We start from the raw sequence: 144,179 nt of genomic DNA, 5'->3' as shown, positions 1-144,179 counted from the left end.
CAGGTTTTGCACTTTCTGCAGTGGCAGAGGGAGATGCTGGGTTTGGGGGTGTGGGCTGATGGGGGCGTGGATCTGACGAGGGAGTCATGGAGGGAACGGTCTGTCTGAAACACTGAGAGTGGTGGAAGGGAAATATATCCCTAGTGGTGGGGTCTGTTTGTCGGTGGCGGACGTGGTGGAGGATGATGTGATGTATACAGAGGTTGGTGAGGTGGAAGGTGAGGACCAGGGGGGCTTCTGTCCTTGTTGGTGATGTTCAAGGTCAGAAGTGCGGGAAGTGGATGAGATGTGCTGGAGGACATCGGCGACCACAGAGAAGGGAATTTGCAATCTTGGAAAAAGGAGGCCATCTGAGATTTTCTAAGGTGGAATTGGTCATTCTGGGAACAGATGTGGTGGAGGCAGAGGAATTGGGGATAAGGGATAGCATTTTAACTGGAGGTAGGGTGGGAGGAGATGCAGAGGAGGTAGCTGTGGGAGTTGGTGGGTTTGTAGTAGATGTCCATATTTAGTCGGTCATTGGAGATGACGAGGTCCAGGCAGGAGAGCGAGGTGTCCAGGATGGTCCAGGGGAATTTAAGGTCGGGGTGGAATGTGTTGGTGAAGTTGATAAATGGTTCAACCTCCTCGTGGGAGCACGACATGGTGCTAACGCAGTCACCGATGTAGTGGAAGAACAGGTAGGGTTGGTGCTAGTGTAGCTGTGTAAGATGGACTGTTCCAACTATCTGACAAAGAGGCAGGCATGGATGGGACCCATGCGGGTGCCCATGGCTACCTCTTTGGTTTGAAGGAAGTAGGAGGATTGGAAGGAGAACTTGTTGAGGGCGAGGACCGGTTCAGCCAGTTGGATGAGGGTGTTGGTGGAAGGGTACTGGTTGAGACGGCATGACAGGAAGAAACAGAGTACTTGGAGAAATTCGTCACAGCAGATCGGTGCATACAGTGACTGGATGTCCATGGTGAAGATGAAGCATTGGAGGCTGGGGACATGAATGTCTTGGAAGAGATGGAGTGCGTGGGCGGTTTCCCAAACATAGGTGAGGAGCTCCTGTACTAAGGTATGCAGAGATGAGTTCAGTGGGACAGGTGCAGGCTGAGACAATAGGTTGACTGGGGAAGTCAGGCTTGTGAATCTTCAATAGGAGGTAGGACAGGGTGGTGTGGGCTCCCGGTCTATGAGGTTGGAGAATTTGGATGGGACATCCACTGAGGTGATAAGGTTGTGGATGTCTGGGAGATGATGACTTGGTGATGGGAGGTGAGGTCGTGTCAAGGGAACAGTAGGAGGAGGTGTCTGTGAGTCACTCCACGAAGGCCTCCAAGTCCTCCATTACATCCTCTCACGCTGGCCTAACCAGTACCCTTCCAGTGACACCCTCATCCACCTGGCTGAACTGGTCCTCGCCCTCAACAAATTCTCCTTCCAATCCTCCCACTGCCTCCAAACCAAAGGGGTAGCCATGAGCACTCGCCTGGGCCCCAGCTATGCCTGCCTCTTTATCGGGTATGTGGAAAAGTCTATCTTCTGTAATTACACTGGTACCATTCCCCACCTGTTCCTCTGCTACATCGATGACCGTACCGGCGCCACCTCGTGCTCCCATGAGGAGGTTGAACCATTTATCAACTTCATTAACACCTTTTATCCCAACCTCAAATTCCCCTGGATAACCCCCACACCTCGCTCCCCTTCCTGGACCTCTCCATCTCCATTTCCAGTGACGGACTAACCACAGACATCTACTACAAGCTCTTCAACTCTCACAGCTACCTGGACTACACCTCCTTCCACCCCGCCTCCTACAAAAACGCCATTAGTTATTCCCAATTCCTCCACCTCCACTTCATCTGTTCCCAGGATTATCAATTCCACCTGAGAAAGTCCCAGATGACTTCCTTTTTCCAAGATAACAATTTCCCCTCCCACGTGGTCGACAAAGCCCTCCTGCGCATCTTCCCCAATTCCTGCACCTTCGCTCTCGAACGCCACCCATCCCAACGCAACAAGGACAAAACCCCCCAGTCCTCACCTTCCACCCCACCAACGTCCATAGACATCGCATCATTCTCTGCCACTTCTGCCACCTACAAACATACCCCACCACGAGGGATATTTTTCCCTCACCATCCCAATCAGTGTTCCAGAGAGACCACTCCCTCCGTGACTCGCCGCCCCACCAACCCACCGTACCCTCCCGCCACCTTCCCCTGCCACCGCAGGAAGTGCAAGACCTGCACCCACACCTCCCCTCTCACCTCCGTCCAAGGCATCAAAGAAGCCTTCTACATCTGTCAGAAATTTACCTGTACTTCCACACATATCATCTCCTGTATCTGTTACACCCGATGTGGTCTCCTCGAAATCAGGGAGACAGGATGCCAACTAGCACATCATTTCAGCGATCATTTCTGGGATACCCGCACCAAATAATCCCACTGCCCCGTGGCTGAACACTTCCCTTCCCACTTCATCAAAGACATGCAGGTTCAGGGCCTCTTCCATCACCAAACCCTAACCACCCTGAAGGAACAATGCCTCATATTCCCCCTGGTGACCCTACAACCACACGGGATAAATGTGGATTACACCAGTTTCCTCAATTCCCCTGTCCCCACATTATCCCAGTCCCAAGCCTCCACCTTGGCACCGCCCTCGTGACCTGTCCATCACCTTTGCCATCTATCCCCTCCACCCTCCTCTCTGATCTAACATCCTCTCCCCACCTCCATCTACCTATCACACTCCCAGCTCCCTTTCTGCAGCTCTACACCCCCCCCCCCTCCCATTTATCTCTCAGCTCCCCGGCCTTATTCCTGAGGCTTGTGCCTGAAAAGTCGATTCTTCTGCTCCTCAGATGCTGCCTGACCTGCTGTGCTTTTCCAGCACTACCCTCTTGACGCTGATCTCCAGCATCTGCAGTACCCACCTTTCTCCTAGATAAGCCAACATCCTTCCTGCTTCCATGAAAAGCTTTTGTGGCTCTCACTGACTCCACCAAGATCAATGGGAATTGATTCTGGATGAACGCTGTTTGCTTGTGGCTTCATAATGGAGCCTGAGATCAATCCAAAAAGATATTTTTTGCATCATCAAGGGATTTTTTGCTTCCATCCACAACAGCTCCCAAATTAATCCCTGCCTCCACTCATATTTGATGAAACAGCCATTCCATCCATTGTTTCCCCTGAACCCTCGTAGCCAGCACGAGATCGGCCGAACACCAGATTACAAACTCCTTAATTTACTTGGCACAAATTTATTCCATTCTCTTCGTTTACATGTCCAAACAAATCCCAATAATCCCTGATCATCTGGTGACAACAGAAACCAACGCGGGCGTATTGTCCTCCACATTCGCGATTTTACAATCTTACCATGCATTCAAAATTTTCCACGGCCATCCATTGATTTCATTACTTTTTAGACTGATGTGAATCTTGTTTTATAACCTCTATATGAACGTGTTTGATGTCCTGCAGTGCTGGAAATGTCACCAGCTGGTGTGATGGTAAAAAGTAGTTATAGATTGCACTGCATTAAATCAGATAAAATGGCAGATAGGAATGACAGAAACAATAGTAAGTCTAAAGATTGGGAACAGTTTAGCAGCCAACGAAAGCTGATGAAGAAACCTCTCATGGGAGGGAACGAATATGAATGCAGTCTGCCCTTGAAGCCAAGATCCCTCTTATGTTCCCAGGCCATTACCATTCTCATTTGTCACTTCGCAAACAACACATGCGAACCTATTTGTTCATTCCAGTCCTGCCATATGCAAACTGCCTGTCTTTTGGAGTTTGGTCCGACTCCATTACTGGTCCCCTTGTCTCTGATAAATGCTGCCTGTCCTCCTGAAACAGGTGTCCAGCCACATGTCCAACCATCCAATTATTCCACTTCAATTCGCACCAGCACAAGGGACTGGCAGTGATCCTGAGATTACTTTGTTACCGATCCTGTTTTTCAGTCTGAGGTTTTGCTGCCTGATATCTGTTTATGGGTCACATTCCCGTCTTCCTACCCAGGTTTTTAATACCGACAGGGAGCGTTAGCTCTCTCTTTTGATCCTGCCCCTGCAGAATTACCGGCAGAATCCAGTGAGTAAACCAGAGCTCAGTCCCCATATTGAAACAGTAGCTGCCTCTTTAGTGAAGAGGCATGGTATCTGGTGGCATTTAATCAATTTTTCACGATGTTCATTGTCACAGATGAGGCCAGTTGAGGCGTTTGTTTGTGGATCTAGGGCTAAGACCTGGAATAAATCAAATACAGTGATTCTAACATTGAAATTAAAGACAATTCTGCACACAAATAATGCCTAAACACTTGAGCTCTCTTCTGTACATGGCCGTTCCTGCGTGATTCATTGTTTTATTTTAAACGTGTGTTCAGGAGAGTTGGGTTAAATGAGGATGTGAAAAATTCTGACAATGATGGAAAATGGAGCATTTGGAGATGGCCATCAATGAACCTCAGCGTCAGTGAATAACAGAACAGAATCCAGGGACTTCAGTGTCTCAAAAACAGCAAAGCTCAAAGAACTGAGCCTTATCTTTTAAAGTGATCATTTTCTGGAATCAACATTAGATCAGAACATCAGTATCTATGTTGTTTCACTCACACATTCATGTGAAGTCTAATCTATTTGCTTTAAATTTGCTTTACATTTGCAGTTAGGCACAGTTATGCAGCCGTTCACAAACTTGTTTTTTTTATAAGCAGTCCTACTTTTGTACTGTAACACATTAGAACATAGAACATAGAACAGTACAGCACAGAACAGGCCCATCAGCCCACGATGTTGTGCCAAACATTGATCCTCATGTAAGGTAAACCTAATCTAGGAACTCTCAAATTTCTGTGACCATATGCATGTACAGCTGTCTCTTAAATATCCCCAATGACCTTGCTTCCACATCTGCTGCTGGCAACGCATTCCATGCTCTCACAAGTGTCTGCGTAAAGAACCAGCCTCTGACATCCCCTCTGTACTTTCTGCCAAACAGCTTAAAACTATGATCCCTCGTGTTAACAACTTCTGCCCTGGGAAAAAGTCTCTGGCTATCAACTCTATCTATGCCTCTCATTATCTTATACACCTCAATTAGGTCCCCTCTCTTCCTTCTTTTTTTCCAGTGAAAAAAGTCCGAGCCCAGTCAACCTCTCTTTGTAAGATAAGCCCTCCATTCCAGACAGCATCCTGGTAAGTAGCCTCTGAACCCTCTCCAAAGCATCCACATATTTCCTATAATAGGGCCACCAGAACTGAACACAGTACTCCAAGTGCGGTCTAACCAAAGTTTTATCGAGCTGCAACAAGATCTCACGGCTCTTAAACTCAATCCCCCTGTTAGTGAAAGCCAAAACACTTTCTTAACAAACCTGTCCACTTGGGTGGCAATTTTAAGGCACCTATGTACCTGCACACCAAGATCCCGCTGTTCTTCCACACTGCCAAGAATCCTGTCTTTAATCCTGTACTCAACTTTCAAGTTCGACCTTCCAAAATGCATCATTTCGCATTTATCCAGGTTGAACTCCATCTGCCACCTCTCAGCCCATCTCTGCATCCTGTCAATGTCACGCTGCAGCCTACAACAGTCCTCTATACTGTCAACGACACCTCCAACCAGTGTGTCATCTGAAAACTTGCTAACCCATCCTTCAATCTCCTCATACAAATCATTAATAAAAATTACAAAGAATAGAGGCCCAAGAACAGAGCCCTGTGGAACACCACTCACCACTGACTTCAAGGCAGAATATTTTCCTTCCATTACCACTTCTGTCTATGTCTTCTGTCAACCAGCCAATTCTGTATCCATACAGCTAAATTTCCCTGTATCCCATTCCTCCTGACCCTCTGAACGAGCCTACCATGGGGAACTTTATCAAATGCTTTGCTTAAATCCATCGACCACTCGACCCTCATCAACTTTTCTAGTCACATCCTCAAAGAACTCGAAAAGGTTTGTGACCTGCCCCTCACAAAGCCGTGCTGACTGCATTTAATCAAGCCATGCTCTTCCAGATGGTCATAAATCCTATCCTTCAGAATCCTTTCTAACACCTTGCAGACGACAGACGTGAGACTGACTGGTCTGTAATTGCCCGGGATTTCCCTATTTCCTTCCTTGAAGAGAGGAATTACATTTGCCTCCCTCCAGTCCTCAGGTATAACTCCAGTGGAGAGCGAGGATGCAAAAATCTATGCAAGCGGCAAGCCAATCACATTTCTCGCTTCCCAAAGCAGCCGAGGACAAATCTGGTCTGTCCCTGGTGACTTGTCAATCTTAATGTTTGTCAAAATTTTCAGCACATCAGCTTCCTCAATCTCTATCCATTCCAGCATGCTTACCTGTTCCTCAATGATTTCATTCACTACAAGGTCCTTTTCTTTCGTAAAGATGGAAGCAAAAAACTCATTTAGGGCTTCTCCTACCTCCTCAGACTCTATACACAAGTTCCCTATCCTATCCCTGATCAGCCCTACTCTTATTTGATTCTGTCTTGTGTGCTCCAGCATCACAGACCTTCACTTCTGAACGTTACATACCCTGCTGCATTGTTTATACAGAGACAGCTGGATAAGGACATCCTTAAGTATGCTGATAGAAACAAATCGACACCTCTATGATTCAAACTCTGAGATCCAACACAAGATGAAAGGGAAGAATCTATCCACCCACAGATCATCATAGCCATACAATTTGAATATAACATGCATATAATAGTGTTTTTAAAATGTAACAGGTTTTAAGAAATTTCACTGAATTCCTATGGACAGAGAGCCCTCGACAGTAGTGAATAGCTAGCAGGGATGATTAAATACCAGATGCAGATTCGTCAGTATTGGAATGCTGTGGTAAGCCCAAGGATAAAATATAAGGGTGCCTGGGAAACATCATGAGATCATGGGAAGCGCTGGGATTGTCCATCACTCCATACAGTCACATGATCAATTTGATTGAATATGGGGGCGGCACGGTGGCTCAGTAGTTAGCACTGCTGTCTCACAGCACCAGGGTCCCAGGTTCGATTCCAAACTCAGGCAACTGTCTGTGTGGAGTTTGCACATTCTCCCTGTGTCCGCGTGGGTTTCCTCCGGGTGCTCTGGTTTCCTCCCACAACCCAAAGGTGTGCAGGTCAGGTGAATTGGCCATGCTAAATTACCCCTAGTGTTAGGTGCAGCATTCAGAGGGAAATGGGTCTGGGTGGGTTACTCTTCAGAGGGTCGGTGTGGACTAATTGGGCTGAAGGGCCTGATCCACACTGTAGGGAATCTAAACCTCATCTAAATAACAATACAATTGGTTTGCAATTGTCGAGGTGGAGGAAGTGAGGACTGCAGATGCTGGAGATCAGAGTTGAAAATGTGTTGCTGGAAAAGTGCAATAGGTCAGGCAGCATCCAAGGAGCAGGAGAATCGACGTTTCGGGCATGCGCCCTTCTTCAGGAATCAATTGTCCAGGTGAGTTAAAATAAACGGCATGCGTTTTCCCTTTGTTCAGTGAAGAAGCTTCTAGACACCCCAGAGGCTTCTTCCCATCGGCGTAACATCAATAAACTTTGACGCTCAAAGTGGACTCAAGATTTTCTGCGATTTATTTAGTCATTCCAACTCAACACATGCAGAACACAAGGGGCCCATTGGCTCGATCACGCCTGTGCAGACTTCCTGAAAGGTGTATCAAATTAGCTCCGCTCCACAATCTTTCTGCAGAAATCATTAACTTCCCAACATCAGATAGTTACTGAAATCTATGATTAAAGTTATTATTGTATTTGCCTCCACTGCCCTTTCAGGCAGTAAATTCCAAATCAAAAGAATCTGCTGTAATAAAGCAACTCTTCTCATTTCTCCCTCGGATTATTTTGCCAATTCTGTATTATTAGATTCCCCACAGTGTGTAGACAGGCCCTTTGGCCCAAGTCTACACTGACCCTCCGAAGAGTAACCCACCCAGACCCATTTCCCCCTCTGACTAAAGCACCTAGCACTATGGGCAATTTAGCAAGGCCAATTCACCTGACCTGCACATCTTTGGACTGTGGGAGGAAACCTGAGCAGCCACAGGAAACCCACACAGACAGTCACCTGAGGCTGGTGCTGTGAGGCAGTAGTGCTAACCACTGAGTCACCGTGTATTCTCTGGTTCCCATCTCTCCTCTCAATACGAATAGGTTATTCTCATTCACCTCAGCATGGCCTCAGCTCGATCAAACCTCCTGGTTAAACCCGTCCTGATGTAAGGGCAACACTACAGTCCCTGCTCTTTCGTCATCACTGTAGACCCTACTTTTGGAGTATGACATTTGGCATCGAAACCACGGGAATGGTGGCGGAGAAAGAGAGAGAAGAAGTGAGAAAAAAAGAGTGGAAGACAGAAACAGAGAGGGGGCAACTAGAGAGATTTAGAGAAGGGGACAGACAGACAAAAAGAGAGACAACAAGAGAGGCTGCCTGAGAGAAAGAGAGAGAGACAGCAAGAGAGAATGAGAGAGAAGGGAAGATGGTGGTGGAGTAGGATGCTCCAACCAGATCTCCTGCACTCTATCCTTTCTTTTTCTTCTTTTTGTCCTCCCTCTTTCCTCCTTTCTCTCCCTTGCCTCTGAATCCCGACCTCTGAAGCGCATTCAGTGACCAGGGGATGGGGGTGGGGGGGGAGGGGGGAGGGGAAACCAGTGACCAGAGACTGGAGGGAAGAGGGAAGGGACACCAGGGACCAGGGGCTGGGGGGAGGGGAAACCAGTGACTGGGGGTTATGTGGGAGGGGACACCAGAGACCGGGGGCTGGGGAGCAGGGGACACCAGTGACTGGGGGCTAAGTGGGAGGGGTCACCAGTGACCGGGGGCCAGGGGGACGGACACCAGTGACTGGGGACTGGGGGAACACCAGGGACCGGTGGCTGGGGATTAGGGACACCAGTGACCAGCAGCTGGGGGCGAGGGGACACCAGTGACTGGGGGCTAGGTGGGAAGGGACACCAGGCACCGGGGGCTGGGGGGGGAGGGACACCAGTGACCAGCAGCTGGGGGCGAGGGGACACCAGTGACCATGGGCTGGGGGGAGGGACACCAGTGACTGGGGGATGTGGGGAACACCAGGGACCAGGGGCTAGGGGGCAGGGGACACCAGTGACCGGGCTGGGGGGTAGGGACACCAGTGACCGGGGGCCGGGGGAGGGACACCAGTGACTGGGGCATGGGGATCACCAGGGACCGGTGGTTGGGGGTTAGGGACACCAGTGACCGGTGGCTGGGGAGGAGCACCAGGGACCAGTTGCCGGTGGGGGCACCAGTGACCGGAGGGCGGTGGAGGGGTGTGGGGAGCACGAGCTGTGGCCCAGTGAGAAGCAGGGGGTCAGATTTACTGGAGGTCCGCTGCATTGGTACTTTGGGGACTACAATCAATACTTTGGGGACTGACTGTGAGATTTGTCTTTTTAACTTCACTGTGTTTTTTTCTGATCAATGTCTGTACTGTGTCTGGCTGTGATCGAACCTTTTCTCTTCATTTCTCTGTTCTGCAACTAAGGATTGTACCGAGGTACTCTGTACCTAAGATGGCACTCGCAGTGGTGATTTATAAACTTTTCACTGGTCTCATGTGAGTACACGCGACAATAAAGCTAACTTCATTCAATTTGAGAGAATACAAGGACAAGCTGCCAATGACAGGGAGAAGAATGAGAGAGAGAGAAGGAAAGATTGCGAGTGTGACTGAAAGACAGAACAAAAGAGAGACAAGAGGAGAGACTGTGGGAGAAACAGACACAGAGAAAAATGGAAAAGGGAAAAGCGAGCAGGAAGAAAGAGACAGAGAGAAAAGGGGACAAGTCAGTCAGAGACAAGCAGGAGTTCAGGAAAGACACAGAGAATCTGATAATGCTATGCAGTACTCAGCATTTCAGCAGATCCCAGCTCTCTCTCTCTCTCTCTCTCACACACACACACACACACACACACTCGCTTTCTCCCATGCGGCAGACTGTATCATCCTGTGTTTGTTTCATGAGGTTAAGGAAACACAAACACACAAACCCCCAGGTCTGACACTCAAACCCCGCTCTCATCCCAAATCCTATCTCGTTCAGTCAATTTCCAGCTCCCTTTATCTGGTGAGACTTTGTGAGACTACAGAGGGGAGGTGGGGGGGGGGGGAGAGGGAAAGTGCAGTATGACCCTTCCCTGCCCATGTCCCTCCCACACATACAGATACAGCTGCTGTTTCAAACCAGCCACAACACATTTATTTAAACAAGGGTACACAGGCTTCTGCATCCTGGGAATATTACTTTTTTTCCCAGAGGGGAACACAGAACTTTTACACAGACCAACACAAGGTGTGAGTGTGACTGAAATGAACCAGTCAAGTCAACAAGTTTACTCATTTAATGAGTTTCCGAGGATGGACATCAATCCATTTCACAAATTAATTCAAAGTGGTTACATGGATCTGTTCTACAAGTCTGTTAATTGTATAAATGACCATGGGATTTTAAACAGATTCACCTCTGCCTGACAATAGCCTGGGACTTTCTCATCGACATTACATTTGGGAATGAGCTGATTGGCACAGATTGTGTTACAGATGGTTAAACTCAGGACTGTCGGTTACTACGCACAGATTCTGCATAGGGAGTTGTGTTTCTGTGTGTCTAGATTTTGGGTCAGTGCGTGTCTGCAAGTGTTTGTCTCTGCATTTGTGAGTGTATATTCACGTGTGATTCTATCTCGTCTCTCTGTGTCTGTGCCTCTGTGCCTGTATCTGTGCGTGTCGCTCTCTGTCTGACTGTGTGTGTGGCTATGTATATGTCAGTGTGTCTCTCTGCATATGTGTCTCTGTGTAATGGGCTCTCTGTTGTTTTGGGGACTGTCCCCATTGAAATGGGGTTAAATTCCCCCTTCGATCCGTCTCTTTGTCTGTTCTTGAGTTTTAAATCATATAATGCTCTTAGTCATGTTGATCATTGTGTGTGGATGCCTAACTCTGCCTGCAATGGGACACAATTTGTCCTGGAGTGAAGTTTGTCCCTCTTGTGTTTAAAGTAATACAATGCCACCCTCTGCTGGCCTCCGTGGCAGATTTCTTTGCTGGGACAATTTGCTCCTATCCCTGTTCATTCTGTTATTTCTGACCAGTCTCACAATGAACTGTGTGGCGCAAAGGTATGCGCGATGACGTCACCCCAAGATGGCCGCTCCCACGGAGAAAGACTGACAAGTTGGAAGCGGAAGGAGGCACGAGGTGACTCGGGCCAAGGCCGTGAGACGAGTCAGAGTGGCTCCCTCTGGCGGCGAGAAGGAGGAATAGGCAGCAACTGATTGAATGAAACTGGTTTATTTGAAGAAATATCACACTGGGTACTCTATTCTCCTGTCAGTATTTTGTAACAAGACAGCACCTGAATAATACCAGGATGAATTACTTCCATGTACTAATACAAAACATGTGTCTTTGTTAGGAATTATTGAAGTATAAAAACGTATAACATTATTGTCTATCGTGTCCAGGGATGTCATGGAAGGAAATTCCTGATGCTGGGCTATTTAACTGGTCTCACTGACATTCAAAGTCATTTTTGAAAACGTCCCCAGATGCAACTTCCCTACTCCTCTGTTCAAGGTTCTGTTTGAAGAAATATAGGCAGCTAGTTAGGGTGCTATTTCCAAATGCCTTTTCTTAATGGTCATAGAAACAATGGGACTGGTCTATTTTCCCTTGATGAATTTCTTTGATCAAGGAAAGATGTCTACTTCAGTGTTAATTCCTGAAATGATCCCACAGATCTCCAACATGACATGTTCATAATCATTGATATGGGATAAATCACAAACATGATTACATCAACTAAAGTGAGAGAATGTAGAGCATTTCAGCACAGTACAGGCCCTTTGGCTACCAACGTTGCACCGGCCTCTGAAACCAATCTGAAGCCCATATAACGTACACTATTGCATTATCATATATTTAGTTATCCAATGATCATTTAATGCCCGAAATGTTGGCAAGTCTACTCCAGTTGCAGGCAGTGCATTCCACCCCCTTACTACTCTCTGTGTAAAGAACCTACCTCTGACATCTGTCCTACATCTGTCACCCCTCAACTTAAAGCTATGTCCCTTTGTGTGAGCCATCGCTATCCAAGGAAAAAAGGCTTTCACTGTCCACCCTATCTAATCCTCTGATCATCTTGTATTAAGTTAATACTTAACCTCCACTCCAACGAAAAAGAGCCTCAAATCCCTCAGCCTTTCCTCATAAGGCCTTCCCGCTACAGCAGGCAACATTCTGGTAAATCTCCCCTGCATTCTTTCCAATGCTTACATGTCCTTCCTAAAATGCAGCAACCAGAACTGTACTCAATACTCCCAAGTGCAGCCGCACTAGAGTTTTGTACAGCTGCAATATGACCTCATGACTCCTAAACTCAATCCCTCTATCAATAAAAGTTAACACGCCATATGCTTTCTTTACAACCCTATCTCCCTGGGTGGTAAATTTCAGGGATCTATGCACATGAACACCGAGATCTCTCTGCTTATCTGCACAACCCAGAATCTTACCATTGGCCAAGTACTCTGTATTCCTGTTACTCCTTCCAAAGTGAATCACCTCACACTTTTCTCCATTTTTCACCTCTCAGCCCACCTCTGCAGCTTATTTATCTCCCTCTGTAACTTGCAACATCCTTCTGCACTGTCTATAATTCCACCGTCTTTACTCTCATACACAAATTTACTAACACATCCTTCTACGCCCTCATCCAGGTCATTTATTAAAAAGACAAACAGCAGTGGCCTCAAAACTGATCCCTGAAGTACACCACTCGTAACTGAACTCCAAGATGAACATTTCCCATCAACCAACACGCTCTGTCTTCTTTCAGCCAGCCAATTTCTGATCCAAACCGCTAAATGGCCCTCAATCCCATGCCTCTGTATTTTCTGCAAATGCCTACCATGGTGAACCTTATCAAACACTTTACTGAAATCCAAATACACCACATCAACTGTTCTACCTTCATCCACCTGTTTGGTCACCTTCTCAAAGAACTCAAAAAGTTTGTGAGGCACTACCTGCACTTCACAAAATAATGTTGACAATCCCTAATCAAATTATTACTTTCCAGTTCATTATAAATTCTACCTCTTTGAATCCTTTCCAACACTTTACCCACAACTGAAGTAATGCTCACTGGTCTACAATTACCAAGTGTTGTCTCTACTCCCCTTCTTGAACACAAGGACATTTGCTATTTTCCTCTCTTCTGGCACTATTCTTGTAGATAATGATGACATAAGGATCAAAACCAAAGGTTCCACAGCCTCCTTCCTACCTTCCCCTAGAATCCTAGCTTAAATCCTATCCATCCCAGGTATTTATCTATTTTCATACTTTGCAGAAGTGCTCACACCACCTCCTTGTGAACCTAAATCCCGTCTAGTCTGATTGTCTATTTGTCAGTATTCTCCTCGATAACATTTTCCTGTGTGAATACTGACAAAAATATTCACTTAGCGCCTCTCCTATCTCTTTGTACTCCATGCACAACCTCCCACTGTTGTCTTTGATAGATCTCACTCTTACTCTACTCATTCTTTTATTCCTGATATAGCTATAGAAAGCTTTAGGGTTTTCCTTGATCCTGCCTGCCAAAGGCTTCTCATGTTCCTCGAGGCTCTTCTTAGTTCTCTCTTTAGGTCCCTCCTGGCTGGCTTTTAAAGCTCAAGGACCCTGGACCTTCACATCTCATTTTTGCATAATCCTCCTCCTTCCACTTTACAAGAGATTCAACTTTCGTAAACCACAGCTCCCACACTTGTCAACTTCCTCCCTGCCTGACAGTTACATACTTATCAAGGACACCCAGTAGCTGTTCCTTCAATAAGCTTCACGTTTCAATTGTGCCTGTCCTCTGCAGTTTCCTTCCCTACCCTATGCATCCTAAATCTTGCCTAATTGAATCTTAACAGCCTTTCCTCCAGCTATAACTCTTGACCGGCAGTATATACCTATCCCTTTCTATTGTTAAAGTAAACTTAACTGAATTATGGTCAATATCACCAAAGTGCACACCTACCTCCAAGTCTAACACCTGGCTGCGTACATTACCCAGGACCAAATCCAATGTGGCCTCGCCCCTTGTTGGGCTATCTACATGATTAATAAGATAATACATTATAGATTATCAAGGTTTGTAATGTGTATTGATGTGTGAACGTGCATTGGCTTACATCAATAATCTGAAACTACTCTGAGAACCCTTTCATTTTCATAATTTACCTTTTTGTTCTTAACCTACTGAAAAAGCATTTCTTGTTGATCTTACCAGCTCATAATTTCCTTATGCCCCTTGGCCTTTCGGAGTTTTTAAAGATTTTCATAACATCCATTTCAATTTTCTACAAAACTCTTTATACTTTTAGGATATCTTTTCATGATCAATATCTTTATTTTACTGATTCATCTCACCCTGTATGTTTGGAATACCTCTCGGGCTCTAGATCTGAAAGTAGAATGATTTATGTTGTTGAGTCATGTCTACACTGTGCCTCTGAAACCTCACTCTTGAGATCCTCAAACTGTCATAATTTTTGCTTCAAATATCTGCATCCAGTCCAATTTTGCCAGATAATCTCTCAGATTGATACGATTTGTCCACACCAAGCATTAACGCTTTACACTGGTGGTGTTTGTGTTGTGCTGTCACTGACTTGAAAATATTCTCTCTCTCTCTCTCTCTCTCTCCACATGACCAGATTCACTTCATCAAATTAAATCTTGAATTGCTCTCCCTCTTGTTGAGCTCTTGCCTGCTAAAGAGGTTGATTAAATACAATTCAAGAACTGTGTGTTCTCAGCGCCTTTCACTCTGTTCATATCCCGATTGGTATTTGAAGATGAAATCCCCAACTCTACTGTTTTAACATTCATAAATGTCTTACATACTGCTCTTCTGTTTTACTCAGAGGATTTGGTCATCGACAGTAAACTACTAGCTGCCGGTTGCCACCTTGTTTTAAGTTCTCAGCTGAACCCTCTCACCTCTATTATTGATTCATTGAGTATATCAGGGAGGGCCCTGTTCACCAGAATGGAAGAGGGGGATCCCCAATTGATGATGAAGGAGCTCATGTTGGATACATGGGGATGAAAAGTGACATTGTCACGACAGTTGGAGATGGAGTAACAGGGAGAGTGGAGTGGAATCGTCAAAGGGAGCAGAAATGAGAAAGTGTGTTCGAGGTAACTCAGGGAGTTGGTGCGTTTATAAAGGATACTGATGTATAACCTTTCCCCAGAAGTTGAAAGAGAGAGGTCAGGGAAGGGGAAAGCTAGATAAGGTCAGGGGATCATGAGAGAAGGATAGATGTTGGTAACAAATCAATGGATTAATTAACGAAGCAAATTAATGAAGCAACACTGATAACATTATCAATATATCAGAGAAAGAGTTGTGGGTTGGGGTATTGTCCAGAGGAAGAAAGGAGGAGGTAGCTGAGAGCTGCCACTCAGCTGATTGCTGCTGCTTTCCTCTCTCATCTGGAAATGGAAAAGGTCAATGATTTCACCTCCAATTTACATCCAGCCCTCACTTTCACCTGGTCTATCTCTGACTCCTCCCTTAACTTCCTTGATATCTCGGTTTCCAATTCTCGAGATAGACTGGCCACTAACATCCACTATAAACCTATCCACTCCCACAGCTACCTGGACTATATATCCTCACACCCTGCTTCCTGTAAGGATCCCATTCCATTCTCCCAGTTCCTTCATCTCCCTCACATATTCCAATGAGGCCAACTTAAACAAAGGGGCGACGAAATGTCCAACTTCTTCCTCAACCAAAGTTTCCGCAGCACCGTTGTTGACAGGGCCCTCAAACGGGTCCAACCCATTTCCTGCACTTCCGCCCTCAGCCCCTCTCTTCCCTCCCACAACAATGACACGAATCCCCCTGTCCTTACCTACCAACCCACCAGCATCGCTGCCCAGAAGATTATCAGTCAACATTTCTGCCACTTCCAACAAGATGCCACCATTAGACACATATTCCCCTCTCCTCCCTTGTCTGCCTTCTGGAGGGATAGTTCCCTCTGGCACACCTTGGTTCACTCTTCCTTCCCTCCCAACACACTCTCAAGACTCCACGGCACCTTTCCCTGCAACTGCCGAAGGTCTAACACCTGCCCATTTACCTCCTCCTACTCCCCCCCCCCCCACCTCAGTATCCAAGGGCTCAAACCCACCTTCCAGGTGAAGCAACATTTTACCTGCACTTCCCACAATCTAGTCCACTGCATTTGCTGCTCACTATGTAGCCCCCTCTACATTGTGTAAACATAGACTGGATGACTGCTTTGCAGAATAATTACATTCTGCCAACAAAAAAAAGACACTCTGAGATTCCAGCTGCCTGTCACTTTACGACACCACCGTGTTCCCTGGCCAACATCTCTTTCTCAGTCTTGCTGCAGTGTTCTAGCAAAGCCGGAAGAACAAGGATTCCCCAGCACCGTTGTTGACAGGACCCTCAAACTGGACTAACCCATCTCTTCCGCCCTCACCCCCTCTCTCCCCTCCCACAACAGTGTCATTTTCCACTTGGTTACCCTGTTGCCCTCCGGACTCAATATCGAATTCAATAACTTTAGGGCCTGAACTCTCCAAGTCCTCGACCCCTCTACCCCACACACCAGGCCTTGTTATCCTATAGCCTACCATTACCCACTACCTATTGTTCACCACTAACAGTCTCCATTAACAACTTTCAGGCTCCTAGCCTGATTGTTACCAACTCCTTTGTCTATCCAACTGTTCTTCTCTTTCTTTGTGTTCTATTCTCATCTACCATTTAGTCCTTACCCCCTGACCCCACTCTATCTTCTGCATATAAACAACATGTTCACAGCTACCATCAGATCAGAGGAAGGGTCACCAGAACCAAAACATTAACTCCGATTATTTATAGATACTGCCAGACCTGCTGAGCTTTTCCAACAATTTTGTTTTTATTTGTACCTGATTTACAGCACTCACTGTTCTTTCCATTTCGATATTGGCAGGTTGGTCCTGTTGGAGCTGTATGGGCCTTTGGTTCGGCCGCAGCTGGAGTATGTATCCAGTTCTGGTCACTGCACAATAGGAAGTTAAAAATCACACAACACCAGGTTAGAGTCCAACAAGTTTAATTGGAAGCACTAGCTTTCGGAACGCTGCTCCTTCATCAGGTGGTTGTGCCCGATGAAGGAGCGACGCTCCGAAAGCTAGTGCTTCCAATTAAACCTCAGTTGAAGGGTTTAGAGGGAAAATGTCACCTCGAGGATGCTAGGAGTCTGCACTGCACTGCTCAGGAGGGTAACTGAGGTGTGAAACCTGAAAACCTTTACAGCTGACTTGGATGAGAACTTTAAAATGTCTTCATATTCACGACTATTGACCAAGTGTTGGAAATTGGGAAAAGTGCAGTTTTAGAGTAATTTTGGAGGTACAAACTCGATGGAATGAGAAAACTCATCTACCCAGTGTGATTCTATCACTCTATGGTTTTACAGTTAAGGTTCCAAATAAGTTTATTTCTCACAATTATTTTGAGAAAGTATTACTGTACGTTCCGCTGTTGCTATGGTCAGTATCAGTTCAGACAAGTGCTCACTCACAGATAGAATTTCCCAATGTGTTGCAAAACTGAACTAACAAGGAAAACAGTGGGATAACAATGTGCAGTAGAACAGCTGTCAAGGAGCTGCACAACATGAGATATGGAATGACTGAATAACCTCAGCAAAATGAAAAGAATATCAGAAGATATTTAGATATTAATGGGACTGACAGTGTGTGTGAAATAACTCAGGTATTATTGTTTGAAGACAAGTTGCAACTAACATTCGAGACCTAACAGGATCAATTTAATCCAGTCTTTCGGGTATTCATTACAGAGGCAAATCTCAATGATATCACATCATAAAATAAACTTGTTGTCGTAATCTGTTTGTTCAAAATAATTTTTAAAATTGAAGATGTAATCACAGTTTCCCAGTGGAGATACCACACAATATAAAATAGAGTCTCTGGAGCTGTGTCATCTCCAATTCCGAGAGATTTCTCCAATTCCAACAGAATGCCAGCAGCAAGCACGGAGAGGCAAATGCTCTCTAAAGGATACTACACCAGCCTTGTCATCGTCGGTCTCCCTGGTAAGGCCTATACAACTTTTATTACACAAATCTCTGTATTAAAGCAGACTTTTTCCCACTCTATGACTGATAATTACTTTATTTCAATTTAGCAAAGCAAATACAGATGCCCAGCGATACTGTCCTCACTTGCTGAATCTAAAGTGAAAAATTGTTTGGTTAGGAATTTCCTCAGTAATTTCCCCTGTTCCTCTATACTGTGCAGAATGGGTTTGCCCTGAGGCCATATTGATGGGGTTTGGCTGAGCACCAGCCCTGGCTGGTCTAGAAAATGTTTAGCAAGACCACTCTCTCTCTGTGCGAGTTCAAAGCCTGCTATTGGTCAGATGCGTTTTGTAACAACCCAACTCTTAGTGATACCTGGTGTTTCCATTCCTTGATGTGAAGGGATTGTGTTCGTGGGTCTTGCTCAGGCAGCTCACTCCAGATAGGAGCCCCGATACAACAGGTGGGCAATGGGTGGGTTGGTCAGGCCATTATGGAGTGATCAGTGAGAGTCAGCATGAATAGCTTTGACTATCCTGTATGTCTTCATCACTGGATGTGTCGGGGGCCATGTTATTTGTGAGGACGGATAGCTGCAAGGGGGGGTGGGTTGAGAACAGGGTTCCAATTATGATATTTCTTGTTGAATTATTTGATTCCCAAAAAGAAATGTGTGTTATGCCGTTTGTAAAAAGGTACACAGTACTGTGGTACAGAGTTTAATTGGACAAATGCTGAGAGCTGGAGTGTTGGGGCAGCAGCTCTCCCAAAGAGGATCAAACAATGTTGAAAAAGATGTTTCCCACCTTGCCATTTGTTGCTTTTATCCTTCGAGATTCCTGAACAATACAGGTCTATGTGAAGGTGTTCCCAAGGGAATTTATTTGGGTTTGTCATTTAGTTTTTGGGTACTAATTTAGATATGTATTTATGATTTTGAATATTGTTTTCACTCTGAGAAAATACGTTACACCATGGAGTGCAGTACAACTTTGTGAAATTCCTGTTATTGCACCTGCTCCAGATGCCTCAGAACGGTGGAGATTGGGTGGTACAGCAGAATTTATCCCCTGATGAAAGACAAGTTGGTTTGGGGTGACTGATATATGATTTCGGATATTTGATATTATTGTGCTGCTCCAAGGGTCCAGTCAGGATCAAGAACCTCTGGCCATACGGAGTGAAAGTCAGCCCTTCTGTTGTGATCTCCTGTTGATCTGTTAGTCAGAATTGAGGGACTCAGTGAGTTGGAAACTGGATCGGGGTCACCAGTTCATTCACAGTCCATCAGCGGCACACTGCTATCAGAATCTGTTGTCGCTGGTTTACATGACGCTCTTTGCCTCATGGCATGGGACATCAATACACCGATTGTCACACAGGATGTCAGTCTGAACAGTGATTGTGGTTGACACCACAAAGACAGTTTTATAAAATTATTTATTATGTAACTTACTGTACTCATATTGATGAAGTTCAATATCTCACTGGTCAATTTGAGCCAATCTGCATCTTAGAATTGTTGTCGCATCTTCCTTGCCCTCTGGATGACTGGACAGTGAGGGTGAGTTGGAATGCCTGCTTACCTGTGGTCACTTTGTGGGAGGTTGTTCATGACTCCGCCCTGTGCTAGATGTGGATGGCCATTCAGGGAACCGAACCCACACAGGGCAGCTCAGTGTGATAAGCTCCTTCTGCTCGGCAGAAATGCTTCATGTAGTTCAAATCGCTGCATCAAAGTGAGGTGGTTTACTGGAGGTCACATTTCAGTGCTCAGTAACCCTCAACAGTTTGATGACAATTGACAGATCAAAACTGCCAGCTAGCAATTTCCCCTCTCATGTGGCCAACAATGATTACCCAGCTCATCTTCTCCACTACCTGCACCTCACCCCTCGAACCCCATCCCTCCAACCACACAAGGGATAGAACCCTCCAGTCCTCACTAACGGTTCCCCCACTTCCCTCCCAACCCCCATCCATCATATTCCAAATGAAGGGCTTATCCCTGAAACATCGATTCTCCTGCTCCTCAGATGCTGCCTGAGCTGCTGTGCTTTTCCAGTCCCACACTTTTGAACTCTGATCTCGAGCATCTGCAGTTTTCACTTTCTCCCAGCTATCACATGGAAGTTTATAAATGTTTGCAGTAACGATAACACTGAGCTGTGCGTTCCCACAGCACATTGTAAATGTCAGGGCGACTGCATCAACCCTGCTGGCTGGGCCATATCTGACACAGTGTGTTTTACATCAGGGGAGTAACGCAGTGACTCAAAGTCTTTGATGCAATAATGTCCCTGCTCTTCAATTCCAAAATAGTTCACTTGAGGGAAAATGTCGGCGATGGAGTGTTGGGGGTAAGATACCAACTTAATTTCATTTTCTATCTGATAAGACTCTGAAAGATTCAGAGAAAATGTGTTACTGCCATAATGCCAGAGGTTTTAAACAATGCAGAAGACTGACTGTTGTGGGAACTAGCATTGTGTAATGAACTCTCTTGGAGTTTTTTATTCTTCTCTTGAAGTTCAGTGGTAACTTCCCGAGAGCATCTTATTCACTGATGCGGGAAACTGTGCATGATGGTTACATATAAACCTTTACTTAATGGGCACTAGCCGGGGCAGTGCAAATTCCTGATGGTGCGATATCAATTTCCAAATTAACTCTGTGGTGTAATTCCTCAATTGAGATAAAATTAAGATTTTTGCCTATAGCTCACAGGCACTCTGCATTGTCCAGTGATTGACTGAAATATTGAGTATTGTTGATCCCGATCTCCAGGAATCACTCTGAGTGAAGGTGTGACTGATCGTGGCATTGTATTGAATGGGGCTCACGAACCTCAGGCTGGACTCTCTGATTGCTGTGGTCTCATGTTACTGGGAGGATGCGTCATTGCAGCGTTGTACTGATTGTGGGTAACTGAGCAAATACGATCTACTGACCCAGTACTCTTGCATTTCTGTGCGTATTTGTAAATGCAGCATTGTACTAAGTGTGGAGCTGTAAGTGGAGATTATCTCTTGCAAGTTTTACTGGGAATATCTTTCACAGTAGAACTGTATTGTATCAATTAGAATTTTACCGAGTGTGGGTTTCTAGCCATAGAGGAACAACTAACTCCAGGATCCATGTGTTACTGGGAGCATCTCTCAAAGGAAAATTACACTGAGTATAAGTTACTAACTGGGCAAAGTTAGAAATCACACAACACCATGTCATAGTCCAACAGATTTATTCAGAAGCAGTATTTTTCAGAGCATTGCTCCTTCATCAGGAGTTTGTGATTATTATACAACTGATGAAGGAGCAGCACTCCAAAAGCTAGTGCTTCCAAATAAACCTGTTGGACTATAACCTGGTGTTGAGTTATTTTCAACTTTGTCCACCACACTGGCACCTCTAAGTCATTACTAACTGGAGAGGAACAACCTACCTCAGTGGCCTTGCATAAGTTGGAGTCCATCTGATGGTAGAATTTAACTGTTTGTGGAGAACTGAAGGAAGTGAAATATCTGACTGCAGTGGGAACTAGGACTACAGCGATATGAACCATGAAGTGCAGCATTTCAATGACATTCCTTATTTCTGCTCTGTCCACTGATGCAGCTTTTTTTTTATTGATTTGTTAGATGCAGGTGTCACTGGTTGGACAGATTTTATTGCCTGACCCAGTTGCCCTTGATAGGGGGTTGTGAGCTGTTTTCTTGAACTGCTGCAGTCCACCTGCACTGTGTTAACCTACAATGAATTTCGGAGGGGGGGGGGGGGGTGGGGCGTGGAGTTCCACTCAATTTGGTTGGTAAATATAAAAATGGATTGCAAGTGAGGAAATTATCGCAGCTAGTTGGATATGTTTGGTGCTAAATTTACAAAGTGAAATGTCCCATTGAAGATAAACAGATGTGACATTTTTCATGAAGAATCAACAATGTTAATTCAATAAAATGCACGATAGACATATTTTGTTGACTCAAATGATACTTTTGGTAATGATTAAACTTCCAGCAAGGTTAGGACATATTGTGGGACATGGCTATATCAATTTATTATCTGTACGCTAATAAAGATGGATATAGAGTTGAAAATCTTCACACAATTTCACATCTGTATTTCATTAGATTTGGATTAACAATTGGTGTATCTGTAATTCATAATTTTTGCACAGTTAATTTTCCAGTGATCGCTGCTCTTTGCTTTGCAATGTGTGTCCTCCTTGGGAGGAAAAGGTTTCGACGAGGAACACCCAACAATCAGTTTTAAAGTAACATATAAAAATAAGGATTACTTATTGTAATGGGGATAAAAATGTCTGTTTCAATAAGAAAAAACTAACTTCAGTACCAGCAATATTATAACTATGGTTAATAATTGAGTTGAAGAGTATTACATAGAATTAACAGTCCAGAATACAGAACATTTAATCTGACATACAAACCTCCGCCATTACCAGATTTTCTCACCCTGAATGAGTATTCCATATTCATGAACTTCAGTTGCTGTCTCTCTCTTTAATTATACTCTACGTCTATGCTACACTACTCAACACTAACATGGCTATCAAATCCAATTACCAGAGGAGCATTGCTCTGATTTTCGTGGAATAATGACAAACATTTGGACTCTGGCAGGGAGACCAATCTCTGTCACACCTTGCTTGTTCTTTGTACCATTGCCCAACAACTGCATGTTAACTCTGTAGTGCTAAAACTCTGGATGGTTTGTCTTGCATTTACATAAGGATTGATTACCTGTTTGTCAATCAGATGCGTACATTTATACAGTTAAAGTTTAAACATAATTTGTAATCTTAAACAGATAAATTATGAACACATTCACAGTAAGATGTTCGCAATAAACTGAACTCAATGAGATTATAACGCTCTTAGGATTCATCCTGACTACAGGTGAAGATGGTTATGGCTGTTGGGTCGTGTCCTACAATCAACGAATCTTCATCTGTCTCAACAATGCCCTTCCATTCAAATTAGAGATGCTTTCTCATGATTGCATAATGTTCACGACCATTTACGACAATTAGGTAATGAAGAGGTCTTTGTTCATATACAGCGAGAAAAAAACTCGCTTGAGCTGATAATTGGCAAGTAACATTTGCAGCCCACAAGCACCAGGCAATGACCATCTCCAAACAGTGAGAACCTACCAATCTCCCACTGGCTTCACTGAATTCACGACTGTCACCAACCTGGGTTAGCTATTGACAGGAAAATGGCCTGCTCCACCCACACAAGTGCTGTGGCCACAGGAGCATGTCAGACACTCTGATTACTTCAAGAATAGGCTGCCTTCCTCCCTCTCCAATCCATGTCCACCATCCAGAAAGCATTGCTCAGAGGTGGGATGTATCTGCCTGAGTACAGCTCAAACACAACGCTGACAGCAACACTCGCTCTTATGAAGTTGAAGGAGTGTACTGTACCTTTGAGAGTGAAAGCTGTATTGCACTGAGAGTTTGCAGGCATCTGTCATGTGACTGACTCGCAGTCTCAGAATGGACTAGAAACTTGAAAATATGTAACATTTGGCTGTTTTCACAACTGTTCGAATTTAACCAATCAGTTTAAATTATGCCCCAGGGTACTAAAACTCAATTGAATTTGAATTTATTGTTTTTCTCAACCTTGAACCAATGAGACAATGCAATGTTTGGGTTATAAAGAAGAAGGCATTTTTGAGTGTTAACCAGAGAGCGATAAAGTGCCATCTCGAGAGAGAGACTGCCATTCAAAACACTCTCTATCAAAAGTAACTTTTTCATAAGAAACATCTTTGTAGCAAAAGACCAAAGACAACCCAGGGAGATCTCCAGCTGAAAGGTGGAGGACACCAACGACAACAGCCACTGTCTGGTTTTGAAAATTAAGTTGATGTAATTTTTTCAGGGGCTTTTATTGATACAATATATTGTTATAAAGTTGGAGGTAGATAACACACCATTCAGGGAAAGGAGGCTTAGAGTTGTGAATAATTGTTGTCTAATATTCACTTTTAGAGAAACTGAATAAAACTAATTTTGTTTTCCTTTAAATAGTGGAGTTGGGGAGTTCTCTGTCACTTGTACTTTAACAGATTTCTGTGTGTTTGGTTTAATTAGCAGAAGGGTTTACCACCATTTGGGGGCTCATCTGGAATTTGAACCCCAGAACTCTCGCACCCAAAGCAAGAACCAGTTTCCACATTGTGCAGGATAAACAGGTGATTGACCAGTGTGCCAATCACCACATTCAGGATTCACTTCCTCTACCAAAGACAGCATGACCAGCAATGAATATCACTTACAAGATGCAAACCAGTAACACTCAAGTTTCTTTTTGGCAGTACCTCACAAGCCTATGACCTCCAGCATCTGGAAGAACAAGGACAGCAGCTACATAGAAACGCCACTGCATGAAAGCTTGCCTTCAAGCTGCATTTCGTTGTGACTTTGAAACTATTGTCATTTTATCCCTGTTGCTGGGTAAATATTCTGCAACTCTTCCCCTAAAACACTGTGGGTTTTCTGCATCTCAGGGAATGTAGATATGCAAATATCCAGATCTCCAACACCATCACAAAGGCGAATATAACTGGGTGATGAAAGCTGGCCAAGCTCTCAAAGCTCAGAATGCATGAATACATTAAAAATTTAATCAGTATTCCTAAATCTACATGAGGATACTTCTGAACCCAAGGGGTGATTAGTGTCCATTGGAATGTCCTGTATGGCAGGAGCAGGAGAAATGTCCAAGGGAAAAGGCTGGATGCTTGCTGCTGAGGTTCTGCCAAATTGCATCCACAATCACAGGGGGTAGTCCGTGGTATCATTTATTTTATTGAGTCCAATGAGTTTCCCAACTCTTGCTGGTCTCAAAGCCAAGAGGCAGATCCTTTTGCCTCAGTTCTCTGTGCTTTATACTGGTCTTTGCGTTGCTGTTTCCTACTCCAGGTAACGACACTGAATCATGAAGAGGATGGCTTATCTTCGAAAGTCGATCAATTCTGGGAGATTAGTTTCGGTTATAGTGGATTTACTGTGGAGATATCCAATTCCAGGGCATGGTATAAAAAGGGAGCGGTCATCTGTGCCCGGGAGTTGACTCTAAATGGGAACCAACATTTTACTTTATTTGTTGAAGGGATGTGGGTGTCGCTGGCTAGGCCAACATTTACCAATCTTCCCCAATTGCCCACAGGGTAGGTAAGAGTTAACCTGATTGTTATGGATCTGGAGTCACATCTAGGCCAGACCAGGTATAGATCTCAGATTACCCTCCCTAAAGGATATCAGTGAATGAAATGGTTCTTCCTTTATTGTCCTCCAATAACAGCTAACTGTTGCATTGTCATCATCAGACATTAGAAGTCCAGCTTTTTTTAAAAAACTGAAATTCCACAATCTGGCATGATAGACATTGAACCCAGCTCTCCAGTATATTACCTGGATCTTAATGAATACTATGGCGAGAACACCATTTGGCCATCTTCTCTCCTAACCTTCAGCATTGACTCTCTGGATTCAGGCCAGTCTCTGACGCCATCAATAAGACAATGGTTGAGTTTCTTCGAACAAACTGTTGTACAGTTCTTGTGAGGTCCATGCAGAGTGCTCAGCAAACTATGGGGATTCCTAGTCCCAGTGTACATTCCGCAGCTGGGATGGGAATCTCCGTTCACAAGGAGAGGGTTTAGCAGAGGAGATTGGGAGTGTGAGCCTAGACCTCGGGCAAGAAAGTTTGCTTAATCCCAGGTAAAGTATGTGATGTGTAAACCAGAAAGTTGTAATGACTAATGCTGCATGGAATCTACTTCCATTTAGCCCTGGGTTGTGGTCATGAGAGGGAAGTCATACCAATCATTGAAATTCTTCAAGTTGCAGTGGGTATCCACTCTGGGACATGGTGGTTGGATTCATTGCTGAATAATTTCATACTTCAGATTGTCGGGATGTTCAATTCTATACACAAGGAAGGGACTCAATGCCCGATCATTTGTTCACCCACATTGTGGACAGCATTCATTCCTGGACACTATGGAGTGATTCAATGCCCATTATTGTCATTCATACAGTGTGGATATACAACTCCGGGGTCAATCTGAGCTGTGGAGGCTCCAGGACCAAACACAGGAATTTTGTAATCAACATCCATGTTAGGTGTCTCCTGTTCTTTGTTTTACTGATCTCAGGTGACTTTGTGGGAATGTTATGGTCTTATGGGAAACTCCAGCCAGTCAGAGTGACCTATTCAACAGATAGAATCAACTGCTGCCAATCTCAAAAAAACCATTGAGTACATGAATGTGTTTCTGTGAGCAATCTGCAGCTCATGTTCTTCCCTGCTTCTTTTAGAAGTGCAAACGATTCATTTATAGAGAGATTGCTGCTGTGGTTCACATTATTTAACCTTCATATGACATGGAAGAACAACTATCTTTCAGTTATTACTTCCAGTCTGGGCTCAGGAATCAGAGAATGTTTGATCAGTAACTCCAACTCTTCTGGTTTCCTTTCTCTCTCTTACAGTTAGTCTAGTGGTGATTGTATTCTTAGCTCGGGGCAAGAGTGGTCTTTCTGCATGCAGCACTCGCTATCTGGTGGCCATGGCAACATCTGATCTGCTGTTCATTCTTTCTGAAGTTGTACTTGGTCGATTTGTGTATTATTTCTATCCACGGTGTTTCCTGGACATCACTCCTGTTTGTACTATTATGTATGTCCTGACCCGCATAACCATTGATTGTTCCGTCTGGTTCACTGCTGCTTTCTCCTTTGATCGATTTGTCATCATTTGTTTACATCAGATGAAATCTCAGTATTGTACAGAGAAAACTGCAATGAGGGTTCTAGCAACAATCTGTATTTTCTTTTCTTTAAAGAACATTCCCAACTACTTTCGATTTAAACCTTGGAAGATCATCAACAATATTCCAATGTATTGTGTTACTCGTCAAAGTTATAAATATTACAGGCAGTGGGCAAGTTTTAAATATTTTGAACAATTTTTAACACCATTTTTGCCATTCATTTTTATTCTCTTTATCAACATTCTGACTGTCAGACATATCTTTGAGGTCATTAAGGTGCATAAGGGACTGAGGGGTCAGAGAAACTTAGAGAATGACCCAGAGATAAGCAGCAGAAAGAAATCTGTGATTTTACTCTTTGCCATTTGTGCCAGCTTCATCCTTCTCTGGTTGGGGTATATTTTACATTTCTTTAGTGCGAGTTCTTCCTTGGATTCTGCTGCTTATTATCTCTTTGAACAAGTCGCATATATGTTGCGAGACTTCAGTTGCTGCACAAATGCTTTTATTTATGTGGTGATGCAGAAAAATTTCAGAGACCAGTTAAAGTATGCCATGAAATATCCAGTTATAAAAATATTTCAATTGATAAATAAATCCAAATAACTGAGGGCCAACATTAGCTGCAGTAGATAATGGAACAGAAGTACAAAATATGAGAAGTTCCCTATTGTAAAGATTAAATAATATATTTTAAAATGTGTCTTTGATTACAATATATTTTCAGCTGTACTTTGTCTGTTCCCATTCAGCTCCTCCCAAACCCCCTTTCCCCCCCCCCCCCCCCCCGCCCATTGGCCTGATGCTGCTGTCACTCCCTTTCTTTATTCGTTTCATTCCACCAATCAGCTGCAGTGTTGATGGGAAAATCCACGGCCCAATCAGAGGGCTCGGTGACAGACGGGATCCGAAACTCAGGAATGCGGTTGGATGTGAGAGACGAGCCGACACTCAGTGCTTCCATGAAAATGGTTTGTGGCACTCACTGACTCCATGAAGTTCAGTGGGAACAGATGCTGGATGAACCCTGTCTGCTTGTGGATCATATTGGTTGTTGAGATCAATTCAAAAAGACGTTCACAACATTTCCATCTACCACACAGCTCTTAAAGCCATCCCTGCCTCAGCTCATAATTGTTGAAATAGTTGTAACTGTTGAGAAAGGAATGGGGGTTACTGAACACAGAGAAATAAATATTGATGCTTTGAAAATAGTTCCATCATTACCTCTGGACCCTCATATCCCAGAATCTTATGGGCCTGACTCTAGATTGTAAACTCCATACATTTACTTTATCTAAATTCTTTCTCCCCGCCTGGTGTGCTTTATCAAGAATTCCCATTTCTGGATCATACGCTGACCACAGTGACCTACATTGACATGTTGTACTCCAAATTCTCGATTTTACATTCTGACTCGTTTATTCCAAATGTTCCAATATCATCTGCTGATTTCTTCGCTTTCTTGGGCTGGTATAAATCTTGTCTTGTAATATCTTAATGAACGTGCTAGATATTCTGCTGTGGTGTAAATCTTACCATCTGGTGTGATGGTGAAAGAAATTACAGATTTCAGAGAATCAAGTGAAATTAAATAGCAGCTAAGAATGCCAGAAACAATAACAAGATAGAGAAGCGGGAGGGCGGGGGTGGTGGGAGAACACAGCAAGCCAGGCAGCATTAAGAGGTAGAGATGGCAACACTTTGGGTGTAACACTTGTTCAGGATTGGAGGGGGGCGACTGTGGGGGAGCTGCAGATAAAGGGGATGGACGGGGCAGTGTGGCGAGGTGGGGACAGGTGAAAACCGGTAGCGAATAAGACCTGATTGGTCAATGGGAGGGATGAATGTTGTCGGTGGCTGAAATGAATGCAAGGGAGGGGGAAGGGCTGGGTAGGGAGGCGGGGGTTGGGGGTGGCGGCCAGGAAGTTGGGTGATGGGAATAGAGGTTATTTCAAATCGAAGAACTCAATGTTCAGTCCTCTGTTGTGGGTTCCTAGGTAGAAGATGAGGTGTTGTTCCTCCAGTTTGCGGCTTGATTCATTGTGGTAATAGAGGTGGCCAAGGATGGTCATGTCAGAAAGGGAGCGGGAAGGGAATTAAGATAGGCGTTGACTGCAGGACTGACAATCCAGTATTACTGAGCTGTGTCGACTTCTGGACCACACCACCCCTCTCAGTTCTTCCGATTACACAGCTCATTCTCCTAGATCAGATGCTCCTTCTAATTTATCTCCTTGAGTAAGTTATTCTGACCTGACCAAATATCATCTTTGATAGGTCAACATTAACTCTAATTTGATATGATAAAGGTCTCATTAAACACGTTTCTAGAGACAGAGAGATGCAAAGCATGGAAACAGACCCCTTGTTCCAACTGCTCGTTGCCAAACACATATCCTGATGTAATGTATTCCCACTGGTCAGCATTTGGTCCATATGCCTCTCAATCCTTTCTATTTACATGTTTATCCAAATGCCTTTTAAATGTTGTAATTGCACCGGCCCATACACTTCCTCTGGCAGGTCATTCCATGCGCACACCACTCTCTGTGTGAAAATGTTACCCTTAGGTCCCTTTTTAATCTTACCCTTTTCACTTTAAACCTATGCCATCTCGTTTTGGACTTGATTCTACTGTGAAAAAAAAATGACCTTGGCTATTCACCTTATCCATGCCCCTCATGATTTTATACCCTTCTATAGGGTCACCCCTTAGCCTCTGATGCTCCAGGGAAAACAGCCCCAGCCTGTTTAACCTCTCCCTGTATCTCAAACCTTCCAATGCCAGCAACATCCTTGGAAATCTTTTCTGAAACCCTTCAATCTTTCCTGTAGCGGAGACCAGAACTGAAAGCACCTCACATTTACTTAAGTTAAACTCCATCTGCCACTCCTACGCTCATTGGCCCAGCTGATCACGATCCTGTTGTACTCGGAGGTAGCTTTCTTCACTCTCCAGTCCTATGCTACTTCACCCATGTTTACAGATGATACATGTATTTCTGTTAGGAGCCTACAATATCCTGGGACACACTTGACCAGGTCCTGGAGATTTACCTACCTTTACGTTTTTTAAGACCTCCAGCATTTCCACTTCCGTCTGTGAACTGTTTTCAAACTTCAATATTTATCACCCTGAGTTCTCTAACCCCCATTTGTTTCTCAACAATCACAATGACACAAAATATTCATTTAATGCTTCTACTATCTCCTGATGTTCAGCATGAAGACAATCTCATTGATCTTTTGGGAGTCCTACTCTCTCTCTCTCAATGTGCTCTCTTGCTCTTAAAGTATTTGTAGAATTTGTTTGGATTATATTTAACCTTACCTGCCAAGGCTATCTCATTCCATCTCTGCCTTCCTGATTTCCTTCTTGCCCCTACACTCTTTATACTCTTCAAGAGATTCGGTTGATCCCTTTTTCTTTACTCTTGAATGAGAACTTCGATATCTTTATTCATCCATTCTTCCCTAATCTTACCAGCCTCGCCTTTCCCTCTATCAGGAACACAATGTTTCTGAACTCTCGTTATCACACAACTGATTTGTCAGTCATCCTTTTAGCTGTGAATTGTTTAAGCCAATCAATTTTTCAAAGTTCATATTTTACCCTTAAAACGTGCCTTACTCCAGTTAAGATCTTCAACTTTTATAGAAGACTTATCCTTTCCCACAGCTGTTGTAAAACCAACGGTATTATCGTCACTAGTTCCAAAGTGTTCCCCCATTAACACTTCAGTCACTTCCCCTGTCTAATTTCCAAACAGAAGATATGGTGGCTCAGTGGTTAGCACCGCTACCTCAAAATAAGACGGTCCTGGGTTTGATTTCACCACTTCCTCTGGCAGCTCATTCCACACACGTACCACCCTCTGTGTGAAAAGGTTGGCCCTTAGGTTCCCTTTTATATCTTTCCCCTCTCACCCTAAACCTATGCCCCTCTAGTTCTGGCCTCCCCCACCCCAGGGAAAAAAATCTTGGCTACTCACCCTATCCATGCCCCTCATGATTTTATAAACCTCTATAAGGTCACCCCTCGGCCTCAGTTACATCATTTCAAACCATATATTCTCATTAAATGGTCTCTCAGAAATATCTAATCTAATTATACTTGTGATATTTTCCTTAATCAAAAATGTCACTCCCTCTCCTCTCTTGCCTCTCTTCTTATCCTTCCTATAACATCTAAATCCCTGAACATTGAGCTGCCAGTCCTGTCCTTCCCTCAGCCAAGTTTCTGTTATAACTATGACATCCCAGCCCCATGTTCCCACCCATGTCCTGAGTTCATCAGCCTTATTTGACATACATGCAGTTTAATTCATCAAAGTGACTTTGTTCTGACTGACTCTTGTCTGTCTTTTCGAATTACCTTGTATTTCTTTTCTGATTCAGAACTATCCTCGCTCTCTATGTATTTTCACTGTTACTTAGGAAGCCCCCACCCCAATCTCGAAATGTTTACAGGCTCTCAAAATAGAACAAGCAAATCTCCCTGCCAGGATATTGGTCATTTTCTAGTTCAGGTGAAACCCATCTTTTTTTCTACCCCAAAAGATATCCCAATGATCCAAGAAACGGAATCCCTGCACATTGCACCACCACTTCAGAGATTGGTTTATCTGCCCTATCCTTCCCTAATTTGAACTTGGGGCTGGAAGGAAACCAGAGATTACTACACTTTACGTTCTGTATTTTAATCTTCTACCCAATCTTTTATACTCACTCTGCAAAGCCGTAACCCTTTCCCTGATGATATCATTCCTCTCAATGTATACAACAACTTCCAGCTTCTCACTCTCCCCTTTGACAATATGCTTCACAAATTTTGAGACCTCCTTCACCCTGGCACCAGAAAAGCAACATACTATGCCAGGTTCATGCTCACGGTCATAGAATCTCGATCTGTGCCTCTGACAGGAGAGTCCCCATAACAATGATTCTTTTAAATCTTCACAAACCTGTTGAACGTAAGATTCATTCTTAGTGCCCAAGATCTGACTACCACTTCTATGTTCCTCTGAGACACTTTCTCTTTCAACTGTACACAAATTAAAATGGTGTTTGAGTGAAGAATAGCAGCAGGAGAGTTCTGAAAGCCCCTCTTCCATTTCCTGACAGTCATTCATCTATCTGACTGACGCTGCTGTGTCATCACTTCACTGAATCTACTGGGCATCACACTCAGTGTCTCTGGGATGCCCTCAGTGGGATTAAGCCTAAGAAGGAGGGCTGTCGATTCAGCTTATATATGAAAATAAGTTTCCACTCCTTTCCCGCAGATCTAACATGACATGCAAAAAATACAAAATAAATATTGATGTTGAAAAGAAATCAAACGCAATTGAACAACCGAAATAAATGTCTCCTCCTCAAATAAACCAACACTCAGCTTTCAAGCGATGAAAGCAAATTACTGCCGATGCTGGAATCTGAAACCAAAAGAGAAAATGCTGGAAAATCAAAGTTTTGACAAAAGGTCAGTTAGACTCAGAATGTCAACTCTTTTCTCTCCTTACAGACGCTGCCAGACCTGCTGAGATTTTCCAGCATTTTCTCTTTTGGTCACAGCTTTCAAGCTCTGCATTAAAATAAACTCTCTCCAAAGCTGTCCACGTGTCAGCCTCTCCACAAGCTCCTTGAATGAAAGATATCTCCTTCTTTACATTTTTGTTTTAAAATAATTATTTTTGTCAAAGCTTACCCACCAGTGATGTCAGGCTCAAAGGTCGATAGTTCCCTGGCTTTTCCTTACCAACTTTCTTAAATAATGGCACCACATCAGCCTCCCTCCAGTCTTTTGGAAGCGCACCCATGGCTGACAATGACACAAATATCTCAGTAAGAGGCCGAGCAATCTCTTCCCTATCTTCCTCACAGTCTGACTTTTTTGAAGTACAGAGAATTGTTTAATGCTGGACGGTGTGATGTGAAGTCCACAAAAGGTACAGCCTCGCATCCAACTCCCTACCGACATCATGGAGACCACAGACAATGTTATACTGGAGGGTCTGGAAAAATCACTCACCCTGGAGAATCCAATGAGAATAAAGCTCCGAGAAGCAATGACCCAATGAGCTGCATTTGTCTCGATGGCACTAAACCAGCCATGATATTCGAGAGCATGGCCCTGCCTGGCAGCACGTCTGAATCCCTGAGGAAAGGCATCATCAGCCCCTCCCACAGGGGAAGGGGAGACCACACTGACCCCACTGTGTCTCTGTCACTGACCCAGGGGAGACCACACTGACCCCACTGTGTCTCTGTCACTGACCCAGTCACCATTGCCCTGGAGGTCACTCTCATTTGAAAGAAATGACTGGCGGTGAGTTTAACCTTAGAGAAGGCAGGCTCTTCAGGATGTCCTCAGCTGATGTGGGTAACTCAGCCCCTGCTGTGAGCATTGCTCTCCATCACAAAGCAGCCATCCAGCTTACTGAGAATCATATAACTGGGTTCACGGAGTAATTCCTGATGAAGGGCTTATGTTCAAAATGTCAACTCTCCTGCTTCTCATGATTTGGAGATGCCGGTGTTGGACTGGGGTGGACAAAGTTAAAAAAACCACACAACACCAGGTTATAGTCCAACAGGTTTAATTTAAAGCACTAGCTTTAGGAGCACCGCTCTTTCGTCACGTGGTGATGAAGGTAGTGCTTCCAATTAGACCCTGGTGTTGTGTGATTTTAAACTCCTGCTTCTCGGATGCTGCCTGACCAGCTGTGCTCTTCCAGCACCACCTGTTTTGACTGAGAATCATGCAATCCTGGCAGGACAGATAGAGGTCAGTTGGCCCATCAAATCCACACCAACCCTTCGAACAGCATTTCACCCAGACCCATCCTTTCCCTACACTATCCCTGTAACTCTATCCCATGTCTAACCCACCGAACCTGCACATCCCTGGACAATAATGTGAAAAGTTTAATACATCTGAGGTTCCTAACAGTGACACATATTCTGTGTTATAACATTGAAATAATGTTGGTTGTTCACGGGGTAGGTGCTGCCTTCTCACAGGATGGTGAAAGGAGGATTGAGGACGCAGTGGGACTATTAAATAAAAGTTTCATTCCTTGAGACAGGGGCTGCTGATTCCTCCTCCTAGCCATCAGAGGGAACCCTCTGCCTTGCCTCACGGTCCTGACCCGGTCACCTCTTGCCTCCTGCTGCTTCCTCATTGTCGGTCTTTCTCCATGGGGGTGGCCATCTTGGTGTGACGTCACCGCGCAGCCCCTTTCGCTTTTGCGTCACTCAGACCATTGAGAGACTGTCTGAAGAAAGAGAGTGAACAGGGGCAGGGACAAATTGCCACAGAAACAAAAATCTGCTGATTGTGCAGTGGCGTGGGGAGGCCAGCAGAGGGTGGAGCATTGTATCAACTTAAACACAAGAGGGACAGACACAGAGAGAGGCAGAGATATTGATTCATTGCTTTTAACTAATTAATTCATATTTTACTCCAGGACAAACTGTGCCCCATTTGCAGCCAGAAGTGGGCACACACACAAAGAGCACACAGAGACACATCAACATGACCAACAGCATTGTATCACTTTAAACACAAGAAACATGGACTGAGAGACATTTCAATTGAGACAAACCCCAAAGCAACAGGAGCCCATTGCAGAGAGATACAGACATAGAAAGACTCACAAACGTACAAATACTAGTACAACGCTGATGCATACTAACCCACGCTCTCATACCCACGTCAACACAGATAGTCAGACAGATTCACAGACACAGAAACACATGAATATATACACATACATAGGGTCTGTGTGCAGTAAGTGACACTTCCCCGAGTTAAACCATCTACAACAAACCCTGTATCAATCAGCTCAGCCCCTGCTTTTACACATGACAAAGTGGAACAGTCATGTGATGTCCCTCAGCCTATTGTCAGGGAAGAGGTGAATCTGTCTACAATCTCATGGTCATTTTTACACTGAACAGCCTTGTACAACAGATTCGTGTAATCACTGGATGTCCATCTGTGAAATGGATTGATGATGATGTAGTGTAGTTGTGCTCTCTATATTTAGGTAGAAGACACTGACAGTGCAGTTTGCTCAGCACCACAGCCACAAACATCCCCTGACTCCATCCGGGAACCTCAGTAGGAGCAGTGTACACAAGATGGACTGCAGACATCAACCAAGGTTCCTTACAGACCAATGGCAATGGTGAGCCAGGCACAGCCAATACACAGGAGCACCACCAGTTGACAATTCCACAACAAACCACTCACCACCCTGGCTTGGAAAAATATCCCGGTTCCACAAGTGCCATTGATTGAATCTCCTGGCACTCTCTGCCTTGGTGCGTTCACCTGCACCAAATGGTCGCAGCAGTTCAAAGTAATAACCCATCGTCATCTTCACCACCGCAATTATGTTTGTGCAGTAGGTGGTGACCCAACCAGCGGTGACCCAAACACATGAATGAATCTTAAAAAATAAGCTTCACTATTTGGTACTCGATGCACTCCTATGCTGAGTATCAGAATAAATTGAGTCTCTATTCTAGAAAATTGAAAGGCAGTTTCATTAGAATGTATCAGCTTCTAAGGAACAGATAGAGTAGATGCTGAGAAGTTATTCCCAGGGGTCTGGGAATCTGAAATACAGCGACACAATCTCAGCAGTTGCTGGAAAAGCTCAGCAGTACTGGCAGCATCTGTGAAGTGAAATCAGAGTTAACCTTTCTGGTTCGGTGATTGAAGGGTTTCACTCTGATTTAACTTCACAGATGCTGCCAGTACTGCTGAGGCTTTTCAGCAACTTCTGTTTTTATTTCAGCCCCATTCAATTGGTCATAATCACAGTTTAGTTAAATATGTTTGGGAATAGTGAGAAGCTCACTGTCATAGTGGCGGTATAGTGGTGAGCATAGCTTCCTTCCAAGCAGTTGACCCGGGTTTGATGCCTGGCCATCGCAATGTTGCAGCTTTAAAGCGATTTTCAAAGGAAAAATCTCAAGATACGACTTATTGGTCATTTTTGTCTAAAAGTGCATAAATGTATCCAATAGGTCCATCAGACTGCTGCTCTTTTGGACGGTGGTTTCTGTGAAATTGCAATGTCGAACCAGCCAACGTTGCTTGGCATCTCAGAAGCTTCATAGTCAAGAGAATGTGGTGCTGGAAAAGCACAGGTCAGGCAGTATCCAAGAAGCAGGAAAATTGACATTTCGGGCAAAAGCCCTTCATCAGGAAGGAGGCTGGGAGCCTTGGGGATGGAGAGATAAGTGGGAGGGGGTAGGGCTGGCAGTAGGTAGCCGAGAGTGTGAAAGGTGGAGGTAGGGGTAATGGCGATATGACGAAGAGGAGGGTGGTGCACATAAGTGGGAAGGAAGATGGACAGGTGATGAGAGCAGTGCTGAGCTGGAAGGTTGGAACTGGGGAAAGGTAGGGGGAGTGGAAATGAGGAAACTGGTGAAGTACATATTAATACCCTGTGGTTGAAGTGTTCGAAGGCAGAAGATGAGACATTCTTCCTCCAGGCGTCGGGTGGTGAGGGAGTGGTGATGTAGGAGGCACAGGATCTGCATGTCCTCGGCAGAGTGGGAGGGGGAGTTGAAATGTTCAGCCACGGGTCGGTTGATTGGTGTGGGTGTCCTGTAGATGTTCTCTGAAGCACTCTGCAAGAAGGCGTCCAGTCTCCCCAATTTAAAAGAGACCTCATCGGGAGCAACAAATACAGTAAATGACATGTGTGGAAGTGCAGGTGAAACTTTGATGGATTGTGGAAGGCTCCTTTGGGGCGTTGGAGGGAGGTGGGGTGGGCGGAAATGTGTGGGCTCAGGTTTTGCAATTCCTGCAGTGGCAGAGAAAGGTGCCAGGAGGGGAGGGTGGGTTGTTAGAGGGCATGGACCTAATGAGATAAGTTTGGAGAAAGTGAGGACTGCAGTTGCTGGAGATCAGAGTCGAGCATGTGGTGCTGCAAATGCAGAGTGGATTGAAGAGCAGGAAAATCAATGTTTCAGGCATAATTCCGGATGAAGGGCTTATGTCTGAAATGTCGATTCCCCAACTCCTCGGATGCTGTCTGACCTGCCGTGCTTTTCCAGTGCCACACTCTCCATCTCGGCAGCGTTCCTCTCCGTTGCTTTCCATTCCTTATATGAATGTTGATTGCAGCACAGGGATTGTTTTGAGCATGACAAATGAAATACTGCTCCCGTTGGGAACCTGAAACAATGACAGAAGCTGCTGGAAACACTGAGCAGTACCTGTCGGGATGGGGAAAGACGATTAACGTGTCAGATCTACACAAGGCAGAAATCAACCCCAGCTTCAAAACAATCAGTGGCCCTGAGTTTTACATGAAATTAACATTTTCTCTATTTCAACTTTTTCAGACTAATGCTCTTTTTCTTTGCAATATTGTGCTCAATTTTGAATAATATGTAACTGCACAAGCTTGCAACTATCCAAACAATGTATTATATACAATCAGTCGTTTTGTTTCTCAGTCTGAATGTATACCAAAGTGAGTGCTCAGTGTACACACACAATCTGATTGTTCACATGATCAGCTTCATTGACCCTGACAGACTCTGAGCATTTCTGCAGGTGGCTGCAGTTCCCACTAGCGGCCGGTAGTGGTCACTAACCTGCGGGACAGTGAAGTTCCCGGATCAGAGAGACGGAGAGACGACCGACCATCATCCCTGGCCTCCTATTGGACAGAGTGAGTGAGTGAGGGAGGGAGGGAGGGAGGGACAATAATCATTCCCTCCATTCACCCCCCCCCCCCCAATAACCACCATCATTACCTTCAGGCACGAGACTTTACCGATACAGTCCGCTCTCCCTCCTCCGACGCTGCTCCTTTGCGGGTGGGGCAGGCCGCCGCCATTTTCGCTCCAGGCCCCGCCCACCCCCTCAGTCCGCGTGCGCGAGAGATGGCGGTGAACGTGCCGCCGCCGCCATTTTAGCTCCAGGCCCCGCCCACCCCCTCAGGTCGCATGCGCGGGAGATGGCGGTGAACGTGCCGCTCCCGCCGCCATTTTAGCTCCAGGCCCCGCCCCCCCCCTCAGGTCGCATGCGCGGGAGATGGCGGTGAACGTGCCGCTCCCGCCGCCATTTTAGCTCCAGGCCCCGCCCCCCCCCCCTCAGGTCGCATGCGCGAGAGATGGCGGTGAACGTGCCGCCGCCGCCATTTTCGCTCCAGGCCCCGCCCACCCCCTCAGGCCGCATGCGCGAGAGATGGCGGTGAACGTGCCGCTCCCGCCGCCATTTTAGCTCCAGGCCCCGCCCCCCCCCTCAGGTCGCATGCGCGGGAGATGGCGGTGAACGTGCCGCTCCCGCCGCCATTTTCGCTCCAGGCCCCGCCCACCCCCTCAGTCCGCGTGCGCGAGAGATGGCGGTGAACGTGCCGCCACCGCCATTTTAGCTCCAGGCCCCGCCCCCCCCTCAGGTCCCGCGCGCGGGAAATGGTTCGCCCTCGTGCCCCCAAGTGACCGTCAGCAGCTGCTTCAGGGAGAAAACTCTTTTAAAGAGAAACAAGAACCACAATAATATGGATCAGAATGAACACCCCCAACCCACCCCCCCCTCACACAGGCAGAGAGGGGAAAGTGATGAAGGAATTGTGTGTCTGAGCATCAAGTCCCACAGCCCCCCCCCCCCGATCCAAACATTGGGTCTGCTTTATCTCTCTGTCTCTGGGCAGATGCTGCAAGACCTGAAACACACTCAAAGATACTCATTTAGGGGGGGGGGGGGGGGTGGGTCCTCGGTCAGGACTCTCTGAAGGTTCACTTTGGGGTGGGATGCCATGTGGGGAAGTGCCTGTGAGGTGATGCGCTGGGATTAGAAGGAGAAAGGCGAGAGACTGTTTTCAAAAGGGGGAAAGGTTTTGGAAATCTGCAAATCAAAGGGACTTGTCAGTCCGTGCTGTGGGATCTAGGTGAATTAATGTCAATTCTGCAATTCCATTTTACAAAGTAAAATGAGCTCACACCAGTGTGTAGTTGTTTTAGCCAAGAGCTGAGTCAACAAGAATGGAAACGATGTGGAGGAAATATTTCATTGTTTTTGCATTGGCTAAAACTGTATGTCAGAATGAGACGTGACAGCAAAACAATGGTAGATATTACGGGCAAATACATGAGATGTTGTGAGGGGATGAAGTTAAGCTAGATACGCCTGTACAAACAGGAGGTATAAACATCTGTTTCCCACTTTTACGAAAACACAGAAACAAACCCCAATTAAAAGGGTCATAGGGATCAGAACGGCCTCGGGAAAGGCACAGATGGCGGCCGTAGATAATGATGACGAAAGAATATGCCCAACAATGACCTACAGCAGGATGAGGTCAAACGGCCTTGTGAGGCCAGAAATAAGCATTTTGTCACAGACAAAGCTGGATAAGGCACGAGATAAACAGGGGTAATGGGGGTCAGTCTTAGGGAAGTGGAGGATCTAAACAGGGGAGGAGCAGTGTAAAACAATAGAAATCAAATCATATAAATGTTGTGTATGAATTGAATTTGGGGTGTGTATGTCCTCTGCCTTATAGACACTGGACATCACACCCACTTGCAAGTGTAAAATAAATGACACTACTGATTCAGATCTTGTCTCGGACTGAAATTATTGAAGTGAGTGACCTTTGTTTCTCACAGTGCTCAGGACTGTGTTCAGGTTAAAAATGCAGCCTCAGTTGGCAGCAAGGAAGGAAGGAAAGTGCAATGCTAGTGTTTGTTTGAGAAGGTTAGAATACAACAACAGGGATGTACTGCTGCTCAGGCTGTATAAGGCCCTTGGCATATTGTGCTGAAAAATGTGTTGCTGGAAAAGCGCAGCAGGTTAGGCAGCATCCAAGGAGCATGAGAATCGACGTTTCGGGCATAAGCCTTTCCTGAAGAAGGGCTCATGCCCAAAACGTCGATTCTCCTGCTCCTTGGATGCTGCCTGACCTGCTGCGCTTTTCCAGCAACACATTTTTCAGCTCTGATCTCCAGCATCTGCAGTCCTCACTTTCTCCTTGGAATATTGTGGGCAGTTTTGGGTCCCGTATCTAAGGAAAGATTTTTCATTTCAAAGATGTACTTTATTCACAACAATATGTATACAGCTAGAGTTACAAAAGCATTTCAGGCTTGTAGGAAATGGGGCAGCGTGTTGTTTTCGCAAAAAGGTAGTGATAATAAGCTTAAGTATAGCGCTGATATATAAGACCATAAGACATAGGAGTGGAAGTAAGGCCATTCGGCCCATCGAATGTAAAGGGCAGTTTCCGACAATGATTAAATCAGCAAGCGCTAGGGAAATGTATAATTGAGTACTAACTTTGGAAGGTACATACCTTCCAAAAAATTTGGCAAGAAAGAGGACTGATAAATAGCAGAGGAAAAGAACTAGGTCATGAGGAATTGATAAAACGAGTTTTGGACTCCCTGTTACTCCCGAGAGAAATAGCGATAATTCGTATAAACGGACATCAGAAGGGGGAATGAACTGGAGGTAAGAGGAAATAGACTGGCCGCTGAGGTACCTAAAGAAGCGACCCTGAATCCACAAGGAGCAGTGATATACTCCCTAATACCTACAATTCCAGGTCTTCAGGGTGCCCCGTTGTTTACTGCAAAGGGGGAAAAGGGACTAAAAGATTTAGGAGCTGCAAAGACAGCAGATGGGAACTGGATGTCACCCGAGCTGGGAGGGACCATTCCTAACCCTCCTGACTATTGAGACAGCTGCCTGGACTGCTCAGAAACGGTGGAGTCATCACACTCCATTAAAGGTCCTGTGAACGCCCCAACGTCGGAGTGGCACACTCATCCTACAGACAACCCTCTGAATGTTAAGTTGAGAAAGAAGGGATGAACTGAGACAAAAGACTTTTTTTTACGTCTGATTATGCATATATATAGTTATTGATTGGAAGGGCTGCATGGACTCACCTCTTCCTGGCGCCTAAAAGATTAAGACAGACAGGACGGTAGGCAGGGGTCAGAGATGGGTGGGTACTAGTATAACATTGTAACGTTAATAGTACTAACTGTTCAAGGAGGGGGGAAAAATCACTTCACTTCACGATGCCAAAATTATGCTGAACAAAAAGGATTTGCCAATTGTTGGGCCTGTGCAGAGGTCCCACACCATGGCAAATCTGGGATCCCGACCTCGGTAATACCGTTCACCAAAGGAGAAGTGTACAACGTACAACAATTTGACTCAAGCTCAAATGATACAAAGTGGAGTTTTGACAGGGGTAAATATAACTTTGCGAGATGGTTCCCTAGACAAGCCCCAAAAACCCAGGTTGCTATCGATGGCCTTAGAGTTTCCCCCCGAAAGGTGCAGTCAATACCACTTGTTTCTATAATCAGAATGACGCCGCACCCTTCCAATTAGGAAAATCATCTTGTGTCTACACCAGCCAAGCCACTGCCACGACCATTCCCCAAATATTAAACGGAACATATTGGGTATGCGGCCTGACGGCTAATCCATTTATTCCCGGGGAGAAATACATTCGCGTGCTTGAATGTATAGGAATGCATGCATGTTATGATGTTGATCAAACACTGCCTCAAAGCCAGAAAGGCTGGAGTGGCTGCTGTTACCTCGCTTATATCGTTCCTCACCTCTGATTAGAAAAACATGGGCACAACCTGAGAAAGGAAGGGGGAAATAAGACGTAAGGCCCAAGCGGTCTCTGAAGGAGAGGTCTGCTGTGGACACTATTCCCAAACTACGGCGCTGCAAGGGCAGGGGCAGAAATACAGAAACTGGCAGCTGCCCTTGAGAAGTTAATTAATGATACCGTCGACACATTGGGAGAAACCCAGTCCCAAATATCGGCCATAACCACCGAAATAATTGCTACAAGACTAACAGCTTTACAGAATCGAATGGCTTTAGACTACCTCTTGGCCCAAAAAGGAAGAACCTGTGCTCTGATTGGTAAGGAATGCTGCACTTTCATCCCAGACACCTCTTCCACAGAAGATAAGGCAGAAATAGTAAAGAAAAAGACAATGAATATAAGAGAAATTGGGGATGAACTTTGAAAAGATGAGGGATGGGGATGGGGCGACTGGGGACTGACTGGTTGGGGAAAGTGGTTAGTTAATTTAGGCATTTATGTATTAATGATAATAGTAGGTCTAATGATAGGATTTAACGTGTTAAAATGGATAATGAGTAAGTTGGTAATGTCTTTAGGAGGACAACAATCAATGTTGGTCATGACAACAGCGCGCGCCCAAGAAAGAGAGAGTAGCAGATTACTCCTAGAGTTTTAAAAAAAGGCAAACTTAGGAGGGCAGAAGTAGCAAGATTGTGAACCTCTGCACCTTAGGGTGAAAAGAGGGCAGAAAATAAAATTGCAAAAACAACAAATGGTAAAAGAAAAGAAATGGGGGAGTTGTAAGAAATGGGGAAGTGTGTTGTTTTCGCAAAAAGGTAGTGATAATAAGCTTAAGTATAGTGCTGATAAATCGAGTGTAAAGGGCAGATACAGACAATGATTAAATCAGCAAGCAGCAGGGAAATGTATAATTGGGTACTAACTTTAGTGCATAATTACTCTAGTAAATAATTTCTTTCATCATGATAGTTTAAATAATTTAGTCTCAGCAAAATAGCTGAGATAGCTGAAACACATAAACTAGGCAAGAAAAGACACATTGTTAAAGTGTATATTCAGGAATGGAATGTACCTTTGAACAATGTTACAAGCAAAAAAGATAAAATGAAAGGAACATCAAGTTCCAAGTTTAGCAAAATCTTTCTTATGTCAGCACTTACAGAGGGAAGGGTCGCCAACTTGGAGAAGGGGGGGAAATAATAAGAACGGATCGCAAGTTAGAGAATAAAGTTGATTGGGTAATGTAGGAGTCAGAAGAGGTGACCTCACGCAGCTCAAAAGTATAACTGTGTACTAGTTTGAATGTTCATTGCTCATTTGCTTCTGCGTTTGATGCCCTTTCTTGCAAGATCGTAGAATAAATAATCTTGTTTCCAGTTTTGGTGGTCTCGTCTAATTTTATTAAAACTTGTTTCTAACAGTCTGCACAATAATATATGAAGAAAACAAAACAAACTTTGGAGTCACACTCTGTCCAATAAACAAACCAAAGGTATCTCTTAGTTGTGTAAGATTATGTTTATATATATTTGAGGTATCCAAAAGCTCCGATAACTGAATGGACCACTATTTAAATTTGGCAGAAAGACCTCAGACAGTGGTCTTTCCCCACAGTGTCTTGGCGGCAGTTGTGCTGAGCTTTAATGCATCCCTCAGAATGTAATGCTGGACCTTGGAATGTGCCAGTCTGTAACACTTGGTCAGGGTCACCTCCTTGTCCAAAAAACCAACAAGCTTTGGACAGACCCGAAGAGCGACTTTCATTGAATTGATGGTTCTCCAGGCACAGTCAATGTTTGCCTCGGTGTGTATCCCAGGGACTATTGCGTTGGCATACACCAATAGGGTGGACAAGGAGGATCTCACACATTACGAACTTTGGGGCCAGCGACTATAACTCTATTAGTTTTAAAGTAGTGATGGAAAAGAATAGACCGTATCTAAAAGTTAGATATCTAAATTGAAGGAAGGCAAATTTTGATGGTATTAAGCAAGAACTTTGGAAAGTTGATTGGGGGCAGATACTTGCAGGTAAATGGATGGCTGAAAAATGGGAAGCCTTCAAAAGTGAGATAACAAGAGTCCAGAGTCGGTTATGTTCCTGTTAGGGTGAAAGGAAAGGCTGGTGGGTGTAGGGAACGCTGATGACTAGAGAAATTGAGTTTCTGGTCAAGAAAAAGATGGAAACAGATTGTCAGGAATAAACAGCAGGGATTGAGTAAATCCTTAGAAGAGTATAAAAGCAGTAGGAGTGTATACTTACGAGGGAAATCAGGAAGGCAAAAGGGGACACGAGATAGCTTTGAAAAAGAGGGTTAAGGAGTGTTCAAAGTGATTCTTCAAAAAAAAACTTTAAGGACAAAACGGTAACTAGGCAGAGAATAGGGCCCCTCAAAGATCAGCTAGGCCTCCTTTGTGTGGAACCGCAACAGATGGGGGAGATACTAAACAAATATTTTGCAACAGTATTACTGTGGAGAAGGACATGGATGCTGGAGAGCTTGGAGGAATAAATAGCAATATCTTGAAACAATGCCATATTACAGAGGAGGAGGTGCTGGGTGTCTTAAAAACCATAAAGGTGGATAAATCCCGAGGACTGGACCAGCTGTACCCTAAGCATTTGCTATGTTTGCCTTTCTCGGTCAGTGCATTGAGTATAGGAATTGGGAGGTTCTGTTGCAGCTCTACAGGACATTGTTCAGGGCATGATTGGAATACTGCATTCAATTCTGGACTCCCAGAAACTAGGGAAGTGATTGCTGGGCTGCTTGTGGAGATAGCCACAGGTAAGGTGCTGGAAGACTGCAGGGTGGCTAAGAGAGATGGTAAGGAAAAGCCAGGGTACTATAGCCTGACATCAATCATGGGCAAGTTGTTGGAGGGGATCCTGAAGGACAAGATTCATATCTAATTGGAAGTGTGAAGATTGATTAGGCTTGGTCAACATGGCTTTGTGCATGGAAAGTTGTGTCTCATTAACTTGATTGAGTTTTTTGAAGTAATGAAGAGGATTGATGAAGGCAGAGCAATGGAGGTGGTCTACATGGACTTCAATAGGGCATTCGACATGATAGATTGGCGAACAAGCTTTGATCACATAGATGACAGAGAGAACTAGTCATTTGGATAGAGAATTGACTTGAAGGTAGGAAACAGAGGGTGCTAGTAGAGGGTTGCTTTTCAGACTGTGATCTGCGGTGTGCTGCAAGGACTGGTGCCACATCCACTGCTTTTTACCATTGGTATAAATGATTTGGATCTGAATATAGGAACTATGGCGAGTAAGTTTGTAGAAGACACCGAATTTATTGGTGCAGTGGACAGCGAAGGTCACCTCAGAGTAGAATGGGACCTTGATCAGATGGGCTAATGGACTGAAGAGTGGCAGATAGAGTTTAATTTAGATAAATGAGAGCCGCTGCATTTTGGCAAGGCAAATCAAGGCAGGACTTATACACTCAATGGTAAGATCCTGGGGAGTGTCACTGAACAAAGGGACTTTGGAGTGCAGGTTCATAGATCCTTGAAAGTGGAGTCACAGGTAGACAGGTTAGTGAAGAAGGCATTTGGTATGCTTACCTTTATTGGTCAGCACATTGAGTGTAGGAGTTAGGAGTCATGTTGCAGCTGTCCAGGACATTGGTCAGACCAGTACTGGAATACTGCGCTCAGTTCTGATCTCCCTGCTATAGGAAAGATGTTGTGAAACTTGAAAGGATTCATGAAAGATTTACACAGATGTTGCCAGGGTTGGAGGGTTTTAGCTTTTCGGGAGAGGTTTAATATTTTGGGCTGTTTTCCCTGGAGAATTGGATGCGGACCTGATCGATGTTTATAAAATCATAAAAGGCATGGATAGGGTGAACGGCCAAGGTCTTTTCCCCAGGGTAGGGTAATTCAAAATTAGAGGGCACAGGTTTAAGGTGTGAGGGGAAAGCTTTACAAGGGACCTATGTGGCAATCTTTTCAGGCTGAGGATAGTGTGTGTATGGAATGAGCATATCTGGTACAATTACAACATTTAAAATGCATCTGGATGGGTATATGAATAGGAAGGATTTAGGGGGATACGGCCAACTGCTGGACTAGATTAATTTAGGATATCTGATCAGCATGGACAAGTTGGAGTGAAGGGTCTGTTTCCATCCTGCACATCTCTGTCACTCTATGACTCTAAAGGCCAAGGGAACCACATCTGGGCTGGCTTCTGACAGGGTAGTGTTGTAATTGAGATCAAATGAGGTTTTTATTTATTTGTGGGGCTTGGACATTGCTGGCTGGCCAGCATTGATAGTCCACCCCTATTTGCCCTTGAGAAGGTGGTGGTGAGCTGCCTTCTTCAATTGCTGCAGTCCACTTGCTGTGGGTTGACCCACAATGCTGGTGGGGACGGAATTCCAGAATTTTGATCCAACTGTGAAGGAACAGCAGCGTATTTCCAAGTGAGAGGCTTGGAGGGGAACTTGCAGGTGGTGGTGTTCCCAAGTACCTGCTGCCCTTGTCCTTCTAGATGGAAGTGGTCGTGCGTTTGGAAGGAGATGCCTAAGGATCTTTGGTGAATTTCTGCAGTGCATCTGTTAGATAGTACATACTACTGCTACTGAGCACCGGTACTGGATTGATTGAATGCTTGAAGATGTGGTGCCAAACATGCATTTGATTTGTCCTGGATGGTGTCAAGCTTCTTGAGTGTTGTTGGAGCTGCACCCATCCAGGCAAGTGGAGAGCTGGCCCAAATACAGATAAATACCTCAATCATAGGAGGAAAAATGTTATAAAGAAAGGATCTGATTGGGGGCATGCTGCTGCAGCAGCCTTTAGGTAGGGCATTATAGCAGCTGGTCAGATATGGTGCCAGAAGATCTGTTCGTGGACTGATCACCTACAGTCAATGTACGGGAGGATGGCTTGTCTCCTTCTGTCTGTACGCACAAAGCACAATAGCTGTACTTTTGCTGGAAAATGATTACGGTTATGCGGCATACTGTTTCAACTTAGAAGGAAGGCTTGTAATTCTTTGATGGCCTCTACAAATTTCATCGTTATCGGTTTGCTCTTAATCAACTGATCAAACTTCTTTTTCTGTCGATCTTACCCGCCAATAATTTCCCTATGGCCCCTCGGCTTTCTGAATTTTATTTTAATTTTTACTTCATCCATGTAGATTCTCTACAAGCCTCTCGGTAGTTTTCAGGATTTTTGTCAGGATCTGAATCTTTCTTTTTCCTGTTTCATCTCGTGCTGGGGTACACCGATGGCACCGTCGATCTGAAAGTTCAATGATACCTGTTGTTGGGTGATGTCTACACTGTGTCTCCAGAATCTCACTTCTAAAATCCTCCCAGATTTGTCATAAATTTTTCTTCAAATATCGACGTTTAGTCCAACTTCTCAGATTCATAAGATTTGTCCACACCAAACATCATCGTATCTTTATTGTGTTCCATGTTTATTCTGAATGTAAACGTACTCATGTCATTAGGTCAAACATAGTCCAGTCTATCAATACATCCACAAGCTCAGCTTCATTTCAGAAGATTAAATCTATAATTGCTGGCTCTCATTAGGCTCTTGTGTGCTAAAGAAGTTAGTTCAATATGATTGAAGAATTCTGTGTTCTCAGTGCCTTTCACTCTCTTCATATCCCAATTGATATTTGAGAGACAGAATCCCCAACTACTCCTGCTCTATATTTTAACATTTAGAAATGCTTTACATACTGCTCTTCTGCCTTCCTCTGAGGATTTGGTCGAGTAGAATAGCTTTATTTGTCATTTCTCCCATATACAACTGATTCAGTAAAAACGAAACTACGTTCCTGCAGGGCCGAGGGTGCTGCAAGGACAGCACAAACTACACAATCAAAACATGGCATAAAATGCAGAAGAAGCACAAAACATACTTGTTACAGTGTGATAGAGGAATTATAAATAATAGATATTTTTCTAGCAGCAATTCGAAGTTGTGCAAAGAATTTCAGATGGGAAAGAGTCCGATCATACTCTGTGAAGGAGCCTGATGGCTCAGGGAAAGAAACTGTTGCACAGTCTGACTGCGAGAGACCGAATGCTCTGGTATCTTCTGCCAGATGGCAGGAGGGAGAAGAGTTTGACTGATGGGTGTGTGGGGCCTTCCACAATGCTCTTAGCCTTTTCAGGTGCAGCATGTGATGTAAATGTCCGTAATGGAGGGGAGAGAGACCCCGATGATCCTCTAAGCTGTCCTCACTATCCATTGTAGGGTCTTACAATCTGAGACGGTGCAATTCCTGAACGAGGCAGTGATACAGCAGCTCAGGGTACACTCAATGAACCCTCTGTAGAATGTGGTGAGGATGGGGGGGTGGGAGGTGGGCTTTCCTCAGCCTGAGCAGAAAGTAGAGACACTGCTGGGCTTTCTTGGCTGTGGAGCTGGTGTTGAGGTTTTATTGCATCCGCTGCACCCGATGTGGCCTCCTCTACATTGGGGAGACAGGCCGCCTACTTGCGGAATGTTTCAGAGAACACCTCTGGGACACCCGCACCAACCAACACAACCGCCCCGTGGCTGAACACTTTAATTCCCCCTCCCACTCCGCCAAGGACATGCAGGTCCTTGGCCTCCTCCATCACCAGACCATGGCAACACGATGCTAGAGGAAGAGCACCTCATCTTCCGCCTAGGAACCCTCCAACCACAAGGGATGAATGCAGATTTCTCCAGTTTCCTCATTTTCCCTCCCCCCCACCTTATCTCAGTCCCAACCCTCAGACTCAGGACTGCCTTCTTGACCTGCAATCTTCTTCCTGACCTCTCCAGCCCCAACCCCTCTCCGGCCTATCACCCTCACCTTAACCTCCTTCCACCTATCGCATTCCCAACACCCCTCCCCCAGTCCCTCCTCCCTCCCTTTTATCTTAGCCTGCTTGGCACACCCTCCTCATTCCTAAAGAAGGACTTATGCCCGAAACGTCGATTCTCCTGCTCCTTGGATGCTGCCTGACCTGCTGCGCTTTTGTCACCATACTAGGTAACATCTTCAGTGAGCCTCCAGATGAAGCACTGGTGGTGTAGCCCGCTTTCTATTAATGTGTTTGGTTTTCCTTGGGTTGGTGATGTAATTTCCTGTGGTGATGCCATCTGCTATCATGATGTCATTTCCTGTTCTTTGTCTCAGGGGGTGATAAATGGAATCCAAGTCAATTGATTGGATCAATGGACACATTGACTTTTACCACCCCCTGAGAAAAAGAACAGGAAATGATATCACCACAGGAAATGGCTTTATTCCTGATGAAGGGCTTTTGCCCGAAATGTCGATTTCAAAGCTCCTTGGATGCTGCCTGAACTGCTGTGCTCTTCCAGCACCACTAATCCAGAATCTGGTGTATGTCCAAGGCAATGGAAGTGAATCTCTATTTTTTTCAGATGGCGGTAGAGAATGGTGACTCTGCACACTTTTCACTGCCTTCATGTATTCCGATACTTGAGTGCATGTGACAATAAAATCTAATTCAATTCTAACATCAAACCTGGAGGCAGTCAATTAGATTACTTACAGTGTGGAAACAGGCCCTTCAGCCCAACAAGTCCGCACCGACCCACTGAAGTGCAACCCACCCAGACCCATTCCCTAACACTACAGACAATTTAGCATGGCCAATTCACCTAACCTGCACATCTTTGGATTGTGGGAGGAAACCGGAGCACCCGGAGGAAACCCACGCAGACACGGGGAGAATATGCAAACTCCACACAGAGAGTCACCTGAGGCGGGAACTGAACCCAAGTATCTGGCGATGTGAGGCAGCAGTGCTAACCACTGTGCCACCGTGCCGCTGCCAACAAAACCTTTAGATTGTTTACAGCCATTTACCAAATATACTCAGGTATGGTTTGCGTTCTATACATCAGATTGAAAGCATTCGTTGGCAATGACATTAGATAATTCAGTAAGACAATGTTTACAACTGGAAAGTGAGGATTTGAAGTGCTCGTGGTGAGCCTATCCCCACAGGACAGGTGATGTTAACTCTTCTCAGACAGAGCGTCCTCAGCCTGCTCTTGACCCAGGTCTCATTCCCCACCTCCTTCAGATCAGTGCTCTCCATATCATACCCTTCCACTAATAGAAATCAAACATTGTTTGATTGTGAAACTGCTCACTCTGGATTTAGTGTGGTCTTCTGCTACTTCTGTTAACCCACAACTACACCAGAGATAATAATACTCTTCAAATACATCGACAATGCTGGTTACAGAACACATTTTCACTGCAATGACAGTAACAGATTTGCTACATTATTTACATAGGTACTATACTTTGTTCCTCTCAGACACAAACACTGGCTAGTCTTGGATCACGAGTATGTATGTCTGCAACACAAGGACTGACATGATATCAGACAAATGTTCAAGGTTATGAGAGGTTTTAGTAGGAGGGATTTTATGACCTGCTGCATGAACTAACCAATTCCTGATCATGCTACCCAAAAATGTTTCACAGTTCAGAAACGTTTCAAAGAAACTTCAGCCAGCACTGCGCTCTACTCATCATGGTTACAATGTGACTGAACTGAGCATTCGACAATTTGTTGAATTGCTTTGCAGTTAAAGTCACGTCTCTTCCTGTGTGCCCACTCACCCCCACCACACATACTCACTCACTCCCCCTCTCTCTCTGCCAAATGTTTACACACCCAATAATTGTATTTATACAAGCATCTGAATTTTCTGGCCTTCACAATTGTGATTATTAAAATATTTTTTTGTAAGTGTGTTTTATCAATTGATTAAGGGAATTTGGTCTTCGAATGGCTGGGTCAGAATTTACTGCCTTTGAGAATGCAGCTACTTTTGTGTGGCACTGCAGTCCTGATGGTGCAGGAACAATTGGTCAGTGTTTGGGAGGAGAGAGATTTTCCAGACTTTGACAGAAGCACACCGAAGGAATCACGAGAGAGAGAGAGAGAGAGAGATTAACTTCAGGATCACCTCGCCTCTCTACATCTCACACTCACTGTCCAGCCAACTGTGCTAAATGACCCCCTGCAGCAGCGATGGCTGGTTTGTGATGTAAAGTGACACCAACAGCGCAGCTTCAATTTCCACAGCGACTGAGATCACCATGAAGATCTCATCATCTCAAACACGCGTCCCCCCCAACTGGGGCACAATGACCCTCAGGTTAAAATAACAATTAGTCATGTTGCATTAGTGAGAGAGCAACTCTATGGTCTACTTGGACTATGATGACATGACTGAAGGAATATATATCCCAGCCAGAATGGTGAGTGGCGTGGAATGGGAACGTGCAGGTAGCGGTTTTCTCTTGCATGTACTGTCTTTATCACTAGGATGGTAGTGGTTGTGGATTTGGAAGATGCTGTCTGAGGAGCTTTGGTGAATATCTGCAGTACATTTTGTCAATGACACTGTTACAACGTGGAGGTCAAGCCCCACTGTTAATCAAACCAAACATGCAAAAAGCTCGCCTTGCCTCGTAAGCTGTTAAAATGTGAGTGAGTGAGTGAGTGACAGAGAACTCCCAATTTCCACTACTTATGTTGTCAAAACAATAAATTCAAACTCAGTTAGGATTTAGTATTCTGGGCATAATTTAAATTAATTGATTAAATTTGAATTGCTGTTAAAACAACCACCAAAACTCAGGTGTCCATTTAGCATCCAATTGTTACGTTTATCTATTTTGGAACAGCCCCTATCCCAGTCTTTCCATTCAGGCAGCTGGGGCTGGTTTATTTCAAAATTCACAAAACACTCTCTTTTTTGAAGTGAACATACATACTTTTGACTTCATAACAATACATAATGCTGCGACTGAACATCAGTGGTAGATAGACTGCATGTTTGCTGCATGACTGCATGTTTGCAGATATGGTGGCAATCAAACTGTAAAAGGGAAAATACTGGAGAAACTCAGCAGACCCGGTGCAACTGTGAAGAGAGAAAGAGAATTCATGCTTCAAATCCAAGATGACCATCTTCATTACTTTTCTGATTATATTGGACTCAAAAGGTTAACTCTACATTTCTGAATTTCTCCAGCACTTTCTGTTTTCATTTTAAGATTTTGAGTGCCTTCAGCATTGTGCCATTTCATGGCTGCTTGGTCATGCTGTAATCCCATTTCTTGAGGGTTGTTGGGGATACATTCGTCCAGGCAAGTGGAGAATATTCTATCAGACTCCTGATATATGCCTTGTAAATGGTGGAGCGGCTTTCGGAGTCATGAGGTGCATATTCTTGCCCTCTGACCTTTTCTTGTGCCCACAGTACTTATCTCATGAGTCCAGTTTAGTAGTAATTCCCAGATTGTTGATGGCATGGGATTCAGCAACAGCAAAACCATTGAATGTCAAAAGGTATTGTTCACATGATCACTTATTGGAAGTGGTAATCACTTGGTATTTGTGCGACATGAATATTAATTGGCACTTGTGATCCCAGGTCTGGAAGTTGCCAGGATCTTGCTGCAGAATGATATGGAGTGCTTCAGTATCTGAGGAATTAAGAAAGCTGCTGAACATTGTGCAAGTATTACCGAACCCTCTGACTTTGGAGATTATTATTGAGGGACGGTCAGTTAAAGATAATTAGGCTAGAACACAATGCTCAGGAACTCCTAGAGCATAGATGGCTGACCTCCAACAACCACATCAATTGCTGTAGGTCTAGAGACACATGTAACCCAAACCAGATAAAGACAGCAGTTTACTTTCCTGAAAAGGGCATTACCGAACCAGATGGGTTTTTATGACAATTGACAATGTCATTGTCAACATTTTATTTCCATATATTAATGACATTGAAGTTCTGTCGTGATAGGATTTGACCCAGGCCCACAATAATACATCTGAAGTCACTTAATATGAGCTGATTTGATGGCTGGATTCTTGGCTGATATAGAAGAAAATTACAGGGACTCTGACCCAAACCTTTAATTCCTCTCAGGCCACAGGGGAGGTGACAGAGGACTGGAAAACGGCCGATGTGTTTTCACTTTTCAAGAAGGGTGACAGAGATAGACCCAGAATAACAGACCAGTGGGGTATTCCATCTGTATCTGGGAAACTGTTGGAAAAAATTCCGAAACAGGGAATTTATCTCCATTTTGAGATGCAAGGTTTGATTATATACAGTCAGCACAGCTTTGTCAGGGAGGGCTCATGCCTAACACAACTGGGGGAGTTTTACAAAGAGGTGACCAGGTCTGCAGATGAGAGTAGGACAATTGATGTACTTTATGTAGAGTTCAGCAAAACCTTTGACAAAATCCCACATAGGAGATTGATAACATAGATAAAAACACACTGCACCCAGAGTAACTTGTGGGTGTCTCTGGGTATACCACAGTGATCAGTGCTGTGTCCCTTTTCATCTGTGATATTCATAAATGAGATAGACATGAGTGTGTGGGGGTGCACAGAAGTGAGTTGGGGATGATAAGTAAGTTTGCAGATGAACAAACATTGACTGGGCGGTTGGAATTGAGGGCAACAGACTTAGGTTACAGACAGAAACAGATCAATTGGTCAGATAGGCAGAGCAATGGCAGATGAAATTTAACACTGATAAATGCGAGATGATGCACTTGGCCAGAATTCACAAGACAAGGCACCACTGAGCAACCGTGCCACCCATTGCTCTTCAAGTCCATTTTAGACCTTTTGCCGCTTAACTATGCCCTCTAGTTTTGGACGCCTCTATCCTCAGGAAAAGACTTTTCGCCATTCACCCTATCCATGTCCTTCATGATCTTATAAACCTCATCAACGTCACCATTCAGCCTCCAACACCTCAAGGAAAATAATCCCAGCTTATTCAGCCTCTCCCTAGAGTTCAAACCCTGGTAACATCCTTGTCAATCTTTCCAAAACCCTTTCAAATTTCACAACATCTTTCCAATAACAGGGAGAGCAAAATTAAGCTAACCAATGTCCTGGTTGCCGCAACATGACCTCCCAACTCCTAGACTCAATACACTGACCAATAAAGGTATGCATACCAAACACCTTCTTCACTACCCTGTCTACCTGCAACTCCACTTAAGGAACTATGAACCATTACTGTATTTTGCTAATGATCTTAGCTATGTTGTCTATTAATGATCCTCCTGCCAATGTAAAGAGAGAGACAGCACCATCGAGGGTGAAGCTCCTATTACAAGCATGCTGGTGGAAGGTAACATAGATTCATACAGCTGTAAAATATAGGAATATGTCCAACACATCCATGTTGACCAGCTACCCTAAATAAATCTAGTCCATTTGCCAGCATTAGCCCCAAATCCTTCTAAACCCTTCCTATTCAGAAACCCAACCAGATACCTTTTAAATGTTGTAATTGTACCAGCCTCCACTATTTCCTCTGGCAGCTCATTCCATACACGCACCACCCTCTGCGTGAAAAAGTTGCCCCTTGTCCATTTTATATCTTTTCCATCTCATCTTCAGTATATTCCCTCTAGTCCTGGACTCCGCCCCCCCACCCCTGGAAAAAGACCTTGTCTATTTACCCTATCCTTATGCCTCCTGATTTTATAAGGTCATCCCTCAGCCTCTGACGCTCCAGGGAAAACAGCCTCAACCTATTCAGCCTCTCCCTAGATCTAATACCCTCCAACGCTGGCAACATCCTTGTAAATCTTTTCTGAACTCTTCAAAGTTTCACGACATCCTTCCAACAGCAGGGAGACCCGAACCAAACACAGTATTCCGAAAGTGGTCGAACCAACATCTGGCATAGCTGCAACATGACCTCCCAACTCCTATACTCAATACTCTGAACAATAAAGGGGAGCATATCAAATGCCTTCCTTACTATCCTACCTACCTGCAACTCCACTCTGAAAGAATTATGAACCTGCTCTCCAAGGTCTCTTTGTTCAACGACAATCACCAGGACCTTACCATTAAGTGTATAAGTCCTGCCCTGATTTGGCTTTTAGTGGTACAGTGGCTCAGTGGTTAGCACTGCTGCCGCACAGGACCAGGAACCCAGGTTCAATTCCAGCCTCAGGCAAAGTCTATGTGGAGTGTGCAGATTTTCCCTGTGTCTGCAATGGTGTCCTCTGATTTACTCTCACAGTCCAAAGGTTTGCACGTTAGGTGAATTGGCCATGCTAAATTGCCCATAGTGTTCAGGGGTGTGTAGGTTAGGTGTATTAGTCATGAGAAATGTAGAGAAATAGAATAGGGGAATGGGTCTGGGTGAGATAGGTTTTGGGGGGGCCACTGTGGACTTGTTGGGCTGAATGGCCTGTTTCCATACTGTAGGGATTCTGTGAAAATGCAGCACCTCACATTTATCTACACTAAACTCCATCTGCCACTCCTCAGCCCATTGGCTGCTTTGATCAATGTCTTGTTTTACTCTTAGGTAATCTTCTTCGCTGTCCAGTACATCTCCAAATTTTGATGCTATCTGCAACACCGTCTTTATTCACATCCAAATCATTTATATAAATGGCAAATAGTGGACTTCGCACTGATCCCTTTGGCACATTGCTTGTCACAATCTGAAAAGCACCCCTCCACCACCACCACCACCCTCTGTCTTCCACCTTTGAGCCAGTTCTGTATCCAAATGGCTAGTTCTCCTTGTATTCCATGTGATCTAACCTTGCTGACCAGTCTCCCAGAAGGAACCTTGTCAAATGCCTTACTGAAGTCCATATGGATCACATCCACCGCTCTGCCCTCATCAATCCCCTTCGTTACTTCTTCAAAAAACTCAAATCAAGTTAGTGAGACAGGATTTCCCATGCACAAAGCCCTTTTTGGCTATCCTCATTCCTGATGAAGGGTTTGCCCGAAACATCAGTTTTCCTGCTCCTTGTTGCTGCCTGACCTGCTGTGCTTTCCCAGCACCACACTCTCGACTCTGATACCTAATCAGTCCTTGCCTGTCCAAATACATGTAAATACTGTCTCTCAGGATTCCCTCTAACACTTGCCCACCACCAATGTCAGGCTCACTGGTCTATAGTTCCCTGGCTTTTCCTTACCATCTTTATTAAATAATGACACCACATTAGACAACCTCCAGTCTTTCAGCACCACACCGATTTTGACAATACAAAATCTCAGCAAGGGCCCCTAGCTTCCCAAAGACCTCTACGGCACGGTGGCACAGTGGTTAGCACTGCTGCCTCTCAGCGCCAGAGACCCGGGTTCAATTCCCACCTCAGGTGTCCGACTGTGTGGAGTTTGCACGTACTCCCAGTGTCTGCGTGGGTTTTCTCTGGGTGCTCCGGTTTCCTCCCACAGTCCAAAGATGTGCAGGTTAGGGTGGATTGGCCATGCTAAATTGCCCATAATGTTAGGTAAAGGGTATGGTGTAGGTTGCGCTTCGGCGGGGCAGTGTGGACTTGTAGGGCCGAAGGGCCTGTTTCCACACTGTAAGTAATCTAATCTAAACCTGATCAGGTCTGGCGATTTATGCATTTTAAGTTGTCCAGCACCTCTTCCTCTGTAATGTAGACATTTTTCAAATGTCACTGTTTATTTTCCTACTTTCGATATCTTCCATATCCTTCTTAACAGTAAACACCAATGGAAAATATTCATTTAGTATCTCCCCATCTCTTTGGCTCCACACATAGGTGGCCTTGCTGATCTTTGAGGCACCGTAATCTCTCTCTTAATTACCCCTTTGTCCTTAATGTATTTATAAAATGCCTTCGGATTTTCCTTAACCCCATTTGCCAAAGCTATGTCCCCTTGCTGCCCTCACGATTTCCCTCGGAAATATAATCCTACAGCCTTTCTGCTCTTTGAGGGCTTCACTTGACCTCTGCTGTCTATACCTGACATATGCCTTCCTTCTTTTTCTTGATCAAAACCTCAATTTCTCCACTCACCCAGCATTTCCTGCACCTTCCACCTTGCCTTTCACCTTAACAGGAATATACCTTCTCTGGACTCTTGTTATCTCATTTTTTTGAAGGCTTCCATTTTTCAACCACCCCTTTTCCTGCAAACATCCGCCTCCAATAACTTATGAAAGTTCTTACCCAATACCATCAAAATTAGCCTTTCTTCAATTTATAACTAACTTTTAGATCCAGTCGATCCTTTTCCATCACTATTTTAAAACTAATAGAATTATGGTCGCTGCCCACCGCCCACCCCCCACCCCGACACCTCAGTCACCTGCCCTACCTTATTTCCCAAGAGTAGGTCAAGTTTTGCACCTTCTGTAGTAGGTACATCCATATACTGAATCAGAACATTTTCTTGTACACACTCAACAAATCCCTCTTCATCCAAGCCCTTACCTTGCAATTTATCAAATGAATATGTTTCACATTCAACCCCCCGTAGTCCGCAATTTGCCCACAGATAATCAAACCCATTTGAGTTCCATTCACTTGAGAGATCAGGGAGACATTGCCTGTGCCATGTGGACAATGAAACTTGTTATGATCCCAGCTGATGGTAACACAGGATCAGAATCAAACCTGGCTTGATGGATCATAGGTTTAGTCTTCTTTCGCTTAGTTAGTTAACATGGTCGTTAGTCACAGAGGCAGATTTGGTCAGACTGGATTTACACTTTTTTTTTGAGTAAGGAAAGGACACAATATAGTCACTGTGAGAACTAGGGTTAATGTTGTAGATGTACTGAAAAGGCTTGGCTTCAATGCAGGAGGACACACTTGATAAATAACATATGAAGATTCTACTTTAATCATGAGAACAACTAATATTTTTGAGTTGTAAGTGTCTTAATTTAAATTTAAAGGTAGATAAGATTGTAGACGGTGATAATCTTGTGATCAAACAGTTTCGATCAGGTGCAGGCTGGTTGCTTATATTGTCCCTTGGTTGGTTGTTGCTTGACAACCCTCATCAGCTGCTGACCACCAGGTGATGGTCGGAATGTCTCTGTGCAGCATGATGGATCGAATGGCCTCCGACATTATGCCAATTCTGAGATTCTGTTTTTCCCCCACTGTTTGGATGTGTACAGTGATCAGATGTTTCAACGCAACAACAAAGCCGAGTTTGGTAATTTAGTAACGATCAAACAATATTTGAACATGTTGCATAGTTTTATCTCACTGTTCTGTAACTCGCCTAGTTATTTTCCCACATCCTCTCACTCACTCCATGTCACTCACAAAGACCCATTAACTTTCACTGCCTCTGGCTACTCAACTCGAAAAAGAATGATTTGCATTTATAGAATATCTGACATAATGATAGGTCTTTTCAAACTGCTTTACAGTCAATTAATGCTTCTAAAGTATGGTTGCTGTAGGAAATGGAGCATCGAGCTTTCACAAACACAATGTAATAATGAACAAATCACCAGTTTCTGTGTTAATACCTAAAGGGTAAATATTGACCAGAAGTCTGGGGATAACATCTCCACTCTTCATCCCAGGCTGCAAATGGAACAGCACATACGAGATGGCTCACTGTGAACTTTCAGTCTTCACTTGATTCAGGGAAGATGCTAGAGAAGTGGACATTACCAATCCTTGTTCAAAAAAAAAGTCAGCTTCGTCCCAGTAACTATAGGCTAGTCGGTTTAATGTCAGTGATGAGGCAGGTTTTATAAATATTCAATCAGGGCAAAAATTGACAGACCCTGGGAAATGTTTGAGTTCATCACAGAGAGCCCAAAATGCATTGTAAAAGGCAGCTGGTGCTTCACTAATTTGAGGGAATTCTTTCATGAAGTAACAGTTCACGAGGGGAAGATGCTGGAGGGTGTTCTGGAAAGCATTTGACAAAACTGCCACATAAAAAGGCTCCTGACAAAGTTGAAGTTCATGAAGTAGGAGAGTCAATATCAATTTGAATGAAGTAGTTGGCTAAAGGACTGAAAAGCAATACCACACCTTTTCTGCACTGTATGATTATGACTTTATGACAAGACCTGTATTACATTTAAAGTAAAACATTTCAAATTTGCTAGGAAGTTTTTGATTCCAACTGCGTTCTCAATTTCAGATCTTTAAAGAATTGCTTGAAAACCAAATTTATAAAGCCAAACAAATCATGTTATTTACCTAAAATATGCCATTTATTACAGAAACCTGATGAGTTTTTGTGTCATGTGTGCTCAGCACTAATCTGGACCATTACAGCCATTACAAAAAAAAACACAAACTTTGATCTGATGAGTGAGGGTAAACAGGAACACAGAAGCATATGTACTGTAATTCTATTTCAGGTCACCCCGAAGGGTCCTCCCCATTAGCCAATTCCTTTTGAGCTATAATCACAAATTGTATTCTATGCAAAACATACCTGTCAATTAGCACATACCAAATTCCATAAATTGCAAGAGCTAACTGGTTTTGATGATACTGAATAACGGATGAGTGCAGCCTTGGTCCACCAAGGACTCCCAGCTCCCAGTCAGTGAACGAAGTCTCAGTTGCACCCTAATTTGATTGTTATAAGATCACAGGTTAAATTACAGCCTCAATTTCATAACAGGACTTAACGCACAAACTTCCCTGTCTGGTAAATATGATGATTGAGAATGTAGTTTAATTCACTGTTTCCTTTCATTTTGTTCTGAACCTGAAGTCCCTGACTCATGTTCCATGGACCACAGGTGTCTTCCAGCACCTCAATGTTATTAAGCAGTATTCAGTAGTCTTTTCTTCACTGAAAACTCAAACCCCAAGGGTCACAGGGAGGTCACTGCCTTGTGATCAAATAAGGGAAGCCCGATGGATTTCCAATAGCCACGCGTTAAAGGTCACTGAAGCTGATCATGGTGTCGATAATCAGATTTCTTTGCAGCAATCATGGATGATCTTCTTGCTCTGTAAGACGGAAAGAATGGACTATAAAAGTGAGCATGAAGTTTACTAATAACTCCAGTGATATTAGGATACTCACAGATGATCCAATAGAGACTAGGAATGAGTACCTGGGGTGTCTCTGTACTGATTTCACAGGGAAATATCTTCAATGGCCGAAGTGTGGACCTCTCCCAAAGCCATGCCAGAATAGATGGTGTCACCAGTCACTGCAGCCCATGGCATATTATCAGTGGTAAACTTGGCTGCCCACTCCCCTGTGTTGTTGACGACTATCACTCCAGCATTACTCTGTAATCTGGTCCTCAGGTACTGAAGCCCAGCATCAGCTGCCTCTGCTGGTGACATGCCTAATGTTTGGGGGTGTGGGGTGGGGTTGAAACAGATAAACATACAAATTACCCAAACTTACCTATACTTTTTTTTAAATTGGAAAGAATATGTGAATGATTGACTTCAAAGGTTATTAGGCTCAGCTACTTGGAGTCTTAAAGCTCCACAAGGGGCTTATTCACTCCATTTCATCTATACCTCTATACATCCTTCAGATTTTCTTGTCTTCTCATGGACTTAGCGAACATGCCCTTAAAAGGCACCTATAATATTTCTCTGCATTACATCATGTAGCACTGAACACCACATTCTGAAAGCTCTTTGGAGAAGACATATCTCCCAAATTCTTTATTGGTCTTAGTTGTAACCATCTTACATTGATGTCATCTAATTTTTATTCCTTATCTGCAGGAACTACTTTTTTTTTCCTTACATCCACATCATGAAATCCTCTCAATTTTAAACTTATATCTACGCAGCTTCCTACGTAAATACACTACCTCTTCAAATTATTTTCTACTGTCTTTCCCATTTTGCTAACCTTCCTGTATCCTGCTATTTTATCACACAATCTTCCTCAGGATGAGCCATAACCCCGACTTTCCTGTCATCCACATAATTGCTATAACCCCTCATCTCCAGACACAACTGTTTTACACAATTACTTTCAGGACTAGTACCCTATGGAACAACACATTTTGCCAGTCTGAGCAACTAACTTTAAACTTTAGTTTTTGTTTGTAACCATATTGCTATCCATTCTGCTACTTCCTTCCTGAATCCATGTAATCACTCTAGTCATAAGTTTACTATTAACATATATTTTAAAAGTCCGGATATTATACATACCCTGTTATGACAGGAACAATTGAATAAAGTTTGACACCTGTGGCTGACTGTTCTTTATTATATTCTCAGGTCTGGATATTTTTCCTTTATGGCTGTGAGTAAAAACTGCAAAATGTTTCCACAACCAACTTTAAACTGGCCAGTCAGTAGATCCATGGTGCATATAAAATATGATTGTGATTCGGTAGCTGAGGATTAAGTAATAAAGCCAAATACACATTAAATATTATCACTTTTATACAAAATCAGTTAGCTCAATGACCTCGTGGTGTCCAAAAAGTTTTTTTAAAAAAGTCTACCACCAAAATGCTTACTGTTTTGATCTGCTGACATTGCCCTTCATAGGACCGTTAACCCAGAGACTCAAGTAGTTTTCTGGGGATTCAATATCGAAACCCACCACAGTAGGAGATGACATTTGAATTCAATAATTAAAAACTGGAATTAACAGTCCTAACAACAGTCCATGAATATATTGCTGATTGTTGGGGGTGGGGGGGGAAAATCCATCTGACTCACTCAGGGATGGAAACTACCATCCTTATCTGGTCTGGCCGATGAGACTCCAGACCCATAGCAATGTGGTTGACAAGATTTTAAACTTCCTTCGGGCAATTAGGGATGGGCAACGACTCCGTGGTTAGCACTGCTGCCTCACAGCATTAGGGAGAATTCCAGACTCGGGTGACTCTGTGGAGTTTGCACATTCTCCGTGTGTCTGCATGGATGCCCTCCAGGTTCTCTTGTTTCCTCCCATAGTCCAAAGATGTGCAAGTTAGGTGAATTGGCCATGCTAAGTTGCCCATAGTGTTCAAGGGTGCGTAGGTTAGGTGCATTAGCCAGGAGAAATGTAGAGTAATAGGGTAGGGGAATGGATCTGGATGGAGGGTCAGAGTGGATTTGTTGGGTGGAAGGGCCTGTTTCCATACCTGAAAAGAAGTCGGGGAGAAGGGCCCATAGAATGCTAGAAGAAACTGGAGAATAATTATTCTCAACTTCCAAGACTACTGAGTGAAGTAGTATCATGGAAACCAAACAAATAAGATTGTTGAACACTACCTCAGGCTGCCAGGAATAAAAACAGAAAATTCTGGAAACATTTAGCAGATCAGACAGCATCAGTGGAGAGAGAAACAGAGTTTACATTTCAGGTTGTAACCTTTCATTGATTCTGATAAAACCCGAGAAGAGTTTGTTCTGCCAGTCTATGGGATCATGGCTGATGCGATAACCCTCAAATCTACTTGCCTGCTTTTTCCCCCCATCATGCCTGATTCCCTTACTGATTAACTTCAATCGGTCTTGACATTGAATTTTCTTAAAGCCCAGAAACATGAGAGAAGCCTTAAAATTCGAGGAATGCCTTTCGAGGTGATAAATGGAAGTGTTTTCTATACAACACCACAGAGGGCTTTAAGAAAATTCAATGTCAAGACAGATTGAAGTTAATCAGCAAGGGAATCAGGAATTATAGGGAAAAGCAGGCATTGCAGCAACTCACTAAAAAGTAATTCAACAGCACCAACCAACCAACCAACTCCATATCCGACATGGATAGGAAAAAAAGACATGCCATCCCACTATGGACATGCTATTGAGTTCCTTCATTCGGCTGGATTAATATCCTGGAATTCCTGACACCTTCATCACTAGGATGGGTGACTATCAATGAGAAGGTCTATGAACACTTTCTCAGAGAAACTAGGACTGGACTGTGGCCTCACAGTACGGCTCAGTTCAAGAGAATAAAAAAAGAGAGGAGAATAAATCACCAGTGGAATGGTTATAGTGAAAACTAACATGAGCCGGCTTCGGATTTTCAAGATTAATAGAAAACTTGAGCACTTATGGCAATGTTTTAAAAACCTGCCAAGTGCAAAAGTGTAAATAATAATAATTAACAATGAATAGAACAAACACAAGTGCCAAGGAGGAAAGATAAACCAGGAGTGGAAACAAACAAATTGAGCTTTTTGAAAAAGTAAAAAGAGGATTGATGAGGGCAGGGCGATGGACATGATCGATGTGAACTTCAGGAAGGCGTTCGACAAGATTCCCCATGGGAGACTGGTTGCAAGGTCAGATCTCATGGAATACAGGGAGAACTAGCCATATGGATACAGAATTGGCTCAAAGGTAGAAGACAGAGGGCGGTGGTGGCGGTGCTTTGACTCTATTGGTTGAGCATCGCATCCACTTCTTTCTGGACCTGTGCAGCTTTGAAAGGATTAAGCCTGTAGGGGTGTTGTTTTATTGGAACAGCATTCCCTACTTCTACCTCATGCACAACAGCATTAGTCATCCCCACCTTATTCCTGCATATGTCCTCATACCACTGTAACAAACCTTCCAACTGCATTCTTTGCCCCTGCGACAGATAGTTCACTAACCTATCCCACTCAAGTACTTCCTCATTATTTAATGTATTTTGAGGTACATCAAACTCCACGACATTTAGATTTAATTCCTCACTCTGCGGGGCAGTAACTAACACCTGTTTCTTCAGTTCCCTTTCTTGATTAGGTAGAAACCTTATCATATTCACATGACATGACATACGTGACATTCCTGATACAGTTTTTTCCAATCCTGCACCTTTACCAGATAGTTTACCTGACTCAATTTTATTTCTCCACTAAACCAGGCTTTGAAGGGATTACCTACCACTGGTAACAATTCTAATTTAGTCATCCCCGCGGGAAAACATCTGAATTTCAAAGTTTTTATCTGCCACCGGCTTCGTCCTATGCTGTGCCCTCTTCAGGCGCTTTTTAGTTAACTCACCTACCCGATTTAATCTCTCCCTCACTTCCAATACAAAATCCAAGTGTGAGAACTCGGACTTCGGTCCTGTCAGTTTCTCTTTAATTATTTTCAAAAGGCCTCTCACTTCATGTCCGATTATTAACTCGAAGGGAGTAAACGGAGTAGATTTGTTTGGGGCATCTCTCATGGCAAACAACACGAATGGGATACTTTTTTTGCTAATCATTCAGGTAACGCAGACAGTACGCTCTTAACATGGTATTCAGGGTCTGATGCCACCTTTTCAATGCTCCCTGGGATTCAGGATTTATAGTGCTGTACGCCTAAGCTAGTGCTGTATGCCTATGCACTGGATTTATAGTGCTGTACGCCTAAGCTATCCATGACTTCCATAGACAGCCGAGCAGTAAAATTAGAGCCTTGGTCTGACTGAATCTCTCTGGGTAGCCCATACCATGTGAAGAAAAGGTACTAACTCCTACACTACCCTTTTTTCCCTTACTACTCCGTATTGGAATTGCCTCCAGAAATCTGGTGGACACATCCACTATGGTGAACAAGTGCTAGTTCCCACTTTTAGTTCTATTTTCGGAAGGGACCTACACAATTAATCATAACCTGCATGAGAGGTTCAGAGGGAAATGGCAGCAAAAGGTGCTGATTTCACTTCTGCCTGTGGCTTATCTACTATTTGGCATGCATGGCAAACGTAAAGCACAGTCTTGCGCACTCCAGGCCAATAAAGCGATTTAGTACCTTAGCCTGAGTCTTTCATACCCCAAGGTGACCTCCTACAGGTAGTTCATGTGCTACCAGAAACACCACCTGTCTGTGAGCTACTGGCAACACAATCTGGTGCACTTTGGTTCACTTTTCCTCTGCACTAACCAACCTGCAGTGGTCTCCATTTTCATCTGCCTGGCCCTTTGCCTGTTCAGGTTTTTCCTGCACCATTATGTCAAATATGGTGATGGCTATATAAAACTCAATTACTTCAGCTTTCTTTAGTTTTTGCTTCGTGCTGTAACTTATGTTAGTGTGATCTTGTTACCACACAATCTGGGAAAATTCCAGAGTATTGTTATTTCAAGTCCTCAGTTCCCTGGTCCTCCTTTGGCTTCTCTACAACAAAAGGTTTCACTCCCACCTTGGATCCTGCTAAATCATCCCCAGGACACACTTTCAACTTCATAACAGCAGAAAATCATGGAAATGCTTACATCAGGTAGCATCCATGGAGAAAAATAGAGTTAATGTCCTTTCGTCATTACTGCTTGAGGGCTCAATTGGAATAGTGGCCAAACTTCAATGGCATAGTGGAATCAGAGTGACAGCGTGAAGATATTTGAACCAACCTTTCATGTATCAAGGTTGGTCTTTCTCTGCACCTTCTCCAACTGTAACACCATATTCTGCATTCTGCTCTATTACCCTCACCGTGGGCAGCACGGTGGCACAGTGGTTAGCACTGCTGCCTCACAGCGCCAGAGACCCGGGTTCAATTCCCGCCTCAGGCGACTGACTGTGTGGAGTTTGCACGTTCTCCCTGTGTCTGCGTGGGTTTCCTCCGGGTGCTCCGGTTTCCTCCCACAGTCCAAAGATGTGCAGGTCAGGTGAATTGGCCATGCTAAATTGCCCGTAGTGTTAGGTAAGGGGTAGATGTAGATGTAGGGGTATGGGTGGGTTACGCTTCGGCGGGGCGGTGTGGACTTGTTGGGCCGAAGGGCCTGTTTCCACACTGTAAGTAATCTAATCTAATCTAATCTAATCTAATCTACCCTGATGTAAACATAAGATAGGATTTGCCTGGATAGCACATAGAACGATACATTTCTGTGTACCTCACTACGTGACAATAATGAATCAAATCAAAAACAGGAATAGGACCAGCCTGACCTTTCTGATGTCATCTTGAGGATTTAAAAGGATCAAAGTCCTAAAGTTAGCCAAAGATGCGATCTTATGGCTAGAGTATTGTCATATAGTATAAAAATTGGACTACCTTGTTCCATGTAAAACACAATCAGTCTGGCGAGGGTAACCTTCATAATTGCCTCTCCTTTTCCTGTGGTAGAGACTGCTCCACTCTGGTTATCAGCATAGCCACCACTTCCTGCTCAAAACAAAAAGCAACTGCTATAATCAAACTGGCAGCACAAGATCTTAAAAGATTTCACTAAAAGTAATTCCACGAATTAATGATCAAGAGAGGAGCTGGAGGATTTGATCTGTCTGCTGGGCATAACACATACAATAACAACACAGCAAAAGCTTCTGCAACTCATCTGGTCCTGAAGGGCCGATGATTCAAAGAGCTACAAAAAGTACCAAAGCCCCAAATCTCAAAAGCTGTCTGTCCCCCAAAATTCCTCACCTGAGCTCCATCTCCCAGGAAGATCTCAGGTCGGAGTTAGAATCCCAGCTCTGAGCTGTTCCCTTTCACATACTGTTCAGAGTTTAATTAGAGTCTAGGAATATCTGATGTGCCAGAGTTGGACTGGGGTGGACAAAGTTAAAAATCACAACACCAGGTTATAGTCCAACAGGTTTACTTGTAAGTAATAGATTTCGAAGCACTACTCCTATGCTAGTTACTTGGAGGAGCAGCACTCTGAAAGCTTGTATTTCCAAATAAATCTGTTGGTCTAAGAATATACACAGAGATCAAACCAGAAACTAAAAATACTCCGCAGGTTGGATTACATCTCTGGAGATGGAATAGTGATTCTGATAAAGGATCCTGTGCTGTAACATAAATTCTGCCTCTCTCTCTCTCTCTACACATGCTGATTATTTTAGATTTGGGGTGGCTCAGTGGTTAGTCCTGTTGCCAGGGACTTGGGTTTCTGCCAGGTGCTCCAGTTTTGTTCCAGAGACTTAAGATGTGCAGGTCAGGTGGGTCGACCATGGTAAATGCACATTACAAGCATAGTTGGTGCAGACTTGATGTGCTTTCCACATTGTAGGGGTTCTATGATTTACAGAATCTGCAGAATTTTGCTTCAGTCACTGACTGGGAGGCCTGATTGTACCTTGTCTTGTGCAAGGGGATTCTGGATGGACTTAAAAATGTACAAATGTGCATCAAAAGATTAGAAACATAAAATATTCAGTGATATGGGGAAGATAACTCCAGATTATTTTTTGCATTCAGTGAACAGAAGTGAAGTTTTACAAAGCAGTGAAATTTCCACATTACAGGGTTGGAGACAGACCAGTGAAATTGAGAGAAGTGCAATCAGGGAAAGATTGATAGTTAAGAGGCATGGAGTCAGAGACAGCATAATAAAAATGGGGAAAGACATGGTCAAAGACAGGCTGGTGAAACTACCTCATTAAACTCAGCATTGAGAAATGTAGAGTGGGAAGAGCAAGAAGAATGCAGCCATGGATCCACAAACTAATTTCTGGAGTGGCAGGATTGTCCTGTGACGAAGGATTAGGTAGACGGAGTTTGTATTCAATAGGAGCCTACAGTGTGGATCTAAACAGCTGAACCAGCTCCTTCTGCTCCTATTTCTTACATTGTTATGAAAGGCAGCACTAAAATAAATGGCACCATTTGTAGGGGATAAAGGGGGAAAGGGCAGGAAAGAAGACACGTCAGTTCTGTAATACAAAATATAAGGTAAGACAAAAGACAGTTACAAAAGAAGTACTGCATGCTTGGCTGCTCAAGCTTTGCTTAATTTATTCATAGCATCCAGGCGTCACTGGCTGGGAGAGCATTTATTCCTTAGTTGCCTTTGAGAAGATGGTAAGCTGTCTGCAGCACATGTCTATCTCCAACACACTGACTACTGCTGCTTCAACTGGGCCACTGGGGAGGGAATTCCAGGATGTTGACCCAGAGACAGCATGACATAGCCAAGACAGAATAGAATCCATTTGGTCTATCAAGTCCACACCAACCCCCTGAAGTGAATCGCACCCAGACTCTATCCCTGTAACCCTTCACTTCCCATGGCATACACATCTTTAGTCTGTGGGAGGAAATCCAATGACAACATGCAAACTTCACACAGACAGCCAATCACCAGAGGCTAGAATTGAAACAAAATCCTCAGCATTGTGAGGCATCAGTGCTAACCACTTGAGCCACCATGCTTCCTGGAGGTGAACTTGCATGCATCAGTTGCTCTTATCCTTCCAGACAGAAGTGATCATGAGTTTGGTCACTGCTGTCTAAGAAGCCTTTGTGAATTTCTGCTGTGCATCTTGTAGATGTTTTACACTGCTGCTACTGTGCATCAGAGATGGTTGGAGTGCATGTTTGTGGATGTGGTGCCAGTCAAGCAGGCTGCATTGTCCAGGACAATGTCAAGCTTCTCTGTTGTTGTTGGGAGCAGTGGGCAGTATTCCACCACACTCCTGAACTGAAACTTGCAGAGAGTGACTTTGGGGTTTCAAAAGGCAAGTTACTCAATGCAAGATTCCTGATCTGCCTTTGTAGCCACAGCATTTATATGGCTAGTCCGGTTCAGTTTTTGGTCAATAATAAATCCATGGATGTTGATAGGAGAATGAGTGATAGTAATATCACTGAAAGTCAAGGGATGATGGTTAGATTCTCTCTTGACGGAGATGGTCACTCCCTGGTATACGTGGCACAAATGTTACTTGCCACTTGTCAGCCTGCATCTGGATATTGACCGAGTCTTGCTGCATTGGCAAGGATTAGTTCAGTATCTGAGGAGCTGCAAATACTGCTTAATGTTGTACGGTCATCCGCAAATGCTCTCACTTCTGAACATTATGACGGAGTGAATAGATGCAGAGAACAAAACAAACATTTTCTCCATATTTCGAAAAATCTTTGGTTCGATCCCAGTCAGAGAACGCTATTCAATGTGAGGTAACATAATGTCGGACGAATGGCAAAGCAACAAAAGGGGATTTACTGAAATGGTATTGAGGATGAAGGACGACAACAAAAATAGTTGGAACCAGGAGAAGCTGGGAATATTCTTCTTACAGAGTAGATGAAAGAAAGGTTTGACAGAAACTATTTATAGAACGAAAAAGCTTGATGGATGACGAGTAGATGTACTTAATAGAAGAATGATAGTTGATAAAAGGGGATTTGGCTCCACATCGTACTTCCCTCCAAGTGTCCCTCTCCTCCATCTCCTCAGGTGGAATTCAGCCCCATTCCCTATTCTTCCCCCATTCAACAACCCTTCAATTTCCGCTGCTTCCTCCAGCTCATTGACCTCCACATCTCCCCCACTCTCCCTCAAGCTCTCTCCAACTTCTCCTTTGCCCCACCCTCAGTGAATGGAAGTTGCTTTCTCTTGCTCGGTGACTATAGATACAGCATGTGAAGGCAGATAAAGTTAGGGATACCATGCAAGAAACAAGAGGAATAGCTTACCTATGCAGGGAGTATCACCAATCCGGCCGACCAAGGTGTTGGTTAGGCCTCCAGTGGATGTGGCACAGGCTACATTCCCAAAACTGTCTAAAGCAACAGCACCAATTGTCCCATGGTCACTACGTTAGCCAAAAGAGAAGCTTAACAGATTGGAAATCATATCATATCACCTATTATCACACAGCCAGTTAGCGTTTGTTATTTTAACGAATTCAGCATGGCAACTAGGTTAAAATGACCTTTACTTGTCCACTTGAACTGAAGCAAGTGTTAGTGCTCCAATAATGACATAATATTGCTCGCAGTTAGTCAAACTTTAGGACATGAAATGCCAGGTTTACTGAAGCTATGCTCAAGTTTCTGCACAGCCTTAGTCCCATAAGCTCAAAAGATAAAAGTTTTCACGAGAAAGAGCAATTAAGCAGCACAACTGGAATCTATTCATAGTTCGAATAGGATATTCCCCAACACTACACAGACAATGCCAGTGAATAAACCGTGCCTCAATTGACTGAAGCTATTCTTTGTATTGGTTTTCTGCTCCTGACCTTTGAACAGACTACGTTGATCAGCCCTTCTTACGTAGGCCTGTGAACAGCAAATCAACTCAGGTCTGGAGGTGACTAAACTTTAACACAGCAGAAGGAAACTGCTGGTTACTGCAAGTACAGGTGATTAACTCTGATACCACATGCCCGGGTGACCGTGTTCGGAGGATCTCTGTACAACATGATAAACACTGTTGTGAACACGACTGCTTTTGGCAAATGGAGGGTTAACGAGTAACATCCAAGTGTAAAAACAGTTCTGGCCACAACCCAACCTAGTGCTTCTTCATGCTTTTCTGCTCAGATTCTGAATATGGGAATATAGAAAATCAGGCTAAACTCCAGCTCCACATATAACACTACATTAAAACGGGGAAGGTAATAGGGAATTTGATTCAAACAATTAACATATTGTAACAAAGGCTCACTGATGTCAAATGAACCCAGATTAAAAACCCTAGAACCATAATGATACGGAAGTCAATAAAAGTAATTATACGGGATTCTGTCCAAGGTATAAAGTTAATAAACAAAATAAGTTTGAACTAAGTGCACTTACATTTGTGGATCCACTGGGGTGGAAGCTGCTTGGAGACTTTGCTGCCATCGTTTCCTCGAACGTTCCGTAATCAAAGCCTCCATTGGGACTTCTGGAAACCCCACTGTTTTAGCAAAGCGCGATGCCCCTCGGTCACTCAGCATCACATGATTGGTCTGCAAGAGCAGCAGTAGTCTCCAATCAGCATTTAGTTAAACAAATCACAAACAAAAACAGAATTTGCTGGAAAACTTAAGCATATCTGGCAGCAGCTGCGGACAGAAATCAAAATTTAACGATTTGGATCCAGTGACTCTTCCACAGAGCTAGAAAAAGGTTATTTTCTATGCAAAAAAATAGGAAAGGGGAGCGGGGTGGGGGGGGTTGGGAGTAAACATAGAGATAGAGCTCAAAGAGAAAGATGAACAGTTGAACAGAGAAGTGAATCAGCCGGGGAAAATAAACAGTTAATAAGGGGATAAATTAATGGATAATAACAGGTTGTGTGTAATAGCAGACCGTGCAAGGACAAGAACAACAGTTCAGGCAGCATCCGAGGAGCAGCAAAATCAACGTTTCGGGCAAAAGCCCTACATCAGGAATACAGGCAGAGAGCCTGAAGGTTGGAGAGATGGGGCTTATGGAGTGGAGAGGTTTTCTCCCCTTGTTCAGCCCCTACCCACTTATAGCCACACTTTCTCTGATGCTTTACATCAGTTTCAGTTTGCAGGATCTGGCCATCTTCCCTATACCATGGACGAGCAATTCTTTACCCATCCATCCCCCCCCGTGAGGATGGTCTCAGGGCTCTCCGCTTCTTCTTGGAAAAATGGCCAGAACTGTCCCCATCCACCAGCACCCTCCTCCACCTGGCTGAGCTTATCCTTACCTGTACAGCTTCTCTCAACATCATTCATCTTCTCCAGGTCAGGGGTACTCTTTCCATTGTTCTCAGCCCAACCACCACACACCAGGCCTTGTTATCAAATGGTCTAACTATTAAACACAACCCATTGTTAGCTATTAATTGTCCCCATTATTAGCTGTTCATTCTCCCAGGCTGATCATCATCCACTCTTGTGTCTGTCCAACTGCTCTTTCCTCTCTCTCTCGGAGTTCTATCTCCACATATCATGGTGCATTGGGAGAGACAATGTGACAGAAGAACCCATCTCCTACACAAAATGACGGAGCTTCGTTGAACGCTATATCAATTTAAAGTTTGTTACTGAATTGTTTCTATCCCCCACTCCACTAATGGCAGCGCTGCAACACTGAGTTGCAGAACTGGCTTCAGAGTGGCAGGCCACCAGACTGAAATCACCCTTCCAGTGGAGCTCCCGACTTCAATCCATTTGGGATGAATGTGAGAGAGAAAATGAGGGAAACGTAAGAGAAAACTCGCTGTTATTTAGAACCTTATCACATCCTCAGATATTCAAGGTATTTCAAACAGATTAGCTGCTCCTAAAGTAGTCACATTTACTGTGCCACTCAACAGGTCAAAACGCCCTGTGTTCTTGGTTGGAAAGGTGTGTAACAACTATACTGTAGGAGTAAACTCTACCTGTTCCATAACCAGGCGAGCAAGCTTGGTTGGATTGGCTATGTTTCTGACAGCAGCAACTGCTCCTGTATCAAGGCTTTTCCCATCCATGATAATGGCATCAACCTCAACTTCACCGCATTCATTAAGGGTAGATCCACAACCTAAACCAGGAAAGAAATTCTCTATCATTCTCTCATTGGAGATTCCTGTCTTGCAATAGCATTCCTCTCATAGGCCCATTCCCAGTGTTTGTCATAATCAATTCACAGTTTATGCTGCTGCCCACTTATATTTTCACCGACTATCCAGTTCACATCCAGATAATCAAAGTTTAACGTTAAAAAGGTTGATAGTTAAACAAAAGCAGAATTGAAGAGGCTGTGGAGAGAAAGCAGAGTTAACATTTCCAGGTCCAGTGGTTCTTCAGAGGGTCAGGGCTTTGAGAAGGGGAGAGGATGCTATCTATCAACGGGTGATAACTGCAACATAATTGGGAAAGAAATGAGAAAAGGTGCCAATTAAAGAATTAAAATGAATAAACTTTAGATAAATTGATGCAAAGCGGTTTCATGGCATGGGAAGAAAGAAACTGAATGGGGTAGAAGAGCAAAGAGATGACGTGGAACAGGTTAACAAATGTAAACACAGGTCATGGAAGTAATTTAACTTATTCAGAATTCAAAAAGTAGAGAACTGGTGTAGAACTAAAAACAAAAATTCCACAAATACTTATCAGGTCTCGCAGCATCTGTGCAGAGAGAAAACAGGGAATTAAAATACCATGTTAAAGTCCGATCATAAAGTCAGAGAGATATCCAGCACCGAAACAGACCCTTCGGTCTAACTCATCCATGCTGACCAGATAACCTAACCTAATCTAGTCCCATTTGCCAGCACCTGGCCCAGATCCCTCTAAACCCTTACTATTCATATATCCATCCTGATGCCTTTCAAAATGTTGCAATTGTACCAGCCTCCACCACTTCCTCTGGCCCCTCATCCCATACACGTACCACCCTCTGTGAAAAGGTGCCCTTCAGGTCCCTTTCATATCTTTCCCCGCTCACCCTAAACCTATGCCCTTGAGTTCTGGACTCCCCCACTCCAAGATTGTCGGTTTACCCTACCCGTGCCCCTCATGATTTTATAAATCTCAATAAGGCCACCCCTCAGCCTCTGATGCTCCAGGGAAAATAGCCCTAGCCTGTTCAGCAATCACTTACCTAGCTTCCCACAGAGTTCTGGGGTACACCTGATCAGGTCCTGGGGAATTGGAAGTGAACATAGGAGATATAGGAACATAGAACATAGGAGGATGTGGGTGGCACGGTGGCACAGTGGTTAGCACTGTTGCCTCACAGTGCCAGAGATCGGGTTCAATTCCCACGTCAGGCTACTGACTGTGTGGAGTTTGCACGTTCTCCCAGTGTCTGCGTGGGTTTCCTCTGGGTGCTCCGGTTTCCTCCCACAGTCCAAAAATGTGCAGGTCAGATGAATTGGCCATGCTAAATTGTCCGTAGTGTTAGATAAGGGGTAAATGTAGGGGTATGGGTGGGTTGTGCTTCGGCGGGTCGGTGTGGACTTGTTGGGCCGAAGGGCCTGTTTCCATACTGTAATGTAATCTAATCTAATAGTTAGTAAGTTTGCAGCTAACACCAAAATTGGAGGTGTACTGGTCAGCGAAGAAGGTAACCTCACAGTACAGTAAAATCTTGATCAGATGGACCAATGGACCGAAGAGTGACAGATGGAGTTTAGTTCAGAAAAATGCAAGGTGCTGCATTTTGGAAAGGCAAATCGTAGCAGGATTTATCCACTTAAGGGTAAGGTCCTGCAGACTGTTGCTGAACAAAGAAACCTTGGAGTGCAGGTTCATAGCTCCTTGAAAGTGGAGTCATAGGTAGCTAGGATAATGAAGATGACATTTGGTATGCTTTCCTTTATGTGTGGACTATCGCAAAGTCAATGCAGTTACAAAGACTGATACATATCGATTCCACATGTGGAAGACTGTATTGAAAAAATGGGACAAGCAACTTTTATTTCTAAGTTGGACTTGCTCAGAGGGTACTGGAAGGTACCTTTGTCCGAAAGAGCGAAGATGTGGAGGAGCTGGTGTTGGACTGGAGTGGACAAAGTTAAAAGAGTGAAGACAATTTCGGCTTTTGTAATGCAAGATGGCCTGTATCAGTGTAAACTCATCCCATTTGGTATGAAAAACGCACCAGCCACATTTCAGAGACTAACCAATAAGATTGTTTCCAGATTACACAATTAGAATCAAAGAGAGTCAGAGAGATGTTCAGCAACCAAACAGACCCTTCGGTCCAACCCGTCCATGCTGACCAGATATCGCAAACCAATCTAGTCCCACCTGCCAGCACCCGGCCCACAGCCCTCCAAACCCTGCCTAGTAATATACCCATCCAGATGCCTTTTAAGTGCTGTAATTGTACCAGCCTCCACCACATCCTCTGGCAGCTCATTCCATACACATACCACCCTCTGCGTGAAAACAATGCCCCTTAGGTCCCTTTTATATCTTTCCCCTCTCACCCTAAACCTATGCCCCTCTAGTTCTGGACTCCCCCACCCCAGGGAAAATACTTTGTCTATTTATCCTATCCATGCCCCTCATGATTTTATAAACCTCTATGAGGTCACCCCTCAGCCTCCGACGCTCCAGGGAAAACAGCCCCAGCCTGTTCAGCCCCTCCCTGTAGCTCAAGTTCTCCAATCCTGGCAACATCCTTGTAAGTCTTTTCTGAACCCTTTCAAGTTTCACAACATCCTTCCGATAGGAAGGAGACCAGAATTGCACACAATATTCCAACAGTGGCCTAACCAATGTCCTGTACAGCCGCAATATGACCTCCCAACTCCTGTACTCAATACTCTGAAAGCAGACCAATCACCTTCTTCACTATCCTATCTACCTGCGACTCCACTTTCAAGAAGCTATGAAACTGAACTCCAAGGTCTTTGTTCAGCAACACTCCCCGGGATCTTACCATTAGGTGTATATGTCCTGCTAAGATTAGCTTTCCCAAAATGCAGCACTTCACATTTATTTAATTAAACTCCTTCTCAGCCCAATGGCCCATCTGATCAAGATCCCATTGGAATCTGAGGTATGCCTGAAACATCGATTCTCCTGCTCCTTGGATGCTGCCTGACCTGCTGCGCTTTTCCAGTAACACATTTTCAGCTCTAACCCTCTTCGCTGTCCACTACACCTCCAATTTTGGTGTTCATCTGCAAACTTACTAACTAGACCTCTTATGCTCGCATCCAAATCATTTATGAAGAAAAGGAGAGGACCCAGCACCGATCCTTGTGGCACTCCACTGGTCACTGGCCTCCCATCTGAAAAACAACCCTCCACCACCACCCTCTGAGCCAGTGTTCTATCCATTTGGTTAGTTCTCCCTGTATTCCATGTTACCTAATCTTGCTCCCATTAGGAACCTTGTCAAACACCTTACTGAAGTCCATATAGATCACGTCCACCACTCTGCCTCATCAATCCTGTGTTTCTTCTTCAAAGAATTCAAACAAGTTTGTGAGACATGATTTCCCATGTATAGAGTCATGTTGACTATCCCGAATGAGTCCTTGCCTTTCCAAATATACGTACAACCTGTCCCTCAGGATCCCCTCCAACAATCTTGCCCGCCACCGACATCAGGCTCACTGGTCTATAGTTCCTGGTTTGTCCTTACCACCTTTCGTAAATAGTGGACCACCAGTCTTCAAGTCTTCCGACACCTCACCTGTGACTATCAATGACACAAATATCTCATCAAGAGGTCCAGCACTCACTTCCCTAACTTCCCATAGAGTTCAAGGGGACACCTGATCAGGTCCTGGGGATTTATCCACCTTTATGCTTTTCAAAACATCCAGCACTTTCTTCTCTGTAATGGGAGATTTTTCAAGATGTCACCTTCTATTTCCCTACAGTCTATACCTTCCAGTAAACACCAACGCAATATGCGTTAGTTCTCCCCCCATCTCCATACATAGGCTGCATTGCTGATCTTTGAGGGGCCCTATTCTCTCCCTAATTACCCTTTTGTCCTTAATGTGTTAACCTTCTCTTAACTATTTGCCAAAGCTATCTCATGTCCCTTTTTGCCCTCCTGATTTCCCTCTTAAGTATACTCTTCCTGTCATTATATTCTAAGAATTCATTTGATCTCTCCTGTCTATACCCCCGACATATGCTTCCTCCTTTTTTAACCAAACTCTAAATTTCTTTAGTCATCCAGCATTCCCTGTACCTACCAGCCTTCCCTTTCACCCTAACAGGAATATACTGTCTCTGGACTCTCATTACCTCATTTCTGAAGGCTTCCCATTTGCCAGCTGTCCCTTTACCCGCGAACATCTGCCTCCAATCTGCTTTTGAAAGTTCTCGTTTAATACCGTCAAAATTGGCCTCTCTCCAATTTTGAAATTCAACTTTTAAATCCAGTCTATCCTTTTCCATCATTATTTTAAAACTAAGAGTATTATGGTCGTTGGCCCCAAAGTGCTCTCCCACTGACACCTCAGTCACCTGCCCTGCCTTATTTCCCAACGGTAGGTCAAGTTTTGCACCTTCTCTCGTAGGTACATCCAATACTGAATCAGAATATTTTCTTGTACACACTTAATAAATTCCTCTCCATCTAAACGCTTAACACGATGGCAGTCCCAGTCTACGTTTGGGAAGTTTAAATCCCCGACCATAACTACCCTATTATTCTTACAGATGACAGATCTCTTGACAACTTTGTTTCTCAATTTCCCACTGACGATTAGGGGGTATACAATACAAGCCCAATAAGGTGATCATCCCTTTCTTATTTCTCAGTTCCACCCAAATAACTTCCCTGGATGTATTTCGGGAATATCTTCCCTTAGCACAGCTGTAAATGCTATCCCTTAACAAAAAGGTCACTACCCCTCCTCTTGCCTCCCTTTCTATCCTTCCTGTAGGATTTGTATCCTGGAACATTAAGCTGCCAGTCCTATTCATCCCTGAGCCACATTTCTGTAATCGCGATGATATCCCAGCCCCACGTTCCTAACCATGCCCCGAGTTCATCTGCCTTTCCTGTTAGGCCTCTTGCATTAATTTATCAGTCCGACCTCGTTCTCCGCTTTGTCCCTGCCTGCCCTGACTGTTTGACTCGCTTCTGTTCTCAACTGTACCAGCCTCAGATTGATCCCTTTCCTCACTATCTCCCTCGGTCCCACCCCACCTTACTAGTTTATATCCTCCTGAGCAGCCTCTAGCAGATCTCCATGCCAGTACAGCGGTCCCCTTCCAATTCAGGTGCAATCCATCCTTCTTGGACAGATTACTTCTACCCCAGAAGAGTTTCCAATGATCCAAAAATGTGAATCCTTCTCCCATACACCAGCTGCTCAGCCATGCATTCATCTGCTCTATCCTCCTATTCCTGTCCTCACTAGCTCGTAATATCTGGATTACTCCCGGTGTTATTACTCTTGAAGACCTCCTTTTTAAATTCCTGTCTAACACTCTATTTTCTCCCTTCAGAAAATCATCCTTTTTCCTTCCTATGTCATTAGTTCCAATGTGTACGATGACCTCCTGCTGATCCCTCTCCCCTTAGAGAACATTCTGCACCCTCTCGGAGACATCCTTGATCCTGCACCAGGGAGGCAACACATAATTCTGATTTTTTTGTTGCTGGCCACAGAAACGTCCGTCTGTGCCTCGGACTAGAGAGTGTCCGAACACAATCGATCTCTTGAAACCTGACATACCCCATCTCAATACCAGAAACTTGGCTGTTTGTGCTCCATTCCCGAGAATCTATCATCCCCTACATTTTCCAGAACATCTCTCTCTCTCGCACCTGTCTGTTCCTTTCCCTTTTGCCATTGTTTTGACTTTTGTTTTCTCCAACATTCCAAAACAATGTTCCAAACTGCATTTAAAACAGTAATTGCCGTTCCTGGAATTCAAGGAGATCACCTCCAACACCTGAAGGACCATAATCTGTCCACATTATCTGTTCCACTGGCTGTTTGAAGGCCGGTAGTACAATCCCATTATGTGATTTCATCCTTCCATTGCTGTGGCCTTGCTGGAACAGCCCTCCAAGCTGTGCTCCCTCAGTACAGTTGTGATAATCCCGAGCAATAATGCAACTACCCCACCTCTTTCATATCCCTCAATATCATGTCTAAAATATCGAAATTTCAAACATAGTGTTACACAGAGTGTTACAAGGGGACATAAATTTAAGGTGAAGGGTGGAAGGTATAGGGGAGATGTCAGGGGTTGGTTCTTTCCCCAGAGAGTGGTGGGGGCATGGAATGCGCTGCCCGTGGGAGTGGTAGAGTCAGAATCATTGGCGACCTTTAAGAGGCATTTGGATAGGTACATGGATGGGTGCTTAACCTAGGTTAGAAGTTCGGCACAACATCGTGGGACGAAGGGCCTGTTCTGTGTTGTATTGTTCTATGTTCTATGTTCTATAGTATGCAGCCATTCAGCATTCCTCTCCCTCCAAGCATATCGACAATCCTCTTCTCCGATGCTGCATTGATTTCCTCTCTAAGTACTGATTCCATCTACTCAACTCATTGTCTCTTTCCCCTCCCCTCCTCTGCCCACCCCCCCACCCCCGGCCAAACTTACCAGCATTCACTGTTTTTCTTTCCGTAGATACTGCCCAGACTGGAATTTCTCCAGTGCTTTGTTTTTGTTTAACATTGAGGACCTTAGTTCAAATGAATCCAGGTTCTGCAGATGGCAGAATTTGAATTCAATGCAAAGTTATGAAGGGACTTGATAAAATAGAAGTAGAGAAGATGTTTCCACTGGTAGGTGAAGCTAGGACAAGAGGGCATAGTATCAAGATTAGAGAGAGCGGATTTAGGACGGAATGGAGAAGGAACTTCTTCACCCAGTGGGCTGTTAATCTATGGATTTCCTTGTCTAGGAAAGTAGTTGACACTATTTCAGTAAACACTTTTAAAGCTAAGGTAGATCTTTTTTTTCAAAATACAGGAGTTAAGGGATATGGTGAGAGCATGGGTAAGTGGAGCTGAGTCCACACAAAGATTAGCCATGATCCTATTGAATGGCGGGGCAGGCTCGAAAGGCCAGATACTGGATTACTGGCCCTTCCTGATGAAGGGCTTTTGCCCGAAACGTCGATTTCGCTGCTCGTTGGATGCTGCCTGAACTGCTGTGCTCTTCCAGCACCACTAATCCAGTATTTGGTTTTCAGCATCTGCAGTTATTGTTTAAGAACTAGGAGCAGGAGTAGGCCATTTGGCCTTTCGAGGTAAAAACAAAGAAATTTCAACATCCCTGCCTTTATAACCGCTGATCAAAAATAAATCCCAGGACAAAATAGCCTTTTTAAAGTGACAGCATCATTACACGGAGAACACGGAATGTTACATCCTTAACATCGCTAAGCTTGTTGCAGAATGTCTGGGTAAGCTTGAGGTCATTTTTACTGACTATTTTCTGTTTGAAAATGATCAATGGATTGGATTTTTGTGAGCAATGGATCTACTTGGGTCGTGAAATAAGCTGTCACTCAGTCTCAGGAGGATGGTCTTATTGAGTTAGCAAGCATTGAAAGAATTGTCCAAAGGTTCTATCTTGGGATATCTTCTAGCTTAAAGTGAAAACAGATTATGAATAATTTGGGGGGGGGGGGGGGGGGGGGGAAAAGAAGAGCTGAGAAACTACTAGTCTTTCCTTTCTCATCTCCGTGAGCAAGTCTTCGCTGACATGGCAATGACAAAAACCAAAGGAAAGAAACCCAGCCTCCAATGGAAGCAGCTCTTTGAGTAGTTATTTATAACTAATACACCAAGAAGTGACACACTTGCTAATAAATGCAAGCACAGCTTTCTCACTAATGACACTTATTTTAAAAAAAACAATTTAGCAACGAACCTCATTCCCAGCAAATTCACTGAAACTTTTACTGTGGTAAAAAAATTTCCACGAATGAGTAACACTAAAAATATATTTAAACGTTAATAGACAAAACGTGGGAAAAATGGAATTTTGTTTTTGTCATGTCGGGACAACGGTTTATTTACAAAACGCCTGGCAGTATACATGATACAGAAGGTTGAGGGATGTTGGCGCTTCATGGGACGTTGCAGTTCATTGGACACTGGTACAAGTACAGGGGAAAAAGGAAGCCATACCATTGTTAATGTCCTCACTTAAAACTGGGCTGTAGGATGAATATCATTTCATGAATCCGTTCAGTCAGTTTTCTGTTTGGCAGGAAGCACTGAATTCAGAAACTTTTGTGGAAGTGGTCAGCAACAGACCGAAAAGGGAGCATTGAAGAAATAATTAGATATACACTTCCCACGCCAAGGCATTCAAGGTTACGGGCAAAGTGCTGGAAAACGACCCAAAAATAGACAGCTGTTTTTGACAGGCCCGGGCACAGGTGGGAGAGGGGATTTTGTTTTTCCGTGCTGTAGACCTCTGACTCTCAAAGCATTCTGTCCTGCAGTTTTCCACATTCTTTCTCCATTGAAATAATATCCAACTCCTCTATTCATCCTGCCAAAAAGTGCAAAAAAAAAACTCATTTTCGTGAATAAGATTTCAAGGTCACAGACGTGCACTGGCAGGAAGGAAGGTGGTTTGGAGCTTCAATGCCAGGAGCATCCAGAATAAGACGGGCGAACTTGCAGCATGGATTGTACCTGGGACTATGATGTTGTGGCCATTTCAGACACGTGGCTTCAGCAGGAGGGGTTGTTGCAGGTTCCGGGGTTGAGTTAGTCGAGGACAGCATTATGGTGACAGAAAGGATGTTTAATGAGGTACTCTACTGAGGTAGTATGGGCTGAGCTTAGAAACAGGAAAGGAGACGTCACCCTGTTGGAAGGTTTCTATCAGTCTCTGAAAGGTTCCAGGGATGGAGAGGAAAGGATGGCAAAGATGATTCAGGATAGGAGTGAAAGTAACAGGATAGTGGTTATGGGGGTCTTTAGCTTTCCAAAGATCGACTGGAAAAGCTACAATTTGTGTAGTTTAAATGGGTCAGTTTTTGTCCAACGTCTGCAGAAGGGTTTCCTGACCGTACGTAGATAGGCCAACGACAGACGAAGCCATATTGGATTGGTGCTGAGTAATGAACCTGGCTAGCTGTTACATTTGGAGGCAGGCGAGCACTTTGGTGATAGTGACCACAATTTGGTTACATTTACTTTAGCCATGGAAAGGTATAGGTAAACACTGCAGGGCAAGAGCGAAAGCTGGGGGAGAAAGGCAATTATGAAGCGATTGGGCGAGATTTAGGATGCAGAGGATTGGGGAGGAAACTGCATGGGATGGGCACAACTGAAATGTGGAGTTTGTTCGAGGAATAGCTCCTGCACATCCTTGATAAGTACGCACTTGTCAGGCAGGGAGGAAAATGATCGAGCGAGGGAACCGTGGTTTACGAAAGAAGTTGAATCTCTTGTTGAGAGGAAGGCGGCGGCTTTTGTTAGGATGCGATGTGAAGGGTCAGTTAGGATGCTTGTGAGTTACAAGCCAGCCAGGAAGGACCTAAAGAGAGAGCTAGTAGCCAGGAAGGGGCACCAGAAGCCTTTGGCAGGTAGGATCAAGGAAAACCTGAAAGCTTTCTATCAGTATGTCAGGAATAAAGGAATGACTAGGGTAAGATCAGGGCCAGTCAAGGGCAGTACTGGGAAGTTGTGCGTGGAGTCCAAAGTGATAGGGGAGGTGCTAAATGAATATTTTTCATCAGTACTCACACAGGAAAAGATAATGTTGTTGAGAATACTGGGAAACAGACAATTCGACAAGAAAGGATTGAGGTTCAAAAAGGAGGCGGAGTGAGCAATTCTGCAAAGCGTGAAAATAGAAAAGTTCCCTGGGACGGATGGGTTTTATCCTAGGATTCTCTGGGAAGCTAGGGAGGAGATTGCAGAGCCTTTGGCTTTGGTCTTTATGTTGTCATTGTCGACAGGAATAGAGCCAGAAGACTGAAGTACAGCAAATGTTGCCCCCTTTCCCTGATAATATAAACCAATGAGCCTGACTTCAGTTGTGGGTAAAGTGTTGGAAAGGATGAGAGATAGGAGTTATCATCTGAAAAGGAATAATCTGATTAGGGATAGTCAACATGGCTTTGTGAAGGGTAGGTCATGCCTCACTAATCTTACTGAGTTCTTCGAGAAGGTTACCAAATAGGTGCATGAGGGCAAAGTGGTTGACGTGGTGTGTGTGGGTTTCAGTGAAGCATTTGATAAGATTCCCCATGATAGGCTACTGCAGAAAATACAGAGGCATGGGTTTGAGGGTGAATTAGTGGTTTGGATCAGAAATTGGCTAGCTGAAAGAAGGTGGTGGTTGATGGGAAATATTTGTCCTGGAGTTCAGTTACTCCTGGGGTTTCGCAAAGATCTGTTTTGGGGCCAATGTTGTTTGTCATTTTTACAAATAACCAGGATGGGTGCGTAGAAAGATGGGTTAGTAAGTTTGTCAGTGGAGTTGTGGATAGCGCCGAGGTTACAGAGGAACATAGATAAGTTGCAGAGCTGGGCTGAGCAGTGGCAAATGGAGTTTGATGCAGAAAAAAAAAAAGTGTGAGGTCATTCACTTTGGAAGGAGTAACAGGAATAGTGTACTGGGCTAATGGTAAAATTCTTGGTAGTGTAGGTGAGCAGAGAGATCTCAGTGTCCATATGCATAGATCCCTCAAAGTTGCCACCCAGGTTGATAGGGTTGTTAAGGCGGCATACGGTATCCCCCAATCGAATTGGTGTCCCTCTTCTGCCCCCAAGCATCATGGTAGCCCACAAACCTCTCACCACAATGAAACAGCTCCTGATGAAGTTAGAAGGACCTTGTACCAACAATCAGCAGAATGAACATCATATATAAAATACCCTGCAAGAACTGCAACAAGCATTACATTGGACAGACGGGCAGGAAACTAGCCACCAGGATACATGAGCACCAACTAGCCACCAAAAGACATGACCAACTATCACTGGTGACAGTGAGGGGGACTGGGAGGAAGCAGCCAGTGCAGGGACCCCTGTGGTCGTTCCCCTCAATAACAAGTATACCGTTTTGGATACTTGTGGGGGGGGACGACTTACCAGGGGTAAGCAACAAGGTTCAGGCCTCTGGCACGGAGCCTGTCCCCGTTGCTCAGAAGGGAAGGGTGGAGGAAGGTAGAGCGATAGTTATTGGGGACTCAATAGTGAGGGGCGCAGATAGGCGGTTTTGCGGGGGGCGACAGAGACTCACGTTTGGTATGTTGCCTCCCAGGTGCAAGGGTACGTGATGTCTCTGATCGTGTTTTCCGGGTCCTTAAGGGGGAGGGGTAGCAGCCCCAGGTCATGGTCCACGTTGGCACCAATGACATAGGTAGGAAGAGGGGTGATGATGTTAGGCAGGCTTTCAGGGAGCTAGGTTGGAAGCTCAAAGCTAGAACGAACAGAGTTATTGTCTCTGGTTTGTTACCCGTGCCACGTGATAGAGAGTTGAAGAATAGGGAGAGAGAATAGTTAAATGCATGGCTACAGGGATGGTGCAGGAGGGAGAGATCCGGTTTTTGGACAACTGGGGTTCTTTCTGGGGAAGGTGGGACCTCTATAAACAGGATAGTCTCCACCTGAACATGAGGGGCACCAGCATCCTTGGGGGAGGGGGGGGGGGGGGAAGGTTTGCTAGTGCTCTTTGGGAGGGTTTAAACTAACTCTGCAGGGGCATGGGAACCTGGACTGTAGCTTTAAGGTACAGGACCTTGAGTGTAGGGAGGTTAGGAACAAGGCATCGATCTCGAAGGAGGGTGCCGGTAAACAGGAAGTTGGCTTGAAGTGTGTATACTACAATGCCAGAAATATAAGAAATAAGGTAGGTGAACTTGCAGCGTGGGTTGGTACCTGGGACTTCGATGTTGTGGCCATTACAGAGACGTGGGTAGAACAGGGACAGGAATGGCTATTGCAGGTTCCAGGGTTTAAATGTTTTAGTAGGGTCAGAGGTGAGGGTAAAAGAGGGGGAAGTGTGGCATTGCTTGTCAACGATAGTATTACAGCGGTGGAAAGGACGATGGAAGAAGACTTGCCATCTGAGGTAGTTTGGGCTGAGGTTAGAAATAGGAAAGGTGAGGTCACTCTGTTAGGGGTTTTCTACAGGCCTCCTAATAGTCCGAGAGACGTAGAGGAAAGTATTGCAAGGATGATTCAGGAGAAGAGTGAAAGTAATAGGGTGGTTGTTATGGGGGACTTTAACTTCCCAGATATTGACTGGGAAAGCAATAGTTCGAGTTTGTTAGATGGGTCGGTGTTTGCCCAATGTGTGCAGGAGGGTTTCCTGACACAATATGTAGACAGGCCAACAAGAGGTGAGGCCATACTGGATTTGGTTCTAGGTAATGAACCAGGCCAGGTGTTAGACTTGGAGGTAGGTGAGCACTTTGGGGACAGTGACCACAACTCGGTGACTTTTACTCTAGTGATGGAGAGGGATAAGTGTGCACTGCAGGGCAGGAGTTATAGCTGGGGGCAGGGAAATTATGATACGGTGAGGCATGACTTAGGATGCGTGGACTGGAAAAATAGGCTTCAAGGGAAGGACACAAATGATATGTGGAGCTTGTTCAAGGAGCGGCTATTGGGTGTCCTTGATAAGTATGTACCAGTCAGGCAGGAAGGAAAGGGTCTTGTGAGGGAGCTGTGGTTTAATAAGGAATTGGAATCCCTTGTAAAAGGGAAGAGGGCGGCCTATGTAAAGGTGAGGCGTGAAGGTTGAGAGTTATAAGGTAGCCAGGAAGGATCTAAAGAGAGCTAAGAGCAGCGAGAAGGTGACATGAAAAGTCCTTGGTTGGTAGAATTAGGGAAAACCCTAAGTCTTTATATAGGTATGTCAGGAATAAAAGGATGACTCGGGTGGGTATCGGTCCAGTCAAGGATAGTAGTGGGAAGTTGTGCGTGGAGGCAGAGGAGATTGGAGAGACACTACATCAATACTTTTCGTCAGTATTCACTCAGGAACAGGACGTTGTTGCTGATGTGAATATTGAGTCACAAGTGATTAGAATGGATGGCTTTGAGGTATGTAGGGAAGAGGTCCGGGGAACACTGGAAAGGGTGAAAATAGATAAGTCCCCTGGGCCTGATGGCATTTATCCTAGGATCCTCTGGGAAGCTAGGGAGGAGATAGCGGAGCCATTGGCCTTGATTTTTATGTCCTCGTTGTCTACAGGAATAGTGCCAGAAGACTAGAGGATAGCGAATGTGGTCCCCTTGTTCAAGAAGGGGAGCAGGGATAGCCCGAGTAACTATAGGCCAGTGAGTCTCACTTCTGTTGTGGGCAAAGTCTTAGAGAGAATTGTAAGGGATAGGATTTATGAACATCTGGATAGGAATAATGTGATCAAGGATAGTCAGCATGGTTTTGTGAAGGGCAGGTCGTGCCTCACAAACTTTATTGAGTTCTTTGAGAAGGTGACTAAGGAAGTAGACGAGAGTAAAGCAGTAGATGTGGTGTATATGGATTTTAGCAAGGCGTTCGATAAGGTCCCCCATGGTAGGCTACTGCAAAAATTACGGAGGTATGGCATTGAGGGTGCATTAGAGGTTTGGATTAGGAATTGGCTGGCTGGAAGGAGACAGAGGGTAGTAGGTGATGGTAAAGGTTCATCTTGGAGCAAAGTTACTAGCGGTGTTCCACAAGGATCTGTTTTGGGACCATTGCTGTTTGTCATTTTTATAAATGACCTGGAGGAGGGGCTTGAAGGCTGGGTGAGCAAGTTTGCGGATGATACGAAAGTCGGTGGAGTGGTGGACAGCGAAGAAGGATGTAGCAGGTTACAGCGGGATATAGATAAGTTACAGAGCTGGGCAGAAAGGTGGCAAATGGAGTTCAATGTAGCTAAGTGTGAAGTCATTCACTTTGGTAGGAGTAACAAGAAGATGGATTACTGGGCTAATTGCAGGCTACTTGGTAGTGTGGATGAGCAGAGGGATCTTGGTGTCCATGTACACAGATCTTTGAAAGTTGCCACCCAGGTAAATAGTGCTGTGAAGAAGGTATATGGCGTACTGGGCTTTATTGGTAGAGGAACTGAGTTCCGGAGTCCTGAGGTCATGTTGCAGTTGTAGAAGACTCTGGTGCGGCCTTATCTGGAGTATTGTGTACAGTTTTGTTCACCATACTATAGGAAGGATGTGGAGGCACTGGAACGGGTGCAGAGGTTTACCAGGATGTTGCCTGGCATGGTAGGAAGATCGTATGAGGAAAGGCTGAGGCACTTGGGACTGTTCTCATTGGAGAAAAGAAGGTTTAGGGGAGATTTGATAGAGGTGAACAAGAGGATTAGGGGTTTAGATAGGGTTGACAGTGAGAACCTTTTTCCGTGTATGGAGTCAGCTGTTACTAGGGGACACAGCTTTAAATTAAGGGGAGGTTGGTATAGGACAGATGTTAGGGGTAGATTCTTTACTCAGCGGGTTCAGAGTTCATGGAATGCCCTGCCAGTATCAGTGGTGGACTCTCCCTCTTATGGTCATTCAAGCAGGCATTGGATAAGCATATGGAGGCTATTGGGCTAGTGTAGGTTAGGTAGGCTTCGGTCGGCGCAACATCGAGGGCCGAAGGGCCTGTACTGCGCTGTATTTTTCTATGTTCTATGTTACCATACACACAAATGAAGAGGGACACCAGTTCGACTAGGACAATACATCCATTCTCGGACAGACTAAAACAAAAACACAGGAATTTCTGGAGTCCTGACATTCAAACTGGTACTCCATTGGCCAAAGGGCCTGCTTCCACACTAAGTAAACATATAGATTTGGACCCCAATTACCAACCTTGGGTGGCACAGTGGTTAGCACTGCTGCCTCACAGCGCCAGGGACCCAGGTTCGAGGGTTACTCTTTGGAGGGTCGGTGAGGACTTGTTGGACTGAAGGGCCTGTTTCCATACTGTAGGGAATCTAATCTAATCTCTAATCTATCCCAAACAGAAGCAGAAACGATATCCTCTACCACAACAAAGTGAGACCGATAAAAGCAAGCAGGACAGAACACCAGTGCTTCACTGGAGGCTCATTGATGATGTTACTAGCATGGTGACAAAACGTCAGAGAACAAATCTACCGGCTCACCGAGCAAACTTACAACCTGACATGTCTCCTGACATATGATCATCTGAATACTGGCTAACAAGACACGGTCTTCCAGAAGTTATTAATATGTATTAATTACTGTGGCCCCTCCCATGTGGCATTGTTTGCAGTTTGCTCGTCTGAATATAGCCCCTTTATTCCAACTCTGGCTTCTATTAGTTAGCCAATCTTCTATCCACTACAATTACTACAACGAACATCATTGTGGAACATTGGCAAATACCTTTCGAAAATCTGAAAATGTTACATCTGCAGGTTTACTTTCATCTCAGGGTGCTTGTTACCTCAGGTATGATTGCTCCTTCATGAAGTCATACTGATCCTGTCCAATTACATAGATGTTTCCAGATTAAAAATATGACATGCTTTAAGTCAACTTGAACATGTTAAACTAACTGATGTATAATTGCCTGCTTTTGTTTTATCTCCTTTTTTCAATGAGGACGTTACATGTGGTAGTTGTCTCATCCTCCAGGACTTTTCCAATATCTCAGTATTCTTGAACAATTACTACCAGTTCAACTGCTATCTCTGTCGCTCCTTCTTTTAAAACCTAGGATGTAATGGTAGAGCTAAAACGTTTAATGATAGGGCCTTGGGTAGTGTTGTAGGACGGAGAGACCGAGAGATGCAGGCAGGTAAATTTTGAAGTTTGTGCCATACAGAGATAAGGTGATCAAAAAGGCATTTAGCCCGCTCGCCTTCATTGCTCAGTCCTTTGAGTATAGGAGTTGGGAAGTCATTGTGAAGCGACATGGGCATGAGGGAAGCCTCTTCTAGAGGAATGTGTCCAGTTCTGGGTATCCAGTTCACACATTATCCCAGTGGATGCATGGGTTTTCTCCCACAGCACAAAAATGTGCAAGTTCAGTGGATTGGACATGCTAAATTAGCCCATAGTGTTTAAGCATGGGAAATGCATGGTTACAGGGAGAGGGTATGGATAGAATGGTCTGCTGAGGGTTGGTGTGAACTTGATGGGCCAAATGGTCTGTTTCTGCACTGTAGGGATTCTATAGTTCTACAGTTACCACCGTGCATGAATTGATCAATGGTTGACAGGCAGGAAATAGGAACAGAGAATAACTGGGTCTTTTTTCATGTCGAAGAGCGTGGTGCTGGAAAAGCACACAGTCGGTCAGGCAGCATCCAAGGAACAGGGGAGTCAATGTTGTTTCGAACATGAGCCCTTCATCAGGAATGAGGCTTGCAGCCAAAAGGGGGCTGGGAGGTAAATGGGAGATAGGTGGGGCTGGGAATACGATAGGTCGATGAAGGTGGGGGGTGAAGGTGATAGGTCGGAGAGGAGGATGGAGCGTTTCGATGGAGAGAAGATGGACAGATAGGGCTGTTCAAGAGGTTGGTGCCGAGTTGGAAAGGTTGGATCTGGGATAAGGTTGGAGGACAGGGGATCCTTTGAGGATCTTGGGTTTGCGGGCGGGGGGGGGTGGTGGGGGGGGGGGAGGAGAAACGGTGCAGGCACAGGTTTTGCACTTCTTGCGGTGGCAAGGGGAGGTGCTGTGAGGGGAGGGTGGGTTGGTGGAGGGCATGGACCTGACAAAGGAGTCACAGAGGGAAATGATGCAATATTATCGGAAAGATGTCGAGGTGGAAGGAGAGGACCAGGGGACGTTCTGCCCTTGTTGCGACTGGAAGGTGGAATTCAAGGGCAGAGCTGTGCGAAGTAGAGACCTTGTGCTGGAGAACATGGGAGGGGAGATTGCATTATTCGAAGGAGGCTATTTGGGATGTTCTTTTTTCCGGAATTGGTTATCCTGGGAGCAGATGAGGCAGAGGAATTGGGCAAAAGGGGTAGCGTTTTTACGCAGGGTGGAAGGAAGTGTAGATTAGACTGGTGCTGGAAAAGCATGCAGGAAAGTTGACCTTTTAGCAGGACCCCTTCATCAGGAATGGATGGCTCCTGCCAGAAATATCGATTTTCCTGTTGCTTGGAGACTGCCTGACCTGCAGTACTCTTCCAGCACCAGTCTAATCTTGACTCTAATCTCCAGCATCTGCGGTCCTCACTTTCACCTGGGAGGAAGTGTAGTCCAGGTAGCTGTGGGCGTTTGTGGGTTTGTAGTGGATGGCTGCATTGAGTTGGCCACCATTAATGGAGATGGAGAAGTCCAGAAGGGGAGGGAGGTGTCTGACATGGTCCAGGTGAACTGGAGGTCAGGATGGAAGGCATTTGTGAAGCTGGTGAACTGTTCAACCTCCTCATTGGGATATGAGGTAGCAGCAATACAGTAGCGGAGGAAAAGGTGGGGAATGGTGCCAATGTGCCTGCGGAAGGGGGACTTGTTCCATGTACCTGAAGAGGCAGGCATAGCTGGGGCCCATGCGGATGTCCATGGCTACCCCTCTGGTCTGGAGGAAGTGGGAGGATTGGAAGGAGAAATTGTTGGGGGCGAGTTCAGCCAGTTGAATGAGTGTATCAGTGGAATGGTACTGGTTAGGTCAGCGTGACAGGAAGGAACTGAGGGCTTGGAGACCTTTGTCATAGCAGATGTATGTGTACAGGGACTGGTTGTCCCTAGTGAAGGTAAGGTGTTGGGGGATGGGGAAAACGAAAGTCACGGAGGTGGAGGAGGGGGTGGGTGGTGACTCCGAATGTAGGTGGGGTGTTCTGGATGAAGGGGTCAGGACGGTGTCAAGGTATGCAGAGATAATTTCAGTGGGGCAGAAGCAGGCTGAGACATTGCCCCGGTCAACACAGTCAGGTTTGTGAATGTGATATGGCATGCAATATTCCAAGTGTGGCCTAACGTTCCATAAAGCTGCAGCATTACTGACCTACCCTTATACTCAATGTCCCTACCAATAAAGGCAAGTATGCCATAAGACTTTTTACAACCTTACCTACCTGCACTGCCACCTTCAGTGATCTGTGGACCTGCACATCCAGATCCTTCTGCATACCAATACTCCTAAGGGTTCTATTATTCATTGTATAATTTCCATCTGTACTTGAATTTCCAAGGTGCATCACCTCACATTTGTCTGGATTAAACTCCACCTCCCATTTTTCTGCATGTGCCTCCAAATGATCCATATCCTGCTGTATCCTCTGACCATCCTCAATATCCACAACTTCATCAATCTTTGTATCACCCGCACTTACTAATTACACCAGGTATATTTTCCTCCAAATCATTTATGCAGACCACGAACAGCAGAAGCCCCAGCACTGATCCCTGGTGGATCTTTAGTCACAACCCTCCATTTCAAAAAGCATCCTTTTAACCCCTACGCTATCTCCTATGACTGAGCCAGTTCTGTATCCAGCTTGTCACCTCACTCCTGATACCACATGATTTCACCTTTTGGACTCATCTGCAATGAAGGATCTTGTCAAAGGTTTTTATGAAAGTCCACGTAGACAACATCAACTATCTTTGTCACCACCTTAAGAAACTCAATCAAGTTAATGAGGCATGAAATCTCCTGCACAAAACCATGCTGTCTCATCACTAATTTGCTTCGAAATGCATATTCATCTTGTTCCGGAGAATCTTTTCCAATAATTTCCCTACCACTGCCATGAGACTCACCATCCTGTAATTTCCAGGGTTATCCCTGTTATTCTTAAACAATGGGACAACAATTAGCTATTCTCCTGTGGTCAAAGAGGACACAAAGATGTTTGTCAATGCTCCAGCAATTTGTTCTCTCATCTCCCACAATATTCTGGGATATATCCCATAAGGACCCAAGGGTTTATCTACCTTAATACTTTTTTAAGATGCGCAACACCTCTTCCTTTTCAATAGCAACTTGACTTAGAAATTAGACACTCATTTCCTTGAGATTATCCTCCACCAATTCCTGCTCTTTGGTGAATATCAACACAAAGTATTCATTTCAAACCCTCACCTTCCTCTTTTGGCATCACACAGAGTCCCCGCCTTTGTCCTGGAGTGGGCCAACCCTCTTTGTGGCCACCTTCTTGCTTTTTATACATGGCGAAAAAGCCTTGAGATTCTCTTCAGATTGGGAGAAAGTGAGGACTGCAGATGCTGGAGATCAGAGCTGAAAAATGTGTTGCTGGAAAAGCGCAGCAGGTCAGGCAGCATCCAAGGAGCAGGAGAATCGACATTTCGGGCATAAGCCCTTCTTTAGGAATCAACACATTCCTGAAGAAGGGCTTATGCCCGAAACGTCGATTCTCCTGCTCCTTGGATGCTGCCTGACCTGCTGCGCTTTTCCAGCAACACATTTTTCAGTTCTCTTCAAAGTGTTTGTTAATGATTTTGTGACCCTTTTTAGCTCTTCCAATTCTTTGTTTGAGTTCTTTCCCGCTTTCCTTCTCTACTTCAAAGACTGTCAGTTCCTATCCTAGATCTTTTTGAAGATGATCATAATATTTAAAGTTTGGGAGAAGATCTGTAGCTCGGGTGCTCGTTGTTGTGGTTCTGTTCGCCGAGCTGGGAATTTGTGTTGCAAACGTTTCGTCCCCTGTCTACGTGACATCCTCAGTGCTTGGGAGCCTCCTGTGAAGTGCTTCTGTGCTGTTTCCTCCGGCTTCATCCACAGACTCTATCAACAAACACATCGACCTGGACCCAATATACCGGCCACTACAGTGGACAGCTGGAACTGACAACCGGAAGCGGCAGAGACAGGCCACTACAAATGCCGGAGGAAACAGCACAGAAGCGCTTCACAGGAGGCTCCCAAGCACTGAGGATGTCACCTAGACAGGGGACGAAACGTTTGCAAGACAAATTCCCAGCTCGGCGAACAGAACCACAACAATGATCATAATATCTCTGGTTATCAAAGGCTCATGCAACTTACCATACTTATCTAAAATTCTCACAGGAATATGCCACTCCTGAACTATTATCAACTGCCCTTTGAAATACTCTCACATGTCCAATGTGGATTGCCCCTCAGATAGCTGCCTCCAATCAAAATTCTCCAGTTCCTGCCTAATATTGTTGTGGTTTGCCATGCTCCAATTTAACACTGCAACCCGAGGACCGAGTTATCCCTTTCCCAGAGTATCTTAAAACTCATGGCATTATGGTCACTGCTCCCAAAATGCTCCCCCAGTGAAACTTCACTCACCTGGCTGAGCATATTTCCCAAAATCAGGTCCAGTATAACCCCTTTCTTGGTTGGGCTGTTTACATACTGTTTCAAGAAACCCTCCAGAATGTCTCTGTCCCAACCAAGCCCCTGCACAGAGTGAGTCTCAGTCAATACAGGGGAAGTTAAAATTACCCATCACAAAATCACCACCATGTTTACAACTTTCCAAAAATTGCTGTACATATTATCACCTCTGTTTCCCACTGGCTGTTGGGAGGCCTGTAGTAAATCCCCAGCATTGTGATTTCACCTTTCCCATTCCATGTTCCATCCATATTGCCTCATTGCGTGAGTTCTCAGATGTATTCTCCCTCCGCTGTAAGTTACTTTTTTATCATAATGCAACCCCTCCACCCCTTTTACACCTCCTCCTATCACATCTGGAACATCTAAATCCTGGGAAATTCAGCTACCAATCCCATCCTTCTTCTAGCCAAGTCTTCCATAATGACAATAATGTCATAGTTCCAAACATTAACCAAAACTCTTCATTCATTTTCCTTGCCTATTATACTTCTCACATTGAAACCCATTCACGTCCAGCAGTATTTCCCGACATGTACTTGTGCTTAGTCATGTTTACCTTTGTTTCTACCTCTCCCTCAACTTCTGAATCTACTGTCCTACCTCACTGGTTCCCATTCACCTACCACAGCAGTTGAAACCTCCTCCCAACCCACTACCTCGTCTCCACCCCCTCCCCCCTCCCCCCCAACCCACTACCTCGTCTCCACCCTCCCCCAACCCACTACCTAGTCTCCACCCACCCCCCCTCCCCCAACCCACGACCTAGTCTCCACCCTCCTCCCCCCTCCCCCCAACCCACTACCTAGTCTCCACCCTCCTCCCCCCCCTAGTTTCCACCCTCCCCCAGGACATCAGTTGCGGCCCTGTACAGACATCCAATTTGTACAGGTGCCACCTCCACAACAATTGGAAGTTATTTGGTTGGAACTGAAACAAGAGAGCGATGATTACCTCCCAAAGAGTCAGCAGGAAATTGAAAAGTTCTAAATTGGTGGAAGGCTCATTTTGATGGTGTTCGGCAAGATCTTTTAAAGGCTGATTTGGGGCAGATGTTCACAGGTTAAGGGATGGATGGAAAATGGAAAACCTTCAGAAATGATATACTGTTCAGAGACAGTATATTCCTGTTCGGGTGAAAGAAAAGGCTGGTAGGTGTAGGGAATGCTGGATGACTAGAGAAATTAAGGGTTTGGTTAAGAAAAAGAAGGAAGCATGTGTTAGATACAGACGAGAGAGATCACATGATTCCTTAGAACAGCATAAAGGCAGTAGAAGTAGACTTATGAGGGACATCAGCAGGACAAAAAGGGGACATCCAATAGCTTTGGCAAATAGGATTAAGGATAATTTAAAGGGATTTTATAAACACATTAAGGACAAAAGGGTAACGAGGGAGAGAATAGGGCAACTCAAAGATCACTGAAGCAGCCTCTGTGTGGAGCCGCAGGAAATGGGGGAAGATACTAAACAAGTATTTCCATTCAGTGTTTACTGCAGAGAGGGACGTGGAACATATGGAATGTGGGGGAAATAGATGGTGACATTTTGAAAAATGTCTATGTTACAGAGGTGGTGGTGCTGGATGTCCTGAAACACATACAAATGGATAAATCCCCAAGTCCTAATCAGCTGTACCCTATAGCTCTGTGGGAAGCTAGAGAAGTGATTGCTGGACCTCTTGCTGAGATACTTGTATCATCAATTGTCTTTTGGCACCTCACCTGTGACTACGTTAGCTAATGTGGTGCCACAATTTAAGAAAGGTGGTAAGAAAAAGCTGGGGAACTATAGACTGGTGACCCTGACATCAGTGGTGTGCAAGTTTTTGGATAGAATCCTGAGGGACAAGATTTACATGTATTTGGAAAGGCAAGGACTGACTAGGGATAGTCAGCATGGCTTTGTTCATGGGAAATCATGTCACGTTAATTTGATTTAGGTTTGTGAAGAAATAACAAAGACTGATGAGGGCAGAGACATAGGCGTGATCTATATGGACTTCAGGAAGATGTTCGACAAGGTTCCTCAATGGAAACTGGTTAGCAAAGTTAGAACTCATGGAATACAGGGAGAACTAGCCATTTTGGACACAGAACTGGCTCGAAAGGTAGAAGACAGAGGGTGGTGGTGGATGGTTACTTTTCAGACTGGAGGCCGGTGCTGGGTCTACTGCTTTTCGCCATTTACATCAATGATTTGGATGTGAACATAGGAGGTTCAGTTAGTAAGTTTGCAGATGATACCAAAATTCGAGGTGTAGTGGAGGTTACCTCAGAGTACAACGGGATCTTGGTCAGATGGGCCAATGAGCAGTGGTTAGGTTATTCAGTTTTCTGTTGCTTGCGTTTCATTCAGTAATCTTGCAAGTAAATTCTGTTTTGTTTAAAACAGAGTGGTTTGACCGGCAGCATTTCTCCTGGAATGCCCACTGTACACCTGCTTAAAACAACTAGCAAAGTGATGGCCTGGGCTACCTTCTTGAAATATTTGGAGGGCTCTGGCCTGGTCCAGAAGACTCTTCGGTCGAACTCGTCCATGCCGGCAGGATATCCTAATTTAACCTAGTCCCATTTGCCAGCACTTACCCCACATCCCTCTAATCCCTTCCTATTCATATATCCATGCAGATGCCTTTTAAATGTTGTAATTTTACCAGCCTCCACCCCTTCCTCCAGCAGCTCATTCCATACACCACACTGTGCAAAGAAGTTTCCCCTTAGGTCCCTTTTAAATCTTTCCCCTCTCACCCCAAACCTATGCCCCTCTAGTTCTGGACTGGACTGCCCAACCCCAGGAAAAATTCCTTGTCTATTTACCCTATCCATGCCTCATGATTTTGTAAACCTCTACAAAAGGTTTAAACCTCAGCCTCCAATGCTACAGGGAAGATTGCCCCAGCTTATTTAATCTCTCCCTGTACTATAGTTCAAACCCTCCAACCTGGGCAACACCCTTTCTGAACTCTTTCAAGTTTCACAACATTTTTTAATTAAATAGGAGGGAGACCAGAACTAAACACAATCTGCCTAAAAGTGGCCTAACCAATGTCTTGTACTGCCACAACAACTCCCAACTCCTATACTCAATGCTCTGACCAATAAAGGAAAGCATACTAAATGCCTTCTTCACTATCCTATCTACCCAAGACTCCACGTTCAAAGGAACTGTGAACCTGCACTCCAAGAGGTCGCTTTGTTCAGCAACACTCCCCACATTGTATAAATTCCTACTTTGGAAATAAAATCAGTCTGACTCCAGATAAAGAGTCTAACCTCAACTTTAAAGCATTGTCTGTGTGGAGATATCACTTTTTTTAAAATCCAGTGATAAAACCTTAATCAAAATCTGCAACCCCATTCTAAGTGATTAAAGAACAAACAGCCATATAGGTTTATCTAATATATTGCACCAGCTGTATGGCACTTTGATCTTTTACTTATCTATTCTGTGTCCTACATACCTGCCCCTCTGGCTACCTGACAAAGGAGCAACACTCCAAAAGCTTATACTTTCACATAAACTTGTTGGACTATAACTTTATGTTGTGTGATTTTTAACTTTGAATGTATTTATGAAAGAGATAGATAATGCTTTAGAGTTTAAAAACACCCTGTATGGAAGCGAAAGAGGGATTAAAGTGGCACTGAGATAGAGGATCAGCCATAAATTGTACTGAACAGCACAGCAAACTCCAAAGACCAAACATCCTCCTGCTAACTAATATATCTCTAATATCAGATTTCTAACTCGAATAACCTAATGCTGCTGAATCTTGCAAAATACCAAGAATAAAGGTTTGAGAAAAATAGGTTATGCTTGAGAACTTACGACAAACCCTCAAGCAAAGATTAATTTTGAGATTTAAAATAGGTGATTGCAATCAATTTACCAGCATTAAATAAAGGGCAGTTCTCTAATATAACTGAAGCCTCCTCCACCACATCCAGGGCGCTACCCCCCTGGCGAAAGCGGCGATAACCCTGTAGAGCAGCTTTCTTCACTTCGAGCAGACAGACTTCCTTACGATCCTCTGGATATTTACCGCAACCTCCATGCACGACGATTACAGGATTGCTGGTAGACATCTTAAATAAATAAGGACAAATATTTTAAAAATAACATCGCATGCTTCAGCAGCAATACTCATGTCACACACACACAAAAAAAAACTCAACCGAACACAGAAACAATCTATTCAGAAAGAGCACAGTTTAAAAAAAGACTAGGGACCCACAGCACTCATCAATATCCAGTGGGAAACACGGCTCTGTGTGGGCGGGCTAACCCTGAGCGTAAAACGGCTGTGGGCGGGTGAGTAAATACCCCGTAAACACAACTCCCTGAGTAAAAGACTTAACTATATGGTCTATTGCACGCATTCACCTCCGAGAACAAACTGTTCCAGAGACGCGCACTTCCGCAAACTAATAGGGCGAAATTGGGAGGGGGGGATTAGAGGCGGGGAAAGGGGAAGGGGAGGGTGCTAAAGTGTGTTTTAAGTCATGGGGCTGGGGGGATATCAGGTGTCATCAGGCAGTTTGCAGGGTGTGTGGAGCTAGAAGGGCATTGGAGGATGTGAGGTGAAGGATATGGGGCATTTGGAGCTGGTGTGTATGGGAGGGTTTGGAGCTGAGGGATCATGGACCAGGATGGTATGAAGTTGTGGGTATGTGGTTCGGGGGGAAATGGGGTTGGGCATGTGACAAGTGGGGTGTAGGCCTGAGGGCTATAGGGCATAGTGCTGGGAGCTAAGGCCTGGGGGTAGAGAGCTGGAGGAGGGTATGGAACTGGAAGGCATGGGGTGGTGGGAGCACGGTGGCACAGTGGTTAGCACTGCAGCCTCACAGCGCCAGAGACCCGGGTTCAATTCCCACCGCAGGCAACTGCTGTGTGGAGTTTGCACGTTCTTCCCTTGTCTGCGTGGGTTTCCTCCCACAGTCCAAAAATGTGCAGGTTAGGTGAATTGGCAGTGTTAAATTGCCCGTAGTGTTAGGTGAAGGGTTAAAGGTAGGGGAATGGGGTTGAGTGAGTTGCTCTTCGGAGGGTCAGTGTGGACTTGTTGGGCCGAAGGGCCTGTTTCCACACTAAATGATCTAGTCTAATCTAATCCAGTCATTGAATCTGGCAAGGAATGGACTGAAGCTTATGGATAGGTTTGGATTTGGTGTGTATGGGGGAGATGTCTGGAAATGAGGGATATGGAATGAGATAGAATGTAGCTTGGGGGGATTGACTATGTGGAGGTACACTGGCTGGGAAAATGGGGTTTGGGGCATGAAGCTGGGTGAAATGTAGGTTGAGGGTGCAAGAGGTATAGGACTGGGGCATATGGGACCCAAGGTAAGGTTCTGGAGGGTAGGGGGGTTATGAATCTGGGGCTACATGGGAACGGGGGGGGGGGGGGGTATATAACTGGAGGGTTTGGGGTTTATAAAACTGAGGGGTATGGATTAGGATGGTGTGTCACTGTGGGTGTGCAGCTGCATGTATGTAGGAATGGAGGTGAGTGGGACTTATGGGGTTTGGGTGTATGGAGCTGAGGTTAAGGGGGTTATGGAGCTGATGAATATGGAGAGGGGTATGAGGCTTGGGAGTGTGTGGTATTAAAACGTCTGTGGTGAATGTATGGGTGGCACAGTGGCTCAGTGGTTCGCACTGGTGCCTCACAGTGTGTGGAGTTTGTGATGATCATGCTCCTCTAACAAGGTTAGATTGTCATAGACAGAGATGTACAGCATGGAAACAGACCCTTTGGTCCAACTCATCCGTGCCGACCAGATATCCCAACCCAATCTAGTCCCACCTGCCAGCACCCGGCCCATATCCCTCCAAACCCTTCCTATTCATATACCCATCCAAATGCCTCTTAAATGTTGCAATTGTACCAGCCTCAGCACATCCTCTGGCAGCTCATTCCATACATGTACCACCCTCTGGGTGTAAAAGTTGCCCCTTAGGTCTCTTTTCATCTTTCCCCTCTCACCCTCTAGTTCTGGACTCCCCGACCACAGGGAAAAGACTTTACCTATTTATCCCATACATGCCCCTCAAGTTTGTAAACCTCTATAAGGTCACCCCTCAGCCTCCGATGCTCCAGGGAAAACAGCCCCACCCTGTTCAGCCTCTCCCTGTAGCTCAGATCCTCCCACCCTGGCAACATCCTTGTAAATCTTTGCTGAACCCTTTCAAGTTTCACAACATCTTTCCGAAAGGAAGGAGACCAGAATTGCACGCAATATTCCAACAGTGGCCTAACCAATGTCCTGTACAGCCACAACATGACCTCCCAACCCCTGTACTCAATACTCTGACCAATAAAGGAAAACATACCAAGCACCTTCTTCACTATCCTATCTACCTGCGACTACACTTTCAAGGAGCTATGAACCTGCACTCCAAGGTCTCTTTGTTCAGCAACACCTCCTAGGACCTTACTGTTAAGTGTATCAGTCCTGCTAAGATTTGCTTTCCCAAAATGCAGCACCTCGCATTTATCTCAATTAAACTCCATCTGCCATTTCTTAGCACATTGGCCCATCTGGTCCAGATCCTGTTGTAATCTGAGGTAACCCTCTTCGCTGTCCACTACACCTCCAATTTTGGTGTCATCTGCAAACTTACTAACTTTAATTGCAGGTGTTGATTTGGTTAGTTAAACAGTGCTTGGGATAGCAATGGCTCTTTCAGTCATCAAGAGTTTTCTGGGGGTGGAAGAAATGACCTTGGTGGTTTTACAAAAGGTGGTTAAGGCCAAGCTGCAAGAATTAGCAGGCAAGTGGGGTTGGAGCTGCCTCCTTCCATGAGGGAACAAAAGAGATAATTACAGCAGTAGCTCCTCAGCCATGCATTCATCTGCTCTATCCTCCAATTCCTGCCCTCACTAGCTTGTAGCACTGGGAGTAATCCAGATATTACTACCCTTGACATTTTTACATTTCTGCCTAACTCTCTGTAATCTCCCTTCAGAGTCTCAACCTTTTCCCTTCCTATGTCGTTGGTTCCAATGTGCACAATGACCTCCTGCTGGCCCTTCTCCCCGATGAAAACATTTTGCACCCTCTCTGAGGAATCCTTGATCCTGGCACCAGGGAAACAACACACCATTCTGCTTTTTCTCTGCTGGCCATAGAAACGTCTGTCCGTACCTCTGACTACAGAATCCCCTAACACAATTGATCTCGGAAGCCGACGTACCCCTCGTTGCATTAGAGCCAGTCTCAATACCAGAAACTTGGCTGTTCGTGCTACGTTTCCCTGAGAATCCATCACCCCCTACGTTTTCCAAAACAGCGTACCGGTTTGAAATGGGTATATCCACAAAAGACTCCTGCCCTAGGTGCCGACCTCGCTCACTCTTCCTGGAGTTAACCCATCTATGTGACTGTATCTGAGACTTTCCCCCCTTCCTATAACTGCCATCCATCACATACTGTTGCTGTTGCAAATTCCTCATCGCTTCTAACTGTCTCTCCAACCGATCCACTCGATCTGATAAGATTCGCATTCAACAGCATTTATGGCAGATATAATCCTTGGCATTTTTCAGAGAGGTTGTAAACGACACAGGTTCTGAAAAAAAATCTGAGGTTGGATGGATTTTAGGGCCCATTTGTTTACAGCTCACAGATACAGGCAGAAGGCTTTCAAACTTAAAAAAAAACTTATGTAATGAAAGGGGAGTGGCCAGTTCTCGAAGCTGAGCCATTCTCTGGTTTGGTTGGAATGCTGCTGTGTGTGTGAGTATATGTGTGTGTGAAGGCAGGCTGCTGGTCTCTCTCTCTCCATCTCTCTCTGACTTCTATCCTGTAAGAACTTGTTTCGTTTTACCTTTTTGTGCCAAGAGGTGTTTATGGGGATTGTTGCAAGTATTTTGGAACAGCACCATTAAGTTGGGATAGTCTGTTGAGTTTTCGGATGGGATAAGTTGTTCGGTATTCTGTTTTTTGTTCTGTGTTTCATTCAGTAATCTTGTTAATAAATTCTGTTTTGTTTAAAATTGAGTAGTTTGACCATCTGATTCTCTCCTGGAATATCAACTGTACACTTGCTTAAAATCGAATAACAAAGTTAAAGTCTGGGCTACTTTCGTGAAATATTTCGAGGGGTTTGGCCTGATCCATAACAGATTGGGGGCTTTTTGTGAGTGTTGTTCTATAGTTCCAAATTGGGATGAGAGTCGTTGAATTTGAAGGCAGTGAGTGGTAGATGTTAGTGTCTTTAATTGCAGGTGTTGATTTGGTTAGTTAAACAGTGCTCGGGATAGCAATGGCTCTTTCAGTCATCAAGAGTTTTCTGGGGGTGGAAGAAATGACCTTGGTGGTTTTACAAAAGGTGGTTAAGGCCAAGCTGCAAGAATTAGCAGGCAAGTGGGGTTGGAGCTGCCTCCTTCCATGAGGGAACAAAAGAGATAATTACAGCAGTAGCTCAGCACTTACATTTGCTGGAAACATCATCAGGACCTTTTGAGATGGCTAATGTTCAATTGAAAATGAAGCAGTTTGAGTTAGAGGCAAAAGACAAGGAAAGGGCAACAGAAATGAAACAGATTGAATTACGATTAAAAGCAGAAGAGAGAGCACTTGTACTTCAGAAACTGGCACTTAGACAGGAAAGTCAGCTTAAAAGGATGGAGATAAAAGCAGAAGGTAAGCTGAGTGAGGAAGAGAGTGAGGATGAGCAAACCCATAGTAGCCAAAGGCCTGGTCAGAAACTGTTGAAATATATTCAGGCATTGCCTAAATTTGAGAAGGAGGATGTGGAAGCCTTTTTCATTATATTTGGAAAAAGTCACTAAAAATATGCAGTGGCCAGTGACCATGTGGATTTTGTTGATCCAAACAAAACTTGTAGGTAGACCTCATAAGGTAATTACATCACTATCAGAGAAAGTATTTGGGGCATATGAAGAGGTGAAGCAAGCCATCTTAATTGCTTGTGACAGAAGCCAGCAGACAACATTTCAGGAATCTAAGGAGGGACCCGTGGTCAAACCTAAAGAATAGGTGGATAAGAACATTAAAAATAGGACAAATCTATGACGCTCTTAGAGAGAGACAATTAATTTGGGAGGGGTTCAAAAATTCACTTCTTGAAGTAGTGAGAGCTCATGCAGAAGAGCAGAGAGTTAAAACGGCAAGATTAGCTGCCGATTGAGTTTGTCCATAAAGCAAGGATTGGCTTCCAGAATCAATTCCTATCTGTGAGGGATAGAAAGTGGGGGAAAAAAGAAATCCTCAAATGGAAACGGGACAGTAGATCTCTGTGAAGATCGTAAGGATAGCTAACCACAGGGTAAAAAGGAAACCCTTGAAGGGGACAGAGAAGTTAAAAACCTCCGGTGTTTTCACTGCAATAAAGTCGGCCACATGAAATCAGGATTGGTGGGTTAGGAGAAGCACTGGGAAGCCAGATGTAGGAAAACAGGATAAGCCAGTGAATTTTGTTGGAGTGGTAATAGAAAGCACAGTGGAGGCTTGAAAGCTGCACCAGAATGTACAAGCTGGTCGGAGCATGGTTAGGGAGGAAGTCGCAAATCTTCTTTAAAAATATGCCTGCGAAGGTAAAGTTTATTCACTTAGGCCAGGAGTAGCAGGTAAAGAGGTTACAGTATTAAGAGAACAGGATCCTCTCAATCTGTGATGCTGAAAGATGAAGAGATATGTACTTCTGAGGAATTATTGCCAGAAAGGGTACCAGTAACGAGAATTCACGATGAGACAAAAAGCACTCAATTATGTAAAGTGAGGTTAGAGTGTCCAGAGAAGAGTGAAGAATTTGTGGAAGGAGTACTGGACAAACTCTCAGTTCTAGGAATACAATTTGTCCTAGCTAAGGATATTGCTGGTTCACCGGTAGGAGTGCTGCCTCCAGTGGTTGTAACTCCAGTGAAAACTCAGGCAACAGAACATTTGCAGGTCACATGCTGGATTTTTTCCGACTGTGTGGTAATGAGGTCAGTTGAAACAGGAGAGACCAAAGAGTACTGATAAGAAAGTTGAAATGGAATTAGTAGTGACCCTGTTTGATCAGATGGTTGGCACAAACCAGAAGCAAATAGATAACAATGCAGACATCTTTAGCACAAATAAACTAATTGAGTTACAGATGAAATTTTAAAGCAGTTGTATCAAAAGGCAGACACAGAAAATGAATCAGACTGTATCCCTTAAAAATTGTTATTACCTTAAAAATTATGTCTTAATGAGGAAATGGAGACCATCACATAATTCAGGCAGATGAGAAATGGGCAGAAATTCAAATTGTATTGCCAGTGGGGTACTGAAAGGAGGTGTTGCAAGTGGCGCATGAGGTACCACTTGGAGGTCAGGTAGGAGTGAGGAAAACACAAACTAAAATACAATAACATTTTAACTGGCCTGCACTGCACAAGTATGTAGTTGAATTTTGTTAGATGTGTAATACATGTCAGGTAATTGGAAAATCACAGGCGGTAATAAAACCTGCACCTTTAATAACTATTCCTGCATTTGAAGAACCTTTTACAAGAGTTTTACATGCATAGGTCCCCTACCTCAGACAAAAAGTGGGAATCAGTATTTGTTAACAATAATGGATATCTTGACTAGATTTCCAGAGGCCTTTCCATTTACACAATATCACAGCTAGAAGGATTGAAGAGGAATTATTCAATTTTTTTCACTATATACGGACTACCAATAAAAATACAGTCAGATCAAGGTTACAACTTCACATCAAAATTATTCAAGGAAGTTATGGACAGCTTAGGAATAAAACAATTCAAATCTACTACATACCATCCAGAATCACAGGGAGGATTAGAACGGTGGCATCAGACATTAAAGATCAGGTTGAGGGCTTACAGTCAAGACTATCTTGATGATTGGGATAAGGGAATTCCATTTCTGCTTTTTGCGATCAGAGATGCACCAAATGAATCGACCAAATTCAGTCGATTTGAATTAGTTTTTGGGCATGAAGTGAGAGGACCATTATAATTGATTAAGGAAAAATGAGTAAGTCAGAACTCAGAGACCATATTTTTGGACAATGTGTCAAATTTTAGGGAATGATTAAATAGAGCTGGGGAGTTGGCTAGACAACATTGAAAGGTATCGCAGCATACGATGAAACAGGAAGCAGGCAAGAAATCACAAATTCACAATTTTGCTATCGGGGGTAAGGTTATTTCCAGTTACATAGAGGGAAGAACCATGTTCAAAGGATTCTGAATTGGACATTCCTCAAATTAAATTGGAAAATGAGGAAGTTGTCAAAAAACTGGGATAAATTATTGAGTTACCTTCCAGAGGAAAATCAAAATGACCTGAAAGTGTTATTACGGTCACATGGGAGATAAACGGAAATGAACTGACTGTATTAACCTAATTATGTATGATGTAGATATAGGAGATGCTATTCCAATTAATCAACATCCTTAGAGGCATAATCCTCTAAAGTTGGTACAGGTTCAAAAGGAGATTGCACCAAGCTGACATAATCGAAGTGAGTTAGTGACTGGAGCTCACCCATAGTAATGGTGCCAAATCCAGATGGTACCCAACAGTTATGTGTGAACTATTGCAAAGTAAATGCAATTATGAAGAGCGACGCATATCCAATTCCACGTTTGGAAGACTGGGTTGAGAAGGTGGGACAAGCAACTTAAGTGACTTGCTCAGAGGATACTGGCAGGTATCTTTGTCAGAAAGAGCAAAGACAATTTTGGCTTTTGTATCACCGAGAGGACTATCAGTTTCAAATCATGCCATTTAACATGAATAATGCGCCAGCCACATTTCAGAGACTAACCAATAAGGTCAATACCAGATTACCCAACTGTGTTGGTTATATAGATGACCTGGTAATTTTTAGTCACACATGAAAGGAACATTTACAATTATCAAACTTCTTCAATCGACTTCGAAAGGCACGTGATAAATCAGGCTAACAGTGAATTTGCCAAATCCCAAGTCAAATTCCTAGGCCATGTTATTGGACATGGCCAATGGCCCCATGGGATACAAAAACAAAGATAATTGGGGAGTTTCCCATACCTTCGACGAAAACAGCAGTACTACAGCTCCTGGGATTGAGTGGATTTTATCGAAAATGTGTTCCAAATTTTAGCATTTGTGGCTGCTTCACTCACTGAAGTGCTAAAGAAAGGCAAGAAATTTCAGTTGACAGCACACTGTCAGAGGCATTTGACAACCTGAAAACTGTGTTAACCACTGCCCTGATATTAGCCACAAATAATTACGCAAAGCCATTCAAGTGATGTGGGTGTCAGTGCTGTGCTCTTGCAAGAAAATGATAAGATAGAAAGATCTATCAGGTATTTCTCGAGGAAGTTGAACATTCAGCAGAAATACTCAATGATTGAGAAGGAGACTTTGAGCTTGGTGTTGGCAGTAAAAGATTTGAGACAATCATATTCACTGATCATAAGCCATTGAAGTTTGTGGAGAAATTTAAGGACAAAAACACCAGAGTGTATAAATGGAGCTTGTTGTAACAATCATTCAATTTAACAATGATGCATGTAGCAGGACGAGTAAAAGCGATTGCCAATGCATTGTCGAGACTCAAGTGAGAAACAGAGTACTCCTTCTGTGGCAGGAGTACAACAGACTCAGGCAGAATGTAGTTGTGCATGTTTGCATTCTTATAATCAATGTAATGTATATGTGTGTTATAGAGTACTAACCTAATTTTTAAGGGGTTTTTTAATTAAAACATCTTTGGATGTTGGTGTTCTAAAGGTGGGGGTGTGTGAGATGAACCTGTTCCTTTAACAGAATTAGGTTGTCTTTGGTTTTTTTCAGAGGTTGTAAATGACACAGGTTGTGAGAAGTCTGAGGTTGTATGGATTTTAGGGCCCATTTGTTTGAAGCTAACAGGTACTGCCCGAAGGAGAAGGCTTTCAAGTTTAAAAAACAAACTTGTATAATGAAAGGGAGTGCCCACTTCTCCAAGCTCAGCTATTCAATTTTGGGGGGGGGGGTGCGCACGCATACACGGAAAGACTGCTGGACCCCACCCCCGACCTCTGTCCTGCAAGAACTTGTTTCATTTTATCTTTTTGTGCCAAGGGGTGTTTATGGGGATTGTTGCAAGTATTTTGGAACAGCACCATTAAGTTTGGATAGTCTGTTGGGTTTTCAGATAGGATAAATTATTCAGTATTCTGTTATGTGTCTCATTTAGTCTCTAAGTAAATTCTGTTTTGTTTAAAGCTAAGTGGTCTGACATTCTGAGTCTCTCCTGGAATATCCACTGTATACTTGCTTAGAATCAAATAGCAAAGTGAGGGTCTAAGCTACCTTCTTGAAATGTTTTGAGGGGTCTGGCCTGGTCCATAACCAGTTTTCACATTCTCCCAGTGTCTGCATGAATTTCCTCCAGATGCTCCGGTTTCCTCCCACAGTCCAAAGATGTGCAGGTTAGGTGAATTTGTCATGCTAAATTGCCCACAGTGTTCAGTGTTGTGTAGGTTAGGTGCATTAGTCAGGGGAAGTGTAAAAGTAATAGTGTAGGAAGGGTACGCTTTGGAGGGTCCATGTGGACTTGTTGGACCAAATGGCCTGTTTCCACACTGTAGGATCATAATCACAGTATTCCTATGAACGGGGCTAGGTTTATGTGGGGTCAACAGGATGAATGGGGTTAGGGGTTATGTGGGGACATTGGGATGAATTGGGCTGTGGGGCATGAGGAATGTGTGAGACTCCAGGATATGTACAGTATTGGGTTCCCATGTATGGAGTGGATGGTAGCTGGGGGTGGGGTGGGGGTGGTGGTGGGATACAGATTGTGGGGAATGCGGCTGGGGGTTATTGGGATGAATGGGTCCTGGGGGTATGATGGAGGTATAGAGCTCAAGGAAATGAAGTAAAGGTGAGGGCTCGAGGTCAGTAGTTAGGAGGCTTAAGATATTGGTAGGGATATGAAGCTGGAGGGTAAAGGAGGGCATTGGGCTGGAGGGTATGAGGGACTTGAGTCTGGGTTTATGGATCTGGTGTGTGTACAGAGGGTGTGTAGAATTGAGGGATATGGAGCAAGGTGGTATACAGCTGGAGATGTAAGGGGTTGTTGGAAATGGGGGCAGTGGAGATGTGTGGCTGGATAATTGGAGTTTGGGAAAATGATGTTTGATGGGTATGGGGGGGGAGGTTCTATGGGGCTGGAGGGTACGGGGCTATAGAGTTGCAGGGTATGGGAAGCAATGGGTCTGGAGGGTTATGTTTTGTTTTTATTAAAGAGACTACAGGGTTGAGGATGAGAGGGCTATGTGGCTGGGGACTATGGGTTTGGAGGACCTATGAGGGGACAGAAGTTTGAATCTGATTGTGTATGGATTGGTATGGACCTTGAGGGGATGGATTGGGGTGGTATGTAGCTGGAGATGTTGGAATTATGCGGGGTGTTATGGGGCTACAGGGGTACTGAGCATCAATGAAGAGAAGAAAACAAAAATCTAAAACTGACATGAAAAGTAAATTTTATTAAACATGTTTACATGAGTCTGAAGTTCATTTAAAAAGTACAGGGGAATGTTCAGACAACTGCTGCAGTTAGGTGACTTCCAAATAGCTCTTTTTAGCCACAATAAAGGGACTAGAACCTTGTGAATCCGTAGTTTAATTCTTCCTGCTCTGCCGTCAGGCAGTAATCGACCTGATAGATCTTAACTGCTCCTATTGTATGTATCTTCAGCACTACACTTGACAGAGTTCTAAACACCTACCACTGTATTAAAAACCTTGCCCCTCACATCTCATGTGAAATGCATGCCCCCTAGTATTGGGCATATCAACTCTGGGAAAAGGATTTTCACTGTCAACTCTTTCTCAATTGAACAGATTTCTATCAAGTCTCTCCTTCCACTGCACCCCAGAAAACAGACAGTTCTTCAAGCCTCTCCTGAAAGCTCATATCCTCTAATCCAAGCAGCATCCTGGTCACCCTCTTCTTCACCATTCCCAAAGTTTCCATATTCTTATCATGTGGCAACCAGAATTGAACATTATACTCTAACAAAGGAACAACATTATCTACTCACCAGGCCTCGGGTCCACTCCAGTGGCTAATGAGGATATGAGCCACGGTCAAGAACCCAGCAATCTCTTGCCTCAGTCAATAACCTGAGTTAGATACCATCAGGACCTGGGGACTTATTTACCTTTATGCTCTTTAGGTGACCCAGCACTATTTCTTTCTTGATCTCAAAATGCTGCAGCATATTAGCATGCTCCACACAAATCTCACTATTCTCCACACAGTTAAAAACCACACAACACCAGGTTAGAGTCCAACATGTTTAGTTGGAAGCACTAGGTTTCGGAGCACCACTCCATCAGGTGGATGAAGGAGCCTGGTGAAGGAGCAGTGCTCCGAAAGCTAGTGCTTCCAATTCAACCTCTGGGATTATAACCTGGTGTTGTGTGATTTTTAAACTTTGTACACCCCAGACCACCACCAGCATCTCCAAATCGTGATTATTCACCACTCCATTCTCCTGGGTGAGTACGAATGCAAAATACTAATTTAAGACATCACCCACATCCTCTGCCTCCAAGCACACATTTCTCCTTTATTCTTGCGTGGTCATATCTTCTCCCACGTTATCCTCTTCTCTTTAATGTATGTATAGAATGCCTTGGGATTCTCTAACTCTAATGCACAATTTCCCCTTGACTTTTCCTAATCACCCACATTTTTCTACATGACTATGAGCTTAATCCGAAATAAAGATTGCCAAAAGCTCTCCCATTACCAGAGTTAAACTGACAGGGCAACAACTGCCAGGAATGAGCTTACAACCCTCTTTAGAACAAGGCTGTAATGTCAGTCCTCCAGTCTCCTGACCCCTCCTCCCAGTCCAGGGGGAGACTGTAACATCAATCCTCCAGTCTCCTGACCCCTCCTCCCAGTCCAGGGGGAGACTGTAACATCAATCCTCCAGCCTCCTGACATCACCTCCCAGTCCAGGGGGAGACTGTAACGTCAATCCTCCAGCCTCCTGACCCCTCCTCCCACCCCAGGGGGAGACTGTAACATCAATCCTCCAGTCTCCTGACCCCTCCTCCCAGTCCAGGGGGAGACTGTAACATCAATCCTCCAGCCTCCTGACCCCTCCTCCCACCCCAGGGGAGACTGTAACATCAATCCTCCAGTCTCCTGACCCCTCCTCCCAGTCCAGGGGGAGACTGTTACATCAATCCTCCAGCCTCCTGACCCCTCCTCCCAGTCCAGGGGGAGACTGTAACATCAATCCTCCAGCCTCCTGACCCCCTCCTCCTATTCCAGGGGAGACTGTAACATCAATCCTCCAGCCTCCTGACCCCTCCTCCTATTCCAGGGGAGACTGTAACATCAATCCTCCAGCCTCCTGACCCCTCCTCCCAGTCCAGGGGGAGACTGTAACGTCAATCCTCCAGTCTCCTGACCCCTCCTCCCAGTCCAGGGGGAGACTGTAACATCAATCCTCCAGCCTCCTGACCCCTCCTCCCAGTCCAGGGGGAGACTGTAACATCAATCCTCCAGTCTCCTGACCCCCTCCTCCCACCCCAGGGGGAGACTGTAACATCAATCCTCCAGTCTCCTGACCCCTCCTCCCAGCCCAGGGGGAGACTGTAACATCAATCCTCCAGTCTCCTGACCCCCTCCTCCCACCCCAGGGGGAGACTGTAACATCAATCCTCCAGTCTCCTGACCCCTCCTCCCAGTCCAGGGGGAGACTGTAACATCAATCCTCCAGTCTCCTGACCCCTCCCAGTCCAGGGGGAGACTGTAACATCAATCCTCCAGCCTCCTGACCCCTCCTCCTATTCCAGGGGGAGACTGTAACATCAATCCTCCAGCCTCCTGACCCCCTCCTCCCAGTCCAGGGGGAGACTGTAACATCAATCCTCCAGTCTCCTGACCCCTCCTCCCAGTCCAGGGGGAGACTGTAACATCAATCCTCCAGCCTCCTGACCCCCTCCTCCCAGTCCAGGGGGAGACTGTAACATCAATCCTCCAGCCTCCTGACCCCTCCTCCCAGTCCAGGGGGAGACTGTAACATCAATCCTCCAGCCTCCTGACCCCTCCTCCCAGTCCAGGGGGAGACTGTAACATCAATCCTCCAGTCTCCTGACCCCCTCCTCCCACCCCAGGGGGAGACTGTAACGTCAATCCTCCAGCCTCCTGACCCCTCCTCCCACCCCAGGGGGAGACTGTAACGTCAATCCTCCAGTCTCCTGACCCCCTCCTCCCACCCCAGGGGGAGACTGTAACGTCAATCCTCCAGCCTCCTGACCCCTCCTCCCAGTCCAGGGGGAGACTGTTACGTCAGTCCTCCAGTCTCCTGACCCCTCCTCCCAGTCCAGGGGGAGACTGTAACATCAATCCTCCAGTCTCCTGACCCCTCCTCCCAGTCCAGGGGGAGACTGTAACATCAGTCCTCCAGTCTCCTGACCCCTCCTCCCACCCCAGGGGGAGACTGTAACATCAATCCTCCAGTCTCCTGACCCCTCCTCCCACCCCAGGGGGAGACTGTAACATCAATCCTCCAGTCTCCTGACCCCTCCTCCCAGTCCAGGGGGAGACTGTAACATCAATCCTCCAGTCTCCTGACCCCTCCTCCCACCCCAGGGGGAGACTGTAACATCAATCCTCCAGTCTCCTGACCCCACCTCCCAGTCCAGGGGGAGACTGTAACGTCAATCCTCCAGTCTCCTGACCCCCTCCTCCCAGTCCAGGGGGAGACTGTAACATCAATCCTCCAGTCTCCTGACCCCTCCTCCCAGTCCAGGGGGAGACTGTAACATCAATCCTCCAGTCTCCTGACCCCCTCCTCCCAGTCCAGGGGGAGACTGTAACATCAATCCTCCAGTCTCCTGACCCCTCCTCCTATTTCAGGGGGAGACTGTTACGTCAGTCCTCCAGTCTCCTGACCCCTCCTCCCAGTCCAGGGGGAGACTGTTACGTCAATCCTCCAGCCTCCTGACCCCTCCTCCCAGTCCAGGGGGAGACTGTTACGTCAATCCTCCAGCCTCCTGACCCCTCCTCCCAGTCCAGGGGGAGACTGTTACGTCAATCCTCCAGCCTCCTGACCCCTCCTCCCAGTCCAGGGGGAGACTGTAACGTTTGGGCCAGTGCCCACTCTGCTGCGGCGGAAACCCCTCCCCCCTCACAGAGACTGCGCCGTGGCCCCGCCTCGCGGTGAGCGGTTTTAAACGATGACGCGACTACAACCGCCCCACCCCCCCCCCTTCCCCTCCTACCGCCAGCTCGCGCGGCGCCGGTTCAACGGCCGCGTCTCGGGACCCCGCGTGAACCCTCAGCTCTACACATGGCCCCGATTGGACAAAGGGTCCGTCAATCGCACGGTCCCAGCCAATAAGAAACGAGGGCCTCTCACCTCCATCCCCCTCCCCCACTCACCCATTGAACTCTATGGTACTCTCTCTCCCCACCCCCCCATCCTCCTCCAGCCTATCTCTCCACCCTTCAGGGATCACTGCCTTGATTCCTGATGGAGGGCTTTTTGCCTGAAATGTAGATGTTACTGCTCCTCTGATGCTATTTGGGAAGTGAGATGTAAGAAAGGGATGGTCACCCCCTTTATTGTAATTGCACCCCCAGTTGAGAGAGGACAGATTTGGGATGGCCCAGGAATTCCCTTGTGCTCTTGACCTGTCAGCCTCTCCTGAGTTGTCCTGGAGATGGTACTTTTTTTTTGCTCGCCTGGAATGAAAAAGTCTGATGCAGACAGATTAGTTTAACTTTAATCTTCCCTTTTAATTACTAACGATGCTATTAGAGTTACAACACAATACTGATACATGTTCTGAACTAGACCGATAACAGTGAAGGACAATAATTTGGGAAAGACGTTAATTGATATCAAGTTTTGTTTTGAGGTCAGGATCAAACACCGTTGTGCCTTTCGTGAAAACAACAGCTCTGCGAATGTTTATCACTTGGTGTCCTGTTTATACAGATTCAGTGACGTTAAGGCAAATGTTCTTAATTGCTTTATCCTCCCCTGCCTGGTCTGCTTTCTCGTGTGCAGCAAAAGTGTGCTCTGTGATTGAACATTATATTTTAATCTAAATGCTTAAGGACAAGTTCGGGCTAGAGACCTTCTCACAGGAGTCAATGGAAAATTGAGAAACCAGTTTGTAAAGAGATGATTTGAAGGTGGCCAATGTTGTTCCCTTGTTCAAGACAGGGAACGGGAATAATAGTGGGGATTACATACCAGTCTTAATCTGTGATGGGCAAATTTATTGGAGAGGATTCTGAGATAGGATTTATGATTACTTGGAATACCGTAGTTTGATTAGAGGTAGTCAGTGTGGCTTTGTGAGAGGGGGCAGGTCATGAATCACAAGCCTTATGGAATCTTTTGAGGATGTGACAAAACACATTGATAAAGGTAGACCAGTGAAGGTGGTGTTTATGGATTTTTAGCAAGGCATTTGATAAGGTTCCCCATGGTAGGCTCATTCAGAAAGTAAGGAGGCATGGGATACTGGGAGTCGTGGCTGTCTGGTTACAGAATGGGCTGGCCAACAGAAGACAAAGGGTGATGGCAGATGGTAAGTATTTGGAGCTCAGTGACCAGTGGTGTACTGCAAGGGTTTGTTCTGGGACCCCCTGCTCTGTGACTTTTGTGAATAACCTGGGTGAGGAAATAGAATAATGTACTGGATTAGTGGTGCTGGAAGAGCACAGCAGTTCAGGCAGCATCCAACGAGCAGCGAAATCGACGTTTCGGGCAAAAGCCCTTCATCAGGAATAAAGGCAGGCTCACTGCCTTTATTCCTGATGAAGGGCTTTTGCCCGAAACGTCGATTTCGCTGCTCGTTGGATGCTACCTAAACTGCTGTGCTCTTCCAGCACCACTAATCCAGTATTTGGTTTTCAGCATCTGCAGTCATTGTTTTTACCAAATAGAATAATGTGTTTGTCGATGACAGAGGTTCGTGGAGGGCTGTTGTAGGTTGCAACAGGACATTGACAGGATTCAGAACTGGGCTGGTAAGCGGCAGATGGAGTTCAACCTGGAAAAATGTGAAGTAATTCATTTTGGAAGGTTGAATTTAAATGCTGAAAACAGGGTTAAAGGCAGAATTCTTGTCAGTGTGGAGGAATTGCATGATCTTGGGGTTCATGTCCAAAGATGGCTCGAAGTTGCCACTCAAGTTGATAAGATTGTTAAGGCATATGGTGTGTTGGCTTTCATTTAGCAAGAGCATTGAGTTTAACAGCCCCGAGGTGATGCTGCAGCTCTGTAGAGTCGTGGTTAGACCACACTGAAATATGGTGCTCAATTCTGGTCACCTCATTGTAGAAAGGATGTGGAAGCTGCAGAGAGGGTGCAGAGGAGATTGACCAGGATGCTTTCTGGACTGGAGAGCATAGCTTATGAAGAAAGGTGGAGAGGGTTAAGGCTTTTCTCATTGGAGCAAAGAAGGGTGAGAGGTGCCTTTGATTAGAGGTGTACAAAATAAGAGGCATAGAGTGAAGAGTCCAACTTTTTCCCAGGGCAGAAATGGCAATCCCAACGGGGGCATAATTTTAAGGTGATGAGAGAAAGGTTTGGGGGTGGGGGGGGGTAGCGGAGAAAGGGAGGGGAAAAATGTCAGAGGTTGGTTCTTTACACATAAAGTAGGTGCTGGAATGCACTGCTAGTGATGATGGTAGAGCCAGATCATTAGGGACATTTAAGCAACATGTGATTTAAATGAAGGTGTAGGGTAGTTTGATCTTAGGATAAAAGGCTGAAGGGCTTTTCACGTCTGGCAGGGATTTTCCTGCCCATCCAAACACCGTACCTACTGTGTCTGTTGCTCTTGATGAGGTTTCCTCTAAAATGGGGAGACAGGACACCAATTCAGAACATCTCAGAATATCTCTGGGACATGCACCAAACAACTCCCCCTCTCACTCTGCCAAGGACACGCAAGTTCAGGACCTCTTCCACCGTGAAATCCAAGCCATTCAATGACTGGAGGAAGAAAGCATCTTCTGCCTTGGGACCCTTTAATCACATAGCATCGATGTTGACTTCACAAATTCCTTTCTCTCCCTTCCCCTCAACACATCCCAGATCCAACCCTTCTTGAACTGTCCTACTTGTCAGTCTTTCTTCCCACCGACCTATCACTATTACTCCTCCACATGCATCTACCTATCACCTTTTCAGCTACCATGCCCCATCCCACATTTACCTTTCAGCCCCATTTCATGCCCCACATTACTGAAGTAGTGGGAATGCCTGAAACATGGATTCCCCATCTCCTCGGACACTGCCTGACTTGTTGTGCTTTTCCAGCAGCCTCGGATAGTGAGGAGGGAGGAGGAAAATGGGCAATATGTGATTGCATGGGAAGGTGTTATGGGAAGTTGGTTGGGAGTGGAGGAAGAGTGGACTATGGGTTCCCAGCAAGCATGGTCCCTGCAGAATGCAAACAAGGGAGGGAAGGGGAATATGTGTGGTGGCATCCTGCTGGAAATGGCAAATAATGATTCTTTGAATGCATAGAAAGTATCCTATCTGGATTCATCAGTGTGGTTTGGCAACTGCTCTTCCCAAGGCCATAAGGAATGACAAGGGGCGGCATGGGGCGTCAGTGGTTAGCACTGTTGCCTCACAGCGCAAGGGTCCCAGGTTCGATTCCAGCCTTGGGCGACTCTCTGTGTGGAGTTTGCACATTCTCCCTGTGTCTGCGTGGGTTTCCTCCGGGTGCTCCGGTTTCCTCCCACAGTCCAAAGATGTGCAGGTCAGGTGAATTGGCCATGCTAAATTGTCCGTAGTGTTAGGTAAGGGGTAGATGTAGGGGTATGGGTGGGTTGCGCTTCGGCGGGGCGGTGTGGACTGGTTGGGCCGAAGGGCCTGTTTCCACACTGTAAGTAATCTAATCTAATCTAATCTAAAGTGTCGTGCACATAGCCCAGTCCACCACGCAAACAAGCCTTCTAACCATTTACTACATCTATACTGCCCACTGCCTTGGGAAAGTAACCAACATCAAAGATCTCTCCCACTTGGGTTATACTCTCTTCCAGTAGGCAGAAGATATAAAACTTTGTCTACACTTGTGTACAGATTCAAGAACAGCTTCTTCCCCACTATTAGAACAGAGAGCATGTAACATTACAGCGCACTTTGGCCCTTGATGTTGTGCTGACCTGGGAAACCAATCTGAAGCCTCTCTATCCCACACCATTCCATTTTCATCCATATGTTTATCCAATGACCATTTAAATGCCCTTAAAGTTGGCGAGTCTACTACTGTTGCTGGTAGTGTGTTCCATGACCCTAATACTGAGTAGAGAAACTACCTCTGACATCTGTCCTATATTTATCACCTCTCAATTTAAAGCTATGTCCCCTCGTTCTAGCCATTGCCATCTGAGGAAAAAGGCTCACTGTCCACACTATCTAACCCTCTGATTATCTTCTATGTCCCAATTAAGTCCCTTCTCCACCTTCTCTCTAACAAAAACAGCCTCTTGTTCCTCTGCCTTTCCTCATAAGACCTTCCCTCCATACCAGGTAACATCCTAGTAAATCTCCTGTGAACCCTTTTCAAAGCTTCCACATCCTTCCTATAATGCAGTGACCAGAACTGTATGCAGTACTCCAAGTGCAGTCACACCAAAGTTTTGTCCAGCTACAACATGACCTCGTGGCTCCAAAACTCAATCCCTTTACCAATAAAAGCTAACACACCATATGCCTTCCAACAACTCTATCAACCTGGATGGCAACCTTCAGGGATCTATGTACATGGATACTGAGATCTCTCTGCTCATCTACACAACCAAGAATCTTACCATTAGGCTTTACCACGACTCATTATTCCTGTTGCTCATTCCAGAGTGAATCACCTCACTTTTCCACATTAAACTCTATTTTCTACCCCTCAGCCCAGCTGTGCAGCTTGTCTATGACCCTCTGTAACTTGCAACATCCTTCAGCACTATCTACAGCTCTACTGACCTTGGTGTCATCTGCAAATTTACTAACACCTCTTTCTACACCCTCGTCTAGGTCATTTTATAAAAGTGACAAATGTTAGTGAAACCAAAACAGATCCTTGTGGTACACCACTAGTAACTGAACTCCAGGATGAATATTTCCCATCAACTACCACCCTCTGTCTTCTATCCAATTTCTGATCCAAACCACTAACTCTTCCTCAATCCCATGCCTCTGTACTTTGTGCAACAGCCTACCGTGGGGAACTTTATCAAACGCCTTACTGAAGCCCATGTGCCCCACATCAACAGCTTTACCCTCATCCACCTGTTTTGTCACTATCTCAAAGAACTAAGGTTTGTGAGTCACAATCTACCCTTTATAAAACCATGTTGACTATCCCTAATCAACCTATTCCTTTCTAGATGATTATAAATCATATCTCTTTTATAACCTTTTCCAACACTTTACTCCCAACCGAAGTAAGGTGAACTGCTCTATAATTACCAGGGTTGTCTCTACTCCTGTTCTTGAACAAGGGGACAGCATTTGCTATCCTCCAGTCTTCTGGCAGTATTCCTGTAGACAGTGACAACATAAAGGTCAAAGCCAAAAGCTCTGCAATCTTCTCCCTATCTTCCTAGTGAATCTGAGGATCAATCCCATCTAGCCGAGGGGGTTTATCTATTTTCACACTTTCCAGAATGGTTAACACCTCCTTGCAAACCTCCAATCCCATCTAGTCTAGGAGCCTGTATCTCAGTATTCTCCTCAACAACATAGTCAGTATTCACAATGGAAAAAGACAAAGAATATTCATTTAGTGCTTTTCCTCTCTCCTCAGACTCTACACACACCTTCCCATTACTGTCCTTGATTGGTCCTAATCTTACTCTAGTCATTCTTTTTATTCCTCGTGTACCTATAGAAAGCTTTAGGGTTTTCCTTGATCCTATCTGCCAATGACTTCTCATGTTCCTTCCTGGCTCTTCGTAGTTCTCTCTTCGGGTGATTCCTGGCTAGTTTTTACCCTCAAGTGCCCTATCTGTGCCTTCACATCTCATCCTACATAAGCCTTTTTCTTTTACTTGACAAGAAATTCAACTTTAGTAAACCATAGCTCTGGCGCTCGGCCTTTTCCTGGCCGACAGGTACATACTTCCCAAGGACACACAGGAGCTGTTTCAGAAAAAGCTCAATTTTAATTGTGCCCATCCTTTGCAATGCCCTTCTCCATCCTGTGCATCCTAAATCTTGCCTAATCTCATCATCATTGCCTTTTCCTGAGCTAAACTCTTGCCCTGCAGTATATTCCTATCCCTTTCCATCCCTAAAATGAACATAACCGAATTGTTGTCGCTATCCCCAAAATGCTCACCTACCTCCAAATCTAACACCTGGCCAGGTTTATTACCCAGTACCAAACCCATTGTGGCCTCTCCCCTTGTTGGCCTGTCTGCATACTGTCAGTGTACCCTCCTGCACACAATGGACAAAAACTGACCCATCTAAGGGACTCTAACTATAGTATTTCCAGTCAAATATTTGGAAAGCTAAAGTCCCCATAACAACTACCCTGTAACACTCACTCTGATCCCGAATCATCTTTGCAATCCTTTCCTCTACATCTTTGGAACTATCCGGAGGCCTATAGAAAATTCCCAACTGGGTGACCTCTCCTTTCCTGTTTCTAACCTCAGCCCAGACTACCCGAGTAGACGAGTCCTCAAACTTTCTTTGTCACTATGATACTGTCCGTGATCCACAATGCCATACCGCCCCTTTTAGCATCTTCTGTGTTCTCACTGAAACATCTAAATCCCAGAACCTGCAATAACCATTCCTGTCCCTGTTCTATCCATATCTTTGAAATTTCCACAACACTAAGTCCCAGGTATCAATCCCTGCTGCAAGTTTATCCACCTTATTCCAGATGTTCCTGGCAATGAAGTAGGCACACTTCAAACCACCTTCCTGCTTGCCAGTCCAGTCTTGCAACCTTGTAACTATATTTCTGACCTTCCTACTTTTCAACCTTTTTGGAGACTAGCTACAATTTAGATTCCCATCTCCCTGCTGAATTACTTTATACCCTCCTAAAGAGCATTAGCAAATCCCCACGCCTACCTACATCACTAGTGCCTATGTGGACCACGACTTGGGACTGCTCCCCCATCCCCTCAAAGATCCTGAAAACACGATCCAAGACATCACTAACTACGTGGGAGGCAACACACCCACTGAGTCTCTCTCTCGTTCCCACACAACCACCTAAATGTCCCCCTAATATGGAGTCCTCAAAGACTAATACGCTGTTCCTCTCCCCTCTTCCATTCTAAGCAGCAGGGTCAGACTCTGTGCCAGAGACATTTTTCCCATGGCATACCCCTGGGAAGTCATCACCCCCCCACCACTATCCAAAACAGTACATCCATTGAGGGGAATGCCCACAGGGGATCCCTGCACTGTCCTTTTCTGTCCCCTGACTAACCCACCTGCCTTTTTTGTGCCTGAGGTGTGACTATCTCCTGTAACTCCTCTCAATAATCTCCTCTGCCTCCTGAATGATTTGAAGATTATTAGATGTATTATTAAATTTCTGAATGGATCGTTGAATATAATTGTAATTTGGATCTCGCTCTCTCTCCACCTTCTATCTGGAGCCATAACACTGCATTCTTTGCTTTGTTGTATAACCTAATGCACTTTTGTATAGTACAATCTGCCTCTACTGCAGGCAAATAGAACTTTTCACTGTATCAAGGTATATGTTTCAAATCAAAGATGCTGGTGGAGTAGAAAGTGAAGACCGGTGGAATCCTCACTTGAGGTAAAACATTTGAGGCACTCACTCGGATTGACAAGGATCTGAGCTATGTCCCACCCGTTTCCCACATTACCTTCACCACCCAGTTCTCTTTCCCACAACACTGACATGATCTTTGTTCCTCACTTTCCATCCCACAAGCAACTGCACCCAAAGAATTATATAAGCTGCTATTTCTTGAACTTCCAATGAAGTTGCTCCATGGCCACTGGCCAAAAGAGTTCAGACAATTGATTGACATAGTATAAACTACATGCCCATGGAAATATGATTGAATAATGTGTTGGGGTACAGAGAACTTCTGAGGGTGCTTCTCAGCAAGCAAACCTTGGAGATAGCAGATCTCATTAGTCTGTCTCCAGAGAGCACTCTTCATTGAGCAGTCCTCATCAGGCAGACGAAAGATGGACCAGAAGAGGAGGAAGGTCAAGGGAAGAGTTCACAACCATCTCTGAGAGAGCAGGATACAGCTCCTCTACTTTTTTTAACAAGATTAAAACATTTTATGCCATCAGTCTCTTTGTCCTCTGGTCTCAGTCGCTGATACCAATTATCGCTGTTATATACTTTTGTTTATCTAATTTACTAATGTGATATAACTAAACTGATGTTTCTTTGCAAACTCAATAAACCATGAGAAAATTACTTCTGCATTGTTGACTGCTGTTTTTTTTTCTTTTAATGTCACCCTAGCCAAGGGAACTCTTTCTCCTCCCAACAGTACAACAGCCACCTCTGAGTCAGTCGACTGCCCTTAACTGATCGTGAACCTCAAAAAACATCAATGGTAGTGAATAATTTGGAAGAATTGTTAGATGTGAAGTGAGGCCTTTCTTGTCTTTGAGATCTCAAATTTACCAAGCAAATCCTGGAGACTGAGATGAGATTATTACTAATAATTGCCAAGGTGCCTATTCATGTTCATTACAAAGCTCATTATTACTTATTTTGCCTCCATTTAATGTATAGGTTTCTATTCTACCACCTGCCGTAAAGCAATGAAGGGTCAGAACTCTCAGTACAAAAGTGAGTAACTGTGGCACCAGCTCGCTGCTTGCTCTTCCAGATGTCTATCTTGCACATGTGGCATTAACATCTCAGGTTATGCCCCATGGGCAACCAACCATATGCACCCCATGTCTGTAGACACTGGCATTCAAGCTGTAGTATCTGACACATGCCAACTTTTATGCTTGATTAAATCACATCAATTGTCTCGTTGCAACACTGTCTGCACTGCCATGCTCCAAGGACAATTTGAGCAAAATAATACAGCTCACAGACTGGACTAGTCTGCATTTCAGGTAGCTCAGTTGATATCTTGGTGCTCAGACTGTTGTACCTCCATTGGTGTCTTGCTTTGCCTTTTTGTACTTTTGGCCTCTCGGCTAGACCTTTTTGAAAGGATCACAATATCATCGATCAGAATAGATTCCCTATGGTGTAGAAGCAGGCCATTTGGCCTGTCACGTTCCCACCCTATCCCTTCAGCCCTACATTTTGAATGGCTAATCCACCTGCGCATCCCTGGATACATTGGGCAATTTAGCATGACCAAACCCCCACAACTTTGGACAGTGGGAGAACACTGAGCATTGAGGAAACCTACACAGACGTGAGGAGAATGTGCAAACTCCACAGACAGTCACCTGAAGTTGGATTTGAACCTGACTCCCTGGTGCTGTGAGGCAGCAGTGCTAATGATTGAGTCACCATGCTGCCCTATGTTGTCTTGCAATGCTGTTTAGTGAAAACACAAAGCTAAGCAGCTTCAGCAGTAACTGCAGAGGTGTTTTAAAAAAAAACAGATTAAACGTTTCAAGTTTCATGACTTTTCTTCAGAATGCCAAACACTCAACACGTTTTACGGACAGTTGATCATGTCTCAAAATCTAATGAGTGTAGGCCTTAGGCAAGTCTGGGGCAACACCCTTAGTCAAGTCAAGGTGTACAATAGGTCAATGGCAGTATGTGATAACTGCCGAGGAGTTTGGATGTGGTCAGACAGCTGAATGGTCGTCAACAGTCAGGATGAGGGAATTGTACCTCTTCAGTGCCAAGAGTTGGTCATGAACGACTGTCTGAGTCCAGGTGCAACCTGTCATGGGAAAGCAGTTAAGAGCACTCTTTGTCCAGTTAAGTCTCCAGAGAATTGAGCCTGATCTATTCTGGGGCACCTTCTGCTAAAAGTCAAGAAGGGCTAATCAATGACTACTGCTGCAGGGGGGGAATGTGGGAATTTGTCGGATTAGAGTCCTACAAGGCAGGGATGCAGAGTGAAAGGGGAGAATTCAATACATAAGGTCAGGCGGTGATAGCGAATGGAAAGGGATCACACAAGGTGAGGGGAAAGAGGGAGGAGATTTAAATAACACCCTGGTTTCCAAGGGGAGACGGTGCATAGCTAGGTGCAGCATGTTTTCTTTGTCTGCCTGTGGCTGGGGATGCTGGGTTGGGAAAGTACACAAATGAAGACTTAGATACAAACATTAGGGGGGGGCAAGCTTGCAGTGACATCTGGCAGAGGTTTAACCAAGGCAAAGAAACGAAGTCTGAGACTCACTGCATGTCAACCCTGACAAAGAACTCCTAACCACAATTGTACCATTGTATTGAGAGAGAATCTCTAATCACCTGACCATAAATGTTATGGTACATCACTGAAACAATTGAATCGTGGCATCATAGAATCCCACAGCACAGAGACAGGCCTTTTGGTGCAAACTGGTCTATGCTAACCAATGTTTGTCCACGCTAAGCCTGTTTCCCTGCACTTGGCCCATGTCCTTCCAACTCTATCCATGTATTTCTCCAAACGTTAATGTATCTGCCTCAACCACTTCTGCTGGCAGCTCTTTCCATATGCGCATCACCCTGTGTTTTTTAAAAAGAAAGTTGCCCCTCAGCTTCCCTTTTATTCTTTCCCCTCTAAACTTAAACTAATGCCCTTTAGTCCCTGATTCCCTAACCTTAGGGTGAATTCACTCAGTCTTTTTCCCCAACCATGCCTCTCATGAAATTGTATACCTCTAAGGCTCCCCCTCCCCCAATCTCCGTCTCCTACACTCTGAGGAAATCAGTCTGAGCTTGTCCAACCTGTCCCTCTATCTTAGACCATTGAGTCTAGGCAACATCCTTGTAAATTTCTTCCCCTATCCTTCCAGCTTAATACCACCTTTCTTATTACAAGGTAACCAAAACTCAACACAATACTCAAAGTGCAGCTTCACCAACGGCCTATATAACTGCAACATAACCTCACAACTTTTATACTCAGTGCCCTGACTGATGAAGGCCAGTGTCCCAAAAGCTGCCTTCACTGCCCAGTCTGTGACTTCCGGTTCGGAGAACTGTGCACCTGAACTCCTTAAGGTACTACAATTAACCATGAAGCTCCTACCTTGATTTGACTTTCCAAAATGCAACGCCTCACACATACTCCATTTAACTCAATTTGCCATTTCTCACCCCACATCCCCAGCTGATCAAGGTCCTGATTAATTTCTGATAATGTTCCTCACTGTCCACAATACTGCCAATTTTAGTGTCATCAGCAAACTTACTGACCATGCCTTGTAGATTCTCATCCAAATCATTGATATAGATAACAAACAGTAATGGGCCCACCACCGACCCCTAAGGCACTCCACTCGTCACAGGCCTCCAGTCCAAAAATTATCCTTCCAAGTATTACATTCTGCTTCCGACCATCACACCCATTTTGTATCCAATTTGCCAGCTTGCCCTGGGTTCCATGTGATCTAATCTTCCAGAGCAGCCTATCATGTAGAACCTTATCAAAGGCCTTACTGGAATTCATATAGACTACTTCTCCCACCCTACTCTTGTCAACCTTCCAGGTCACTTCATCAAAGAACTCCCAACAAATTTGGGAGGTATGACCTCCCACTCACAATGCCACGCTGACTACTCCTGATCAACCCAAATGTCTTTCCAAATACATATCTCCTCTCTCAGCATCTTCTCAAGTAACTTGCCCACCACACATGTTAAGCTTACTGGTCTGTAGTTCCCAGGCTTTTCTTTGTAGCCCTTCTTGAATAATGGCACCACATTCACCACCCTCCAGTCTTCCTGGATCTCATCCGTGGCTGAAAATGTTGCAAAAGTATCAGCCAGGGCCTCAGCAACTTCTTCTGTAGCCTCTTGCAGCATTCTTGGATATGTCTGGTCAGGACCAGGAGATTTATCCACCTTCATACACTGTAATACATTCAACACCTCTTCCACTCTGATATGGACTGGTCCTGAAACCACACCTCCTGGCTCAGAGTTAGGGACACTACCACTGCGCCACAACAGCCCTTCTTTTATAGATCAATTGGCTGCACAGCTGCATTTGTTCAATTCCTGCTCCACTTGAGATTCCCTTAAAAGGGTCCAACTCCTCAACCCAACTGTTTTCTATTTCAGAAATATACTTTATACATAAAATCTCTTTCAGTACATACATAGTCACTAAAGCAATTCAGCTCTGTACAGTAGCATGATAGAAAGAGGGACAAGGGAGGAGGTGGAGTAGCATTTTCGATTAGGGATAACATTATGGCTGTACTTAGGGAAGGTATTCCGTGGAGTGCATCCAATGAAGTTTTTTTTTGGGTGGAATTGAGAAATAAAAAAGGGATGATTACCTTATTGAGATTGTACTGTAGATTCCCCAACCGTTAACAAAGCAAATTTGAATGGAGATCTCAGTTATCTGTAAGAATAATAGGGTAGTAACGATAGGAGATTTTTAAATTTCCAAACATAGGCTGGGACTGTCATAATGACAAGGGCTGAGATGGAGAGGAATTTGTTAAGTGTATACAAGATAATTTTCTTATCTAGTATCTATTAGAGAACGAGGAAAACTTGACCTTCTGTTGAGAAAGAAGGCTGGGTAAGTGACTGAGGTGTCAGTCTGAGAGCACATTGGGGCCAAGGATCATATTTCTATTAGTTTTAAAATAATTACCTGGAAAGGACATTGTTATGGACCAGGCCAGACACCTTCAAGATGCTTTAAGAAGGTAGCCCAGACCCAAACAGTTTTTGTTGTTTTAGGCAGATGAATGGTAGATATTCTAGGCGTGACAGGCATGGTCAAACCAGTTGGCTTGAAGCAAAACAGAATTTATCTAAACACTATGGATGAAACACAAACAAAAGAAAACCAAAATTTAGAGTAACACCTTATTTGAAAACCTAACCGATCCTATCATAACTTAACAAAGCTGTTCAATTCCTTGCAACATCCCATAACCACACCCTTTGGTGAAAGGTCAATTCAAAGACAAGTTCTAAGAGGCAAGAGATATTTCAGAGAGTAGTCAGCCAGGGATCATTTGCTGAAGCATGAAGCAGCTTTTCACAGGAGTTGCTTGTCTCGGTCACCAGCTAAAATTAAACTCGAAGACAAACCTAAACTGGGAGTGTTAAGGAAATTAGTTAGCCTGAGACTTGGAGTCTTGACTTTACTTTACTTTTTGTGAATTCATGGAGAAGCTGCCACAGTCTTCACCGTCTCATGGCACTCTCCCAAGCCGAACAGTCAGCCTATATTTTTACAATGATACAAAAACTTTGCTTGTTTTAGTTAGATTACATTCAGCACTCGAGTAATGTTGAATACCATAATGCAAGATAGACAAAAGTACAATGCAGCTTACTCCCTTTGTTCCCGATTGTCGCTCAAGACAGAAAGACCAATGAGCTTAAATTGCACTCTCTGTATTTCATCAAACTATAATTGCACAACCTCAGTCTTTTTCTCCAGCAATATTTTTCCACTACAGCTGCGAGCCCGGGAGCCAGGTCACCTTTAATTTTGGTCAAGTATCCCATCATGCAGCAGCATGCCATGTTCTTACTACTTCTACAATTCCCTCGTTGGTCTTCCAGATCAACACCCAAGTTTAGGATATCAGCTCATCCAACAAAGGGGGCACATATCCTTCTGGAAAAGGTCATATACTCATACATGTCTGTTCATTGTAGGGGTCGTTATGGGGTACGGTCTGATAGATAATCACCAGTTTTCAAGCAGAAATTGGTAGGAACAAACTGTTCTACATATGAGGCAAAGTATGAGGGGTATGATCGTAAAGGTGACGACTCCAATGACTAATGACAATCCCCACTTATCCAGCCAGCAGAGGTAAAAAGACCAGAATCAAAAGAGCAGCTTAATCTCTTCCTTGCGAATGTGAGTCACCAGATTAGAGACGTATTTAGAGTTGTCTGGTTTGTAAGTATAGCGTTCCTGCCCAATAACAGCACAAGTGCCTCCCTCCTTTTGGATAATAGGCAATCCAAGACCAAGTGTTTCTGAAGGGCCGCTGTTCTAACTGCGACGAGCTCGGCAATGATCTCAGTCAGGGCCTCAGCAGTATCATTGGCGACAGTTTCCAATACTATTTTTAATTTGCTCAATTATTAGGAAAGCAGATAGATTCCAAAAGATGGAGAAAACATCCCAACCCAGGTGAGGGATCCGATGAGCAATCTCTTGGGATTCAGCGGTGCAGGTATCTCATCCAAAACTGTGATGTGAGGGACCAACTGTCACCGATAACACACCCTCTCAAATCTGAGAAAAGTCAAGGCTAGACCTTAGGGCCACAAGTAAAATAGGAAAGACTTGGGTCCCAAGTTGTGGAGGGACAGAGATTCCACAAGGAGCCTGATGTCTCATTGAGGTCACGAGATCAATTAAACAAAGAGTCACCCTGGCTCGTCACAGTTTGGATATGATCAATCCAAGAGATAATAAAAGAACATTGACAAGATCCCACATAAGTGCCACTAGAGACGTTCCTGTGTTGCTAACAGTGTTGTTCAGGACTACAAGGAAAAGGGGGCACAATGGATCTGTTGTCGCTCGGTTGGTATCAATCTTGAAATCAGGCCAGATTATACCTTGCTGACTTCCACTCCAGCACGTCCTCAGAGTTATCAGGTTTGCCTGAAGGGTTTCAGCGTATAAGCCTTTCAGCAACTTCTGGCCAACTAAAGGATACGGGCCACAAAGGGATACCCCCATGAACGGGTACATACCCAACAGGCACTTTCTTTTCCCCCCATCTAGTCATTTTAATAGGCCAGATACAAAAAGGTATTATGGTATATTGATCATCTTAGTCGCTTTATTCCCATAACAGAGGGGAAGCCATTTTACTGAGCCATAGTCTCTTGCACCTAAGGCTTCTCTAAAGATTGAACCCAAGACTCCAGGCAGCAGTGCAAGGGGTTCTGCCCAGGGGTAAATACCGTCTGCCTCCCCAACCCCGTAATAATAATCCCAGTGTGTCACATGAGAATTTTCAGTATGATTAGATTCAATTATATTCCCAACAGTGTGGAAACAGGCCCTTCAGCCCAATAAGTCCGCACCAACCCTCCGAAGAGTAACCCACCCAAACCCATTTCCCTCTGACTGATGCACCTAACACTATGGGCAATTTAACATGGCCAATTCACCTGACCTGCACATCTTTGGACTGTGGGAGGAAACCGGAGCACCCGGAGGAAACCCACGTAGACACGGGGAGAATGTGCAAACTCCACACAGACATTCACCCAAGGCCGGAATTGAACCCCGGACCCTGGCGCTGTGAGGCAGCAGTGCTAACCGCTGATCCACCATGCCACCCCCATATGGGATCAGGGGCAATTCAAATTGCATTCTCTGTCTGACACATGCCTGCCAGCTGCCCCCTCCTTGCATGCATACTTGCTAGAAAACACTTTTAGTTTCCATATCTTCCCCTGTGGTGGATTCCTTGCAGGTTGTGATCTCCCACACACCCCTGAGAAGCACTACAAGGGAACCCTGGAAAATCTGCCAGACAGTGGAGACTTAACTTACAAGAACCAACATTGCAAAGCATTGGATACTCTTCTTGACCTCCGACTGTAGTGGAGGAAGGGTGGTTCACTCTCCCCAGATCCTGACCCATCCTTTGCATATTCTGAGTAAAAGCCACGTTAAAGTGTGATACACATTGTATTACGTCATCATTGCGTAACTGACGGGTACTTTTGGTACACCCACCACAAGGCCATATATCTCTAGTTTCAGTCATTTATAGGCTGAGAAGGCCCAGGAATTGCATCCACACACCACCAGGTTATAATCCGAGTGGTTTAGTTAGAAGCACTTGCTTTCGGAGTGCTGCTCCTTCATCAGGTCACTAGTGGGACAGGATCATAAGACACAGAATTTATGGCTAAAAAAAATCATAATGTCATGCAACTGATACGATATAGTGAACAAATCTAGACTGCTGTGAAGTCTTTCATCTTTTAGAACGGTTTGCAGGTTTTGATTCATTAATATGGAAATCCCAGAACTTCTTTCAAGTCACATTCCTGAAACCTAAGGTTTTATTTTTAAAAAAAAGACATCTCAGCTCAGAAAATGCATTAAAGGTGTGAGGTTTGAGTCTGTCTGTATTCCAATCTTAAGTCAGACTGGTTCTATTTCCAAAGTTGGAATTTATAAGATGTCACGTGGATTGGCTGCTTGCATTGACCCCCTGCAGATTGTGTGCTTTTTGAACAAAATAGCATGTATCTGCAAATACAATTCTGCAAATGCAGATTCACCCCATAGATTTATATGTGTGTGTGCATGCATGTGATGAAAAGAGAGAGTGTTTGTGTTTGTGTGTGGGAGAGAGTGTGAGTGTGTGCATGTGAGTATGTGCGTGTGATAACTCTGTTGGACTATAATGTGGTGTTGTGTGGTTTTTAACTCTATCCATCCCAGTCTAACACCAAGAGCTCCTCATCATATCCACAGGGTTGTCATCAGCATATTGCTACACAGTGCTGCCACAAGGCAGTCAGAGCTGAGACTGATCCCTTCGCATCACCACTGCATAAACTGCCGGGCTTTCCATATCGCTCTGCAGATGACATGTCAACCTTCGCATAAACCAAATCATCCGCCGACATTTCCGCCACCTCCAAACAGACCCCACCACTAGGGATATATTTCCCTCCCCACCCCTATCCGCCTTCCGCAAAGACCATTCCCTCCGTGACTCCCTGGTCAGGTCCACGCCCCCAAACAACCCACCCTCCAATCCTGGCACTTTCCCCTGCCACCGCAGGAACTGTAAAACCTGTGCCCACACCTCCTCCCTCACCTCTATCCAAGGCCCTAAAGGAGCCTTCCACATCCATCAAAGTTTTACTTGCACATCCACTAATATCATTTATTGTATCCGTTGCTCCCGATGCAGTCTCCTCTACATTGGGGAGACTGGGCGCCTCCTATCAGAGCGCTTTAGGGAACATCTCCGGGACACCCGCACCAATCAACCACACCGCCCCGTGGCCCAACATTTCAACTCCCCCTCCCACTCTGCCGAGGACATGGAGGTCCTGGGCCTCCTTCACCGCCGCTCCCTCACCACCAGACGCCTGGAGGAAGAACGCCTCATCTTCCGCCTTGGAACACTTCAACCCCAGGGCATCAATGTGGACTTCAACAGTTTCCTCATTTCCCCCTCCCCACCTCACCCTAGTTCTAAACTTCCAGCTCAGTAACTGTCCCCATGACTTGTCTGGACTTGTCCGACCTGCCTATCTCCTTTTCCACCTATCCACTCCACCCTCTCCTCCTTGACCTATCACCTTCATCCCCTCCCCCACTCACACATTGTACTCTATGCTACTCTCTCCCCACCCCCACCCTCCTCTAGCTTATCTCTCCACGCTTCAGGCTCACTGCCTTTATTCCTGATGAAGGGCTTTTGCCCGAAACATCGATTTCGAAGCTACTTGGATGCTGCCTGAACTGCTGTGCTCTTCCAGCACCACTAATCCAGAAGACATGTCCAGATGAATTATTGGCTCCCGTACGTGAAGGCAAAGAGTTCCTGGCTATCCTCGTGGGTGAATGGAGCAAAACATTGAGCAAAGGTCCATGACAGCGTAACAAGCCAAATCTAGGGCTACCAAGGAAAAGATGACATTGATATCAGGGATGACCTGTGCCGTGGGAATAATAATCTGATTTACGGCATGCAAATCCTGAACAAAACGCTGCTCATTGTTCCTGCCCAGTTTAGGAACAGGTAAAATGGGAGTTTTACAGGGAATGTTAGTAGGATGCAACACCCCCTGAGCGAGCAGTGCATCAATAACCGGCCGAAAGCCTATTTCTTCATCAGGGGACAATCTATATTGAAGAACGCAGGGAAGAATGTGGTGGAACAGACAGTAACATAGTGCAGTGGAGCAGAAAGAAAACAACCCCTGATGATTTTTGGTGGAGCGCCCCCAGGGAAGAGTGGACGGATGCCAGGAGCATCGGGGGCAAATAGTCATGAGGTGGAGGTGGAGGTGGCTGATACCGAAGAAAAATCACAGACCAATAGGCAGATGAGTGTGGGCTTGTGAGACGTAACCGGTCTCATCAGAGAACACGGTAATGCAAAAGTTTCCACAATGGGTCTCCTTTCGTGATTTGCTGCAGGACAAGGATTGGATCATAGCACCAATTTCCTCAGGCCAATGCAGGGACTTAAGACATGGGGTGCTGAGGTGTGATCCATAGTGAACAAAGGTACAGTTTCAAGCTGGATAGAAGCACCTAGGCTCACAGAACTGAAATAAATTCGCAGCTTGAACTGCAGTGAACCTGACTGACCTAAAAAAAGAGGCTGTTAGGCTTGCAATTAAATCAGGGACTGGACGGTGAGTTAAAAGGACCATGCAGTGGGTAGTTGTGGGACAACGGAATGCAAGGATTAGGTGATGGAGAAAGCTTAAGTCGGGATCAGTGCTTCCTTCTAGGTCTGTGATCAGGGGGTGCAAGAGAGGTTCAACAGGGTTGTTCTGTAGTTGCCATCAGTACAATACAGCCTGCGTCACAGGGTCAGAGCACTGCATCAACAAATTCAGGGCCCGTGCCACAGGGTGATACAGGGAGCTCCAAGTACAGGCCCTGGTAAGAACAGTGGGTCGAAGCACCAAGTTTACACAGGGCTTGGCGATCCAGCAGGCAAAGAGGTGAATTCAAAGTCTGTGAGAAGATTTGTAGCTCGGGTGCTCGTTGTTGTGGTCCTGTTCGCCGAGCTGGGAATTTGTGTTGCAGACGTTTCGTCCCCTGTCTGGGTGACATCCTCAGTGCTTGGGAGCCTCCTGTGAAGCGCAGGTGAATTCTTGGCAATGACAAACAGCTTCTCTACCTGGGGCTGACCTATGTGAATAGGAACAGGTTGGTAGCATTATTCCACTGTGGGAATTCCGGCTATACCAATGGTGGAGACAGTTTCAGTACCTATCGGAAGTTCCACAGAGGGGGATGCAGATGAAATAGTCGCGCCAGAGACAACTAAAACCAATGTTTCCATCATTGGGTCTTTGAAGGTACAGGAAGGTAGCTGGATCAAGGCAGCCTGTACCGATAATACCTGATGGCAGCCCTGTTATATAGTCTGGAAGGGGTCCGTGAGTGTAAAGTTGGGGCAGGCACAGAGGGCTGAACCTCTGCAGCTACAGGAGGAGCAGCCAACTTCACCCAACAATCTCTAGCCCAATGACTCTTCTGACCACACCAATGGCAAATAGACCAAACCGGTCCCTGCTCTCCAGTCTAACTGAGGTGGGAATGACTTCAGGGCCTTCTGTTATAAGATTGGTGATATTGGACAAACTGGTCCTTGGGACTCTCAGACCTCTTATTGAATTGACCTTGTCGGTCCATATTAGTGAGGGAGGGAACTACAGCCCCCCCCCCCCCAATGTTGCTGTTGCCAGTTGAGGTTGGTAAAATTGAAAACGTGAGCTATCATGGGGCTCAACACAATTTAACACTGTCTGTACAGCCAAAGAATTGTTACCTTCCAGAGGCACTCCCACGGATGATTCCCATGTGCCCTTAAAATGGGTGATGACATTAACAAGGGGTTCCCCCTTTTTTTGAAGGCATCGAGTGTCCCCCCCCCCCCCCCCCCCCCGCCAAAGTTGCTATGCTGCCTGGCCCCATTTGAGATGCCCTGCATAGCTCGGTTCTGCAGCCACTCGTCCTGGGGGATATTTCCCTGACCCCGCTGATACTCTGTGAATTCCTTGATCCCAATCCCCATTTTCGCAGCTGGGACTGGAAAGGAATCCTGAACAGCTCTGCCAATGAGGTGCCATATGCAGCTCTGAATAGAAGAGGAACATGCCTGGCTAAGGGCTCATAAATCTGGCAGCTTTGGACCAGCCAGTTATGGAAGGGGATAGGCTTCTTCAGTGGTTTCGGAGCCCCATTGATCACACTTCTAACCTCAGAAGGGGAACAAGGCTTCAGGACAGCTATATCACCGACCATCAGTCAGGGCAGTTGGGTGAGAGGAGGGGTGGAACTAGAAGGTTCATTAGCATCAGAGGTGGCTCAGAGCATCCCAGATGCCATATCCAGGCCAGACACATTTCAGTCTGACTGCCAGCTGCATCATAGTGGGTTGGGTAGAATCAGCTGGGGCTGTCGGCAGGCCACTGATATAGTCTACATCCTGGCGATGTGGACGGTGAAGAGGCCGGGCCTGCTGTTCTCACACAGGAGGCCAGGAGGATGTTCTCCATAACTGCATCCTCCTGAGATTCAAGTCACATGGGGATACAGCCCCATTGAGACAGTGCAAGGTGCCTCCTTCTGTGCCCCAGCATTTTCCTTAGGCTTAGATTTGGGGAGGTTGATGACGCTTGGCAACCTCTAACCACTTAATGAAACAACGTATCATATAACATTTGTTCCAAGTGGGATGGCCACCTCCTTCCTGAGGAATTTCTTGCCATTCCTTAAGTGAAGTCAAAAAAAAAAGACTCCATAGGGCCATCAGCCCTAGCACCATCCATAAAGATCACCACAAAAAGGAGTGACATACCCAGAACCTCATGTTTCACAGAGTACTGTATCCACCGGTGATCCCAATGGAAGGATGGGGTCTTCGACGTGTTACCATGATCTTATCACCTTCGACGTGTTATCACCTTCCAATGTCTTTGTTACATTCACGTTTGCATCTTTGGGCCATCTTCTGGGTGCCTCACAATCTCCATACGCGGAGAGGCACTGACTGCTGGCTCGATTTCCCATTTCCATGATCTACAAAGAGACATCACCTCCCAATAAAGGAAAAGAGGAAACAAACTGTTACCCACGCCCACATGCACTAATCTACTATAAGCACTCACCGGTGTTTCTCTTCTGTCCACAAGGTCTTGAAGTCTCGAGTCGATTTCAATTGGATAGCTACCAGTTCTGCGTCTCTCTCACTGACCTGGTAAGCTTCGGCTTCTCCATGATCTTACCTCAACCATTCAGTAGTCTTGGCCCAGCTGGAGCCAAGTGTCAGATGCCAGATGGTATCTATACTACACCTCCATAAGGGGAACATCAAGCCTAGGCCCCTTTCAGCTAGGACTGCCCCACCCACTATTTCCACGATTTCCTCTTTTACTTTGGCTTTTTTTCTGATCCCATATTAATTGGGAATCTGCCTGACTGTGCCAGATTCTGTCGAGGAAATTACTTAGTCTGAGACTTCGAGTCTTGTTTCAAACAGTTTATTTTTCGTGAATTCGTGCTACACAGTCTCCACTGTCCCTCAGCACACTCTCGATCTGAACAGTCAGTCTATACTTCGACAAAGATACGAACAACTTTGCTCACATCCCGCACTTTACCATCATTCGAGATAAAGATAAGCACAGTGCCAGCTATCGCCTTGTTGATCAAGGAAGGAGAAGCTAACGAGGTCGAGAAGCACTCCCACTAACGAGCCTGTGATATACTCCCTGTAGTCCATCAAATTATAATTACACGGCCTCAGTCTTTATCTTCAGTAGTAATGTCCTAATACAAGATATTCCTAATACTAAATCGAAAGGCTGAGAGAGTTTTTATCTTGGTCAAGTACGCCATCAATTGTATGCTTTCCTTCCCTGTCAAAACACCTTTTGAGTATACTCGCATGACATACTCTGTGAGATTTTTTTCAGTCTGGAGTCACTACACTCAATCCCCTTTTGACTTGATAAAGTTCACTAAACCTTACTATTAAAAGGTTCACCTCTCACTGGAAGTAACACAAATACCTGACCCCCGCTAGCACATTTGCGAATTTTTGATTTCTTGCCCGCTTTCTGTTTCATCATATGCTGCGATACCTTTAAATGCTGTCTCTCCAACTCCCCAGCTCTGTTTAATCATTCCTAAAATTTGACACATAGTCCAAATATGTGATCTCTAAATTCTGACTTTCCAGTTTCTCCTTAATTAATTCTAACGGTCCTCTCACTTCATGCCCCAAAACGAATTCAATGGTCTGAATTTGGTCGACCCATTTGGTGACTCTCTGATCACAAAAAGCACAAAAGGATTTCCCTTATCCCAATCATCTGGATAGTCTTGACGATAAGCTCTCAACATGATCTTTAATGTCTGATGCCACCTTTCCAACGCTCCCTGGAATTCTGGATGATACGAAGTAGATTTGAATTGTTTTATTCCCAAGCTATCCGTAACCACCTTGTATAGTTTCGATGTGATGCTTGACCCTTGATCTGATTGTATCTCTGTCAGTAGTCCGTAATTCTTGAAATGTTTGAATAATCCCTCTACAATTCTTTTAGCTGTGATATTTCGTTATGGAATTGCCTCTGGAAATCTAGCCGACGCATCCATTATTATGAACAAATACTGCATCCCACTTTTCGTTTGAGGTAGTGACCCAATGCAATCAATTAAGACTCTTGTAAAAGGTTCTGCAAATGCAGGAAGAGGTATTAAAGGTGTGGGTTTTATTACTACCTGTGGGTTTACAATTACCTGACATGTATTACACATCTGGCAAAATTCAACTACATCCTTGTGCAGTGCGGGCCAGTAAAAGGGATTTTGTATTTTAGCTTGTATTTTCCTCACTCTGAAATGACCCCCAAATGGTAGCTCATGTCCCAATCGCAACACCAGGACCTGATCAGGTGTACCCAAGAACTCTATGGGAAGCTAGAGAGGTGATTGCTGGGCCTCTTGCTGAGATATTTGTATCATCGATAGTCACAGGTGAGGTGCCGGAAGACTGGAGTTTGGCAAACGTGGTGCCACTGTTTCAGAAGGGTGGTGAAGACAAGCCAGGGAACCATAGACCGGTGAGCCTGACCTCGGTGGTGGGCAAGTTGTTGGAGGGAATCCTGAGGGACAGGATGTACATGTATTTGGAAAGGCAAGGACTGATTAGCGATAGTCAACATGGCTTTGTGCGTGGGAAATCATGTCTCACAAACTTGATTGAGTTTTTTAAAGAAGTAACAAAGAAGATTGATGAGGGTAGAGCAGTAGATGTGATCTATATGGACTTCAGTAAGGCGTTTGACAAGGTTCCCCATGGGAGACTGATTAGCAAAGTTTAGATCTCATGGAATACAGAGAGAGCTAGCCATTTGGATCCAGAACTGGCTCAAAGGTAGAAGACAGAGGGTGGTGGTGGAGGGTTGTTTTTCAGACTGGAGGCCTGTGACCAGTGGAGTGCCACAAGGATTGGTGCTGGATCCACTACTTTTTGTCATTTATATAAATGATTTGGATGTCAGCATAGGAGGTAAAATGAGTAAATTTGCAGATGACACCAAAATTGGAGGCGTAGTGGACAACGAAGAGGGTTACCTCAGATTACAACAGGATCTGGACCAGATGGGCCAATGGGCTGAGAAGTGGCAGGTGGAGTTTAATTCAGATAAATGTGAGGTGCTGCATTTTGGAAAAACAAATCTTAGCAGGATTTATACACTTACCGGTAAGGTCCTAGGAGGTGTTGCTGAACAAAGAGACCTTGGAGTGCAGGTTCATAGCTCCTTGAAAGTGGAGTCATAGGTGGATAGGATAGTAAAGAAGGTGTTTGGTATGCTTTCCTTTATTGGTCAGAGTATTGAGTACAGGAGTTGGGAGGTCATGTTGCGGCTGTACAGGACATTGGTTAGGCCACTGTTGGAATATTGCATACAATTCTGGTCTCCTTCCTACTTCAGGAAGTAGTGAACTCCTCCAAAATAATTGTCTTTCTAGGCTTGCTCTATTTTTAATGCCTTCATCAACCTATCTAAATGAATATTGTGCGTTCCTTTCAAACTCAATGTAGGTTTGACCATGGTGCCTCATTAGATTCCTGAAACATTGTCTGTAGGCTGCTGGCATAAGCTCATATGCTCTTAAGATGGCTTTATTCACCTCCTCGTACACCCCAGATAGCTCCTCTGATAGTGATGTGAATACCTCACTAGCCCTATCTACACATTTTGTTTGGATCAACAAAACTCACATGTTCACTGGCCACTGCATTTGTTTAGCCACCTTTTCAACTTCGATGAAAAAGGCTTCCACATCCTTCTCATTGAATTTCGACAATGGTTGAATATACTTAAACAGTTCCTCACCCGGCCTTTTGTTACCATGGGTTTGCTCATCCTCACTAAGCTTACTTTCAGCCTTCATCTGCATTCTTTTAAGTTGACTTTCCTGTCTCAGTGCCAATTTCTGAAGTTCCATCTCTCTTGCTTTCTTCCTTTCCTGTCTCTCCTTTTCTCCCTCTTCCTTTTGTCTTCCTCTTCTCTCTCTTTCTCTACCTTACCCATCTCTTTCTCTCTCTTTTCCTTTTTGCTCTGCTAAAGTGGTTCATTCTTTTTCTGTTTCCACTGCTTTCAATCATAGTTCAAACTGTTTCATTTCTGCTGCCCTTGCCTTGTCTCTTGCCTCTAACTCAAGCTGCTTCAGTTTCAGTTGAACTTTAGCCATCTATAAAGATTCTGATGGTGTTTCCAACAAATGTAAATGCTGAGCTACTGCTGTAGTTATTGTTCCTTTCCTCGCAGAAGGAGGCAACTCCAACCCCAGTCTGACTGCTAATTCCCATAGCTTGGTCTTAACCACTTTATGTAAAACGTCCAAGGTCACCTCTTCCATCTCCAGTTAATCTCTTGGTAACTGAAAGAGCCATTGCTCTCCCAAACACTGTTTAAACCAACCGAGTTCAACATCCAGCACAAAAGTTGCCAATACCTACCTCTCGCTGCCTTTGAGACCAACAACCCTCATCCCAAATCGGAACTATAGAACACATCCCAGACGAGCCCCCAATCTGTTATGGACCAGGCCAGAGCCCTCCAAACATTTCAAAAAGATAGTCCAGACCCTCACTTTTATTGTTGTTTTAAGCAGGTATTAAGTGGATATTCCAGGAGATATGCAGCTGGCCTCACCACTTAGTTGGTCAGAGTATTGAGTTGGGAGGTCATGTTGCGGCTGTACAGGACATTGGTTAGGCCACTGTTGGAATATTGCGTGCAATTCTGGTCTCCTTCCTATCGGAAAGATGTTGTGAAACTTGAAAGGGTTCAGAAAAGATTTACAAGGATGTTGCCAGGGTTGGAAGATTTGAGCTACAGGGAGAGGCTGAACAGGCTGGGGCTGTTTTCCCTGGAGCGTCAGAGGCTGAGGCATGACCTTATAGAGGTTTATAAAATCATGAGGGACATGGATAGGGTAAATAGGCAAAGTATTTTCCCTGGGGTGGGGGAGTCCAGAACTAGAGGGCATAGGTTCAGGGTGAGATGGGAACGATATAAAAGAGACCTAAGGGGCAACTTTTTCACACAGAGGGTGGTACGTGTATGGAATGAGCTGCCAGAGGAAGTGTTGGAGGCTGGTACAATTACAGTATTTAAGAGGTATTTGGATGGATATATGAATAGGAAAGGTTTGGAGGGATATGGGCCAGGTGCTGGCAGATGGGACTAGATTGGGTTTGGATATCTGGTCGGCATGGACAGATTGGACCGAAGGGTCTGTTTCCATGCTGTACATCTCTATGACTCTAAGAAGCAGGCCTACCCATGGGAGTTCCTGGCGTACCAGGGTAATCCATGATTACATAGTTTGGTCTCGAACATAAAGGCTGGAAATCATTTAGTCGAATGAGTTGGGTCTCTTGATAAGAAACATGGTTGAAATCCCAGCGTGGTTCTACCCATCCAATAATTGAGAAAATATTAGTGCCATTAGGAGTATCATAATGTTGTTACCCACCCCACAAAGGGTTTGAATACCGGTGGTAATAGACACACGTTCCTCCTTGAGGCATGCAGATGGGATGGGGGGTCCTTAAGGGAACATTTAATCATAGCACAGAGGATAATTTTAGGCACTTTTACATTCGTGCACCCCCCCCCCCACCCCTCCCGCCACCTCCCACCCCATCCCTTACTATTGTAGCATTTTGGAGAGGATATCGTGGACTTATTGGAGGAAGTCCATAATCCTGTAAATACTTTAGAACTATTTGATACGCCCATATTAGGATTTGGAAGGATAAAAGGGGTCAGGGAGTCTATTGCTGAAGTAAGGGCATAACTTCATCCTCTCCAAATATTTTATTATGGGTTTCTAGAAACAAATTGTTAGTTTGTCTCCTTTGCTATGTGATCTATCTGAAAGGGGACAAGGCTTACCAGGGATGCCCATAGCACAAATGAAATCAAACTGGCACACAACACCTTTACCGGGTAAAGACCATTTAGACTTGTTCTGTAAATGACCTGGTCAATCATTTTGTTGCAGTTGACCACCGCAATAGTCATTCTTGGTAACATTCAGTCTCTCAGCACACATGGACATCTTTATCATCTGCCTCAACTCCCCCCCCACCCCCCCAACCCCCGACACTATGTAAGGGGCTTGTCTGATTGAGCTTGCAATGATGGGGATGAACCCAGGCAGAACGTCCAGTGACCTTAGTAGCAGTTGGGGTGGTGAGAAGGACCTGGAAGGGTCATTCCCAAAAAGGTTGGAGGCCGTGGAGTGTTCATTGTAAGAAAGCATAAACCATTCCCTCCTTGTATATAAGTATATACAATATACACATAATCAATTAAAATAGGCATAGCAAACAAGTAACACAAACTAGTCTAGTAGGGGTCACCTATATTCTGGTTTGAGTATCGCGAGAGTACCCTATTTGTGCTCTTCAGCAGGCTAGAAGCCCTAAGAGCAATTTTGAAATATATCATTCTCAAATTAATCAAACTCAAATAGCCCACTTGAGTAAATATATTGCCCACACTGGCAAAAAGGCTCATTCATTTTAAACTCAAGCACGAAAGATTCCCTTCTTACCCATTATTTTCTTACTTTACATGGAGGTGCCCAGGCATGGGCAAATTAAGCGAACCCAATTTAATAAATCCAGCTTCGCTAAGAGGTAATACTCTTCGAAATTTTGCCACTATGTTACCTAAAAGTTAGATTAGTTCCACAATATATTGTATTCTTTTCAAAAACACGCCCAATCTTGTGCCCAATCAAATGGCCCAATTGACAGCTGGAGTTAACAGTATTTAGAATTAAGTGATTTTGAATTAAGGTGGTGATTTTGTGCAGAAAAGTTGGTCATGAATATTGGCTGGAGGGCAATGCTGTCCCCAAATTATGGTCACATGACACAAAGCTTTCAAACCACTCTGAAATTTTCTAATATTGAGCTAACCCTCGAATTTGGACATTGGTACAGTCTTAAAATTATAAACCATCACTGTTTAATATCAAATAACTAAGTGAAGATCATAGCTCAGCCAGACACTCCTCCTTCGATCTAACAGCCCAGTCCAAAGATAAAACAAATCAAACAGTATTGATTCTTATAGGCTCCATGCACAAAGCAAAGATATTTAGGCTTAGCGTCCATGTATGAAATCAAATCACTTGATAATTCAGCCAGTAGTATATTGTAATACAAAGTGCCTGGAATTATTTCAGAAATGGAAATTAGCAAATTACTTCCAAATTTCAAAACGATATTGAAAACAATCCAAATGCTAAATCCGTATGATTACAGTCAGTAAGCAGTAGAGAAATCAACCTCTACATTGTGAATTGGCACTGAACAGACACTCTCATTTCCCAGTGATTTTTGGACCTTCCCCAGGTCTGACATACCCGTCCTTATGCTGTATCTAATTGGGTTTTCCTGGGGACCCAATGGGATCAGAAGTTTGGGGTGTAAGGCTGCCTGCTTGGCAGCTGCATATATATTGCCCACTACTTTGGAAACTGTATCAGTTTCATCAGCATGATGCCAGATATCTTGATAACTGTCAGATTGATTGGACAAGATAGCATTACTGTAACACTGCCCCCTTTGGGGTTTAGATTACCTACAGTGTGGAAACAGGCCCTTCGGCCCAACAAGTCCACACCGACCCTCCGAAGAGTAACCCACCCAGACCCATTCCCCTACATTTACCCCTTCACCTAACACTACCGGCAATTCAGCGTGGCCAATCCACCCGACCTGCACATTTTTGGAATGTGGGAGGAAACCGGAGCACCCGGAGGAAACCCACGCAGACACGGGGAGAACGTGCAAACTCCACACAGACAGTTGCCTAAGGCAGGAATTGAACCCGGGTCTCTGGCGCTGTGAGACAGTAATGCTATCCACTGTGCCACCTTGCCGCCCATAAAAAGCTTCAGTGTTCCCACAAGGCTCCAACATCGTGGATCATATTAAAAGCACAATGAAGAGTCAGTGTATATTAGTAGATTTTCCTTTTGACAGGATGAAAGCATGTCGATTCTCAACATCAGTTCCAAGGTAACATTAAAGACACATTACTCCCCATTGGCCACATTTCAACAGTTAAAGCAAAGGCCAGGCATATGTCCCTGGGGGATTTTGCTATCTTGTTCCCAGTCTCAAAGGTGAAGTGCTGGGGAATCCCTGTCCCCATTTTCAGGATCCCCTCGGGAAAAGGTTGTCCAGCGGTGGTCGTCGGGTAGGTACATGAGGTAGGTTTCCCCCCCTCCCCCCTGCCCCCCACCAGTGGGTATTCTGGTTCCAATCAACCATATCAGAGCTGGCATACGGCTTTTGGGATCGTGAGGGAGCTGGATATAATTTGTTTTACCGGTAACTTGTCCGGTTCTGGCCGTCCCAATTAAAAAAACACCGCTCTCCTCATTTACGACTGGAAATCCCTGGACTGGTTCGTACTATTGGTCTGGATCCTGAGAGTGACTCCAGGTGGATAATAAAGCAAAAACATAGGGTTAAGTAAAGGTAATTGGGCATCTTGATTATTGTTCAATTGTTTGTCACTTCCGTCAGTCAGATAGCCGCATCTTTCAGTCTTGTAACACAAGCCATTCATATTCAGGTGACTCCCAGAATTTTAACGCATTTACATTCACATCACCCTTGGACATATTGAGTAAATTGGGCCGGTTTGGTCTTGCAGTCAGGGGCCTGCTTCATTAACGTAACTCTAGTTCCCGGGATGGGTCCCGGTTTAGGATGGCACAGGCCACTTATCCCCACGATATCGGCGATGAAGGCTGGACGCTTCATTTTCAAAAGAAAGAAAGGTTTGTAACAAGTGCATAGTTTAAATTAAGGTTGGGGATGATCAGGCGATGTTATGGGCTCAGGAACAAAATCCCAATCCTCAAAAAGGGTCGGTATGCCAGACATAGGCTCGGGATTCCGAGTAGAAACTATGTTCTTTATTTTATAGTTTTGTTGCTTTAACCTTGTTTATATATTCCTCAACCTTAGTGACCTTACACTGTTTTCTCATGTCCCTTATATATATATATATATATATATATATTAAATATACACCCAGACACACATATATACCCATTCACAGTAACCTCCCCAGCTTTTGGGAGTTCCATCTATATATTTTTCTATCCCTATTCCCCCAATCACATGCAGAATTTCTTCAACTGGCCAGTAATGTAGCTTTCCATTCTTTAATTAACAATGAATGAATGCAGCCATGTTTTAAGTTTATCGGGGGAGGCAATAAGACAGGTCACTGACAATGTATAAAGGAATTAAAAATAAGCGACCCTGCCAATTAATTTTGATTTGGATTAATACAATTGATTATTATAAATATTATAAAATATTATTATAAAATAATAAATTAATCATTATCTGTAATTCAGAGTAGGAACCCGACAAGTGACTGAGACATTTTCAAAACTGTACTTTGCTGTTTTATCGTTCTTATGACATCATTCTCTTCCCTACTGTATTTGATCTCCTTGTCTCTATTTTCATTCTAACCTTATTTAACCAATTTATCAATTTATGTTTGTCTAACTTTAAAGCCTGTTCCTATCTTTATATTTTGGAATCTTGATTGTCATAATCTGAAAGCTAGTTTTAGGATTTGAAGTTTCAGCTCATCAAAAATTGCAAGTGGAGAATAACTAAAGAGGCAATTTGTCTCGTTCACTTGTCCTGGTCACTGTATCACATGGTTGTGACATTAAGGAGCCTGCTAACTCCATGGCAATGGGGAAGTGATGCTACAAAAGAAACAGTGATTGATATACCACCCTATTCCTTGATGTGTTTGGCTGTCCCTATTGTCCAGAGGGTGCAATGCTGGGTGACAGCAGTGCCTGCCTAAGTCAGGCAGTAGTCCTTTTTCATTTGTTCGGGACACCTCATGATATGGACAGAATTCAGTTTGGATTTCGAGGAGAGCACTGGGTGGGGTGGTGCCAAGCATACTTTGCGCATTACTGAGTGGGGATCCAGCTGAAGAAGAGTCCGGAAAATAAGTTTTCATTTATTCTTGTGGACACTGGACGATCAACAGAGCTTCATTCTCTTTGTCTTGTTTTGAAAAGCAGATCTCCTCTGTGGTGATATATCGATGGTCATTATTCTCACAATATATATCTGAGTAATATGCAACACTTTATTTTCTTATGGTCATCAATATATATTGGAAATTCATTCATTCAGAATTTAATATTTAAAATGTAAAATGTATACAGTTCTCAACTTTGAAATCCACTATAATTACCCAGTTTTAGTCCCTTAATTTAAGTCCAAGATTAGGTTTCTTAAATGGTCCTGACCAGTCATTGCTCATTGACAGTGCTATAGGTCATGAAATAACTGTAGCTGTCTTAAATGGTCTTGTCAATTCAAATAAAACAAACTTCCTAATGCATGAATAATGGCAGAATCCAAAGACATAGATATTAACCATAGGATATTAATTTTGTCAGATGACTTGTCAAAACCTAATGTTGAACTGAAAATTCAATGGTCATTGAGGGAGAGGACTCCCTCAATAAGACGACAACTGCCCTGACCAATGATCACCGATAACAGTCTTAGAATTAAGTGGAAACAAATGAGTCTGAAACAACAAAAGTTATAATGTTGTCTTCCTCTTTATTAAACTGACAGTAGGGCAGTCATGACCTGGAAAAAGAACAGGAGTGAATATTTTATTTCATAATCGCTGAAGGATCCTTAACCTTAAAATAAATCATGTTAAATTTCCAAAATGCAAATCAGATTCAAAACAGTCCGAGATCTCAAGCTCCAGGGAACAAAGCACAAACAAATCGCCATCTGTAAGTATATAAAAATATGCTTCTGCATTAGTGGTGCTGGAAGAGCACAGCAGTTCAGGCAGCATCCAAGGAGCAGCGAAATCGACGTTTCGGGCAAAAGCCCTTCATCAGGAATAAAGGCAGTGAGCCTGAAGCGTGGAGAGCTTGTAGAGAGAGGAGGAAAACCTCAGTTAATCTCTCCCCTTTTTTTTATATCTATAGGGTTCTCTTAACACTTCCCTTGCCAAGACCGACCTTTTCGGGCTGGTCTCGAAAATAGACAGCGAGCGGGTCAGGTCGGATACAAATTGAATGAGGAGGAAAACGAAACATATATAAAACACTCGCGTCTGGTTTAGCTGCCTTCCTCAACCCTCAACAGTGAAAAGGACTCAAGGCTCTTACGCCGCTGCCTACAATCTGTCCATAGCGAATCAACAGTCACAGCACCAAAATGAAGGTCTAGACACCCTTGCAGGGCCTCTCGGTCTCGGGATTGGTCAAAAGAATCACTAGGAGTACGGTCTGTTTAAAGCAAGGTTACCAGTTTAATAAATTGATAAATAAAAGCAGCCTGGCGCGGATTTGTCCAGCAACACGGAGGTTAAAAGCTTTTTTGTGTTCCGTGGAGAAATGTGCAATTACATTTGAAAATTGCACATTATTTATATATTTTGTTTTAAGAGATACTACAGCCATTATTGTTGTGGTTCTGTTCGCCGAGCTGGGAATTTGTCTTGCAAACGTTTCGTCCCCTGTCTAGGTGACATCGTCAGTGCTTGGGAGCCTCCTGTGAAGCACTTCTGTGCTGTTTCCTCCGGCATTTATAGTGGCCTGTCTCTGCCGCTTCCGGTTGTCAGTTCGAGCTGTCCGCTGTAGTGGCCGGTATATTGGGTCCAGGTCGATGTGTTTGTTGATAGAGTCTGTGGATGAAGCCGGAGGAAAGATCACAGAAGCGCTTCACAGGAGGCTCCCAAGCACTGAGGATGTCACCCAGACAGGGGACGAAACGTCTGAAACACAAATTCCCAGCTCGGCGAACAGAACCACAACAACGAGCACCCGAGCTACAGATCTTCTACCAAACTTTGAACAGCCATTATTACAAGAAAAGACCAATCACATATAATAAAGTGACAGGATTGACAACAGGCTAATCCAGTGATATTTCCTGGGAAACCGACTGTTATACACACAGAATCAACCCATGTTTAAGATTCGTTCAAATACCAAATCACTGTCTTATGATTCATATTATGGAAAATCTATTGTATTTTCTTATCTTCTATTTAGCTTAACTCAGCAAAGCAGCAGCAGCACAAGTTCACAGAGTCAAATCATTATTTGCAGCCATTATGTTATGTTATTTTAAATTGAAAAGCCATTTTGTGGTTAATAAAAATCAACATAGACTTTTTGCTTCTAACAACACCTAAATTCAAATTTTAGATCCTCACCGGAAGACTGGCAGTTGGCTAATGTGATGCCACTATTTACGGAAGGTGGTAAGGACAAACCAGGGAACTATAGACCAGTGAGCCTGCTGTCGGTAGTCGGCAAGTTGTTGGAGGGAATCCTGAGGGACAGGATGTACATGTATTTGGAAAGGCAAGGACTGATTAGAGATGGCTTTGTGCGTGGGAAATCATGCCTCAGAAACTTGATTGAGTTTTTTGAAGAAGTAACAAAGAAGATTGATGAGGGCAGAGCAGTAGATGTGATCTATATGGACTTCAGTAAGGCGTTTGACAAGGTTCCCCATGGGACACTAATTAGCAAAGTTTAGATCTCATGAAATACAGAGAGAGCTAGCCATTTGGATCCAGAACTGGCTCAAAGGTAGAAGACAGAGGGTGGTGGTGGAGGGTTGTTTTTCAGACTGGAGGCCTGTGACCAGTGGAGTGCCACAAAGATCGGTGCTGGGTCCACTACTTTTTGTCAGTTATAAAATGATTTGGATGTCAGCATAAGAGGTAAAATGAGCAAATTTGCAGATGACACCAAAATTGGAGGTGTTGTGTACAGTGAAGAGAGTTACCTCAGATTACAATAGGATCTTTACCAGATGGGCCAATGGGCTGAGAAGTGGCAGATGGAGTTTAATTCAGATAAATGTGAGGTGCTGCATTTTGGGAAGGCAAATCAGAGCAGGACTTATATACTTAATGGTAAGGTCCTCGAGAGTATTGCTGAACAAAGAGACCTTGGAGTGCAGGTTCATAGTGTCTTGAAAGTAGAGTTGCAAGTAAATAGGATAGTGAAGAAGATGTTTGGTATGCTTTCCTTTATTGGTCAGAGCACTAAAGGGAGATGGGAGGTCATGTTGCAGCTGTAAAGGACATTGGTTAGGCCATTGTTGGAATATTTCATGCAATTCTGGTCTCCTTCCTATCAGAAGCATGTTGTGAAACTTAAAAGGGTTCGGAAATGATTTGCCAGGATGTTGCCAGGCTTGGAGGATTTGAGTTATGAGGAGAGGAGGTGGTTTCCCAGAGCATCAGAGGCTGAGGGGTGACCTTATAGAGGTTTATAAAATCATGAGGAGCATGGATAGGATAAATAGACAAAGTCTTTTCCCTGGGCTGGGTGAGTACAGAACTAGAGGGGCATAGGTTTAGGGTGAGAGGGGAAAGATGTAAGAGAGACCTAAGGGGCAACTTTCTCACGCAGAGGGTGGTACGGGTATGGATTGAGCTGCCAGAGGAAGTAATGGAGGCTGGTACAATTGCAACAATTAGAACATAGAACATAGAACATCGAAAAGTATAGCATAGAACAGACATTTCCGCTCACGATGTTGTGCCGAGGATTATTCCTAATCTAAAATAAAGCATTTAAAAGGGATCTGGGTGGGTATATGAACAGGAAGGGTTTAGGGGGTTTAGGGCCAGGTGCTGGCAGGTGGGGCTAGATTAGGTTCAGATATCTGGTCGGCCTGGATGAGTTGGACCGAAGGGTCTGTTTCTGTGCTGTACATCTCTCTGGTTCTATGACTCCACACTTTTCCAGGTGGAACTTCTCAGCCCAGCTCTGCATCCTGTCAATGACCCACTGCGACCTACAAACTTAATCCACCCATCCAGTTCGTCAGTCAAGTCATTTATGAAAATCACATGTTGATGCGCGTCTCTACACTTGTGTTCATGTGTGTTTGGGTTTCACGCGTGTCTGTGTGTCCGTCTCTGCCTGCAATGGGAATCACTTTGTCTGAATGGAAGTTTGAACGAATAAATTAAAATATGTTGAATCAAAGGCTCAGAGTTCTGTCTCTCTTTCTGTCTGCGCCTCTTGTGTTTCAAGTGATACGATAC

General features: G+C 44.6%; 1 protein-coding gene and 1 long non-coding RNA gene across 7 annotated transcripts; both read right to left on the bottom strand.

Annotated features, from left to right (window-relative positions):
- Window positions 1–3,259: 3,259 nt before the first annotated feature.
- On the bottom strand, window positions 3,260–37,883 carry LOC140468578 (uncharacterized). Of its 2 annotated transcripts, none has more exons than XR_011955705.1 (3): window positions 37,791–37,883; window positions 37,629–37,693; window positions 3,260–4,256 (listed from the first exon to the last, which is right to left on the bottom strand). It is a non-coding gene; the product is annotated as an uncharacterized lncRNA (long non-coding RNA). The 2 variants fall into 2 exon arrangements; XR_011955704.1 differs by lacking the exon at window positions 3,260–4,256 and adding an exon at window positions 35,737–37,244.
- Window positions 37,884–58,638: 20,755 nt separating this feature from the next.
- Window positions 58,639–109,978, bottom strand: asrgl1 (asparaginase and isoaspartyl peptidase 1). 5 transcript variants are annotated; one of them, XM_072564671.1, is made up of 8 exons: window positions 109,908–109,978; window positions 95,549–95,744; window positions 71,387–71,529; window positions 69,841–69,995; window positions 68,734–68,852; window positions 65,362–65,472; window positions 59,522–59,761; window positions 58,639–59,414 (listed from the first exon to the last, which is right to left on the bottom strand). In XM_072564671.1, the coding sequence occupies exons 2-7, from the start codon at window positions 95,742–95,744 to the stop codon at window positions 59,544–59,546; spliced, it is 942 nt and encodes a 313-aa protein (XP_072420772.1). In that variant the 5' UTR covers window positions 109,908–109,978; the 3' UTR covers window positions 58,639–59,414; window positions 59,522–59,543. The 5 variants fall into 5 exon arrangements, with proteins under 5 accessions (XP_072420772.1, XP_072420774.1, XP_072420773.1 ...); XM_072564673.1 differs by lacking the exon at window positions 109,908–109,978 and adding an exon at window positions 106,703–107,011; XM_072564672.1 differs by lacking the exon at window positions 109,908–109,978 and adding an exon at window positions 96,043–96,111.
- Between the last annotated feature and the right edge of the window lie 34,201 nt (window positions 109,979–144,179).

Source organism: Chiloscyllium punctatum, chromosome 47, assembly GCF_047496795.1.
Source record: "Chiloscyllium punctatum isolate Juve2018m chromosome 47, sChiPun1.3, whole genome shotgun sequence".
Classification (NCBI taxonomy): Eukaryota; Metazoa; Chordata; class Chondrichthyes; order Orectolobiformes; family Hemiscylliidae; genus Chiloscyllium; species Chiloscyllium punctatum.
The sequence above is the reverse complement of the archived record's forward strand: the minus strand, read 5'-3'. Positions and strand labels throughout refer to the sequence as shown.

Excerpts from the sequence above, each read along its gene's own strand:
- asrgl1 (XM_072564669.1), bottom strand. The coding sequence starts at position 96,038 with ATGCGTGCAATAGACCATATA. Across the intron at positions 69,996-71,386 it reads CTCGCCTGGTTATGGAACAG|ACCAATCATGTGATGCTGAG; the intron begins GTAGAGTTTACT and ends CTGCTCTTGCAG. Across the intron at positions 59,762-65,361 it reads TGTGTTTTACATGGAACAAG|GCATGTCACCAGCAGAGGCA; the intron begins GTAGTCCAATTT and ends CCCAAACATTAG.